Source organism: Hyla sarda, chromosome 6 (genome assembly GCF_029499605.1).
Source record: "Hyla sarda isolate aHylSar1 chromosome 6, aHylSar1.hap1, whole genome shotgun sequence".
NCBI lineage: Eukaryota > Metazoa > Chordata > Amphibia > Anura > Hylidae > Hyla > Hyla sarda.
Window position 1 is genome coordinate 113,124,746 of NC_079194.1, and position 144,179 is coordinate 113,268,924.

At 43.8% G+C, this 144,179-nt stretch overlaps 1 protein-coding gene and 1 long non-coding RNA gene across 4 annotated transcripts; one reads left to right on the plus strand and one right to left on the minus strand.

The window, feature by feature from the left end:
• Nucleotides 1–16,224: 16,224 nt before the first annotated feature.
• LOC130277599 (uncharacterized) lies at nt 16,225–23,177 on the minus strand. The gene is made up of 3 exons (XR_008845487.1): nt 23,031–23,177; nt 16,627–16,824; nt 16,225–16,536 (listed from the first exon to the last, which is right to left on the minus strand). It is a non-coding gene; the product is annotated as an uncharacterized LOC130277599 (long non-coding RNA).
• Nucleotides 23,178–44,499: 21,322 nt separating this feature from the next.
• Nucleotides 44,500–102,079, plus strand: IL17RC (interleukin 17 receptor C). Of its 3 annotated transcripts, none has more exons than XM_056524727.1 (20): nt 44,500–45,007; nt 74,992–75,013; nt 75,500–75,655; nt 75,834–75,974; nt 78,907–79,037; nt 81,074–81,185; nt 81,644–81,688; nt 81,862–81,992; nt 82,710–82,769; nt 84,201–84,258; nt 85,731–85,909; nt 89,776–89,826; nt 90,238–90,286; nt 91,428–91,546; nt 92,710–92,742; nt 92,818–92,886; nt 93,564–93,615; nt 97,189–97,284; nt 97,679–97,714; nt 99,100–102,079. In XM_056524727.1, the coding sequence occupies exons 1-20, from the start codon at nt 44,885–44,887 to the stop codon at nt 99,717–99,719; spliced, it is 2,283 nt and encodes a 760-aa protein (XP_056380702.1). In that variant the 5' UTR covers nt 44,500–44,884; the 3' UTR covers nt 99,720–102,079. The 3 variants fall into 3 exon arrangements, with proteins under 3 accessions (XP_056380702.1, XP_056380703.1, XP_056380705.1); XM_056524728.1 differs by lacking the exon at nt 44,500–45,007 and adding an exon at nt 59,672–59,767; XM_056524730.1 differs by lacking the exon at nt 44,500–45,007 and adding an exon at nt 64,988–65,199.
• Nucleotides 102,080–144,179: the final 42,100 nt, after the last annotated feature.

The window sequence follows — 144,179 nt, forward strand, 5'->3', positions numbered from 1 at the left end:
ATGCCCGGACAGCCAAAGGCAGTGTTTTCCCAACAGTGTGTCTCCAGCTGTTGTGAAACTACACTTCCCTGCATGTCCAGACAGCCAAAGACTGTCTTTTCCAAACAGTGTGACTCCAGTTGTTGCAAAATTACAACTCCTAGCATGCCCAGACATCCAAAAGCAGCGTTTTCCAAACATGGTTGTCACGATTCGGCTGGCTGGAGGTGGATCCTCTGTGCCAGAGAGGGATTGGCGTGGACCGTGCTGGTGGACCGGTTCTAAGTTGCTACTGGTATTCACCAGAGCCCGCCGCAAAGCGGGATGGTCTTGCAGCGGCGGTAGCAACCAGGTCGTATCCACCAGCAACGGCTCAACCTCTCTGACTGCTGAAGATAGGCACGGTACAAGGGAGTAGACAAGAGCAAGGTCGGACGTAGCAGAAGGTCAGGGCAGGCAGCAAGGATCGTAGTCAGGGGCAACGGCAGGAGGTCTGGAACACAGGCTAGGAACACACAAGGAAACGCTTTCACTGGCACAATGGCAACAAGATCCGGCGAGGGAGTGCAGGGGAAGTGAGGTATAAATAGGGAGTGCACAGGTGAACACACTAATTAAGCCTGCTGCGCCAATCAGTGGCGCAGTGGCCCTTTAAATAGCAGAGACCCGGCGCGCGCGCGCCCTAAGGAGCGGGGCCGCGCGCGCCGGGACAAGACTGACGGAGAGCGAGTCAAGTACGGGAGCCGGGATGCGCATCGCGAGCGGGCGCCTCCCGCATCGCGAATCGCATCCCGGCTGAGAGAGGTATTGCAGCGCACCTGGTCAGCAGGTCTGACCCGGGCGCTGCAAATGTGAGGATGTTGCGAGCGCTCCGGGGAGGAGCGGGGACCCAGAGCGCTCGGCGTAACAGTACCCCCCCCCCCCCCTTGGGTCTCCCCCTCTTCTTGGAGCCTGAGAACCTGAGGATAAGACTTTTGTCTAGGATGTTGTCCTCAGGTTCCCAGGATCTCTCTTCTGGGCCACAGCCTTCCCAATCCACCCAAAATTTTTTTTTTCCTCTGACCGTCTTGGAGGCCAGAATCTCCTTCACGGAGAAGACGTCAGAAGAACCGGAAACAGGAGTGGGAGAAACAAGTTTGGGAGAGAAGCGGTTAATGATGAGTGGTTTAAGGAGAGAGACATGGAAGGCATTGGGAATACGAAGAGAAGGAGGAAGAAGGAGTTTGTAAGAGACAGGGTTAATCTGGCACAAGACTTTGAAAGGACCAAGATAGCGTGGTCCCAGTTTGTAACTGGGGACACGAAAGCGGACATATTTAGCGGAGAGCCATACCTTGTCTCCGGGAGCAAAAATGGGGGGAGTTCTTCTTTTCTTATCGGCAAATCTTTTCATCCGGGATGAAGCCTGTAAAAGAGAATTTTGGGTCTCTTTCCATATGGTGGAAAGATCACGAGTCACTTCATCCACAGCGGGCAAACCAGAGGGCAAGGGAGTAGGGAGGGGAGGAAGAGGGTGACGGCCGTACACCACGAAAAATGGGGACTTAGCAGAAGATTCGGAGATTCTGAAGTTGTATGAGAATTCGGCCCATGGTAGAAGATCTGCCCAGTCATCATGGCGGGAGTAAACAAAATGCCGTAAATAGTCACCCAGGACCTGATTAATTCTTTCTACTTGCCCATTGGATTGGGGATGATAAGAAGAAGAGAAGTTTAATTTAATCTTGAGCTGTTTACAGAGGGCCCTCCAGAATTTAGACACGAATTGGACGCCTCTATCCGAGACGATCTGCGTGGGCAAACCGTGAAGACGAAAAATGTGTACAAAAAATTGTTTTGCCAACTGAGGCGCTGAAGGAAGACCAGGAAGAGGAATAAAATGTGCCATCTTGGAAAATCGATCAACGACCACCCAAACAACTGTGTTGCCACGGGATGGGGGTAAGTCTGTAATAAAGTCCATACCAATCAGTGACCAAGGCTGTTCGGGGACAGGCAGAGGATGAAGGAGGCCAGCAGGCTTCTGGCGAGGAGTCTTATACCGGGCACAGACAGTACAGGCCCGCACAAAATCAACAACATCCGTCTCCAGAGTCGGCCACCAATAAAAACGAGAGATGAGTTGCAAGGATTTTTTGATGCCCGCATGGCCTGCGAGGTGGGAGGAGTGTCCCCATTTGAGAATCCCGAGACGCTGGCGTGGAGAAACGAAGGTCTTCCCTGGAGGAGTTTGCCTGATGGAGGCTGGAGAAGTGGAGATCAGACAGTCAGGAGGAATGATGTGTTGCGGAGAGAGCTCTACTTCCGAGGCATCCGAGGAACGAGAGAGGGCATCGGCCCTAATGTTCTTGTTGGCAGGGCGAAAATGAATTTCAAAGTTAAAACGGGCAAAGAACAACGACCACCTGGCCTGGCGAGGGTTCAGTCGTTGGGCAGACTGGAGATAGGAGAGATTCTTGTGATCAGTGTATATGATAACTGGAAATTTTGATCCCTCCAGCAGATGCCTCCATTCCTCAAGCGCCAATTTAATGGCCAGTAGTTCTCGATCCCCGATGGAGTAGTTTCTCTCCGCCGGAGAGAAGGTCCTAGAAAAAAACCCACAAGTAACAGCATGCCCGGAAGAATTTTTTTGTAGAAGGACAGCTCCAGCTCCCACTGAGGAGGCATCTACCTCCAATAGGAAGGGTTTAGATGGGTCAGGTCTGGAGAGCACGGGAGCAGAAGAAAAGGCAGACTTGAGATGTTTAAATGCGTCTTCCGCTTGGGGAGACCAGGACTTGGGATTGGCATTTTTCTTGGTTAAAGCCACGATAGGAGCCACAATAGTGGAAAAGTGTGGAATAAATTGTCTGTAATAATTGGCGAACCCCAAAAAACGCTGAATAGCACGGAGTCCGGAGGGGCGTGGCCAATCTAATACAGCAGCTAGCTTATCTGGGTCCATTTGTAGTCCCTGGCCAGAAACCAAGTATCCTAGGAAAGGAAGAGATTGACATTCAAAGAGACATTTCTCCATTTTGGCATAAAGTTGATTGTCTCGAAGTCTCTGAAGAACCATGCGGACATGCTGGCGGTGTTCTTCTAAGTTGGCAGAAAAAATCAGAATATCGTCCAGATAAACCACAACACAGGAATATAAGAGATCACGAAAAATTTCATTAACAAAGTCTTGGAAGACGGCAGGGGCGTTGCACAGGCCAAAGGGCATGACCAGATACTCAAAGTGTCCATCTCTGGTGTTAAATGCAGTCTTCCATTCGTCCCCCTCCCTGATGCGGATGAGATTATAAGCACCTCTTAAGTCCAGTTTGGTAAAGATGTGGGCACCTTGTAGGCGATCAAAGAGTTCCGAGATAAGAGGTAAGGGGTAGCGGTTCTTTACCGTGATTTTATTAAGTCCGCGGTAATCAATGCAAGGACGTAGGGAGCCATCTTTTTTGGACACAAAAAAAAATCCAGCTCCGGCAGGAGAGGAGGATTTGCGGATAAACCCCTTTTTTAAATTTTCCTGGATGTACTCTGACATGCCAAGAGTCTCTGGAGCAGACAGAGGATAGATTCTGCCCCGGGGTGGAGTAGTACCCGGGAGGAGGTCAATAGGACAGTCATAAGGCCTGTGAGGAGGTAAAGTCTCAGCTTGCTTTTTGCAAAACACGTCAGCATAGTCCATATAAGCCTTAGGAAGACCGGTTACAGGGGGAACCACAGGGTCACGGCAGGGAGTACTGGGAACCGGTTTAAGACAGTCCTTGAGACAAGAAGTACCCCAGTTCTTGATTTCTCCTGTGGACCAATCAAGGGTTGGGGAATGGCGTTGAAGCCACGGTAATCCAAGAAGAATTTCGGAAGTGCAGTTGGAGAGGACCAAAAATTCAATTTTTTCGTGATGAGGTCCGATGCACATTAGGAGAGGTTCCGTGCGGTAACGCACGGTACAGTCCAATCTTTCATTGTTAACAGAATTGATGTAGAGGGGTCTGGCGAGACTGGTCACCGGGATGTTGAACCTGTTGATGAGAGAGGCCAAAATAAAATTTCCTGCAGATCCGGAATCCAAGAAGGCCATAGTAGAGAAGGAGAAGGTAGAGGAAGATATCCGCACAGGCACAGTAAGGCGTGGAGAACCAGAGTTGACATCAAGAACTGTCTCATCTTTCTCATCTTTGTGCGGAGTCAGCGTACGTCTTTCCAGGCGGGGAGGACGGATAGGACAATCCTTCAAGAAGTGTTCGGTACCGGCACAGTACAGGCACAGATTCTCCATGCGGCGTCGTGTCCTCTCTTGAGGTGTCAAGCGAGACCGGTCAACTTGCATAGCCTCCACGGCGGGAGGCACAGGAACGGATTGCAGAGGACCAGAGGAGAGAGGAGCCGGGGAGAAAAAACGCCTCGTGCGAACAAAGTCCATATCCTGGCGGAGCTCCTGACGCCTTTCGGAAAAACGCATATCAATGCGGGTGGCCAGATGAATAAGTTCATGCAGGTTAGCAGGAATTTCTCGTGCAGCCAGCACATCTTTAATGTTGCTGGATAGGCCTTTTTTAAAGGTCGCGCAGAGGGCCTCATTATTCCAGGATAATTCGGAGGCAAGAGTACGGAATTGGATGGCGTACTCGCCAACAGAAGAATTACCCTGGACCAGGTTCAGCAGGGCAGTCTCAGCAGAAGAGGCTCGGGCAGGTTCCTCAAAGACACTACGAATCTCCGTGAAGAAGGAGTGTACAGAGGCAGTGACAGGGTCATTGCGGTCCCAGAGCGGTGTGGCCCATGACAGAGCTTTCCCAGACAGAAGGCTGACTACGAAAGCCACCTTAGACCTTTCAGTAGGAAACTGGTCCGACATCATCTCCAAGTGCAGGGAACATTGCGAAAGAAAGCCACGGCAAAACTTAGAGTCCCCATCAAATTTATCCGGCAAGGATAATCGTAGGCCGGAAGCGGCCACTCGCTGCGGAGAAGGTGCAGGAGCTGGCGGAGGAGATTGTTGCAGTAGCTGCTGTAGCATCACGGTCAGTTGAGACAGCTGGTGGCCTTGTTGCGCTATCTGTTGCGACTGCTGGGCGACCACCGTGGTGAGGTCGGCGACAACTGGCAGTGGGACTTCAGCGGGATCCATGGCCGGATCTACTGTCACGATTCGGCTGGCTGGAGGTGGATCCTCTGTGCCAGAGAGGGATTGGCGTGGACCGTGCTGGTGGACCGGTTCTAAGTTGCTACTGGTATTCACCAGAGCCCGCCGCAAAGCGGGATGGTCTTGCAGCGGCGGTAGCAACCAGGTCGTATCCACCAGCAACGGCTCAACCTCTCTGACTGCTGAAGATAGGCGCGGTACAAGGGAGTAGACAAGAGCAAGGTCGGACGTAGCAGAAGGTCAGGGCAGGCAGCAAGGATCGTAGTCAGGGGCAACGGCAGGAGGTCTGGAACACAGGCTAGGAACACACAAGGAAACGCTTTCACTGGCACAATGGCAACAAGATCCGGCGAGGGAGTGCAGGGGAAGTGAGGTATAAATAGGGAGTGCACAGGTGAACACACTAATTAAGCCTGCTGCGCCAATCAGTGGCGCAGTGGCCCTTTAAATAGCAGAGACCCGGCGCGCGCGCGCCCTAAGGAGCGGGGCCGCGCGCGCCGGGACAAGACTGACTGAGAGCGAGTCAGGTACGGGAGCCGGGATGCGCATCGCGAGCGGGCGCCTGCCGCATCGCGAATCGCATCCCGGCTGAGAGAGGTATTGCAGCGCACCCGGTCAGCAGGTCTGACCGGGGCGCTGCAAATGCGAGGATGTTGCGAGCGCTCCGGGGAGGAGCGGGGACCCGGAGCGCTCGGCGTAACAATGGTGTCTCGAGCTGTTGCAAAACTACAGCTCCCAGCTTGCCCGGAAAGCCTTTGGCTGTCCGGGCATGGTGGAAGTTGTAGTTTTGAAACAGCTGGAGACACGCTGTTTGGAAAACACTGCAGTTAAGACTAATAGGCAATATACAGTTGCACTGAATGCCCTAAGATGGTCATAATCTAGTGCAGTGGTCTTCAACCTGCGGACCTCCAGATGTTGCAAGACTACAACGCCCAGCATGCCCGGACAGCCAACAGCTGTCCGGGCATGCTGGGAGTTGTAGTTTTGCAACATCTGGAGGTCCGCAGGTTGAAGACCACTGATCTAGTGCAACAGGGTAAAACAAAGCAGGGACATGGGGGATTGGTAAGTGTATATATCTCTCAAAAATTTTCAGAAATGCCTGTACATTGGAAATATTTTCATATAACGCATTAGTTAAGATCTATTTATCTTAATGGTAAAACCTCTTTAAATGCAAAAAAATTCTATATAAAGTGATATTGTGGTGAAGTTAGTTGGTCATATTTGTAATGTAGACAACTTCCTAACTGATGGTGAAAACAATCCTATGTACAGGCAGTCCTTAGTAGTCTTTATTTATATCAGACACATTTGTCCAATTGGAACTCTGCTTACGTTTTTTTTTTTACTTACTGTGATGGGTCTGCCAACTTTGATCAATGAGGCCAAAGTCTTCTCGTATCTCTAAATCTTCACCAAGATAAAGGCTGTGTACAGTGTTTATATGCCCAGACTGTTTGAACTGTGAAAAAGAACACTTTCTATAAAAAGAAAAGAAAAAAAGGTCTTCGGTTCTTTGAATAAAATATCCAGGGCTGTGAAGTCGGTAGATAAATGTTCCGACTCTTACTCCAACTCCGGAGTTTTCTGTACTTCCAACTCCGACTCCCCGACTCCGACTCCTCTGTATTAATATGCAAATGTATTTTATACATTCCTTGAAGGAAAGAAAGGCAACATACATGTCATTACCACAGGACTACTGGCTGGGAAGCCAACAGTCTACTGTATTGAACAGTTTGTGTGCTGATCTGCTGCTGAAGATAGGGCAGTGGGAGGATCCAGGAAGGGGCATTTATTATAAAACATGATTTCCTTAGTAGAATCCCATAGTCATGTTTAAAGTTTAAAGGGGTACTCCACCCCTAGACATCTTATCCCCTATCCAAAGGAAAGGGGATAAGATGTCAGATCGCCGGGGGCTGCTGGGGACCCCCGGGATCGCCGCTGCAGCACCGCGCTTTCATTACTACACAGAGCGAGTTCGCGCTGTGCGTAATGACGGGCGATACAGGGGACGGAGCAGCGTGACATCATGGCCCCGCCCCTTGTGACATCATGGCCCGCTTAATGCAAGTCTATGGTAGGGGGTGTGACAACCACCACGCCCCCTCCCATAGACTTGTATTGAGGGGGCTGGCCGTGACATTATGAGGGGCGGAGCCGTGACGTAACGATGCTCCGGCCCCTGTATCGCCCTTCATTACGCACAGAGCGAACTCGCTCTGTGCAGTAATGATAGCGTGGTGCAGCAGTGGCAATCCCGGGAGTCCCCAGCAGCGGGACCCAGGCAATCTGACATCTTATCCCTTATCCTTTGGATAGGGGATAAGATGTCTAGGGACGGAGTAACCCTTTAAGCTAACAATTGAGTTTACAAGTTTTTATAGCCTTAGCTGAATGGCAGCAGTTTTTCCAATGGTTTACAGCTTCAGTCTTGAACTATTGACCCTCCATTCCCTTCACTTATACAAGTGTCTCTAGTCCTGCAAAAAACATATTTACTTAATCCCCTATCAGTGAGAGGCTAGGTTACCCATGGGTTCCCTGTAACAGCAGAACACAACACTATGGAAAGTATAAGTATTGCCGCTCCTAATTGTGCGTTGTGTGCCATATAGTAAAGCATATGAAAAGCATGCTTCTTCACGGTCACTTAACGTGTTTGTTTTGTGGTTACGTGAGGCACTGCATGCATTGGTCTTTATTCTTAAAGTAGAGAAGTCATTAATTATAACTTTTTGTGAATTGGGACATTTAAATTCGCTTTTTTATTTTTTTAATTCCAATCTAAATTTAGTAGGAGTCGGTGCATTGTTTGCCGACTCCGACTTCAGGTACCCAAAATTTCATCCGACTCAGACTCCTCGACTCCGACTCCACAGCCCTGAAAATATCTAAAAATAAAATTTTCTACTGAAAAATGTTCTACTGTGAAAATTTTAGGAGTTGTCTAGGATAATAAAAAAAACAGCTATTTGCTTAAAGAGTACCTGTCATATCCCACAATTTTTTTTATGTAACTCAGTACAAATAACTTTTATTTTTTTATTTTTTATTTTTTTGCTCACTTGGTTTGTTATCCTGTGCTCTGGAGGGGGCATGTCCTCATTCTGCATGACTCATCTTTCTCCCTGAGTCTGCTGTGCTGGGTCTCTTTATCCATTCACTGCAGGCTGCTCTGTAACCCCCTCTTTTCAGTTTTTTCATGCTGCAGTCTGATAAGACAGGAGTGAGCACAGAGGAGTGCTGGTTTCACCCGGTCCCTCACTTACCGGACTTTGTCCCAACCTGTGCTTTAGCTGGGACAAAGATGATACTGAAGCTGGACAAGATTATGTTCAAGATTGTATGGGGACCCCTAGTGGTCTCTTTTACAAGCCACCTTGTTTTTTAAAGAGAAGATACATTTTTTCATGAAGTATATTAGAAAGGTTGATGTTTTGCCAAGATGTACAACATATACAGAGCATTTGAATCTGACAGTGCCCATTTAAGAAAGACTGCACCACACCTGGATGTGAAATTTTAACTTACATTTACTTTTTAAGATAAGATAAGAAGTTTCTGCTTTTTTCAGTGCATGTTGCTTAGTAAATGTGTCTTATTTCATGTCTGCCACAGTTCAGGCAGATTATTTACTTCTCTAGCCTTGTGCTGCTGATATAGGGAACGGACCTGAAATCTACACTAAGGGGACCTTGACTGGTTGGCTCTCAATTGTTGAAATATGTAGACATGTAGAAGTAAATTACTCACAATATTTGAGCTGCAGTAAGATGCAGGTTGTTCCTATGCAGGTAGTCACGATGTCCCTGCTTGAAGCATGTGTGGGTACCAGGAATGCAAAGAGGTCCTCACACACCTTACCCTACATGCTTTAGACATCTCGTTCATGGAGGGAATGCTCCCTTCAAAGTGTTTGATATCCCTTTAGAGAGGACATTGGAGGAATCACTGTGATGATTTAATTATTCTCTGGAGTTCTAGAGCTATCTAATTGGGGTGGCCCAGTACAGAAGTGGCCCTTCTGTACACTGTTGGTCCTATCAGGTGGACTCAGTCCCCTGGCCTCCACACTCCTCAGGACTCTCATCATTCCTTCTGTGATATAAAGAGTTAATGTATTATACTCATGTTACTGTGCCTTGAAATGTTGTTACTAAGGCTCCTTTCACACTATGAATTTTTCCGTTTACAAACTTCCGTCACATGTTCCGTCACTACAGCTGCAAAACCCGGCCGTTACAAAACCCCTGACGGCCATGACTAAATTGCATTGCAGCCGATGGGGTTTTGTAACTGCCCGTTTGTACCCGCATATGCCCGTAATTCATTACGGGCGTTATATAGTGACGGGACATCGTGGCGGAAAAATTACTGCATGCAGTAATTTTTCCGCCACGATGTCCCGCCACTATATAACGCCCGTAATGAATTACGGGCATATGCTGGTGCAAACGGGCAGTTACAAAACCCCATAGGCTGCAATGCAATTTAGTCATGGTCGTGAGGGGTTTTTTAACGGCCGGGTTTTGCCGATATAGTGACGGAACTTCTGGCGGAAGTTCCTAAATGGAACTATTTCACAGTGTGAAAGCAGCCTAAGTCTTATGTAACCGGGAAGGTGTCAGTGACCAGGTGACTTGTGGGTGAACTATAGGACCCCTCAAAATTGTTCCCTTATATAGCAGGGAAGAGCTAGTTCAGTTAGTTGAGTTCTCTGCTGAGGTACAGTTGAGTGAAGACCTGAGAGTGTCTGGTGTCCTGAGGGAGACCAAGGCCTAACCACACAGCCACACTTCCATCATCAGTGAACCCCCTTCAGGTGAAAGTCAAAGCCTGGTAAGCAAATACAGGGGAGAAGTCTAGTCAGCATAGTCAAGTCTGTCAAGTCAGTGTAGGACTGCATAATTGAGTCCAAGTCCACTACAAGTCCCAGCATCAAGTCAAGTCTCCTAAAGTCACTGGTCATCTCCTTGGGCCAAAACTGAGCTGTAAAGAATTCTAACATCTGTCTGCCTCAGTAAAGCTGCCGTTGTTCTGTAACCTTGCATTGAAATGATTATTTACCCCACGCCTGGCCCAGGAACCAGTGGCCTCAGGTGGTGTAGAGGATAACCACACCCTGGCGTTTGGAATACTAAGGGTTAATAACATCTTCCCTAAGGGTAATATCATCTGCCCTTCATCACACCCCTCACCACATAACTATCTCCGTGTGGTTCTTGGTAAGGAAGGAGGCTGTCTCTCTGGACTATTACTAAACTAGACTAATGCAGTTTCTTGCCCTCAAGCTAAGAGAGAGGCTGGGCTAAGGATGATCCACCACATACATTAGTAGGTTCTACCATGCCAAGTATATGTAGCTGTGTTAGTGAATGGACCTCTTTCATGTGCATTTATTGGTTTTGACACTAGATGTCAGAAAAGTAGATGGTTCAAAATATACTCATGTATCAACAGAATATATTTAAATGATATAGGAAATACCCAGAGGAGTAACTTGCAGCTTCTGGGCCCTGATGCAAAATCTGCAACAGGGCCCCATGTGTCAATATTAATACTGGTCTCTTATTGGGAAGATGTGCTTTGGGGCCCCCTTAGGCATCAGGGCCCCAGAGCAACTGCTACCTCTGCTGCCACTACAGCTACACCCCTGGAAATACCAGTATAAGGCAAAAGCAATGAAACACAGTTACAGCTCGGTGAGTATACAACATCCAAGATATTTTCTGAAAGCAGGGTCAGTACCTGGATTCTGCAGTTGTTTTTAGGGAGAAGGAGAAGGTTAGGGTTAATGATGTGTATGTCAATTTTGCTGTGACACAGGGGTGTTTTAAACCATAAACCACTATCTGAGATAAGTACAAGTGTTGAATGAATTGTCACATGAACATTAAAAAATGGAGCCAAACTAGAAGTACAAGAATTGACTGCATTCCATCATTGTGCAAACATAGCTGGAATATCAGGTTATGTCTCTATAAACAAATCATATTAAAGATCCTTAAACTGTCAGTTGAGTGTTGTGACCTACAAGGTGCAGTATGAGGTGCAATGAAGCACAGGGTGCTATGGGTTTTCCATCCAGTGGGGAAGAATGGGGAGTGACCATACCTTGTGATACTTTTCCATTTATTCTGTGTTTTATTTTGTAATTGTTCATGGACCCAATAAGTCAGGACATTACATGACCAGTCTATTCATTTCAAGGGGAACTGTCTAATAATTTCCCCTGTTGAGGTGCTGCAGGAGAGTTATATATATGTATGTTATATATATGACTCCCCCACAGATTACAGCTGATCACTAGAGGACACTGTGGTAAAAAATTTTAAAGCTGGGGGACCTTACTATCAAGAAGGGATTGTCCATAATTACACTATCTTTGACTTATAATTTTAGCTCACTACTAAAAATAGCTTGCAAATGCAATTCTTTCCGGCATGCTAAGCATGATTATAATATAACTACATCTTAAGAAACCCATTAATCTCAGTCTCATTGTTTATCCACAGTCTGCCAAACAGATACACCCATACTGTATGTAGGCATTATACAATTTACACCATTGCCCACAGTCTCTGAGGACATGTACTAGAATTACGAAGTATCACTCAACTGTAGAACAGATAGGATAGTAGTTACAGATGCCCAACAACTGGCAGACTAGCATACCCTACCCAACCACTCCACATACTAATGACCTTTACATTTTGAAGAAAATTTTACCAAAATTGAATGGTCTTTCCTTCTCTTAAATGGTGCAGAATGCTCGGCTAAGTTTTATGCTTCCACCTTTACCTATAGGGTCCCTGCTACAGACTCAAAGACTGCAAATACATGCATGAGTGTTCCCTTATTGTAGGAAGCTATTCCATGGTAAAATGCTTTAAAAAGGCCAATATACCAGCAAAGCCTTAGACTAGGTTCACATCTGCATTTTGCCTTATCAAACTACTTCAAGAATGAAGAACAGGGAACCTCCAATGCAGATGTAAACCTAGCTTTACACAAAAGAGTATATTAATAAAAGAATCAATACTGGTCTGATAATGCATGGTAGATAATTGATGGCTTGTGTGTCCCTCTTCGTCTGGCATTGGTTGCCCTTGGGTAAACTTCCTGAAATCTGTTTAGATGTATCTGTGGCTAAGAAGATTGGAAAGGAGTAGAAGGCTGGCAGGGTGGTTGTCCTATTTGTTTCATCTCTTGTTTCATCTCATTTTATTTTAATCACTAATCTTTACCTTTGGGACCATCACTTAACAAGAGCATTAAAAAAGATTTATGTGTGGTATGGTACTTTTGAACAAGTAGTGTCTGAAAGGATCTGCTACTCCTCACTATATACCCCTGGCATATAGTGCCTCAGTTCCACTTTGGTTTGTGTCACCTTCTCTGGCGCCAGGAGAGCGTCTCCCTCATAGGAAAAATGACAGTCAAAAAGATATGAGGGAAAAACTCTACTTTATTGCATTAAGCATGAGAATAAAAAGGCAAAGGGCGTATTTAACATTGACCAATTAAAATGTCGACACATCTAAAAAGTGATATACCGTATTTATCGGCGTATAACACGCACTTTTTAGGCTAAAATTTTTAGCCTAAAGTCTATGTGCGTGTTATACGCCGATACACCCCCAGGAAAGGCAGGGGGAGAGAGGCCGTCGCTGCCCGCTTCTCTCCCCCTGCCTTTCCTGGGGTCTAGAGCGCTGCTGCCGGCCCTTCTCTCCCCCTGGCTATCGGCGCCGCTGCCCGTTCTGTCCCCCTGACTATCGGTGCCGGGGGGAGAGAAGCGGCGCCGACAGCCAGGGGAAGAGAAAGGCAGTGGCACCCATTGCCGGCGCCGCTGCCCCATTGCCTCCCCCATCCCCGGTGGCATAATTAATTGGGGTCGGGTCCGCGCTGCTGCAGGCCTCCGGCGTGCATCCCCGGCGTCGTTGCTATGCGCTGCACGGCGCATGATGTCAGTGCGCCGCGCCGTGCATAGCAATGACGCAGGGGATGCGCACAGGAGGCCTGCATCAGCGCGGACCCGACCCAGGTAATTATGCCACCGGGGATGGGGGGAGGCAACGGGGCAGCGGCGCCGGCAATGGGTGCCGCTGCCCCTTCTCTCCCCCTGGCTATCGGCGCCGGCACCGATAGTCAGGGGGACAGAACGGGCAGCGGCGCCGATAGCCAGGGGGAGAGAAGGGCCGGCAGCAGGGCTCTAGACCCCAGGAAAGGCAGGGGGAGAGAAGCGGGCAGCGACGGCCTCTCTCCCCCTGCCTTTCCTGGGGGTGTATCGGGGTATACACGCGCACACACACACCCTCATTTTACCATGGATATTTGGGTAAAAAACTTTTTTTACCCAAATATCCTTGGTAAAATGAGGGTGCGTGTTATAGGCCTGTGCGTGGTATACCCCGATAAATACGGTAATTGTTTTGATTTTACATGCTTTTCCAAGGGTACATAACTAGCCAATTAGCAGATAGTGAATTTCTGTAGCCAGCAACTTTACTTACAGTAAATGTAACTTATTAGGAACGACCCTGAGAAGGCTGAGAACGAGAAGGAGATAAGAAAAAAAATAAAAATAAAACAATAATAAAGGAGAACTCTTATGCAGCCTTCCACTAACTACAACTCACAGCATGCCCTGATACAACCTTTCAATACCCTCTTAGAACCATATTTCTCAAATAACATGGTTCTATTTCCGAGTGTTCTTATAATGCTGCACGTACGATTTGTAGGCTTCCGGAGAGTGTCCTGTTGGAAGGGATTGATACATAGAAAGATTGCTTACACTCTTAGAAAGGATTTTTCGGATACAGGGGAGGACACACATGGCAACAAAAGCAACAATCAACAATGGCTTGTTTCCAATTGGTAAGCCATCCGAAATACTGGCTTCAAGGTTGTCGACACCTGAGTTCCTTTTTAATGCTATAGATAAGTTTTCTAGCTTTTTTTTTTTATAGCTAGGGTTACCTTCCCATTAGGGCCAGTGTTGTCTGGGATATAAGTGCAACATCCATCCACCTTATCTATGTATTTACACACCCCTTCCTTTTCAGCCAGGATCATATCTAGGCCCATCCTATTCCGGAAAGTCATTTGGGAGGTGGCCTCTAACTGTTCTGCAGTTCCCTTTAGGGTGTCCCTGGTATAATTTACAAATCGCTGTTGGTTGTAAAAGATATAATTGATCCATGCCACATTTTTATTCACTGTAGTGTTGCTCGCGAATATTCGCAATTCGAATATTATTCGCGAATATCGCATATTCGCGAATTCGCGAATTTCGCGAATATAGCGCTATATATTCGTAATTACGAATATTCGGTTTTTTTTTTTTCTTTTCTTCACAGTACACATCACAGTGATCATCCCTCTCTGCTTCCAGCTTGTGTGGTGTAAAGAAGGCTCTGATACTACTGTATGAGACTGCCGGACGAAACTTCGCATATACGAAAATTAGCATATGCTAATTTTCGCATATGCGCATTTTCGTGCGTGCTAATTTTGTATCTGCTAATTTTCGCATATGTTAATGTTCGCATATGCGAAAATAAAACGAGAATATTACGAATATGCGAATATTCGCGAATATGTGACGAATATTCGTCCATATATTCGCGAATATTCGCGAATTCGAATATGGCCTATGCCGCTCAACACTAATTCACTGTTACATATGGGATTATTGATTCAAAACCAGCAGCAACTTCATCCCTGGCTTTAAACTCATTGGGGACCCCTCTTGGGACCCCTATGGTGTCTATGTAGACGTGTGGATCAAAGGCTCCTCCGGGTTTGGAAGAGCATTTTCTTCTCCTAACAGTACCCTGTGATATGTCGGGGCTCCCTTCAGAATTTAATGGTATAAGAAGCATGGGCATGATGACTTTAGCCATGGCACATTCACCTTTCCAAGGGGAGTCTAATTTGGTTCGAATTTTAAGATCTCCGCAGATCCAGTAGATATCTCCCAATGACCGAGTTTGATTAACAATGGTAGTGTTCCTGTAAGTAGAACAGAAACCGGGGGGGAGTTTTTTAAAATTTCTGCCATTAGTCATGTCAGCGGTATAGCAAGTATAATTTCCTTTATAAACGGTGATGCCATCACATGGGTTGGCATTCTTCCCTAGGATGGGATATTCCTTTTTCCAACGTTCACATGAGGTGTCATTAGTATAGGTATTGGTAAACAAGCTAAGGAAACAGCTCTCTTGGTCAGGGGGTATATTAAGGGGGACAGTACTCAGGTGAGGCCTGGCTTTCCCGCAAATATAACAATCTGACATGTTCTCCTTCTTTGCTGTGAACCTCATATATTCCAACCACAGGTTGACATCTGAGAAACTGGCTTCTACAGCCATGACGTCTTCAAATGTGGGTTCAGACAAGGAGGAGATAACGTCTTTTCTCAACTGTTGGGAGTTATGGGGGTTTATTGGGGCATTTAGTACGTGTGGCGGAGGTGATTTTATACTAGCAACATCTTTGAGGAGAAATGGCCCCCGGTGTCCTTTATTAAGAGAATTAAAGTAAATATCCAAATGCAATGGTGTCCGCTCACCTCCGGAGGCAGATCTCCGACACACCTGTGCTGCCACGGACCCGCCGGTCCCGCCCCGGCTTCAACAGCGTATGGAAAGGAAGGATTGTCCGGCACCAGGTATGCTCTAAAAGATTACTTTTTATTCATGCCATAGCAGGGAAACAGACATCACAGGACTGTAGTAATCTGACGCGTTTCGCTCTCTCTTGAGCTTAAACGTAGACTCACGTTTAAGCTCAAGAGAGAGCGAAACGCGTCAGTTTACTACAGTCCTGTGATGTCTGTTTCCCTGCTATGGCATGAATAAAAAGTAATCTTTTAGAGCATACCTGGTGCCGGACAATCCTTCCTTTCCAATTAAAGTAAATACCTAGAATATATTTACCCGCATCTGATGGCGGGTAATGAGGGTGGGTAATGGATAGTACAATATTGGGACTGCTTTTAATAATAGACATTCTAGTTTTCAGGGGAAGACCCTGTGCATCCGTGCTGTTAGTTGCCTAGGTGTCATGTGGTGTATAGCCCCAGGATATGGATAAGCCAGGAAACAACTCTTGAGGATGTGAAGTTATACCATAGAACAGAGATCCCGCCCTCCCAAGTGTTGCCTACTTGCCCCTGAGTGCAGCTAATAGTCAATAAAGTCAATAAGGTTATTGACCATGATGGGAGCACCAGGCAATGTTGTTTCCACATGATTCCAGAACTCTTCAAACTTCGCTAGGAGATGGAGGTCAGGGCTGTCTGCCCCTGTTAGTACCTCTGGTTGGGTCTTCAGGTCAGGGCTGTCTGCCCCCGTTAGTACCTCTGGTTGGGTCTTCAGGTCAGGGCTGTCTGCCCCCGTTAGTACCTCTGGTTGAGTCTTCAGGTCAGGGCTGTCTGCCCCCGTTAGTACCTCTTGTTGGGTCTTCAGGTCAGAGCTGTCTGCTCCCGTTATTACCCCTTTCACTGCTTTCTTCTGGTACAGCTTGATCCTAGCGGCATGGATCCAGGTAGGGGAATCGTCAGTGAGTACAGCTGTGCGAGTTACTGCTACCACAGAGGTCGGGGGACCGTAGGAAAAGTCAGCCTGGGACTTCTTTCCTCACAGTGCTTTGACCAGCACTATGTCTCCCACTTCGAAGGGATGAGTTGGTTCCTGTGAAGAAAGAGGAGACTTCAAAGAGATTTTGTTCTCAATGTCTGACAGAGTTTGAATAAGTTGTGTGATGTATTGGTTCTTGATTTTGTCTAGGTCACCTTTTAGAGTCACCAAAGGTTTCTTTGCCCAAGGCGTGTGGAAGGGTCTACCCATGAGGATTTCAAAGGGGGACAGGCCAAGGGTCTTATGTGGGGTCATTCTAATTTCGGCTAATATGATGGGAAGTATTTCATTCCATTTTTCAAATGTTCCCCCTGTTGCTTTTCTTATTTTATCCTTGATTGTCAGATTCATCCTTTCTACTACCCCAGAACTCTGTGGTAGGGGATGTGGAATTTCCACTCTACCTGAAGGATTTTTACAAGTTCTTTAATGAGTTTGGAGGTGAAAGCTGGACCCTGATTACAAGTGGAAATCCCCATCGGGGGATGATGTGTTGTGTGAGTATGTGTGCAGTGGTTTTTGCATCTTCTCTCTTGGTAGGGAATACTTCAGGCCATCTGGAGAACATGTCTACGATGACCAGGGCATACTCTTTTTTCCCTTTTGGCATGTGGGTGTAGTCAATTTGTAGGTGAGTGAAAGGTGTTGTGGGGTACTGCAGGTGTTGGTGTTGTACACGGTGGTGTGGATTGGGGTTGTTCCTGAGACATACGAGGCAACATTTGATGTAGTTGTCTTCCAGTTGTTTTGAATTCATGATGTAAAAATGTTGAGAGAGGAGGGTGTGTGTGGTGGAGATGCTGTTGTGGCCTACTCCGTGGAAATGAGCAATAAAGACTGGGGCACTGTGTTGGGGTATGCACGGTTTCCCCTCTTTGTAGATCAATCCTGTTACAGGATTTTTCTGCAATACAGGATAACACCAATCATATTCCTCTTGTTAGGCAACAGAGGACTGGAGAGAGAGAAGAAGTTGCGTGTCTTCGAGTGAAGGAGGTGTAAGAACTGGTAACATCAGTGAGGCAGGTTGTCGTGTAGCAGACAGTTTGGCGGTGTGGTCTGCTAGAGCATTGCCCTTTGAAATGTGATCAGTCCCACATGTGTGTGCCCTACAGTGAATGGTGGCTAATTATGATGGTAGGGTAAGTGCATGTAAGAGATCATTGACAAGGGTGGAGTGGGAGATGGACTTTCCATCTGCTGCGACAAAGCCTCATCTTTGCCAGATAACTCCGTGGTCCCAAGCCACCCCATGGGCTTATTTGCTGTCAGTGTAAATGGTGACAGGTTTATTAGCAAAAAGTGTACAGGCTCTTGTGAGGGCGATGAGTTCTGCAGCTTGTGCGGACTGATAGGGGATGGACTGGGCCCGAGGACAATGTCAGGTAATTGGACAATAGCATAACCGGCATGGTAAACATTGTCATTGGGGCGGGTGCATGGCCCATCTACAAAGACTTCTGGAGCATCAGGTATGGGCAATGAGGAGAGGTCGGGTCTGGGTGAGGTGTCAGTGTGGATGACTTGCAAGCAGTCATGTGTGTCCGGCATTACATCATCATGATTTTTCAGGCCAATTAGTGCGTTGAGGATTGGAGCAGGGCCAGATGTAGGGGAGGCATACACAATTTTCAAGGATGGATTACTGAGTAGAATTACCTCATATCCAGAGAGCCGTTGTGCTGATATGTGTTGTGTATGTAGGCCTTTAAGGAGAGAGATAACATCATGAAAAGTGTACAAGGTAGTGTCATGTCCTAAAGTGAGGGTGGTAGCTAGTTCAACAATCATAGCACAGGCAACAAGAGCTCGCAGACATGCCGGCATCCCCTGTACGGAGACGGACATCACCTTTGAGAAAAAGGCACAAGAACGCAGTTTGCCTCTGTGAAACGGTGTCAGCACACCCACCATGGTTTTACAATTGTCTCGTGCATACATGTGAAAAGGCAAATTGCAATCTGGGAGGCCTAGCCCTGGACTTGTCATTAATGCACATTTCAAGTAATCAAAAGTTTGTACATGTCGGGGGACGATTTGATTAGATCTGGTTTGTCCGACAGGGTAACATCTCTAAAGCTTTTGTCATAATATGAGCAGTCAGGAATCCACTGCCTGCAGTAGTTTATCATACCCAGAAAAGATAGCATTTCCTTTCGGGTGCGCGGGGTGACCAGGCCCGCCACAGACTGGACCTAGACATACTCAGCTCCCTTTTTCCTTTTGTCAGGACAAAACCCAGATATTCAACCTTCTCAGAACTAGGGTTGAGCGGCATAGGCCATATTCGAATTCGCGAATATTCGCGAATATATGGTCGAATATTCGTCATATATTCGCGAATATTCGCATATTCGTTATATTCTCGTTTTATTTTCGCATATGCGAATATTTCGCGTATGCGAAAATTAACATATGTGAATATTAGCATATGCGAAAATTCGCTTATGCGAAAATTCGCATATGCGAAAATTCGTATATGCGAATTTTCGCACGCCAGTCTCACACAGTAGTATTACAGCCTTCTTTACACCACACAAGCTGCAAGCAGAGAGGGGCGATCACTGTGATGTGTACTGTGAAGAAAAAAAAAAAAAAAAACGAATATTCGTAATTACGAATATATAGCGCTATATTCGCGAAATTCGCGAATATGCGATATTCGCGAATAATATTCGAATTGCGAATATTCGCGAGCAACACTACTCAGAACACCACTGTAATTTTTTCTTTGACACCTTGCGTTCACACTTTCCTAGCCATTGCAACAAAGAAACACCATCCTCAAGGCAGGCCTCCTCAGAGAAACTACACAGTAACAAATCATCAACATATTGTAGGAGAACAGAACCCTGGGGGCGGGGTGCCATGATTTTAAAGTGATTTGAAGGACAATGCTGAATGCAACTGGTGAATCAGCATACCCCTGGGGCATTCTGCACCAGGTTAACTGTAGTCCCTCAAAGGAAAAGGCAAAAAGGAGTCTGGTCTCTTTGTCCACTGGGATCAAGAAGAAAGCTTTCTTCAGATCGAGGACAGAAAAATGAGTTGCCTGTGCTGGGATTGATGACAACAGTTGGGTGACATCAGGAACTATAGGGGCAATAGGCACAATTAGTCTGTGGATGGCTCTCAGATCTTGTACAAAACGGACAGTACCATTGGGTTTGGGGACTGGATTAATTGGAGTGCAGTAGGGAGAGACAGTATGTTCTAAAACTCCGATTTGTAGGAAATGTTTGATCATAGGGCGGATACCTTCGATTTTTTCAGGTGACAAGGGGTGCTGTTTTTGGTAGACAGGGCGAATGTCTGGTTTGAGTCTTGCCTTGTATGGTGTACAGTCAATGTGTCCCACATCATGGTCTCCATGTGACCAGACAATGGGGTCTACCTCAGATGGGATCTGAGCTGGGGACATAACAGTACAATGTCCAGTTGGATAATACCCTGCAGGTGTGACTACGGGTGTGAGGTCAGATGTGACATGTAACCCGGACGGGGATGCAGTGATATGTAATTTGAGTTTACATATGAGGTCTCTTCCCAGGAGGCTTACAGGACATTCAGGTATCATACGAAAGGAATGGAAGGTTAAATGGTCACCCTCGGGAGTACAGACTGGCAGAGGTTCGGTCAGGTAGGTTCTGGTTAAGATCCCATTGATTCCCATTGAGGGATCGGACTTCCTCAAGGGACCATGGTATAGATCCCTACACAGGACACTAGAAGTGGCGCCACTATCAATCATGAAGGGGGTCAGGCGGAGCCCTGCATACAACATGATGATAGGATTTTCATGCCATCTAGAAGTGACCTGTGTGAAAGTGGGGATACCGTCCTCCGGGCCCCGTCAATATGACTGGGGTTGAGTCTCTTGATTCTGCCAATCAATTGGGAAGCATGGAGTTGGGGCTTGCTTTTGTTGAGGGTTAGGGTTTTGGTTGTGACTGGATGGGTTATTTTGGGAATGATCTCTCCGGTTCGAGTAAGGACATGCCTTGGCCCAATGACCATCCTGACTGCAATTGAAACAGGGAGCGGATTTGTAAGGGGTCATGTCGTTGTCAGATTGTTGATGTGTGCCCCTTGTCTGTTGTTGTTTTTGCGTGGGTCTATTCTGTCTCTTATTGTGGTTATTTTGTGTGTGACGTCTATCATTGAAGGCATGTGTGGCTGTGGTTGAGACTTTCTTAATCTCAAAACATCCAGCTGACTCTTTCTCAAAGAGTTTATCCTCAAATTGTTTGAGGTCATCTGTGGTCCAGGAAGAAACATTCTGTTTGACTGACAGTATAACAGATGGCAGGAGATTATTGATAAACGTGGAGATCGCGAGCGGGTCATTTCCCAACAATGGAAGACCCGCCTCATGTGTCCAACAATCAAGAAAACGTTTCCAAAACTCGGTAACGCCCTCTCCTGGCTTCTGTTTGCAACTGACAGCAATGGGTAGAGATGATTTGGGTTTAAAGACCTCATACATATGTCGTGTAATTTCATCCCACATGCTTTGAACAGATTTTGGGTCAGTCATAATGTATTTCTGGACATCACCTGAATTATCAACATTGTTTATACTGGGAACAGTATATGTGTACCCAGAGTGTATGTGTACCTATTAAGGTGTCAGTTATTAATTTCATGTCTTCTTGAGTGTATTGGTGGCCGTTACAGGCCTTTTTTTAGATATTGTATTGTATCCAGGGGCGCAACGGTTGGTTTTGGACACTGTTTAATTATCCTATTAATATCTTCAATTTCAAAGGGTTTTTTCATTAGTTGGTTACCGACAGTAATAAAGGGCATGTCATGATTGAAAGGAACAACCTGTTTCCTATCTGTGCAACGTTTTACACTGTCGGCTAAGTTGGAGGGTGCCATCAGGGTATTAAAGGGTAAATTTATCTGTGATGAATTCCATGTGGTATTTAGTTCACTAGTTTCTTCTTGTGTATTCCCTTCATCATCAGTGTCTGACCTAGATGAATCTACAGTCTGAGATGATGGGGCGGTGGTCCGAGTGGCCACAGAGGCGGCCATGAGAGCCTCCTCATCCATTAGGACGGGATATAGACCTGTTTTGGTGTAGGACTTAGAGGGTGGTGCATAAGGGGGTGGTGATTTGTGCAAAATGCTTCTCATAAGGGTTCAGTTTAAGGCTTCTGCTTCTACCTGTTTGAACTCTGCTTTTAACATCTTGTGTTTTCTTATTTTATCACAGACTTTCCTTTCTTGTTGATGTAGGGATTCACAGTTTTTGGTGTCTTTTAGATGTTTTGGAGGAGAAGATTTTTTGGTTGGTCTATCATATCAGTGGGGCGCTATTGTTAACCACTGTATTCCTCCCTCTTTCATATATGCCATATCCCACCCAGGGTCGGGGCCAAAGTGTGGTCATGCATCAAAGTCCCCTAGACAGAGGCCTTTGATCATGTCCATGTGATATGGGTCATTACTCCCTTGTTGAGGAAATGGTATTCTAGCCTCCATGTATTCTGTCCATTCCGCTAAGTTATTAACCCAGGGTTTTACAAAGTAGTAATTGGTGCGACTCACACAGGCTACATACACTTTACATGTCTCTTTAATCTCAGGAGGAGGGAAACCAGTTTTTGAGAGAATGGTGCCCATTATCTGTGATATTTACTAATTATAACCCCTACCGGACCGGCTGTGCTGAACCGTGAAGGCTCCGACAATTCCTGTCAACGGTTAAGGAGAATGTCTTGGTCTCTTAGATAAATATCACAGAGGATGGAGGGTTGTTTATAGACTGTCCATCACTTGCTTTCACGGGTCACAGAGTTGCCTCTAGCCGGAGGGGTGGGGTGTCTTACGGATGTCTTAACAACTTACAATAAATATACAAACCAACTTATCAAATATCACTGAGTCTCTCTTGTACACTTACCACCCGAGAGAGATTCTCAGACATACAAATAATCTTAACACTTCTAAAAAGAGGTTGAAGGGTACAACAAACCAAGGTACTGAACAGAATTGGGTCTCCTAGACCGTGTTAAGTATACTAGGTTCAATTAACCCTTGCGTGTATCCCTGATACACAAAACAGTTAACCTTAGATGTACCCCGGGCACACTAAATAGTTAACATTAGCGTGTGTCCCTGACACACGACACGCTGTGGTCCCTGACACACAGGTAATTGTGTATCCCTGATGCACAATAAGTTTACAGAATCGAGATTTTGGACAGAGCCCTTGATCCAGGCAAAACAGACAATAGAGTCGATCTTACCGGAGCTTTAGGGGTTAACCTTCTCGATCCCGGAGCGAGCCCCCAGCTGAAAGGATCTGCTACTCCTCACTATATACCCCTGGCATATAGTGCCTTAGTTCCCCCTTGATTTGTGTCACCTTCTCTGGCGCCAGGAGAGCGTCTCCCTCATAGGAAAAATGACAAAAAGATATGAGAGAAAAACTCTACTTTATTGCATTAAGCATGAGTATAAAAAGGCAAAAGGCGTATTTAACATTGACCAATTAAAATGTAGACACATCTAAAAAGTGATATAATTGTTTTGATTTTACATGCTTTTTCCAAGGGTACATAACTAGCCAATTAGCAGATAGTGAATTTCTGTAGCCAGCAACTTTACTTACAGTAAATGTAACTTATTAGGAACGACCCTGAGAAGGCTGAGAACGAGAAGGAGATAAGAAAGAAAAAAAATAAAACAATAATAAAGGAGAACGCTTATGCAGCCTTCCACTAACTACAACTCACAGCATGCCCTGATACAACCTTTCAGTGTCTATTGTCAATAGTGTTGGCTAGAGCACATATTAAATCCACTTTATGTTTTCTTTCCCTATGGCTTTAAGCCTTTGGGTTTATAGTTTCTGGGTCATTTCTCTCTAGACAAGTTTCTCCATATGGGTTGTTCTTGATCCGGTTAATATTTCAATGTCTCTCCTTAATTTCTAGAATGGGTAGTGGGGGATAGTTTAGTGCAAGGTGGCATCACGCACTATTTTATAGGCCTGTTTCTTTATAGATTTAGGGGAGTATGTTCTGATTTTAGTTTTTCCTATTGCAGAAATTGTATAGTAATTGAATGGGTGAAGGGTGTATTAAGGTTTCATTTTAGTGAAAACTAAGCAAACATTCTATAATTTGTTTGGCTAATGGAGCTTCTGTTCAAGAAGTTCAAACAGGGCTGTTAGCATTTTCTTCCTGTATTATGCCCATAGGCAGAATGTTTTTTGCAGATTAGATGCTTTAATTTTTTGTGTCAAACAAAAGGGTTTATTGAAAACTTAGGTAGCAAAATACAAGTGCGCAAAATAGAGTGGTCTGAAGGGCGCAGCAAGAATACCATAATGTATGCAAAAGGCAAACAAAATATACATAAGACTCCAGGCAAAAGGAAGTGGGAGTGGGAGGGCAAACCAGGGGATATGGTCAGGAGGTCAGGGAAGAAAGGGTTGTCAAGTGCAGGTCATAAACTACTAATACAGATAAACAGAGGTGTATACATAAAATATAACACGCACAACATACATTCAAAGGTGTAAATAGAAGGAGGCATCATCAGAATGCGGAGACTTTAGCCAGGGTTGGCAAACTTTACGAAAGAGATCTAAGGGATCATCCCACACTGCTGACATTTTCTCTGACAACATGATTCACCACCGAGAATGAGAACAGAGGGGACTGCCATGAAAACCGACTGGAGAGAATAGCGAGAGAGGAGAGCAGCAGAAGGCAAGAAGTCAGTAATGGGAGTGGAGAGCCACATCAGGGAACAGCTACTGAAGAAAAGGCCAGAGGCCTTGAAACGCGTCTAGAAAATTATACTACCATTGAGAACAAGCCTCACACTGTATGCCAACAGGATATCTCCAACTATTGACTTGCAACAGCTGGATGCCCCCAGCTTTGAGACCACCATCATCCGCTCACGTCTAGTGCATCAGAGACACGAGGAACGCCGGTCACCGCTCCCACATCGATACTTTCTACTTCCTCCAATTGCGGCAACCACGTCCCCAGTGGGCGGTCAGCTCTCCGTGCCAGCCGCCATACCGACACAGCATCTACTTACCTGCAGACGGCACCCTCCTTTGAGCCGGACGCCTCCGTGCCAGCCCGACCGCACTTCCACAAGATCTCAACTGGTGAGCGGTGCCGTGCACCACAACTTTCCTCTAGTGTATATACATTTACAATAACGGAAACATTCGATATCAGTGACTGTTACAGTGTATCTATCCGGATACATTCTATCTACAACGCTACACACTCTAACAGAGAACTGAGAACTTATGTTTTAACGTATCATTTCCTCTATTCACAAATTGCTCATTCACCTAGTTGGCTTCAGTATATACATGTTCTCGCATTAACATACTTTTTTTTTATTTCACATTTTTTAATTTTTGTTACATTTATTTTTATCTTTCATTTACTTTTATTTTAATGTTGTAAGCTCCTGTGCCTGATGCTTGGGCCCCGCTAAGGTATCAGAAAGCCCCCACATTTTACATATACTTTATACACCTTCCACTAATTAAAATAAAGTTTATTTTTATTGGATCCTACCTCTCCTTTTTCTTTCTTTCTATATTCAATTCCCTTGAGGACTGGTTTTTAATTGATTAATATCAATTATTCGTACATTTATTTATTTGATTAGGCCTTTCTTGGGTGAAGGCATCACCTTTAACCTCGGGTAACCTATATCCAAGTGAGCTGCACAAATTTTCTTTTTTTTTAAGCTCTGTATCATACCTTTTCCTGGCAGGAGAAAGTGGACATTCCATAGCAGGGGCAACGTCACTGAAGCCCATTAGAGCTGTGCCTCTCCATGCCCCACACGTACTTCCTGAGTCTGGCCTCCTGCCAGGCCGGGAGGAGACCAAACTAACTGCTTGATTTGTGCAGGGAACAAAACAAAGCAACCTAGTGGATTTTTTCAATCACATTAAAAGCATAAGGCCGGGTCTCCACTGAGTAATTTTTCGCAAAAACGCTGTTAAAAACGCCCATTTTGCCGCATGGCGTTTTTTTGGGCGAAAAAACGCTGCGGCCAGATGCTAGCTGTAAGTCTATAGGAAACTGCAGAAACCCATATCCACTTGGCATTTTTGAGTTTGGCGTTTTTTTAATCCTTTTGGCGTTTTTTAGTGATTTTGGTCAAAAACGCTGGATTTCAAAAACATCTGCTTGCTGAGGGTCTGGCGTTTTTTTTCGCAAAAACGTTGCGTTTACCCTCCATAGAAGTCTATGGGAATGAAAAAACGCAAAGAAAAACGCTATGTGGGTTTTAACTTTGGCGTTTTTGCAGGCGGTTTTTAATCTTTTTTGGACTATAGCGATCCAAAAAAGTGAGGGAGATACCTTTTTTATTAAAATTTCATAGGGTAACATAAAAAAAAAAAATGATAAAAAATAAACATTAGTGTTAGAAAAAATTGTATCTAACGAAATGTATATTTTTTTATAAAGAAATTTTATTTAATTTTGAAACAGTAAGCAATTTATGTGGGCGGGCAGGGCACTAAAATGTATCCGACAATTATAAAAATATAGTGTATGTGAGTGTCTTTAACTTTTTCATTAATTTTTAGGTAGTACTACTACTCCCATTATGGACCACACTGTTCCATGATAGGAGTAGTAGTACTTTGACTCACTGTCAGATCGCCCGGCTGTCACATTTGTCAGCCACGGCGATCCTCCTGTATACTACATAGGCTGGCCGCTCTCCTCTGGTCCCCTGTACTGCCGTATATTTACAAATATTCATATTTCCCGCTGAGATGTGATTGGCCAGAGGGTTCTAGCCAATCACAAATGTCTGGGAAATATGAATATTAGGACATATACGGCAGGGACAGCAGCCGGCCGGATCTATACTTTAAACAGGATGATCGCAGCTGATGTCTAGAGTGACATCAGCTGTGATAATTTCTACTACTACCCCCAACATGGAGCACACACTGCTCCATGATGGGAGCTGTAGTACCTGCATTAATAGATCGCAACAAGCGTCACCTCTGACACCTGTTGCGATCTGTAAAAGTACTACAGCTCCCATCATTGAGCACAGTGTGCTCCATGTTGGGAGTAGTAGTAGAAATGATCACAGCTGATGTCACTCTAGACATCAGCTGCGATCATCCTGTTTAAAGTATAGATCCGTCCGGCCGCTCTTCTAAGGTCCCTGCCGTATATGTCCTAATATTCATATTTCCCAGACATTTGTGATTGGCTAGAACCCTCTGGCCAATCACATCTCAGCGTCAAATATGAATATTAGTAAATATACGGCAGTACAGGGTACCAGAGAAGAGCGGCCAGCCTATACAGTATACAGGAGGATCGCCGTGGCTGACAAATGTGACAGCCGGGCGATCTGACAGGGAGTCAAAGTACCACTACTCCTATCATGGAACAGTGTGTTCCATGATGGGAGTAGTAGTACTACCTAAAAAATGTAAAAAATAAAGGTTAAAAAGTCAAAAAAACACAAATACACTTTATTAAACACATTATTAAAAACATCCTTTTTTTTACATCCCTACAGCATCCTTTTTTTTATTTATTTTTTTTGGTACCCAACAAAGGGTACCAAAAAAATGCCAAAGTGCAAAAAAAAGCTATTTCCACATAAAGCCTCAAACGCAAGAAAAAACGTCAGAAAAAAAGCCAAGAATGCAGGGCAGTTTTTTGGGAGTTTTTTCTGGCGTTTTTTTGGACAAAAAAAAACCACTGCAAAAAACTCAGTGGAGACCCAGCCTAAAAAAGGTTAATAATTTTAACAGCAAGTAAATAGCAAAATGCCTTTACATAAGGAACATTATATTAAAAGTTTAGTTTGGTGACAGGTACTATTTAACCCCTTCCCGACCTATGACATACCTGTACGTCATGGGTGGCAAGGTGTTCCCGACCCATGACATACAGGTACGTCATGAACATTTTTGCCGCTACTCGCGGCACCCCGCAGCGCCCGGAAAGATGGTGGCTATCACTGATAGCCAGCCATCTTACCATGCGACCACGGGGGGGTTTCATCCCCCACCCCCCCCCAGCGATCGCTGCTATCAGCTGGTCAAATCTGACTAGCTGATAGCAGCGTTTCGCTATGAAAATACTTAGCAGCGCGGTGTGTGAGTCCCGATCACGGGGATCGGGACACACACCGCTCTGCTAAGTGTCCCTGACCCGTCCCCCGGCGTCACTTACCCGTCCGAGCGGTGTCCCGAGCGGTCCCGGCGGCGAGCGGCGTCCTCCAGGCGGTCCCGGCGGCGCTGCGTCCCAGCGGTGAGTTTCCGGCAGCAGTGCGGCATCTTCATTGGCAGCCTCTGGGAGTTTCAAAACTGCGACTCCCAGCATGCCCAGACAGCCTTTGGCTTTCTGGGCATGCTGGGAGTTGTAGTTTTGCAACATCTGGGGGTCCTCAGTTTGGAGACCACTGTATAATGGTCTCCAATCTGTGCTGTTCCAGATGTTGCAAAACTACAAATCTCAGCATGCTCAGTCTGTCCAGGCATGCTGGGAGTTGTAGTTCTCTAACATCTGGAAGAGCACAGATTGGAGACCATTATACAGTGGTCTCCAAACTGTGGACCTCCAGATGTTGCAAACTACAACTCCCAGCATGCCCAGACTGCCCAAGCATGCTGGAAGTTGTAGTTCGGCAACATCTGATCCTTCAGATATTGCCGAACTACAACTTCCAGCATGCCTGGGCAGTCTGGGCATGCTGGGAGTTGTAGTTTTGCAACAACTGGAGGCACACTAGTTGGAAAACATTGTCCGTTTCCTACCTCAGTGCCTCCAGCTGTTGCAATTGTTGCAAAACTATAACTCCCAGCATGCACTGACAGACCATGCATGCTGGGAGTTGTAGTTTTGCAACAGCTGGAGGCACACTGGTTTGGAAACACTAAGTTTGGTTGCAAAACACTTGAAAGTTTATTACTTAACTTAGTGTTTCCAAACCAGTGTTCCTCCAGCTGTTGCAAAACTACAACTCCCAGCATGCACGGACAGCCAAAGGGCATGCTCGGAGTTTGCAACAGCTGGATGTTTGCCCCCTCCCCCCAATGTGAATGTACAGGGTACACTCCCATGGGCGGAGGTTTACAGTGAGTGCTGCAAGTTTGAGATGGCGCAAATTTTGCGCTGCAGCTCAAACTCCCAGTGGCAAACTTGCTGTGAACCTCTGCCCATGTGACTGTACCCTAAAAACACTACACTACACTAACACTAACCTAAAATAAAAAGTAAAAAACACTACATATACACATACCCCTACACAGCCCCCCCCCCCAATAAAAAAATGAAGAAACATCTGGTACGCTACTGTTTCCAAAACGGAGCCTCCAGCTGTTGCAAAATAATAACTCCCAGTATTGCCGGACAGCCATTGACTGTCCAGGCATGCTGGGAGTTTTGCAACAGCTGGAGGCACCCTGTTTGGGAATCATTGGCATAGAATACCCCTATGTCCACCCCTATGCAAATCCCTAATTCAGGCCTCAAATGCGCATGGCGCTCTCTCACTTTGGAGCCCTGTCGTATTTCAGGGCAACAGTTTTGGGACACATATGGGGTATCGCCGTACTCGGGAGAAATTGACTTACAAATTTTGAGGGGCTTTTTCTTCTTTAACCCCTTATGAAAAGATGAAGTTGGGGTCTACACCAGCATGTTAGTGTAAAAAAATAAATTTTCTACACTGACATGCTGGTGTTGCCCTATACCTTTCATTTTCACAAGAGGTAAAAGGGAAAAAAGACCCTCTAAATTTGTAATGCAATTTCTCCCGACTACGGAGATACCCCATATGTGGGCGCAAAGTGCTCTGGGGGCGCACAACAAGGCCCAGAAGGGAGAGTGCACCATGTACATTTGAGGCGATTTGCACAGGGGTGGCTGATTGTTACAGCAGTTCTGACAAACGCAAAACAATAAATATCCATATGTGACCCCATTTTGGAAACTACACCCCTCACGGAATGTAATAAGGGGTGCAGTGAGCATTTACACCCCACTGGTGTATGACAGATTTTTGGAACAGTGGTCTGTGAAAATGAAAAATAAAATTTTTGATTTGCACAGTCCACTGTTTCAAATATCTGTCAAACGCCAGTGGGGTGTAAATGCTCACTGCACCCCTTATTAAATTCCATGAGGGGTATAGATTCCAAAATGGTGTCACATGTGGGGGGGTCCACTGTTCTGGCACCATAGGGGCTTCCTAAATGGGACATGCCCCCCAAAAACCCTTTCAGAAAAACTCACTCTCCAAAATCCCATTGTCGCTCCTTCCCTTCTGAGCCCTCTACTGCGCCCGCCGAACACTTTACATATGCATGAGGTATTTCCTTACTCAAGAGAAATTGGGTTACAAATTTTAGGGTGATTTCTCTCCTTTTACCCCTTGTAAAAATTCAAAAATTGGGTCTACAAGAAAATGCGAGTGTAAAAAATGAAGATTTAGAATTTTCTCCTTCACTTTGCTGCTATTCCTGTGAAACACCTAAAGGGTTAAAACACTTACTGAATGTCATTTTGAATACTTTGGGGGGTGCCGTTTTTATAATGGGGTCATTTATGGGGTATTTCTAATATGAAGACCCTTAAAATCCACTTCCAACCTGAACTGGGTGCTGAAAAATTCCGATTTTGAAAATCTTGAGAAAAATTGGAAAATTGCTGCGGAACTTTGAAGCCCTCTGGTGTCTTCCAAAAGTAAAAACTTTTTTATGCAAACATAAAGTAGACATATTGTATATGTGAAGCAATATGTAATTTATTTGGAATATCCATTTTCCTTTGAAGCAGAGACTTTCAAAGTTAGAAAAATGCAAAATTTTCTAAATTTTCATGATATTTTTAGATATTTTACCAAGAAAGGATGCAAATATCAGTGAAATTTTACCAATAACATAAAGAAGAATATGTCACGAAAAAAAATCTCGGAATCAGAATGATAAGTAAAAGCATTCCAGAGTTATTAATGTTTAACCCCTTAAGGACTCAGCCCATTTTGGCCTTAAGGACTCAGACAATTTAATTTTTACGTTTTCATTTTTTCCTCCTCGCCTTCTAAAAATCATAACTCTTTTATATTTTCATCCACAGACTAGTATGAGGGCTTGTTTTTTGCGCGACCAGTTGTCCTTTGTAATTACATCACTCATTATATCATAAAATGTATGGCGCAACCAAAAAACACTATTTTTGTGGGGAAATGAAAACGAAAAACGCAATTTTGCTAATTTTGGAAGGTTTTGTTTTCACGCCGTACAATTTATGGTAAAAATGACATGTGTTCTTTATTCCGAGGGTCAATACGATTAAAATGATACCCATTATTATATACTTTTATATTATTGTTGCGCTTAAAAAAAATCACAAACTTTTTAACCAAATTAGTACGTTTATAATCCCTTTATTTTGATGACCTCTAACTTTTTTATTTTTCCGTATAAGTGGCGGTATGGGGGCTCATTTTTTGCGCCATGATCTGTACTTTTTTTGATACCACATTTGCATATAAAAAACTTTTAATACATTTTTTATAATTTTTTTAAATAAAATGTATTAAAAAAGTAGGAATTTTGGACTTTTTTTTATTTTTTTTCGTTCACGCTGTTCACCGTACGGGATCATTAACATGTTATTTTAATAGTTCGGACATTTATGCACGCGGCGATACCAAATATGTCTATAAAAAATGTTTTTTACGCTTTTTGGGGGTAAAATAGGAAAAAACGGACGTTTTACTTTTTTATTGGGGGAGGGGACTTTTTTTTACTTTTACTTTTACATTTTTTTTTACACTTGAATAGTCCCCATAGGGGACTATTCATAGCAATACCATGATTGCTAATACTGATCTGTTCTATGTATAGGACATAGAACAGATCAGTATTATCGGTCATCTCCTGCTCTGGTCTGTTCGATCACAGACCAGAGCAGGAGACGCCGGGAGACGCACGGAGGAAGGAGAGGGGACCTCCGTGCGGCTTTATGAATGATCGGATCCCCGCAGCAGCGCTGCGGGCGATCCGATCGTTCATTTAAATGGCGAACTGCCGCAGATGCCGGGATCTGTATTGATCCCGGCACCTGAGGGGTTAATGGCGGACGCCCGCGAGATCGCGGGCGTCGGCCATTGCCGGCGGGTCCCTGGCTGCGATCAGCAGCCGGGATCAGCCGCGCATGACACGGGCATCGCTCCGATGCCCGCGGTTATGCTTAGGACGTAAATGTACGTCCTGGTGCGTTAAGTACCACCTCACCAGGACGTACATTTACGTCCTGCATCCTTAAGGGGTTAAAGTGACAGTGGTCAGATTTTCAAAAAATGCCCAGGTCATGAAGGTGAAAATGGGCTGTGTCATGAAGGGGTTAAAGAAAGGGTTAGTAAAAGAAGTTATAGAGGACATTTTGTCATAGTCTGTATTTGATATAGTCTGTATAGTTTATATATTTTTGGTATAGTTTGGTATAGAATGTATGTCTCTTTTTAATAGGAACTCTGGCAGCTAACAATTTCTAACTGTTTGGGAATGCTGCTGGAACTGAGGGTATTGGAAGATACTGGAGGGGAAGGCGTGCATCCAAACAACAAATTACGGTATACGTAAATGCAATTTGGTTTTGCCAGTGTGATGAATTCCATGCGTTCTGGATGATTTTGCGTTGGCTTCTCCCCTCAACTCTTCGGATATTACTGAACACACAGCCAAACTGAGGACGCACACACCTCCCTTTAGTGAAGAGAGAAGGGAGCAACAAGCAGCTCTGAGGGTGCGAATCATTCAGTGCTTAGCTCCGCCCCCAGTAGCAGAAACATACAAGGATTACGATTTTTTAATAGACGTAATTTACAAATCTGTTTAACTTTCTGGAGCCAGTTGATATGAAAGAAAAAATAATAATTCCACTGATGTACCCCTTAAAGGACATCTGCAGCGTTACAAACACTTATCCTCTATCCTCAAGATGGGGGATGTGTTTGATCGCAGGGGGTCCAAACGCTGGGGCCCCCGGTGATCTCCTGTACGGGGCCACGGCTCTCCCGTGCAGGGGGCGTGCCAGCCGCAGAATGACGTTGCGGTCGGCACGCCTCCTCCATACATCCCTATGGGAGAGGCGGGGAGGCAGCGTTTGTGCCTCCCCGCATCCCCCATAGAACTGTATGGGGACGGGGAGGAGACGGGGCATCACCGTCGACCTCTAGGTCAACGCAACATCACCATGAGCGCTTATGGCGGCGCCCCTTTAGGGAAATAGGGGGGGGGGGGTCCCAGTGGTCGGACCCCCGCGATCAAACACTTATCCCCTATACTGTGGATAGGGTATAAGTGTAATGCCGCTGCAGTTGTCCTTTAACAACGTTTGACAGCTTTTCCTGTTTTTTTTTTTTCTCCATATATCTAGGAATTTTCTTTTGTTTTGCATTTATTTTACCATATAATGTATTCAGAAATTGAAAACTTAAATGAATTGTGGGCAGAAATGGGGGGAAAAAATATTTTATTAATTTAGACTTTTGCAAATCTGGTGATATCAATTATGTTTATTTTTTATATTGTAAATTGGAAAAGGATTTTTGTTTGTTTTTTTACTTGTAATTATGATTTTTTTTATTTTTAAAACTTTTAGGGCCTATTTGCATGGTGGAATTTATGAGCAGCATCCAGTGGAAAAATTCTGCTTGTTAATTCCTGTGCAGCAGCTTCCTATTGTTTTCAATAGGATTCTGCTGTGCTGTGCACATGGCAGAATTTCCGTGGTGGAAAATTCTGCCGCAGAAATTCAAATTCCGCAGTGAATTCTTTTAAAGTAATCAGCTCAGAATGTCTCGCACAGAGGGCATCATTTACTAAGAGTGTAGGGTTTTTACTAGTGTGAAATGTTGTTTCAGACTTGTAGGATTCCACTGTATTTACTATGGGGATCACAGATTTACGGGAAGTCGGGAACATTTTCTGACTGTTTTTTTCTAGGTTGAAATTTCCAGCCATTTATTCACAGGATTTTCTGTGAATTCAATAGTAAATAAGTTGGGTTGCGAAACCACGCCCCTTGTGGGGTCGGGAGGTTACGCCCTATTTGTGACAGACCACGCTCCCTTTTCGGCTTTTCACAATGCAATGTCGGGTTAGTTGGATTTTCCCGGTGCACACTATCGCACACTGTCTGAGACATGTCTCAGACAGTCTTAACCCCTTAAGGACCAAGGACGTACCGGTACGTCCTTGGTCCTGCTCTTCTGATATAACGCGGGGTTACACAGTAACCCCGCGTCATATCATGGCGGGCCCGGCGTCATAGTGAAGCCGGGACCCGCCTCTAATAGCGCGCAGCGCCGATCGCGGCGCCGCGCGCTATTAACCCTTTAGCCGCGCGCTCAAAGCTGAGCCGCGCGGCTAAAAGTGAAAGTGAAAGTTCCCGGCTAGCTCAGTCGGGCTGTTCGGGATAGCCGCGGCTAATCGCGGCATCCCGAACAGCTGACAGGACAGCGGGAGGGCCCCTTCCTGCCTCCTCGCTGTCCGATCGCCGAATGACTGCTCAGTGCCTGAGATCCAGGCATGAGCAGTCATCCGGCAGAATCGTTGATCACTGGTTTCTTATGAGAAACCAGTGATCAACATAGAAGATCAGTGTGTGCAGTGTTATAGGTCCCTAAGGGACCTATAACACTGCAAAAAAAAAGTGAAAAAAAAAAGTGAATAAAGATCATTTAACTCCTCCCCTATTAAAAGTTTGAATCACCCCCCTTTTCCAATAAAAAAAAAAACACAGTGTAAATAAAAATAAAAATAAACATATGTGGTATCACCGCGTGCGGAAATGTCCGAATTATAAAAATATATCATTAATTAAACCGCTCGGTCAATGGCGTGCGCGCAAAAAAATTCCAAAGTCCAAAATAGTGCATTTTTGGTCACTTTTTATATCATTTAAAAATGAATAAAAAGTGATCAATAAGTCCTATCAATGCAAAAATGGTACCGTTAAAAACTTCAGATCACGGCGCAAAAAATGAGCCCTCATACCGTCCCATACACGGAAAAATAAAAAAGTTATAGGGGTCAGAAGATGACAATTTTAAACGTATTAATTTTCCTGCATGTAGTTATGATTTTTTCCAGAAGTCCGACAAAATCAAACCTATATAAGTAGGGTATCATTTTAATCGTATGGACCTACAGAATACATATCAGGTGTCATTTTTACCGAAAAATGTACTACGTAGAAACGGAAGCCCCCAAAAGTTACAAAACAGCGTTTTTTTTTCAATTTTGTCGCACAATGATTTTTTTTCCCGCTTCACCATAGATTTTTGGGCAAAATGACTGACGTCATTACAAAGTAGAATTGGTGGCGCAAAAAATAAGCCATCATATGGATTTTTAGGTGTAAATTTGAAAGAGTTATGATTTTTTAAAGGCAAGGAGCAAAAAACGAAAATGCAAAAACGGAAAAACCTCCGGTCCTTAAGGGGTTAAACATGTCTCAGACACTATACACCAAAATAACTTGGAAAAAACAGACAAAACTAGTGGGTTTTAGCTTAGTAAATGAGGGCCAGAATGTCTCTGGGAGGATATTCTGCCATGTAAATGGGCCTTTAGGTTACTTCACCAATGTAGAAATTTCCCAATAGTTAAAATCCACATACACAGACATGATGTCACCATTGATGTAGCAGGTGCGAATTATATCAAACACCAAGGACAACCCCCTGATCCTATGCCAATAATTGATCAATACATCAAAGAAAGAAAAAAGCGTATGTAGATCCAATAGCAAAAAGGATCACATTTTATTAGTACATAAATGCACAAAAAAACAGACAATTAAAAAATATACAATATAGTAGTAGAGATACAACTCCGTAATCACAGAAGCAGGAAGGGGGTCTGGTATTGGCTCACAATGCTTGTAGTGACATAAAGCTATAAATATAAATATATGGGGAGACCCACAGATAATTAAGTGCCCATGATAAGTATGAAAAATAGTAAACCTGGTAAAAGGGTTGAACCCAAGGTGCCTGCTCTTTAATAAGGTGCATACAAAAAGAAGGTAGTTCCCCAGTAACTAACAGTAACAAGCTAAGCTAAGAGCCCAACAGAGGTTGCCGGGCTAGAATGGTGAGTAATGATGCGCTGCAGCCGAGGGGCTGGCGCAGCCGTAGTGCGATCCCGGCCGGGTATCGCAAACACATGCACATATGCGTCGGGCTAAATATTGTGACGCATGTGCATATGCATCGTGATCTGACGTCGGGACAATAAACCCGATGTCAACAGTGTCAGATTTGGCCTTGGTGCCTTGGAGCAGCCCACAAGAGCAAAGAATGCCCACAGGGACAGGTTGAGCAATACCTAGAGAGTAACATATGGTACAGTATATTAGCAAACACCCAGGTAACGAGACAAAGACCGGCACTGATGTCTCAGGTATAGGCAATCTCTAACAGGCTCTGGCAGTCAGCCACAAAACACAGCGCTACAGGGGAGCAGGTTCCTGACTGTAACAAAACGGGGTGCTCAATCCTCTAGAGCAAAACATGCATAGTTCATAGTACAAAAAGAAAGGTGAGGAGGCCCTCACGGTTTTAAGGTGCAGCAGGTTTCTTTATTTTCGGTGCAAACTGAAGCAGAGTAGCATCAGAGGGACGCCATCACAGGTGGGCTCCTCAAGTGCACCTGTGTACTTGTGTTGGCGTCACGCTGATGCTGCTCTGCTTCAGTTTGCACCGAAAATAAAGAAACGTGCTGCACCTTAAAACCGTGAGGGCTTCCTCACCTTTCTTTTTGTACTATGTACAGTATATTAGTCAGAGACAGTCAGTCAATATGGGGCAGCACATAGGCACCAATGCAGTATATATATATAAACCAAAATAAAATGTCCATAGGGTCCAATAGGGCATTGTGAAGAGATGGTATATACAGAATACATTAACCTACTCAGCAGATAGTGAGGGGCCCCTAACCAGTGAAATATAGGGCCAACCAGTAATGACATACCAGTCCTCCTTCCTGCCTCTATGATTATGAAGTTGTATCTCTATTACCTCTCTACTATAGTTTATATGTTTTTAATTGTCTGTTTTTTTGTGCATTTATGTACTAATAAAATGGGATACTTTTTGCTATTGGATCTACATATACTTTTTTCTTTCTTTGAGGTGTGAATCATAGTAAACAGCCAGCACTCGGAATGTATGGGGTGGGCTCCTCTCCTGAACCCATGCCTTATAGAGTCCAATGTCTTCTACTATTTCTTGTCAATGGTGTGATACTGCTACTGTCTGTGGTTTTTGAGTATTTATTATTTTTATCTGCTTTTTCGTTTCTGTTTCTTGGAGCACTAGGGTTTAGGGAATTATTGCCATGAAGCAAGGCTTGTTGTGGTGGTTTATTATTGGAGCATGTCAGGGCAAGGTTGGGTTCCTTTTTTTTTTATTTGCTCATAGATCTAAAACTGATCAGATGGATAAAGGCAGCAGGACATGCCTAATGGAAACTGTCATGTGGAAGACATAATGCAATTCTGCAGGCAGCGTGTTATAGAACAGAAGAAGCTGAACAGATTGAAATATAATGGGGATAGTTCCAGGACAACTTGGCATGTATTCATGTAAATTTTTTGTTCATTCTGGGCTAAATAGTCATATGGGTGGTCCTACTTAGTGATTGACAACTAACTCTGCACAATTATACAGATATGTATGGACCTCCCACATGACAACTTAACCCAGAATAATTGACAAGTTATCCATGGCTAACAAAACGTTATACTTTTCTGCTTAGTTTGTTCTAAGAATGTCTGTAGTTTGGACTTCATTCTCTGTGACAGGTTCCCTTTAAAAGAGATTAACTGCTCCCACATTTGTTTCTGTTAGCATAGTGTACCAAAGCCTACTACATTTTAAAGGAACAGACCAAACATACTGACTAGTATACTATGTATTCTATTTTAGTCATTCACCATGTTGTAGGTATACAGTATGTTGATTGTAGATAGAGATGGGCTAGCCGAATCCTGCAGACCTGGATTCAACCCAAACTTTTGGATTTTTCCAGCTCACTGAACACTCGATTTTTGACCGGTTTGGCTCGCGTGAGCCAAAAAAACAGAAAGCATGTTTTTTTGGCGGGCAGAACAAGCAGGGGGGGCAGGGGGCGGTAAGATGATGTAGGGAAAGCAGCAGATCAAATGTTAACCCAGGTCTATCATGTGATTTGCTGCTTACTGTGTCAATCAAGCAGAAACGCCAATAGGAAACAGCCAGGGACACACATAAAAGGGCACTGACGTTACCCACAGTGTTCAGAGTGCTCGGAACTTCTGCCGAGAGGAGACAGAAGGGAGAGAGACATAGGGACAGTTAGTGGTTAGAAAGATGGAGATACAGATTAGAAAGAGAAAGATAGCTAGATAAAGATTAGAAAGATAGACCTTGTGTGTGTGTCGACAGGCGTCAATCCCCATACAAGAAACCTACAGAGGCTTCTATACAGCAGACAAGCCTCTAAAGTGCTCATCTTTTGCTACCACAAATCCAAAGCCTTTTTCAAGACTCATACCTGCAAATACCTGAATTGCATAGTGTTCCTCAACCAGCTACAGTAGCCAGTGCCGTGATCTAGCCTGTATTTCTGTTGCATTTTATATAGTTTCGCAAAAACCGTCAGTATGTATTGTGCAGTAATCTCAGCCAGTCAAAAAGTGTGTTTATAAGTAATATATTCTATCTAGCCTGTAGTGTTAATAGAGGTCTATTGCATTTCATATAGTCCTGCAAACACCGTTTGTATTCATTGTGCAGTAATCTCTGCCAGTCAAAAAATGTGTTGAAGTAATACGTATGTAGCTTGCAGTGTTAATAGAGGACTGTTGCTTATCATATAGTTCCACAAACACTGTCAGTACTCACTGTGCTGTCATCTCTGGCACGCAAAAGCGTATTCCTAGGACACATATCTAGCCTGTTAACACAGTTTTGTTGAATTTAATATTTTTCTGCAAACACACCTTAAATCTTTCTAGTTGTGTACACGCAAACATGCATTATAGTAAATGAGAAAAAAAACATTCTAGAACAGGGGCACAGTCGGGTGTTGATGTACCTAGCTATTAACGGTATCATACCATGTGGAACTTCTTTACTATGTTACCAGATGCAAGAAAGCAAGCACGTTGCCGTCTCTGCGGAGGGAAAGTGAGGCACAGGCAGGGTCTAAATTTAAGAATTAGGTCTCTATGTCAGCATCTCAAGTATCACAAAGCTTGGGTTGAAGTATACCTAGTCCACCAATGCCTGCTCTCTTGCTACGGATCACTCTACCTCACCACTGTCTGCTGTACGCTGGCTCCTACTAGTAACACTAATTCACCATCACCCTACTTCCAGCCAGGCCTACACGTACACAAACCATAATCCACAATAAAAGGGATAATTTTTGGGATACTTGTAAAAATCCATGTAATCTTCTTCTTTTGCTAGACTAAGAACCTGTTTTTACTCCCAAATAAGGGATAATTTTTCAAAATGCTTGGAAAAATCCATGCCGTCTTCTCCCAACAGTATAACAGCCAGGCCTCTTCCATAGGCAACACATATTTGGAATTTGCCTCATCTGTGTCGTGCCCTCCTCCTCCCCGATCCGGTCAGTTATCCATTGGGAAATCCATATCCTCCAGACAACAGTATTCTCCCAGTCACCCTGTTGTAGTACGCCTAAATTCCTACTTGGCCAAATTGTTGGTAGCACTTGTGGACTCCACAGCCTTCCAGCAAGTAATGGGGTGTGGCCAACCCAGGTGATGCATACCTAGTCCCCATTATTTTGCAAAGAAAGCCATCCCCACTTTGCAAAATCATGTGGTGGAGAGGGTGGGCCAGTCCATGAACTTGTCTGTGTGCAGAACAGTACATGTCATGGTTGCTACATAGTAATAGCTATGACCAGGGACAATACGTGTCCGAAAAAAAGTTTTGCTCCATTGCTGTGTCATTTCCCAGCCTGGCCAGGGCCACCTGGCTGGGACAAAATTCAAATTTATTGTGTTTGCTTTTGCCTGGGCTGCCTGGCTGGTTGGGGCAACATTCAAATTTATTTTAAAGGTTTCTCAACCTTCTGCTGTACACAGGCTTCTGCAACTTCCTCCAGTAAACCACTGTGACATGCTGAAGGTTGCTATTGCAACCTCCTTCCCGCCCTGTCTCCAGTCAGCCAGGCATGGATCACCTGGCTGGCCAAATTTTAATAAATTTTAAAGGTGTCTCAACCTGCTTTACCCAGACTCTACAACTTCTTCCAGTAAGCCACTATGATATTGTGGTGTCCCGGTACCGCATTCTATACGGTACCTATTTATGTATGGGTCCCCATAGCCAGAGTCCCTAGGGCGTAGGGATCCCTGTCCTCCAGTCTACCCCTAGTCGCCTCTATTTCAGTTTATAGATCGGTGTTTTATGCAAAGATTAATGTAAATAGGATAGCATATATGTAAATAAATGGTTAATTACTTGCTTCCATAGCGTTGCAGGACCTGCGGGTCATGTGACTCGGTGAACTCTATGGTATTAAACTTAAGGACCTTTGGAGGCCCTGTGACGTAAGCAATCCCATTACACCATGTACTGGTGAATGGCAGATGTTCGGACCAATCGGATTTGCCTCGCCCCCTGCCCATATAAGGGAGCGGCGGACATGTTTCTCTCTCTTGTTCCTGCGCAGCCAAGCAGTAAGGATCTCTCTTACCTCGTGGGCTATCATGAGAGAAGGATCTGCGCAGCAACTAACACAGTGAGTTAGGCCCGAGCCTTGCGGCAACGGCTGAACAATCTAATTATAGAGTGTATCAAATCCCAAACACTCTGCAGCATCACCGGACCTAACAATACCCCTAAATCCGGACGGATCTGCAAATCTCTCCCTATATTCAGAGACTGTATCATTAACTCAAGGTCCGCAACAACTTTCAGTCACCTAAGGACTGTTTATATGAGACTATTACTGTGCCGTGGATATTGCAAGCACTTCAGTAAAGTTATTCACGTTCAAGTTCAATCTCTTTGTGGACCTTCAGTCATTTCATGCACCTATCGTTACTGGGAAGGGCGGCGATAGGCCGGAACATTGATTCAGCATACCAGCCCTCAGACTCGTGTCACGAACTATAGGGTTAACATTAACCCCTCATATAACATACCACCACCACCATACACCCCCCAAGGGCTACCACAATATGTTCTACTGGTAGTTTCAGCCATGTCTACGCATACACAATCATAGCATGTCAGCATCACCAGTCCAGGAACCATATAATTGAATTTTGGTTTTAATTTCAAAATTAAAAAACTTAATTGAAACATTTCCAAATTTAATTTAAAAACCACCACCTTTCTGCTACCATTCCGCCATCTCCTGCTGTACTGACTGTAATGTCACCAAGAATGTGGGCACGGACGCAAGAAAACCCCTTCACTCCATCCAGAGTGACAGACCCAACCAGCTGGTCTCGCTAGACCATGTGAAATTGTCTCCTACCCGGTCCGGGTATGACTATGCTCTTACCATGGTGGATCATTACTCCAAATGGATTGTCGTTGTACCCGTCAAAGATCTCACAGCTAACACAGTGGCCCAGATGTTCTCCAAATGGGTGCAAACACTTGGATATCCGGAGTCTGTTCTAACCTTCTAGCCTTCGAGGCCCAACTCTTTCAAGAACTATGTTAATTCCACAACTGCAAGAAACTCTGGTCCACCGCCTATTACCCTCAGGGAAACGGGCTCTGTGAACCTATCAACCAAGTCTTCATTCATATGCTGCAAGCAGCTTCTGTGTCCAGGCATGAAGAATGTTACTGCCTGAGTTGTTGGAAATTTACAACAATACAGTGTACTGCTCCACCGGATACACCCCCTTCTTCTTGATGATTGGACGAAACGGGCAACTGCCGAAAAAAACGGATGTTTGGGTTGCAGGCCCTGATCAACAATTCTCAACAAGCATCTCTTGAGTGGGTTTCTGGGTTTCTGACCATCAGAGAAGAATTCAAGAGGCCAAAGAGATTGTCAGCAAGAAAATGGGTGAGGCCCAACAAAGACAACAAGAAGACTACAACCGCCATGCCTCTGCCAAACCACTCCAGGTGGGTGACAAAGTCTGGCTACGAAAGTTCCCGAGAACTAACAAATTAGATTCCATCTGGGAGACAGAACCCTACATGGTGACGGCCATATCCTATCCTGAGTCCGGTGTGTACGAAGTGCACCCATTAATGGATTTCTCCATGTTTTCTCCAAATCAGCTGGCATTCTTTATGTGTCTCCAACCCTGGGACTAAGCCAACCAACGTTAGTCAATCCACCAGTCCCTGCTCTATCACCATTGGCTTCAGCTTATACACCTGTCTCAAGAGCGCCAACAATGTCTCCAATATCTCTAGTACAAATGCCAGCAATCCTGAGTCCAGCTCCAGAAGCCTGATTCTCCAGAGGTGATGCTGCACAGATCCCAAAGGTCTACACAGAGACAGTTACCAGCTAGGTACAGAGAATAACAGTACCCTTGTACAAAATATATTTGTCCATAGTATACTCATAGTCAGTATAGAATAAATATTCTAACTAATTCTAATGTCATATGTACAGAGAATTTAGTAGTGTACATAATGTTTTGTCTGCATAAACTAGTCAAATGTCATGTCTAGTTAGGACTGTAGCTAACCAGTTTATATTCTCAGTCCACATCAGACCTCCAATGTCATGTCTAATGTCTAACTATTTTCCTGTCCATTGTGTACAGGGTGCTCCACTGGCCAGAGAGTTCCCCTGAAAGCCTAGGTAAACACGTACCGTGACAGAGCTACTATGTGTATAAGTAAAATTGCCATATTTTGTTAGAAAATGTGTATTTGCTATTTGTATAATGTTCTGGGGAGAAGTAGCTATAGCCGAAGGGCCCCAGCAGCAAAAGGCATTCGGGTAGAAAGCCTCTGGCAGCCCGATCCGAATCAAATATGTGCTAAAGTGTGTAGTTGCAAGTCCTAAAACTCCCATATGTTTATATCTTAATCCCAGTTATTCACACCCTCATCAATTGAGCATGTATGGATGTTAAGAGAAATACCACATGGACTCTTCCCCAGTTGTTTATTCACCAGCCTTGAGAAGGACATTGTCTTAAAATGCCCCAGGAACTATTATTGCTATCAACAGGCCTCAGTGGCCACATCATGTCGTCCGCCCTCCAGGACTGGGCGCCGAGGATGGCTGTTGTTAAGAGGGGGAGTTTGTGGTGGCTCAGTACAGGAGTTGCACCCCTGTACCTTTGCTGCCCTGTCCGTCAGACTCTATTCCATGGTCCCTGGGCCCCCCTGTACCCCTAAGTTCCTATGTTATATGGTGTAATGTACATATAATGTTATATACCTTTAAGGGTGGTTGTCCTGTGATTGTAACCAGGGAAGGTACCAGTGACTTTGTGACCTACAGGGTGATCTATGGGACCCCTCCTGAGTCTCCCCCATATAAGTCCTGGGTGGAGCTTCCTCAGTCTTTTTAGTGCTGAGTTGCAGTGAGGTTAAATCTGGAGAGAGTGTCTGGTGTCCTCAAGAGGCCTAAAGTCTACCACGCAGCCACAGATCCACAAGTCCACTACCCCCCAGGTCCAAGTCAAAGCCTTGTAAGCTACAAATGGGGGGAAGTCTGTAATAGTCAGTCTGAGTCAAGTCAGTCCAAGTCAAGTCTGTCTCAAGTCAGCGTGGCCCTGCATCAAATGGTCCAAGTCCACTATAAGTCCCAGCTAGCCCTGTGGTTTCTGAAGTCACTGGTCAGCTCCTTGGGCCTAGCCAAGCTGTATAGACTGTTACACCTGTCTGACTCGATAAAGCTGCCATTGTTCTGTAACTTCTGTTACTTGGCATCAGAGTCATTATTTGCCCCCCATGCCTAGCCCTGGATCCAGCGGAATACCTTTCGGTGGTGTAGAGGTAAAACCACGCCCTGGCGTCACGAACACAAGGGGTTAATGCCATCTGTCCTTAGGGTAATTCCATCTGCCCTCATCACACCCTCACCACACAAGTAAGTGGGTCTGGCGAGGACATGCTGTGGTATGAGCCGGCATAACACTCTCCAGGGTTGTTGATGTATACCACAGAAATATACATTGGATAGGTGTGAACCTACCCAGGATTTCCGCCCTGGGGTTAGGATTTTTCACAAAAGGTTCTTTTCACACTGTGTCTTGTAGTGTCTGTCCAAGGTATATCTGGGGTTTTGTGATGTATACATCTAATAGATACTTCGGATGTATGAGACTAAGTGATAACAGAAGGTTGTTACTAGAAGCCCCTGTATGGAATACCGCAGTCTGCTGCAATATTAAAGAATAACGCAACCCCTATGTATACCTATACAATATTTTAGTTTCTATGCAGTGAATGGTGGCCTATAGATCTGTTTGATAGACGTGGCAAGAGTTCTCCTGGCACACACACCAAATGGCTCCAAAAACACACTGTAAAATGAGCCATAATACTGAAATATCTCAGGCCAGGGATTGAGTCAGTGAGATATGACATATGTATGAGCCAGCACAGGGGTGGACTCTACTTCCAGCACATGGAGGTGTAACCATAACAGCAGGGTGTGTTGAAGAGGCAGTCGCAGAGCTTCTGCACTTGGAAACTGGAGTGACTCAGGAAAGGACGTAGGACTGACTCGCAGGGGTCCTATAGAACGCAGGGACTATACACGTTGGGACTGTATTTGGCATCTTGATACATTACTATGAGTTTTCGGGAGCTTCTGGAGGTCGGATGAAAAAAAAAGAGTTTGACAAGGAACCAGCTTCATCTAGGAGACAAGAAAGAACAGTCAGCTCCAGCATCAGGACCCCTGACTGTCCTCGGACTCTGTCCTCCCTCCTCGTTCCTATCACCCCATATTTCTTAATTCTACACCCCAACTTTTTTCTAACGTTTATTGGTGACCGGTCGAAAGAACTTTGCCATTTCCTTACTTATTAACTACACTTAGGAGGAATAGCTGTAGAAGAGCTTTGATACTTAAGGGAAACTGATAATGAAGGGCTTATCTTTCTGTCAGCTCCTGCTGGCATTGATCTTACACTATGGAATCTGTGGACAGCAGGAGATTACATTGGAGACCCTTCCAACTAATGCACAGGATATAACCTGTACAGGGGTAAGTGATGCTGCCTGATAAATATGGTGGGGTAGAGGGCGGTGAGTGACCGTGGGAATCTGTAAATCTCATCCACAAAACTATGTAAAGATTTCTACAGGTGCAACAATAATCTGCCCAAAAGGAACAATATTTAAAAAAATTTAAATAAAATATGAGATCGGTAGTAAATGTATATGTAAAATGTAAATGTACATGTATCTGTTTCTGGGAAAGATGGATAAACACCATTTCTCCTTAGTTATGCACTGATACATTCTGCATTCATGTAATGTTACATAACTTGGTATGCTTACTGGTCAGGAGTCTGGAAAAGCTAGGTGACACCTGTAATGTTGTTAGTTGATTATTTAGCATGCAATTTTTTTTTTTTTTTAACAAAGCAACAATTGACATGTAGTAAAATACCTGTGTGTGATAAGATTCGTGGAGGATTGCACAATTTATCAGTTAAATCTTGAGAATTTCACAAGAAAAAGGAACAATCACATGTTTTACCTGCATTCCCTAGGAATTAGTAATACATTCTGATGCGTTAATGATTTGCATATTTTTATGTAGAAACAGTCAATGCTGAATCCTTTGTCAGACGTGTATCCTAATAAGTAAAGCAGTGACAGTTTAAAGGGATACTCTGGAAGGGGTGGGGACGGGGGTCTGGGTTGCAGGGGTTTGGGGGGGGTCAGGGGGTTGGGGGGGGTGATTTTGACACTCCCAAATACATTATATTTCTGGCCAGTCCAACAAAACCTTAACCCCTTAAGGACTCAGCGTTTTTCAGTTGTTGCATTTTCATTTTTTTTCCTCCTTACCTTTTAAAAATCATACCCCTTTCAATTTTCCACCTTTTTGATCGCATTTTATAAATTTTTTAATGGTATAAAAAGTGACCAAAAATACTCTATTTTGGACTTTGGAATATTTTTTTTGCGTGTCCGCCATTGACCGTGCGGTTTGATTAACAATATATTTTTATAGTTCGGACATTTACGCTCGTGGCGAAACCACATATGTTTATATTTATGTTTATTTACTTTTTTTTTTATGGGAAAGGGGGGGGGGGTGATTCTGACTTTTATTAAGGAAGGGGTTAAGTCACATTTATTAACACTTTTTTTCACTTGTTTTTTGCAATGTTATAGCCCCCATAGCATGCACTGATTTCCTACACTGTTCACTGCCATGCATTAACATGGCAATGATCAGTGTTATCGCCGCTCGACTGCTCCTGCCTGGATCTCAGGCACGGAGCAGTCATTTGGCGATCGGACACGCAGGAGGCAGGTAGGGATCCTCCTGGTGTCCTGCAAGCTGTTCCGGTTGCCGCAATTTCACCGCGGCTGCCCCAAACAGCACGACTGAGCTGCTGGGATGCTTTTGGTTTCACTTCAGATCCGGCGGTCTTTGATTGCAGCGTCTGAAGGGTTAATACCAGGCATCACCGCGATCGGTGATGTCCGGTATTAGCTGCGGGTCCAGGCCGTTGATGGCCGCCGGGACCGACCCGATATGACACGGGGTCATCACGTGACCCCGCGTTATATCGCGGGAGCCGGTGCAGGACGTATATATGTCGATATATGTGCCGAAGCTGCAGAGAAATTAAATAGTTGCTGCCAAGTTTGTCCCATAGATTATAACTGATCACTGCAGTGATCAGTTCATGGTCAGGGACCCTTAAAACAAAACAAAAAATGTCCAATGACCCCCAAAAGCCACCATGCAGTTTCATTTTATTACCACTTCTACTACTACTAGATCACTAAAGAGTCACTTGGTCCCCCACTCTATACTAGTACATGACAATTTCCTACGCTAATAGGGCTGTCGAGTGGCTTCCTTTTACTGGCCCGTGGCAACTGGTAGCAATGTTATAAGGTAGGGAGAACTGTAATATAAAAAGGTGCATCAATCCCAAAGTAGCCGGTCCCGTATAGAATCACAAAAGTAGAAGTCCTTTATACGTGGGTGTGACGATCACACCCTATCGGTCCAGCTAAGACGCTAGAGAGAGTGTGATGGTGCAAGGGTTAAGGCCACCAGACCTCTGGGTATCCACTACGAGTCCCAGCAAGTCACCAAATTAACCCTTAGATAAACGTGTTTCCACCAGAGCTGCCTTCAGAAAGGTGAGCTCATATATTTAGAGATCAAAGACCAGAGCTGATTAATTAAACATTTAATCTGATAAAAGGTATCACAGGGCTGACTATATAAAAATACAGAAAAAAATGACATACAGTTACAAAAATATGAAAGAGTTTAGCAAGGCAAGTTCAGAAAACAAAAGATGAAGTAGATGATATAGCCGTCCTTGTCAGTGAGAGTCCAGCTCTTGTCAGCTTTTGGCACAGCCTTCAACACACTGAGTCTAGCATTGTTAAATATTATATATCTGCCTTTTTGGAGGGAGACTCCATTCCCCCCTCCCCTCTGATCCCACCAGGGGGGCATCTCTGTTCCTGGCCCTCTTATCTGGTTGATTATATGATGGGACCAGAGTACCCCTTACATCCTGCTGCTTCAAAGGGCCTTTGACTTCAAAGGAGATACAAACTAACAGCCAAACCCCCAATAAAATGCAATACACAAAAGGATACACCGTCTGAATGACCTCTCACCCATATCTTGGATAATACATCACACACAGTTATAATTTATAATATACATATAGGATTTTAATAATCAGGCCTTGGGCCTGATAGTGGGATTACTGTATATACTTGTATTTTTAGAGAATCTACAATTACAAACAGCATTTAAAGGGGTATTCCAGGAAAAAAGTTTTTTTTATATCAACTGGCTCTAGAAAGTTAAACAGATTTGTAAATTACTTCTATTAAAAAATCTTAATCCTTCCAATAATTATTAGCTGCTGAAGTTAAGTTGTTCTTTTCTGTCTGGCAACATTGATCTCTGCTGACACCTCTGCTTGTTTTGGGAACTGCACAGAGTAGAAGAGGTTTGCTATGGGAATTTGCTTCTACTCTGCACAGTTCCCTAGACAGGTGTCATCAGAGAGAACTTAGACAGAGAAGACCAACTCAACTTCAGCAGCTCATAAGTACTGAAAGGATTAAAATTTAATAGAAGTAGTTTACAAAAAACTTTCTGGAGCCAGTTGATATATAAAAAAAAGTTTTTTCCTGGATAACCCCTTTAATGGTAACAGGGTTGTGGGAAACAAGAGAGGCAGAAGTAGCAGGGACAGCAGTGACAGTAAAGATAGCAAGGACTATAAGGACAGCAAGGACCGCAGGGACAACAGGAACAGATGAGCAGCAGAACAAATAGGGAGAGCAGAGGCAGCAGAAACAATAGAGACTACAGAGACATGGCATGGGTGCACTATGACTATTGTTATGGGGGCACTGTAACTATTGTTATGGGGGAACTCTGTCTATTGTTATGAGAGCCACTGTGATCATTGCTCTGTGCTCATGCTAACAAGCACTCTGACTATTTTATGTTGGATAATGTGTCTGCTGTTATGGGGGCACCATGATCGTTGTTATGAGGTCAGACTTACTCATTTTAGAGGCACTGTAGCTATTATGGGGAATAGTTATTATGAAGTAACTGTGGCTGTATACAATTACTGAGACTATTTTATAGGGCAATTTGGCTATAGTTTAAAAACTCACTAAAAACACTATGATCATTGGTAAAATAGTGTTTTAACAATCATTGTAGTGGCCTTATGACAATTATCTGAGCAATAACAATTTTATCTTGATGGCATTGTTATTATACAGTAACTGTTGCTAAATAGCAGGTAAGGATTACCTAAAGCAGGGATTCCCAATCTCTCCTTGTTGCCAAACTATGATTCACATGCTAGAAGTCATACTTCCAGGAGTCCTAGTTATACATTGGAGTTCACAGGTTATAGACCACTTTGGGGGCCCCAAGCAAAATGGACATGGAGGCCCCCCCCCCCTTGATGTTCACGCATGTCACGCTCTAGGGCCGGCGTCAGGACGTAGTAACGACGGCCCTTGAATTCTGGGAGCGCGACCTGAGCGAACGTCGATACAAGGCCCCCAAATTAGGTGCAGCAGAGTTCCCCCCACCTAAAATTCAAGGTTTCTTTATTCGCCATGTCAAACGTGTTTCGAGATCTTGCACCTCTTTCTCAATGACTTCATCGGGGTCATCCTCAGGATAACCCCGATCAAGTCATTGAGAAAGAGGTGCAAGACCTTGAAATGCGTTTGACACGGCGAATAAAGAAACCTTCAATTTATCAAGACGTACTGAATCCTTATTCCATCCACGGTTGGTGCCGAATACCCGGGAATTTTTTTCCTAAATCCCGCAATGACTAGGGTATTGGAGAGTTAGCCTTTATCCTCCCCTTAAACCGACCTTCTCCCCATTTTATTGTCAAATACACAAACCTGCTTCGTGACAGTGAAAAATGGTGGCCACAGAAGCCTCTTTATTAACAAAAATACAATTATATAAATAACATTATTTACACAACTTTTTCAAATAATGATCTAAGGCTTCTTTGATACGGACACCACCCAATACACACCCTGATCAAGTTGGTCGAGCCTTGTGTGTTGTGAGTGAAGAGCCGCAGGAACGATTGCTGGGTTGTTAATGCGGGGTTCACTTCCATCGCTGTCAGCCGCACATTTCCTATTTACATACAGGGATATGTGGTCACTATTGAAGATTTTAGTGCCGCATGATCCCAGTGATCAGCCAACAAGTGCTTGCTTCTTCGTCATCTGATGTTGGGTCTTTTGGCATCGGGCAATAATAAGTCAATTTCACTGATAATATTTCAATTTAAGAGGCTCTACACTCCTTGGTAGAAAGCTGTTCATACAGCCCCGAAAGTAAAGTCTCCTCTTTCACCACGTCAACTTGGAGGCGACAAATTTGTCAAAAGGAACTGCATCTCCACTTTGGAATACACCTTTGTTCCCTGGGACCACATCAAGTGCCCCTCAACATTCCTTACATCCAGATGCAGTGACAAAAAAAAAAACAACCTGATTTGGAAACCCTTAGAAATCCTGACTTGGAAGCCAGAATATAGGCCAGAACATGGACAGGTTTAAGCACTGGTTTCTGCTCTTCTGCTGGCCCTATTCACTTAAAGGAGTAGTCTCGTGGAATAAAACTTATCCCCTATCTGCAGGATGAGCGATAAGTTTTAAATTGTGGGATGTCCGAGCGCTTAGGCCCCCACGATCTCCTGTATGGAGCCCCGGCTCTCTCTGCTGAAAGCGGAGGCCGCCGTGCCCCCAGCGGATAGGGGATAAGTTTTATTCCATGAGTCTACTCCTTTAATGGGAATGTGTCATCAGAAAATTATTTGCTGGCAATATTTTATTCAGAATTTTCCATTCTATATTATAAAATAATCCTGAAATCTTAATTCTCAGCACTAAGCCTAAAGCTAAGGTGAGAAGTCCTGTTCTGTTTGTGATGATAAGGAGGAAGCTGCTGAAAAGTTATATATGTACAGCATTACAGTAAAAGGTAAAACAAAAGATGAGCTCACAGCTCAGCCTCCACCTCCTTGCGGAATAATCTGGGTGCACCCAGTAACATTTTCCTTTCTTGTCAATAGGACAGCTCCCCCTCTTTATTGTTGACTATGTCCATGGAACTAGATGTAAAGCATTTCTAAATGCTGTTAAAAAAAAAACCTCATAATATAAAAACAGATTAGAAAAAAAAGAACATGTTTCAGTATCTGCCTCTAAGAAGGACAAAAAAAACTTCATTTTCAGGATTGGTGAAAGTCCCAGGTGTCAGATTCCCACAGATCATAAAGTGATATCATGTCCTAGCTATATGCTATCACGTTATGAAATGAAAATAACCTTTTGAATATTTAGTTGACTGGGGCCTATTGGATCCCCCCCCCTGACCCCTTGAATATGCTTGTTTCACTGTTCATTGGCGTTGTGGTGATGGTGAAGTGCAGTCTCTGAGACATAAGACATGAACGGTTCACCTGTCGATTTATAACGTTCTTCTTGAAAACAAGACGACCTTTGACACATAATAGTTTTTTATGTTGACTGTACAGCTGAAGCTAGTGAACAGGATTATCTGCTGTTACATAGCTGCTTGTTTGCACATCATTAATCAATATTGACAATTTCTTTGTACATTTTCATTGTCAGGTTTACTAAATGCTGTTTTTAATTTTTTTTACATTGTTTACTGTTTTTTATCTCATCAAATGTTAAAGGAAAATGGTCATACTGTTCACCCACACTAAACCCAATACACCAGGTTATATTGTGGGTGAACAGGAGACCGATGTGGGGTCTCTGACTAAGATACCTACCTTCAGTTCGGTGTCCCTCTGAAGGTCTACTTTTATCTTCACTGAATTGCGTGCTGGAGGCGGGCCCGCTGGGTGAATTCGAAAAATAATGGTCGCTGGTCACAGGAGCACTCAGTAGGCACAAGTGCTCACATGACCAGTGACCATGAACATTCAAATTCATCCAGTGGGCAGAAAGGAGCGGACTTTTAGGGGGACACCATGCAGGACTGAAGGTAGGTATCTTAGTCAGAGACCCTGCATCAGTCTCCTGTTCACCACACTATAACCCAGTGTAATGGGTTTAATGTGGGTAACAGGATGACTGTTTTCCTTTAAAGGGGTATTCCACCCTAAAAAGAAAATCAGGGTGCTATAAAAATAGAAAATAATGCATACTTACCTGCCCAGATCCCCCGCAGCTGCTGTTCTATTGGCTTCATATTCCCGCTACTGTCTCCTGGTTCCTGTGATGCTTTGTCCTCACTAGCTAAAGTGGGTCACCGCTGCAGTCAGTAATTGGTTAAGTAAAAGTTTCTAAGGGGGTAATGTGTCACAAAAACCTGGGGTGAATAGTGGAAACTGGGAGCTGTTAGAACAGCAGCTGCTGGGATTGGGAAAGGTGAGTTGTTTCTTTTTTTTTCTTCTTATGGCACCCTGACTTGCTTTTAAGATTTTTTTTTACATAAAAAACAAACAAAATACTCAGCAGTGGGTGAGGCAATAGCAGAATTGGAAAACCTATAGGAATGGCATACAAATATATCATTACAAGCATTAAGAATTGTGGGGTAGTTTTGGAAGGTCAAAGATTATAGTTGCACCTGGTGCCTGAAGGGGTCCAAAGACTTCTCTCTTACATAAGACAACATACACTACAGTAGTACCATAAATGGTTTGTGTTGTTCCTCATTTTGTATTCTTTTCTGCACAGTAACTGTGCGTCCTCATATAGTGTACTGTACATATAGGCCCTCATTTACTATTGCAAACCCGACATATTTTGTGGGGTTGTGCGCCAGAAATTCTGTCTGCGCCAGATTGTGCGCCAGAATAAAAAAAAAACTCTGACTAACTCTCCATTTTGCTGAGAAAACCTGAAAAGGGGCGTGGCCGACTGGGAAAGGGGCGTGGTCACCAAAAAGGGGCGTGTTCCCGACATTTTCACAAAAACCCAACATATTTACTAAGGTTTCAACAGAAAATGTGGTGCATTTGAGCTGAAGAAAACCCGACAGATCAGAGTGGGCCTCATTTACTAAGCTGAAATCGACCAGTTTTTGTCTGGTTATTTTGGTGCAGAGTGTCTGAGACATGTGCGCCCGGAAAATCCGACAAACCCGACATTGCACTGTGAAAAGCCTAGAAGGGGGCATGATGGCTCTAAAAGGGGCGTGGTTTCACAACCCAACCGATTTACTATTGAATTCACAGAAAATCCTGTGGATAAATGGCTGGAAATATCCACCTAGAAAAAGCTGGTCAGAAAATGTTCCCGACTTTTCCCAATAGTAAATAGGGTGGAATCCTGCAAGTCTGAAACAACTTTTCCCACTAGTAAAAACCCGACACTCTTAGTAAATGAGGCCCATAATGTACAAATAACCATACTATATAGTACCTAATGATGAGTGGAGCCCATACCCAAGTGGCTGCGCCAGGGCTTTATCTGCAAAAGGCCCAAGAGTTGACCTAATATCATTCATGTAGCCAATACAATATTTCCAATTGCATAGTAATTGCAGAGTACATCCTACTGTTACCCACACAATTATACCCTTTATTACGTGAGCCTGTGTATACTCAGAGCAATTTTAGACAAAGGTTAGTAATAAAAAGTGAGGCCCCAAATGTTAATATATTATATTACTAACACAGTATTAGTCAGAAGACCTCTCAGCACACCAACATGAAGAACTGACAGTTCACTTGCTCACCCAATGGGTGTATGTGTGTGTGTGAGGTTATCGCCCCTTTCTTAAAGGGTTTGGATTTACTGTATACTGTATATTGCCGGTTGCCCCTTTCAGATAGCCCACACTGTTGAATAATTTCTGTGTTGACCACAGTGGAGACTTCTATCGTAGCTGCCGTCAGGGGCCTGGGCTAAATACAGTAGGTTCTTTTTATGCTTTTGGAAGGGGGAGTAGGTCTTGTTTTGTTGTCCTCTATTGCCTATTTACTTCACGTTGTCACAATCTATGACCCTTTGTTTATTGTTTTCTTCACATGTCTACAAAACAGCATCTAAGCTGTCATCTAAAATCCAGAATACTGTCTGACTATGATTTACTCCCCTATTGGATGCAGTAGAACAAATAAAACTGTAATAGAGATATATGCGTTGGACATGTCAGCATGTTCTCATGTCAGTATCTGCTGATAGAATATATAGCGAGGAAGTATACATACCATACACATCGTACCATCCTGAGGAGATAACTCAAGGGCACGTCTATCTTTTTATTAGAACTGATAAGATATCGTCCAGCAGATAATTCTTGATATAAGGGCTGGTTGACAAGGGGCAGGTGTTAGTAACATTGTCATAAACAAAAATACATAAATTGTGCTATAAAATAAAGGGAAATATGGTACTTAAATCCATATTTCAATCTAAATCTCTCCATAGACAATAGTCATTAGATCTACCACTGATAATCTTATATCTATAAATTTAAGCCCTGCCCCCTTGCCCACCCTTACCTTGAGGCCAAGCCCCCTTTTGAACAAAAAAAATGAAAAAAAGACAGCATAAATGGGGCAAACAAGACAAAAACCTTTTGAAGATGTGTACTGGGACAACTATAGGTCACATTGAGTTTCTTTGCTGAGTGCTGACCATTGCACAACAGATTTCATGGATTTCCTGTGAGCTCAGCACAACCTGATGTGACCCTGGATACATTGAATTATAGATGTTTTTAATTAAGCCCTATGATACAAGTCTTTTCTCTGAATTGTTTATTCAGGATAAAATGTTAAATAATCAGCTTTTATTAATGTGCTAGGAAAGTAAAACACCCGGAGATGTCACAGGTTAGTTATCCAAACAAAAATGGCTACGATTACAAGTTAATAATGTTATAATCATACCTGCTAAATTATTTCTAAATATATTGTAAACACAACCTGGAGTGTAAACATTTACATGGGCGTCCTAAAGTGACTTTGCAATTTAGAGCTACATTAAAGAGGACAATCTCTTATTGACAATAGACTGATCTCATTACTGTTATCACCAGTGTTCAGCTATACTCGGTACAGGTACTTAAAGGGGTAGTCCAGTGGTGAAAAACTCATCCCCTATCCTAAGGATAGGGGATAAGTTTGAGATCGCGGGGGGTCCGACCGCTGGGGCCCCCTGCGATCTCTCTGTACGGGGGCCAGGCTCTCCGGCCAGATAGCGGGTGTCGACCTCCGCACGAACCGACACGCCCCCTCAATACATCTTTATGGCAGAGCCGGAGATTGCCGAAGGCAGCTCTTCGGCTCTGCCATAGAGTTGCATTGAGGGGGCGTGTCAGCTGCCACTTCGTGCGGAGGTCGACACGCCCCCTTACCGCGGGCTGTCAGGGCTCCGTACAGAGAGATCGCAGGGGGCCCCAGAGGTCGGACCCCCTGCGATCTCAAACTTATCCCCTATCCTTAGGATAGGGGATAAGTTGTTCACCACTGGGTCACCACTGGACTACTCCTTTAATGTCAAGTCGTCAATTTCACTGCTGTGCCACCATAGGGGAAATAAAGTATTACAAAATTCTCATCGGAATTAACAGGCTGTTTATTTAATGCATAGATACGCCAGGTATTTTTGTTAATATGTCCCAACACAAATGTGGGACACTGCTCATGTAATTCAGAGGCACAACTTCTGCTGAAGAAATAAAATTGGATTTTACATTCAATATTATTGCTGGAGTTCCTGTTACTTATGGTTGACACTTCTATATTTGTATTTTCATTGTATGCAGTTGAATACTATCTATTATTTTGCTGATCCACATTGCTTTTATAAGTGAAAGATCATTTTGGTATTTTCTTTCAATGCCAAAGCAATATAGTTTTTCTTCAAATTTAAAGAACAGGTACAAAAAGGATCCCTCACTCTCTACATGACCTGGTACAAAGACATCATTTTAAAGGGGTATTCCAGGATTTTTTTTTATTTGACTATGCTACAGGGGCTGTAAAGTTAGTGTAGTTCATAATATAGTGTCTGTACCTGTGTGTGAGGGTGGTCTTACAATTCTTCTGTGATTATCGCCCCAATCTTTATTTTTAACAGCATACAAAATTACTCATGTCTCTGGATTTCCCAGGTTGCAGTGCGTTGAGACCTGACATCACTAGCCAGGTGATCAGAGGGAGCCTATCCTGCTTAAATTTTGCAACAGCTGTAGGCCCCTGGTTAGAAAACACTTAGTTTTAATGGGTGGGGTGGCTGATGTGTTGGAGGAAGGAAAGTGATCTCAAACTTTCAAGCATTGGGATGTGTAGTTTAGAGAATGAAATCCAACAGGAAATACTCAGTTCTGGCAGGTAAGTTCTAAAATCACCTTATGGTTAGTGATGAGCGGCATTGGCCATATTAGAATTTGCGATATTCGTCCTATATTCACAAATTTTGCTTATTCGTTATATGTGCATATTCACATATGTGAATATTTGCATATTCGCATATTCGAGGAAGAAAAGAGTGAGGGGGTGGGCAACTTTACTATTGGTTGCTAGGGATGTTGTATTTGCATCATTCTAATTGGCCCACAAGTGAAAAGAAGTAATATGCGAATATTCACATATGCGAATATTCACATATGCGAATATGCGGAAAACGAATATTCACAATTTCGAATATATAGCGAATATATTCGCAATATCCGCAAATTCACGAATTTTCGATATTCGCGCTAAAAATTTGAAATGCGAATATTTGCGCCCAACACTACTTATGGTAGATAACCCCTTTAGTTTACACTATGAAATGTTTTCTTTCTGCTGTTTTGGTGCTTCAGGGAAGATAAACGTGTTCTCCTGTGATCTTCTTATTTATAACAAAATAGGTATGACCAAAAATAGATGACCCTCATATAAAACATTGCATGAAATATTTGAAAAGCTGTGCGGAAACCAATATGACTACAATTCCAGCTCCCTCAGGGATTGTTACAGAGTTCGCATAATCCTGAAAGAAAACAAATTGGTCGGTTTGGCAGTTAGAACTATAGGAAAGCTTAGTATATACAACCCAATAGGAGGGATATTGGCTGCATCTTTGCTTTCCCAGAAGGAAATACAAGAGAGAAACATTAACTTATTGTCTTATACTAGAAAAGATTATAATGACATACAGTAATATTCCATCCAAGCCAAGGTCACCGGGGGCGAAAGCATTTCATGTTGTAAAGTTCCCATCACTTCTGTTTTGGCTGGAGTTAGTTTTGCTTTTCCTGAAATGTTTGACTCAAGGACAATGTTACAGATTTCCGATACAGACAGCCATGTGCTAAAATGTTATTATAGTCATCCCCATCAATTTCTTACAATGACTACTCATTTGTTATAATAGGAAATCAAACGCAGAGACAATTTTTGGACAACCAATATGGCAATTATTACAGCTGACAGCTCTCTCTCTCTGGATCCAACTTATCTGACTAAGGCTGGGTTCACACTACGTTTTTGCCATACTGTTTTCAATCAGTTTTTCTAAAGAAAACCGTATGGCAAAAAAACGGATGGAACAGTATGGAAAAAAGTAAACCGTATGCGTTTTTAAACAGTATACTGTTTTTAAAAGTGCATACAGTTCTGTCAGTTTTTATTTTTAAAAAAACATACGTTTTTGAAAATTTTGTCCATTTTTAATGGGAGGGGTCTTGGGTGGGGACTTTAGGATTCAAATGCGCATGTGCAAAGTAAAACGTATGTTTTTCCTGTATGGAACCGTATACATGTGCGTTTTCCATTGACGTCCATGTTAAAAAAAAAACGTATGCGGTTGCAGTATGGTTTTTAAACCGGAGTCAAAACCGTGGTTGACCACAATTTTGTCTCCGGTTTAAAAACCGTACTGCAACAGCATACGTTTTTTTTAACATGGACGTCAATGGGAAACTCACATGTATACAATTCCATACGGGAAAAACGTATACGTTTTTACTTTGCACATGCGCATTTGAATCCTAAGGTCCCCACCCAAGACCCCTCCCATTAAAAATGGACAAAATTTTCAAAAACGTATGTTTTTTTTTTAATTAAAACTGACAGAACTGTATGCACTTTTAAAAACAGTATACTGTTTAAAAACGCATACGGTTTACTTTTTTCCATACTGTTCCATCCGTCTTTTTGCCATACGGTTTTCTTTACAAAAACGGATTGAAAACAGTATGGCAAAAACGTAGTGTGAACCCAGCCTAAGTTAATGTGATACATTATCTCATTGTGTCCAGACATTAGGATCTTCCCTCTTTTAATTGAAAAACCTTGAAAACTGATACTGGGGGGGGGGGGGGGGGGGGGGGACGTACACTAAAGTATTCATAAGTGTGTAATTTTAGTATACATCAACAAAAATGAATACAATAGGGACAAAAAATAAATCCTCTAAAATAGCTAATCCATATAGTATATTGCATTTAGCCTACGACTAGGGGATCGTATAGATCTGCTCGACCTATTGCCACAACCCACCACCCGAGACTCCCTCTCCCTATAAAACACAGACACTTGGTTGTGATACAAAGGCCACAGCGGGACTAACTTTTATTTTTATTTACAAAACAGTAGCCAACATAAATATAACGTAAATATGTATAAACATAAATATGGCAACATAAATAACCATTATTAATACGTAACCATTATTAAAAGTTACCCCCCATAACATTAAACAGTGCAAATACAAACTGTACTTAACCCTGAGATGCTTATTGGCAGAAGGGGGACTCTAAAGCAGCTCGTTTCAGCCATCACCTTCGGAGACCTCCAATGTCCCTCCTCCACACGTATCCACCAAACCAGCTGGGTACCACCCCAGCTCCACCATGGCCACTGTAACCGGGCCACTGCTCACTGTTCTCCTAGAGTGCCACCAAGACCCCCCTCCTGCCACTGTGACAAACTCCACCTTCACACCCGGGACACCCAACCCCAAACCGGAAACACAGGGCGAGCAGGAACTTCTTCTGTGTGCACTGGCCCAAACTGACTCCTCTCCCTCATGCCTTACTTCTTATCCCTGGCCCCAAGACCCCCCCCCCCCCCTTACTATCCTCTTCTACCAGTTAAAAGAAGACCTGTCACCAGAATCACCTGCACTAACCTGTTGGTACAGACAGATAGTGCAGGTGACACTGATGACAATGGTACTCACCATGTCCCAGTCTGTGGCGGGGATCTCTGTAAATTTTTTCTGGTATCTTCGGCACAGGCTTGGGGCATGGGCGGAGCTTAATGACGTAACTGCTGCCATGACCTGGGACCCTGCAGAAAGCAGCAGTGTCTTGGAAGCCGATGCCCGGAGCGAAGTATCGGAGAAGATTACAGGAGATTCCTGCCACGGACTGGGACAAGGTAAGTACCGTTGTCTTCAGTGTCACCTGCACTATCTGTGGGTTCTGACAAGTTAGTGAAGGTGACACTGGTGACAGATTTCCTTTAAGCCCTAAACCCCCTAACTGCCGCTCTCATGCCTCTCCCTGTAACAAGTGTGCACTCAGGGTACATGTACATAAGGCTATTACACAAAGCAAATCAGTTCAAAGTATATTATCTGAAGTAGACATCCCCTCCAAGACCTTGTGGGGACCCCTGCAAAACAACTGGACGTATGTTTCGTAGAACACCAATTTGTCAATCAAAACACTTCTTAGTATGTTCACACGGTAGGAAAAATGTGCGAAATGTCTGTCTAGAAAACACAGGCAAACATTCCACGTATTTGAAAGTTCAGGTGGGCACTAGGACTGCTCAGGAATGCTCAAGCTCATAAATGGCAACGTATTCTGCCATGTGAACATGCTTTCATAATGGGACATCAACTGCAGAGACAATTTTGGGACGACCAATATTACTGCCATCAGCTGTGACTGTGGGTCCAACTTCTTTGACCAAGTCAATGTTATAAATTGTCTCATTGGGGGGAGATTTATCAAAACCTGTGCAAAGGAAAAGATGACCAGTTGCCCATAGCAACCAATCAGATTGATTCTTTTTTCATTTTTCAGAAGCCTTGTTAAACATGAAAAAGGCTATCTGATTGGTTGCTATGGGTAACTGGTCAACTTCTTCTCTCCACGGGTTTTGATAATTTTACCCCATTTACCCCACAGATGGACTCCTATTTTAAGCCCCATTAGGACCTTCCCCCTTTTAAACTGAGGTGAAAGACATGCCTCCAGCTGGTGGACCCCGCTCCCCTTTCCTGTCCATTTCAGTAAAAGAACACCTATTGCTAGGTAATATTAGCATTTACTTTGAGGTTTCCTTGGAAATAGCATGTGATCAACCCAATAGTAGGCATCCATACACATTAGATGAATCTCAGCTGCTGGTTATGGTAAGATCAGCCAACAATCTACAGTGTATGGAGATGTCCCAATTCTCCACCATCAACAATGGTAAGAACAATCTGGTATTTCTCTTACAGTATTCCCAAACCTTTGTGCACCCAGGAGATAAAAAGGCTTGGCCATATTCACTGTAGTGTTCTTTCTATAATTATCTATTATTAATATGTATTACAGTTGTGTCACCAACCTACAAACAGATCTGTGTGTACAAAGGCACAAGGAGTTCTTATATGCTAGGGACCACTTTGTGTACCGCTGTTTGGTGCCTCCATAATCTGATGGAACATGGCAGGATTATTGTATATTACCATATAAAATCAGAGTCCTATAGCAATCCAATAGGACCCCCATGGCATTCTATAGGTGTTATATTGGCTGTATGTACTATGGAGCTGTAATATAATAGTGTCCTTAAGCCCCAATCATGTTTAGAAATCTCTAGTCTATAACTAAGTGTCCAACCTTCCTCTTTTTATGACATTGCTTTGTGTTTAAGTTCCCTAAATTCTTTGGCATGAGAACAATTGTTTAACGATCTGTTTAATGGGCAAACATACACACCTGAATGCAGGGCACAAACTGGTCTACAACAGAGTACACATCGAGTGCCGGGGTGGTTATGTAATTGTCACCGGGGAAACTCCTAACTGCCGTAAGATGGTGACAATGACCCTTTTCATGTAGGTCAGCTTTCTGTGCTTACTTTAGGATTTGAAGATTGTATGTGGTTTTTCAATCGTATAACCATCCACTTATTATGCAAAGCCTGGTAGTTAAACAGTCCATTGTAAACATAGATGTGCAACAACAATGCCAAGCACTGTGTCTTACAATACAATGCCACACAGCGCCCCCCACAGACTGTGCTCCTGACAACAGCCATACACGGTACTGATTAATGTTAGTCTCATCATTGTCGGTGCCACACGAATAAAAGGGGACATTTACCTGTGTAGAGGAAGAGCGGTGCAGGTGCCCATAGCAACCAATCAGATTGCTTCTTTCATTTTTCACAGGCCTCTTTAAAGGGAACCTATCACTAAGTTTTATCCTATATTGTGAGTGGCAACACATATCTACCATGGCTGGATGTCTGCTGGTGCATCTGTAAATCTGGAGAAAACAACTTTTATAAATGTCACATGCTGTATGTAAATAAGGCTCAAATAGTCAGATGGGCATGTGACTGATGAAGTAGTCATGACGCCCCGGGCTGTAATCACGCCCATTTAGGCTCAAATAATGCCTATCTAGGTATGATTGAGCAGCTCAGTCAGGGTCTAATGTCATTGCTCACAGCTAGGCTGTCAATCATGTCTGAATAGGCGTAAATAGAGCCTGTGCGTGATTTCAGCCCGAGGAGTCGGGACTACTTCAGCAAGCCGCATGTCTGGTGACTACTTAAGACTCATATACATACTGCATGTGACAGCTTTAAAAGTTGTTTTGTCCACATTTACAGATGTGCTAGCAAACATCCAGGCATGGTAGGACACATGATATTAAAGGAAAACTGTCAGCTTTCTCCCTCCGCACTAACCAGCGGTACTGGCTGGTAGTGAGGGGGACGCTGATCAGTTTGGTTCTTACCGTGCCCGGATCCACCGCGCCGTTCCGTCGTAATCTTCTATTTTCAGAATATGCAAATGAGGTGCTAACTTGCACCAGCCGGGCTAACTGGCACTGTCACGCTGCGCCGCCCAGCTCCTCAATATTCCTCCCCTCTCTCTTCATTACAGAGTGGGAAGAAGCGGGAGAGGCGGAGGGAGGGGAGGAATATTGAGGAGCTGGGAGGCGCTGCGGCCAGCGGCACTGACGTCAGAGTGCCAGTTAGCCTCAAGTTAGCACCTCATTTGCATATTCCGCAAATAGAAGATTACGGCGGAACGGCGTGGTGGATCCGGGCACGGTAAGGACCAAACTGGTCAGCGTCCTCCGCACTGCCAGCCAGTACTGGTTAGTGCGGGGGGGGGGGGGGGGGGGGTGGAAGAAAGCTGACAAATTTCCTTTAACCCCTATTACGTGTTGACACTGATTATATAGGGTAAAACTTAGTGATAAGTTCCCTTTAAAAATGAAAGAAGCAATCTGATTGGCTGTTATGGATAACTGCACCACTCTTCCTCTACACAGGCTTTCATAAATCTCCCCTAAAGTTTTTTTTCCTACCTACTTGTCTTGAAAAGAAAGAAAAACAAAGAAAGCTAAACCGTAATGATGTATTCTGGTCTCTATGGGGGAGATTCATCAAAACGTAGGCAGAGGAAAAGTCGAGCAGTTGCCCATAGCAACCAATCAGAACGCTTCTTTCATTAAAAAAAAAAAAAGGCCTTTGAACAATGAAAGAAGCAATCTGATTGGTTGCTATGGGCAACTGGTCAACTTTTCCTCAGCACAGGTCTTGATGAATCTCCCCCTATATTCTTATAGAGGCTTGGATACAGGGGTGTAGCTGCAGGGGGGTACAGACATAGCAGTTGCACCCCAGCCATGGTGCTTGAGGAGTCCCATCTGTTACATATTAAGGGTATGTTTACACGGCGGGTTTTACGCAATTCTGCAAAAATTTCGTCAAGCAAACAGAATTGTGGAATTCTGCCTAAATTCCAGCTCCATTGACTTCAATAGTATTCCGCTGCAGTATTCTACAAAATATCAGACTGGTCTTATATTTTTGCGGAATGCGAAAAGCAAGACTTCCACAGGGGAATACCCGCCGCAGGAATTCCACTGTCTGATCGGGACTGCGGAATCCCATTGAAATCAATAGGAAGTCAATTAGGGTGAAATTCTTTTGCAGAATTCTGCACAGAAATTTGGCCGTGTAAACATAGCCTTACCCAGGGCGATTATTGGTCAACAGACCCATATTACCCTATGTAATAGGTCCAGTGATTAGATCTGTGTTTTCTAACTAGGGTGCCTCCAGCTGTTGCAAAACTACAACTCCCAGCATGCCCGGACAGCCTTCGGCTGTCCGGGCATGCTAGGAGTTGTAGTTTTGCAACAGCTGGAGGCAACCCGGTTTGGAAACACTGAATTAGATGACAAGCAATCAGGTTGTTCTGACTAGTCAAAAAGTTGTCGCCTGCACATCTTCTTGCATAATAGGGTCGATGGCAGCAACGGACTACGTAAATGATCGTCCTTGTGGCCCTCCCATACCAGTGATTGAGCGGAATAGAAGCTCTGTTAACTAGATCTGCACTGATTTACCAGGTAATAGGGCCCTAAGACATCAGTAGTTATATATGGTCCCTGGTAGATTTGGGGGGCTTCTGTTACAGATTTTGCATTGGGGCCCAGATCAACTATGATCTTGTGTCTGCAATATTTAGAGCTTGGTGGTGTTAAAGGGCTACCCTGGTGGAAAACAAGGAGGAAAACAAATCAACTTGCTCCAGAAAGTTAAACAGATTTGTAAATTACTTCTATTTAAAAATCTTAATCCTTCCAGTACTTCTCAGCTGCTGTATGCTCCAGATGAAATTGTAAAGTTCTTTTCTGTCTGACCACAGAGTTCTCTGCTGACACCTCTGTCCATGTGAGGAACTGTCCAGAGCAGGAGAGGTTTGCTATTGAGATTTTCTCCCCCTCTGGACAGCTCCTGGCATGGACAGAGAGCACTGTGGACAGACAGAAAAGAACAACTCAACTTCCTCTGTAGTATACAGCAGCTGATAAATACTAGAAGGATTAAGATTTTTTTTTACTAGAAGTCATTTACAAATCTGTTTAACTTTCTGGAGCCAGTTGGAATTTTTTTCTCCCATCGGAGTACCCCTTTAACAACGACTGGCTTTGATAATTAAAAAGTTGTAAAGAAAGAAAAAACTATATTTTCCGTAAATTTTGACAGAATCAGTGATGCTCCTAATGGAGCAGTTGTGAACAGTGCCTAACACAAACATTTTATCACAGAGGTTCCCATTTCGTGGAGTTGGGATTCCATAGAATGTATGCACCACACCTAAATCCGTGTTCACACAATGTATTTTTGCCCATTTATTGGCATGTTAAGGGGGTTATCCACCATAAGGTGACTTTAGAACCTGCCAGGCAGTAATGGACATGCTTAGGAAGGATCCGTGCTTGTCTTGGGTTAAATGGCTATGTTGCTTTCTTTTTGTGAAATGGATATTTCCTGTTAGAGTTCCCTCCCTCTAACTACAAGTCCCAGGATCCCTTGTTTGTAAGTGTGAGGTCACTTTTTTTTCCTTCCATACATCATCCACCCCACCCATTGAAGCACACCTGGGACAATTCCTTGCAGTTCTGTGGAGAATGATCTCCCCTCCACCCAGCGGTCACCATTAAAGCAGACAGGCTATCTTTCAACAATTAACTAGTGATGTAATCTCTCAGGCCACATTGCAACCTGGGAAAACCGGAGACAACACTCATTTTGTATGCTGTTAAAAATAAACATCAGGGCAAAGATCACATAAGAATTACAAGAGCAGCCATCAAACACAGGTGCAGACACTATATTATAAACTATACTAATTTTACAGCCTCTGTAGCATAGTCATATAAAAACAAACCCTGGAATTTCCCATTAAATGTCTATAAAACAATGTTTTTACTGCTCAAAAAATCATCAGTTTTTAACTATTGCATTCTATTATGCTAAATAATAAAATGCCTGTTAGTGGGCATGCACATTCATTTTACGGCCGCAATGCTTATGGCTGTAAAATGAATTGACAATAAAAAAATAAAAAAATAAAAATATTGACTTTTTTTATTGCAATTATTTTCTCAAGCAAAAACATTTTTTTTTAAATAAACAAAAATCAGGCAATCTTTTTACAGCTGAAAATACCAGCCATAAACATTATATGAACATGATCTTAGGGTTTCATCAAACATTGCGGTCATGTCACAGCTATTCCCTTGACTTTATGTGATCATAACAAAAATATAACAGGTTTGCAGTGGGAAATCGTGGGAAAAATCCACCGTCACCGTCATGTGTGAATAAAACTTTTTGTGGCAGTTTTGCATTAAGTTTTTTGAGCCAAAGCCAGACATTGATTTAGATGGACTGAGGAATATAAAGGAAGGGCTTATACTAGGGTGTATCCTTCTCCTGCTGGATTCACTCTGGGCTCGAAAAACTGTAAAAAAAACTGCTGCAAAAAGCAATGCGTCAAACAAGACAGTCTTTTGATCTGCTTGATACATATTGGCCAAGTTATAATTAAATACAGTATATTATGCTTTATAGGCTGCACAGCTTCACATTTTCATATAGGCGCCTCTAATGTATACGTGTGCACCGGAGGAGTGAACTGTAATAAGATCCTGCAATACAGGTGAATGTTGCAATAAAGTCTTCTCGGCCAAGACATACAGGGACTTAATCCTTGCTTCAACCTTTCCTTGTTCTTCAATAGTTGGGATGACAGCTGTGACATCATGGGGTGTAGACCTGCTGTCAATATTAGGAGTTACTGTTAATGAATTATGGAGATTTACCATGACACATTATATAAGACATATGCAGATAACAGGTTTATAGCCCTGATACGCAGTACTCACATATCTGCACAGGGTCATTCAAAATGTCATTGTTAATGTTCTACAGACAGGTCTATGGTATGGAGAGTCCCAAGAAGTGCCAGGCTAATCATATTACGGGTCAGCTTAGAATATTTAAAGGGACACATTATCTGAAATTATTCTTATCCTCTTTGGTCATTGCTCATGAGGTTCTATATACTCTCACACTAATTGTACTATAATCACAGTCATAACATCTGTTAAAGGGGTACTCAGGTGGAAAAAAATGTTTTAATCAATTGGTGCCAGAAAGTTAAACAGATTTATAAATTACTTCTATTTAAAAATCTTAATCCTTCTAGTACTTATCAGCTGAGGAAGTTGTATAGTTATTTCCTGTCTGACCACAGTGCTCTCTGCTGACATCTCTGTCCGTATCAGGAACTGTCCAGAGCAGGATAGGTTTGCTATGAGGATTTTCTCCTACACTGGACAGTTCCTGACATGGACAGAGGTGTCAGCAGAGAGTACTGGTCAGACAGAAAATACATTACAAAGAAAAAAACTTCCTCTGTAGTATATAGCAGCTGATTAAGATTTTTAAATAGAAGTAATTTACATATCTACAATGGAAAAGGGTAGCATGCACTCACTGCGGGTAAACTGCTGCAAGCCCGAGGTCCGGGATCACCACGGCATAGACGAGGACGGTAAGGGGCCCTCAGAGGCTACGCCGGCAGTATCGGACGTAGGAACGTCCTTCTTCCGGCCTCCAAGGAGGCCGGAAGAAGGACGTTCCTACGTCTGATACTGCCGGCGTAGCCTCTGAGGGCCCCTTACCGTCCTCGTCTATGCCGTGGTGATCCCGGACCTCGTGCTTGCAGCAGTTTACACGCGGTGAGTGCACTCTCCTCCTCTAGCGGCTTATAATTTACATATCTGTTTATCTTTCTGGCACCAGCTGATTTAAAAAAATATATGTTTTTCACCGGAGTACCCCTTTAATTGTATAAAAAGGAGATAGTGTAACAGCTGCGCCTCTATTGCCAGCATCACTCTACAGAGAACTACCATGGGGAAGTACAGCTTAGGTTGATCAAAACCTCTCACTAATGGGGTGAACTTGCATAGTGCAAGCTTTCTCTATTTGGACCAATATAGAAAAAAAAAAAGGATCCATTGTATGATATCTGTGTCCTACAAGGAGAAAATGTTGGGCTTGTACTCTGGACAGTTCCTGACACAGACATAGATGTCAGCAGAGAGCACTGTGGTCAGACTGAAAAGAAATTCACAACTTCCTGTGGAGCATACAGCAGCTGATAAATACTGGAATGATTAACATTTTTTAATAGCAGTGATTTACAAATATGTTGATTTGAAAAAAATAGTTTTCCACCGAAGTACCCCTTTAACCTCTTGAGGACACAGGGCGTATGCATGCACCCTGCATCCCCGACCCTTAAGGACTCTGGGCATACTACTGGGATGTCTGCTGTCTCATACAACCCCTGGGGGGGGGGGGGGGGACACATCAATTCAGATCGGCGATTTGTGGCAATTCCGGGTCAATCGGGTCCTCGGTGCAGAAAAAAAGGATGATAGGTGCCGTCTCTCTATCACCCTTTAGCATCAGGAGTAAGATGGCATTGATACCACCTCACGATCGTCCTGATTCGTCGGCCGTTACTGTGAGCATTTATGCCCCACAGGTGTCTGGCAGATTTTTGGAACAGTGGTCCATGAAAATTAAAAATGTAATTTTATGTAATTAATTTTCCAAAGATTAATTTTCCAAAGATCTGTTACATGCCTCTTCCTAACATTGTAGTTCACCTGCAGATCACTTCACGTCCACACATGGGGTATTTTAATACTCGGAAGAAATGGGGTTACAAATTTTGGGGGCCATTTTCTCCAATTATCCCTTGTAAAAATGTAAAATTTGGGGAAAAAGCAGCATTTTAGTGACATTTTCTTTTTTCTTAATTTACACATCCGAATTTAACAAAAAGTCGTCAAAAACCTGTGGGGTGTTAAGGCTCACTATACCACTTGTTATGTTCCTTGAGGGGTGTAGTTTCCAAAATAGTATGCCATGTGTTTTTTGTATGTTCTGGCACCATAGGGGCTTGCTAAATGAGACATGCCCCCCAGCAAAATTTACTTTCCAAAATCCCCTTGTCGCTCCTTCCCTTCTGAGCCCTCTACTGCGCCCTCAGAACACTTTACATTCACATATGAGGTATTTCCTTACTCGAGATAAATAGGGTTAAAAATTTTGGGGGGATTTCTCTCCTTTTACCCCTTGTAAAAATAAAAAATAAAATGGCTCTACAAGAACATGCGAGTGCTTTGCTGCTATTCCTGTAAAACCCCTAAAGGATTAACAAACTTTCTGAATGTCATTTTGAATACTTTGAGGGGTGTAGTTTCTATAATGGGGTAATTTATGGGGTATTTCTCACAGAAAGGCCCCTCATCCACTTCAAACTTAACTGGTCCCTAAAAAATTCAAATTTTTATTTTTTTCGTGAAAATTTTTTAAATTGCTGCTATACTTTGAAGCCCTCTAATGTCTTCAAAAAGTAAAAACATGTCAACTTTATGATGCCAACATAAAGTACACATATTGGATTTGTGAATCAATATATAGTTTATTTGGAATATTCATTTTCCTTACAAGCAGAATGTTTCAAAGTTAGAAAAATGCTAAATTTTCAAAATTTTTATGAAATTTTGGCATTTTTCACCAAGAAAGGATGCAAGTAACAACAAAAATTTACCACTATGTTAAAGTAGAATATGTCACGAATATACATTCTCGGAATCAGAATAAAAGGTCAAAGCATCTCAGAGTTATTAATGCATAAAGTGTCAGTGGTAAGAATTGCGAAAAAGGGCCTTAAGGTGAAAATGGGATGAGTCCCAAAGGGTTTAAATGGGGGAGTTATCCAGTTGTCCAATTTCCTGCATTCACCAGTTATCTCCAAGTCCCTATTTAGCCTTCAGGAGAAGTGAAGTGATCAATGGACCGTGCGATGGACCATGCATAATAAGTTGTGTTTTCCAGACAAAATCTGCCGCGCTAACTTTATTTGTGATCACAGACAACCTCTGAAAAAAACAGATATTTAAATGTCAGCCCTATAGACATGATTACTGTCAGATCATGTGTGATCACAACTTTATTTAAACTAATCCTCATTGCAGTCTGCAGTCCTTAAAGGGGTACTCTGCTACCCCAGCGTTCGGTACATTTTGTTCCGAATGCTTGGAGCGGGTGACGAGGTTGTGACGTCATGCCATGCCCCTTGTGACACCACGCCTCTCAATTCAAGTCTATGGGAGGGGGCGTGGCGGTCATCACACCTCCTCCCATAGACTTTCATTGAGAGGGCATGGCATGATGTCACAAGGGGGCATGACAATTACGTCATGACCCCACTGCCCACACCCAGTGTTCTAAACAAACCCCAGGTGCTGCACAGAGATCACGGGGGATCCCAGTGGCAGGACCCCCGAGATCAGATATCTTATCTCCTATCCTTTGGATAGGGGATAAGATGTCTCGGGCGGAGTACCCCTTTAAGAGGACTTGTCAGCTCCCAAATGTGGTGCAGTAAAGATGATCTGCTGTATTCTCTTGACATGATTTAGTAAATTCTTGTATTCTCCATGAAATAATTCTGGAACATATTTTCTTATTCCTCCTTCATATGTATAAATCAGTCTGACTCCCTGCTAACAAGGAGCCTGTCATAGTCTTCATGGTATTAATACATTTCTAGGAGGAATAACAAAGAAACTTCTAAGGAAATATGCTCCACAACCGTTGTTTTATGAGAAATGACTGAAAGTATTGACTGAAACAGGTCAGGATAGACATCTGTCTTCAGTCAAGAGATCCTGTGTTACAAGACTCCGGAAACTGTCCACATTGGTCACCAGGGTTAGCAACTATTTACAGTCTTTCTATACAAATGCCGTAAAAAAGTTTAATTCGGGAATCACTCTCTGTGTAGCAATATGTGACCACAGTCTTTGCTTGTTGATTTGTTATTCTTGTTCTGTTTGACCACACAGTAGAGTTTTGGGAAGTCTTTCTGATTTCCCCATAGCCTGAGCCAATGCTTAGTGACATCACAAAGTTGTTTTCTGCCAGGTTAACACAACATTTATTGTTGTAGAACTACAGCAGTGCCTAAATAAAGTGCCAGTAGGTATCAGGGCTGTCTTTTTTGACTTGTAGTCCATAGTTTGATCAGGTTACTGGTTTTCTTGGTTCACATACCATGATGGCATTTCGTGACCCCCCGACCTACGATGGCCCCGACATATGATCAAATCGACATACGATGGCCTCTCAGAGGCCATCGCATGTCGATGTCAGCATGGACATACAATGTTTTTTTATGTCGGGGCCAGCGCATTAAGTGCTATCCGGCAGCGCAAAATGCTTAAGCTGCTGCAAGATAGCAGCTTAATGTTCCCCGTGTGGTGCGGTAAGTATTACTTACCCCTCCACGATGCTCCGGGGTGCCCTCCGGGTCCAGCGCTGGTCTTCCGGTGTCTTCTCGGCCCTCTCCGATGACGTCAATACGCTGCTGCGCACGTCATCCAATAGGAATGGCGTACGCAGCGGAGTAATGATGTCGCTACGCAGGCCCAGTAAGGCCTTGCGGAAGACAGCAGAGGACCGGAGAAGACAGCGGAGGACCGGAGAAGACAGCGGAGAGCCCAGCAGAGACCCAGGGTCACCATCGGGAGCGGCGGAGACACCATCGCGAGCGGCGGGGACAGGTGAGTACAGCTTCCTATACTTTACACTGCACGAATCCCTCAACATACGATGGATTCGACAAACGATGGCTCGTTTGGAACAAATTACCATCGTATGTTGAGGGACCACTGTATAATGCTGGCACTGCATAATACTGGCACTGCTGTTAGTGAATACATAAATTCCAAGAAACATAGACCTTGTATACATACTTTGCGACTCTTCTGGAATGTTTGGACCAGTGTTTCCCAACCAGGGTGCCTTCAGCTGTTGCATCCTTGACAAAGTATGGTCTGCCCAGTTTTGGTCCGGCAACAAAACCGCATATGGTCCAAAAATGAGCCGACCGGAGTTACTAGCTGACTCCGCCCAGCTCATTCAGATGAATGGGGTGCAACACGGGCCCAGCATGGATATGCAGTGGCTGGTTTTTAAATTCTCTTTTCGGATCGGCCTGCCGAATGCCCAAAAGGTGATGTGAATGCACCCTTATAGAATATTTAATTGTTCAATTCACCACAGCCATATTGGTATATTTCTGGTTTAGTTATGTGCGGAAGTGAAGGAAACTGCAGGTATGGAGAGGAAGATATATAGACATTGTCGAATCAACAAACCTTGCATAAATCAATCCCACATGTGAATAGAAGAAACTTTGTTATATGTTCCATCCTATTAGGCTACTTTCCTGCCCCCACCCCCAAACCTTAATTCACTTTAAAAAAAAATCACAATCCTATTTTTACAAGATAGACTAGCATCTCACTGAGGGATTAGTTTACATGCTGTCCACTCAGGTCTATGGAGGGAGTGGGAATAATTGGAGAAAACCACAAGCAAACAGAAACTGCAAAGAGAATACACAGATTTTACTCTGAGTATTAGATCTTACCCCAGGGCTTATTTCATAGCCTAGACTGCTCATTACTGATATTTAATGTCATCCATGCTGTAGCTGTTTTGGAGAATGTACCATAGAGATAAGGGGGAGGCAAGATTCCCTCTTTTCTGTGTGCGCAGTGTACAGCAGTCAACATAGATTTAAGGATACACCCACTAGCTCTGGGAGAGCTGGAAATTACTGATGAAGCCTGCAGAGCAGAAATATAATGCTCATTCTTACATCCAAATAGAGAAAGTAGACACATAAAAAGACATGTTAAGAAACTGAATGACCTAGTGAGCAACATATACAAGTACATTTTTTTCTGTGTTATAACAGTTTCTCTTCTGGGGTCTGGGTCTGGGGGCCATATATGCTTAGGAGTTCTGGTCTGGGGTCTGAATTTAGGTTGTCTAGTATGTGGTCTGTATTGGATTGTTGGAGTCAACATTTTAGGGAGTGTGATGAAGGGGTCATATGTATTCATTGTGATGAAGGGGGTTAGACCTGCTTCAGACACCACTTTTCAGCTGTCTCTGAGTTCCCTTCTCAAAAGCTGTCAAGTACTCTTGTATATGAAATTGAATTACCATAATTACCTTTAAGTGGTGTAGAGATAATGTTTTCTGCCCTAGCCCTGTATCTAAATACCTTGGTTAAGGCAGAATAATTTGTTGATGCCCCCTCACCAGAAGCACACTCCCCAGATTCTTATAACAAAGTCACTGCAATTGCCTGTAGCCTCCACTAGGCAGTGTTTCCTACATACAGGTTTTAATTTACATAGTAACATAGTTCATAAGGTTGAAAAAAGACCAGAGTCCATCAAGTTCAACCTATAACCCTAATGAGTTCCTACTGAGTTGATCCAGAGGAAGGCAAAAAACCCTCATACTCGTATAAATTCCTTCCCGACTCCAAATATGGCATCAGAATAAATCCCTGGATCAATGTTCTGTCCCTATAGATCTAGAATCCATAAACTGTAATGTTCTTATTCTCAAAAAATGCATCCAGACCCTTTTTGAACTCTTTTACCGAGTTAACCATGACCACCTCCTCAGGCAGAGAATTCCACAGTCTCATTGCTCTTACAGTAAAGAATCTCCATCTGTGCTGGTGTAGAAACCTTCTTTCCTCTAAACGAAGAGGATGCCCCCTTGTTATAGATACAGTCCTGGGTACAAATAGATCATGGGAGAGATCTCTGTACGGTCCCCTGATATATTTATAAATAGTTATTAGGTCTCCTCTAAGCCTTCTTTTTTCTAAAATAAATAACCCTAATTCTGATAATCTTTCTGGGTCCTTCTATTCCCCGTATTACTCTGGTTGCCCGTCTCTGAACCCTCTCCAGCACCACTATATCTTTTGTGTACACTGGTGCCCAGTACTGTACACAGTATTCTATGTGTGGTCAGACTAGTGATTTGTATAGCAGTAGAATTATTTCCTTGTCGTGGGCATCTATGCCCCTATTGATGCACCCCATGATTTTATTTGCCTTGGCAGCAGCTGCCCGACACTGGGCACTACAGCTAAATTTACTGTTCATTAAGACTCCCAAGTCCTTTTCCACGTCAGTTATCCCAAGTGTTCTCCCATTTAATACATAATCCCAGCCCGGATTTTGTTTCATCAGTGTTGAACCTCATCTGCCACTTCTCAGCCAAAACCTCCAACCTACCCAGATCCATTTGTAAAAGTGCCCTGTCCTCTATAGTGTTTACCGCTTTACAGAGTTTAGTATCATCTGCAAAGATTGCTACTTTACTATTCAACCCCTCTACAAGGTTATCAATAAATATATTAAATAGAACAGGACCCAAGACTTTCCCCTGTGGTACCCCACTAGTCACAGTCACCCAATCAGAATAAGTACCATTAATAACCACCCTCTGTTTCCTATCACTGAGCCAGTTACTTACCCACTTGCACACATTTTCCCCCCAGTTCCAAGCATTCTCATTTTATGCACCAACCTTTTATGTGGCATCGTATCAAATGCTTTGGAAAAATCCAAATATAGGACATCCAGCGATTGCCCCTGGTCAAGTCTGGAGCTCACCTCCTCAAAAAAGCTGATCAGGTTAGTTTGACAGTACCTATCCCTCATAAAGCCATGCTGATATGGAGTCATACATTTATTTTTATCAAGATACTCCAAAATAGCATCTCTTAGAAAACCCTCAAACAATTTACATACAACAGAGGATAAACTAATAGGTCTTTAATTCCCGGGGTCACCTTTTGGCCCCTTTTTAAATATTGGCACCACATTTGCATTGCGCCAGTCCCGTGGAACAGTCCCTGTTACTAAAGAGTCCCTGAATATTAAAAAGAGGTCTGTCTATTACATTACTTAATTCCTTTAGAACACGGGGGGGGGGGGGGGGAATGCCATCTTGACCTGGCAATTTGTCTATTTTGATTTTTTGTAGGTGGCACTGTACTTCTTCCTGGGTTAGACAGGTGACCTGTACTTCTTCCCGGTTTAGGCTGGGTTCACACTACGTTTTTCAACTAAGGTTCCCGCATACGTTTTCTATCAAAAACCGTATGGGGAAAAAAACGGATGGAACAGTATGGGAAAAAGTAAACCGTATGGGTTTTTAAACAGTATACTGTTTTTAAAAGTGCATACTGTTCCGTCCGTTTTTGTAGAAAAAAAACCCATACGTTTTTGAAAATTTTGTCCATTTTTAATGGGAGGGGTCTTGGGTGGGGACTTTAGGATTCAAATGCGCATGTGCAAAGTAAAAACGTATACGTTTTTCCCGTATGGAACCGTATACATGTGCGTTTCCCATTGACGTCCATGTTAAAAAAACGTATGCAGTTGCAGTACGGTTTTTAAACCGGAGTCAAAACCGTGGTTGACCACGATTTTGTCTCCGGTTTAAAAACCGTACTGCAACCGCATACGTTTTTTTAACATGGACGTCAATAGGAAACGCACATGTATACGGTTCCATACGGGAAACACGTATACGTTTTTACTTTGCACATGCGCATTTGAATCCTAAAGTCCCCACCCAAGACCCCTCCCATTAAAAATGGACAAAATTTTCAAAAACGTATGGGTTTTTTTTCTACAAAAACGGACGGAACAGTATGCACTTTTAAAAACAGTATACTGTTTAAAAACCCATACGGTTTACTTTTTCCCATACTGTTCCATCCGTTTTTTTTTCCCCATACGGTTTTTGATAGAAAACGTATGCGGGAACCTTAGTTGAAAAACGTAGTGTGAACCCAGCCTTAGACAGGTGACCTGTACTGGGGAGTTTACCTTATCTCGCTGTATTTCACCTGGCATTTAATTTTCATCGGTGAATACAGTGGAGAAGAATTTGTTTAATATATTTACTTTTTCCACCCCCTAGTCGTGAGTTCAGGTAGTCATATTTTTGCTAACATGTTGTCCGACATGTTTTCTTACCATCGTTACCGCTTCAACTAACCACTACACTCGGTATATGGCACAAGACCACTGAGGCCAGTAACTGCAGTAGGAAGTGTTCTTAAATATGTTGAACAACCCTTTAAATTATTTTTATTTTTAATCATACTCAATGTGGGATAAAAAAATGAATAAAAAATGTACTCAATTGCCACCAATCCCATGACAGTGCTGTTTTGATGGTGCCAGCCCTAGCTGCTCAGTGCTTCCTGCTCTCCTTTTGACAGATAGGAAATACCCCCCTGGGGAGAGAGTGGGTGGACAGTCATTTCCTATGTGTTGAGACAAGGACAGTTGAGCAGCTGGGATCAACATGGTTGGATGGGTGTCAGTGGGGGATCAAGGAATGTGAGTACATATTTAAACATTTTCCCCTGTGGCCCTAATTCCCATGACAATCCATTTATCATGGCTATCTGATGTGTTATCTTAAAGAAACAGTGGATTGTCATACTCATACTTTTTTTTTCTTTCAGGGTCTTCAGTGCAATTCCTCTGGTATGTATAATATTATCTTCTGCTTACACTTGTTGCCATCTTCTAAGCTGACATTGACTCTGTTTAACCAGCTTAGTGAACTTTTATATATTTATTGGCCAACCATGATATAATATAGGCTCTACCCAGGGAAAAGAAACTCTGCAATCTGACATGGTGGGGGTAGGGGCTCATTCACACTACAGAATCTCCGCCCAAAGATATTCTGGGCAGAGATTCTGTCTGGAGAGGCACAAGCAAAGCAAGTTGGCATTAGGACCGCTCTGAAATGCGTCTTCTAGACATGTTCACAGAGTCTGTAGTCCGGCATTTCTGGGGACTAGAAACTCTGTGGTGTGAATGGTGCAGCAGAATCCTATTGAGAACTATGGGAGGCTGCTGAGCTGTATTGTGATTGTGATAGGCCCTAACAGTAATTTTAAAAATGTAATAAATGCATCTAACCCTTTGTCCTTATAACACTTATAATTTTCTTTCGTCATGCAGACACTTTCTGTATCCTTGGAAACATAGAAACATCTGAATTTCCTGTTTTGATACCAACGAATATCAGAGCGAAAACAGTGAAAAGGTGCGACGATCAAAAGGGATGTCATCTCTGCGTTCAAGTCACCATGGACATATCTGTGGCTTTCTTATTAGGTATCAAAAACAACCTTTGTTTGTTGTATAAGAGATTTGAAAAGTGTGCAGCATACGTAGCTATGGATGTAGTAGACCTGAGTCTGTCACTTAGCATAACCCATAGCAATGCCATGTGTTAAAACTGAGGCTTGGTATATACTGGAAAATAGTATTGATGACTTCTATTACTTTCTAGACTATTCTGATGAACTGGGCTCAGGTGACTGTGATGATGAATATGATTACTATGAAGATTATGACTATATTGAAGACTACATGGAAAACAATGACTCGACCAATCTCAGCCTGTATATAACAGTTAATAAACCCAGCAATGGTAAGATATAGTTGATTCTCAATAAGATAATGGACCTCATTGATGAAAACTATCCAACACGAAAAACTAAGCTAGTTGCCCATAGCAACCAATCACTGCTGCCCAATGATTGGTTGCTATGAACAACAATGTTGTGACACTTGCAGAATTTACAACACAATGCTTTTCTGTAGGTTTCTCAGGAGAAATTCAGGTTGTCTTCCTCCGTTTCCTCCATTACAGCGCTAGTTTATGTGTAAGAAGATACAGGCTCTGTCTGTACTGAACATCATAAACCCTAAGCCCACCTTGCAAACAAAGCTCCACCCCTTAACTTAAAGTGGACCTGTCAGCAGAAAAATGAGCCCTTGTAGCTGTCACGCCCCCTCCCATAGACTGGCATAGTGGGGGCGGAAATGACTTCACACGGGGGCGGAGTCGTGACATCACGATACTGCGGCCCCGTGGTCGCCACCCGGCTGTTTGTGAACTGGCACCGCGGCGTGCAGCTCACACAGGTGGGTGGCGAATACAAGATTGTGGTGGTCCCCAGCTGCGGATAGGGGATAAGGGGATAGGGGATAAGATGTCCCCGGGCGGAGTACTCCTTTAAGGGTGACCAATGGGACCCCACCAGAGTCTCACCCATAAAAGCCCTGGGAGGAGTCTCTTCCCTCTCTTAGTTCCTGAGTCTTTGCTGAGGTGCAGTCGAGCCTAAGAGTGTGTCTGGAGTCATAGGAGCCTCAAGTCAAGTCTGCAGCCACAAGCTACAAGTAAGCTAAAGTCACAGCTTAGCCTGTCTCCAGTCAAGTTAGTCATCTATTGCCAAGTCAACATTGCCTACACTAAATTGTCCAAAACCACTGCAAGTCCCAGCAAGCCCTTAAGGTCTCTGAAGTCACTGGTCACCTCCGTGGGCCCGCCTACACTATATAGACTGTACCATCTGTCACTCAGTAAAGCTACTGTTGTCCGTAACTCTGTGTCATTATTGCCCCCAAGCCTAGCCCAGGATCCAGCGGTATACCTTCGGGTGGTATTGAGGATAAACCACACTCTGGCATCACGAATACAAGGGGTTAATGCCATCTCTATTTATTTTTTATTTTTTAGGTAGTACTACTACTCCCAGGATGGAACAGACTGTTCCATGATGGGAGCTGTAGTACCTGTACTAATAGACAGATCGCCCCAGGTGTCACTCCTGATACCCAAAGCGATTGTCCTTTCTACTGCAGAGATTGAGCGGCTTTCTCCTGTGCTCGCATCTCTGCATTATTCTCCGGCCGTTCAGTGATGTGAATAGAATTCACATAACTTATTCATATATCCCGCAGAGAGCTGTGATTAGCCAGATGGCTGGAACCAATCACAGCTCTCTGTGGGAAATATGAATAATAGGTATATATACGGCATATACTCATACTACAGTGGGACCAGAGAAGAGCAGCCGGCCGCACGCATCTATACATTATACAGGATGATAGCATCGGGTATCAGAAGTGACACCCACTGTGATCTGTCTATTAATGCAGGTACTACAGCTCCCAGCATGGAGCAGAGTGTGGTCCATGCTAGAAGCAGTAGTACCTGCAGTTAAGGACAGATCACAACAGGTGTCACTCCTGATCATCCTATCTATTGCAGAGATGCGAGCGCAGGAGAAAGCCGCTTGCATCTACACATTATACAGGACAATCGCAGGGGTGTCACTAATGAAGAAATTCGTTATTTCGAATCGAGTTGAAGTTCGGATTCGGTCGGATTCAAATTTTTCATGAAATTCGGAACGAATTTGACTTCTCTAGAATTGCTTTGCCGAACCGATTTGCTCATCTCTAGAATTTACCCTGAGACTCGGTTCAGATGCATTCACTCCACAGGTTTTCTCCCATGATCTGATACTGCAAGCTGGTGAGCTTCACAACCCCTCAGCATCATTTTCATGCCTCTCCTGAGCCTGATTCACCCCCTCAGCCTTATATTTAAACACCTCCTAAATCTGATTCACCCCCCCCCCCCCACAGCCTAGCATTCCTACCTCTTTTTCAAAAAAAAATTCCTGCCCATCTGAATATTGAGAGAAAAGTACAGATAGTCAAGTATATAGTATGGCAACAAAATAACAACAGCATTGTAATCAGGGCACCACAGGTCCTCTTTAATACAACTCTTTCCCCTATACACGTCTTTCAGCACTATGGCCCATTTCAAGTTTCTCTTCCAATCTTCCCAAGAGTTTTTACAATTCCATAAAGAAACACATATGTGCAAGACAAACCCCACAAAAAACATGGGTGGTGGAAAGCATTTGTATCCCCTATTAAGAACATAAGGGGAACCCCCGAAGTGGATACTATTTGGTCATCACTGCGAGCATCCATTGCGGGTCAGACATTAATCAAATAGAGCAAACCCTGTAGGACTATTTCAGGACCCTGGTTAGAGATTAAATCCCTACAAAGACCCCTTGAAATTGAGCTGATCACTAAGTGTTCCCCTGCTGGGACCCCACCTGTAATCTGTGGTAACACCTAACATTATTCGCTCCGTTTCCCTGCAGCGCCACCACTGATTCAATGAAGTATTACACAGGTGTTATCTATGTAACACAGGAGATAAAGAGATGCTCTTTGTTACAAAAGGTGAGGGTCCTGAACAGGGAACCCTCCTCTAATAACTCAAAATGATCTTAAAGGGTGTATAAGAATAGTTTTTGTTAAGTGGACAGCCCCTTGGGTATTGTCTAGTGGCAGATTCACCTGTCCATCCCACCATTGTATGCCAACCTATTTGTAGGTTTAGGTGACCTCAGGCTGCCCATTTTATTATGCAACATTTATTTCCTTTTGGGTATGGCCTGGTAAATAGTAATTTCATACTCCAGCTGTCTCTGTTCCTGCCCCTAACATGTCAACAATGTTCCCATTAAATCATTATCTTGTATTTGCAGATTCCTTGCTCTGTGCCAACCTTTATATAATGCGGGTAGTCCCGACCAGCTATTTATGTTCCTTTGTCAGAGTTTCATTGCCTCAGTCATCTGTTCCACAGATAAAAGACACCAAGACCAGCATAAAGGTGGTAAGGAACTATCTGTGACTCTGTCCTATCCCATATGCATTTATACTTTTCTGTGACAGTCAGTATGCCCCAAGCCCTTCTGTAATGAGTCCAGGGCTGCCTGGCATGCCTCTAAGTTCGCTATCACTTTCAGCACCCCCTTGTGTAATGTACACAGCCCTGTATGTAACCACCATCAGCTGTAGGAAAGGCAGTTTGCTTTTATACCCTAACAGCTATTCAATGACGTTTGCAGCTCTTAGAAGCAAGTAGAGCTTAAATGTTAATTTCCACCAAGTCCCAGGTACCACATGACTTTTGAGTTCTGTTCCCATTTCCCCTTCTCCATTGTATGTGACTATTTATATTTGGCTTTACACTGAAATCAATGAACTCAAAACCTGAATATCCCTTATAAGGGTAGGGTCACACACAGCGCATCCGCAGCGTATTTCACACTGCAGTTGCACCGATGGCACAGAGTGTAGCTGTATGTCCGCTTGTAGTGGCAGATTTCCCTTCGGCATTCCTGAGCGGACACACAAAGCTACCTGGCTGCAGCAGGGAGCTCACTTTGCCGTCTGCTGGCAGCGCTGTGGAGGCGCTATGCGTGACCCTACCCTAAAAGGTTTTTACAGGTCTATCAACAGAAGATCTTACTGCCAATGATTAAACACTGACAGCCTAAATGACAGACTAAATAGAGAAAAAGAGGAGTGCGGTCCTCTAAAGCTTTAAAGAGTCCCCGACTGGGGTCCTTGACACCATGTTAATTAAGGACCACAGTGTGGTTGGATCATCACATTGCCTTGTTTAAAGTTAGTTAGGGTTATGGTGGAAAAGAAAAGGTGTAGAACTAGATAAGGAAAAAAACAATACTAATTTAATAAGTCTTAAATAGGTAGGAACAACCAGTCCTTGCCACAGGGCCCTTGTGGTAGGCTGGGTAAAATAAAAACAATACTACAAATAAAAGTACATGAAAAAACATAAAATACAGTTTAAAATATAATAGTACCCTCAACTGTTAACTTTCTATTGCGCAATATATTTGTAGTAGCATATATGAATTGCGCAATGCGCTTATGGGTATGTAACTGTAGTCTATTAGTCCATATTCTATGGAGATAAAAGGTAAAGTGCTACGAGGCATAAAACAGTTCCTGTGAAAGAAAAAGGTGGAACTCTGTCTCCTGTAGGAAAAGAATACGCGGAGATAGCGTTGGGCGCTATATAACTGTGCTGTAAAAAGCAGCGGTATCTGCTTGCTCTGGTCTCCTGAGAAAGGAAAAGACCAGTGGTGCTCGGCAGTGCTGTAGGTGCAAGTATATTGTACCACTGCAGTCCTATGGCTCAGATGGCACTGAGCCCCTTGGATACTATATATCACAATTTGTGTCCAAATAGTATGGTACTATCTATGTACCTAAGGAGAGGACTGGTACTGTGTACCACTTACTTGACCTTATTTTCAGTCCGGTCTTTGTTTTACTCTGTAGCGATCAGCGCTCGCCCTAGCCCTGGATCCAGCCATATGGGTGAGCAAGCAGCTGGCATGGAGAATGCGGGGGATTGGCTTCCTTGTGGGAGCCTGAGCGCACACTCAGGTATCCCAGGTGTTGGCAGTGGTTGAACAGAATAGAATTTCATCAGTGCTGCATTTGGTCCAATTGTGTTAAGTTGGGGTATGTTGATGAAATGCTAAACGTGTTTCGGTGACGTTCTGACCCCCTTCTTCAGTAGCTTACTTCTAAAGACCGTACTCAACTTTTCTTTATTTAATCACAAATTTTCCTGGACATTTTGGTATTGTATTTCCTTTAGCGGATAACCTTGACACGTGTATTGTGAGCTGCATGTACTCCCTTTTGTAACTTCCCGACAATCCAATTAGTTTTGCTACAGCAAGTTTAGCAAGCTGAGAGATGAGGAGGTGTTTGTTGGGGACCCCATACTGCAGGGCTGCTTGTGCCAGTCTGTAGAGCCTAAAGCTAGTCATCATTCTATCATCCATTATGTCAGTGCATTTTCATGTTATGACTTATATTATTTTACAGGGATCTGTAGTGTATAATAGCATTAATGCAAGACCTGGCAATGACTTTAATGTCACTTCCTATACAAACCCAAGGTATTTTGAGGAACTTCATGTGCACCATAGCTTGCCAGGTAAGAGGCAAAAGTAGTAAATATATTCTCCTAAATAGAGAGAAGTATTATAGTAGTTATATTCTTGTACATAGAGGGAAGTATTATGATGTTTTACATAGGGGGAAGTATTAGTATTTAAATTCCAGTACACTGCAGGAAGTATTAAAATAGTTATTATATTCTTGTACATGAGAGAAGTATCATAAATAGTTATATTTTTGTTCATATGACACTGTATTATATTAGTTATATTCTTGTAATATTATAGTAGTTATATTATTGTCCATAAGGGGCCGTATTATAATAGTTATATTAGGAGACAGTATAATAGTAGTTAATCTTGTTCATAGGGGCAGTATTATTGTTGTTCAGAACTTCAGAATCCGAGAAATGTTACAGCAATAGATAATAGGAATTTCTCTTTAAATCCTAATCAATTTTCAAAGTATTTTACTCAATGTTTATTATTTTTGTAGGTTGCACAGAGCTGGATCCCAAGGAAAATATTGTGGAATGTGAAGGTAAATTTAAATAAATGTATTTAATATTGTTCTAAAATATTGAGTGGTGATGTTCAGCTTGTGGTTTTCCATCAGTTGCAAAACTATAGCTCCGAGAACGCCCCCATAGTTGCAGACTATTACGGTATATCTCTAAAAGTAAATTAGAATGAACATTCTTGTTTTCCGTGCAGCACCCAGCCTGAAATTTGATGTTGGAGATGATGTGTCTGTTGGCGTACTTAACGGGACCTCTGACAGGAACATAAAATTACGGGTCTTTCTTAAATCCAGAAATAAAAGAAATGACACGATACATATTTTAGTGAGTATTGTTGGCAAATACAACAGCAGTTAATAATATCTAGAAAGAAAATTGGAATGTAGGTGTATGCTTGAGTAAAAAAGATTAAATAGATAGATATGAGATAGATATGAGACAGATAGATAGATATGAGATAGATAGATACGAGATAGATAGATATAGATATGAGATAGATAGATAGATAGATAATAGATAGATATGAGAGTGATAGATAGTTGATATGAGATAGATAGATATGAGATAGATAGATATGAGATAGATAGATATAGATAGATATGAGATAGATAGATAGTTGATATGAGATAGATAGATATGAGATAGATATGAGATAGATAGATGATAGATAGATATGAGATTGATAGATATGAGATAGATAGATATGAGATAGATAGATATGAGATAGATAGATAGTTGATATGAGATAGATAGACAGATATGAGATAGATAGATATGAGATAGATAGATATGAGATAGATAGTTGATATGAGATAGATATGAGATAGATAGATATGAGATAGATAGATAGATATAGATAGATATGAGATAGATATGAGATAGATAGAAATGAGATAGATAGATAGATAATAGATAGATATGAGATAGATAGATAGTTGATATGAGATAGATATGAGATAGATAGAATTATATTAGATAGACAGATAATAAATAGGTAGAACACATAAATAAAAGTTTTAATTAAATATTTGTTTCTTTCAGCATGGAGAAGAACGTTTCCTTATTCCCAAAGCAGATATCGTTCCATGTTTGTGTTTTGAGGTAAGTTACCTTATTCTGCATTCGCATTGGTTCTAGATAGAGGTTTGAGCATTTTCTCTTTGTGAATAGCACTTTAACTAGTCTTGTGGTTGACTACCGTATATACTCGAGTATAGGCCAAGTTTTTCAGCACGATTTTTTGTGCTGAAAACGCCCCCCCCCCCCCCTCGACTTATTCTCGAGTGAACTCTGCGCCTTTCAATCCCTTTCAGTGGTTTTCAACCTGCGGACCTCCAGATGGCTGCCGGGCATGCTGGGAGTTGTAGTTTTGAAACATCTGGAGGTCCGCAGGTTGAAGACCACTGCTGCCTTCGTCATCATCCAGACCCCCCCTTTAGTTTTCTACTCACCTCCCCTCGGAGGGAAGGAAGGGTGAGCTGGTCCGGGACATCTATGCTGCAGGGACTGTCCCGTGGGGAGGGTTAGTCGTTCCGGGCTGTCCCTCTTCTTCGCTCCGGGCCTGGCCCTGGACTAGTGACGTTGCCTTGACGACGACGCACAGGGACGTCCCTGCGCATGAACATCCCTGTGCGTCGTCGTCAAGGCAACGTCACTAGACCGGGACCGGAGTGGAGAAGAGGGCCTCCCGGTGAAGATGGACAGCCCGGAACGACTAACCCTCCCCACCGGACGGTCCCTGCAGCATAGATGGCCCGGACCAGCTCACCCTTCCTTCCCACCGAGGGGAGGTGAGTAGAAAACTAAAGGGGGGGTCTGGATGATGACAAAGGCCGCAGTGGTCTTCAACCTGCGAACCTCCAGATGTTTCAAAACTACAACTCCCAGCATGCCCGGACAGCCGACGGCTGTCCGGGCATGCTGGGAGTTGTAGTTTTGCAACATCTGGAGGTCAGCAGGTTGAAGACCACTGATTGAAGGGATTAACAGGCGGTGATGATGAAGGGGGGGGTGATGACAGGGTGATGATGACGGGGGTCTGGATGATGACAGGGTGATGATGACGGGGGTCTGGATAGTGACAGGTGGTGATGATGACAGGGGTCTGGATGATGACAGCGTGATGATGACGGGGGTCTGGATAGTGACAGGCGGTGATGATGACGGGGGTGATGACAGGAGGGGATGATGTATTTCCCACCCTAGGCTTATAATCGAGTCAATAACTTTTCCTGGGTTTTTTGGGTGAAATTAGGGGCCTCGGCTTATATTCGGGTCGGCTTATGCTCAAGTATATACAGTGTTATTTCAATAGGGAATGATGATAAGCTGCTTGCGATATCTTTGGCTCCGCTTAGCCTCGACTCCCCCCCCCCCCATATTTGCTATTCAAACAGGAGATGTTAAGGCTGAACAGTTGTTGGTAAACCCTGAGATCACACGTAGCTCACATGTATCCCAGCTTCGGTTTTTAAATGTTTCAAATGAATATATAAACTGATAAATGTAACTTATCATGTTGTTCTTTGGCAGGCTAGTTACAGTCATCTGAATGATGGAGTCAGAAACGCATACTGCCCATTTACAAACTGTATGTATATAAACTTAATATACTTTGTTACTGAATAATGTAACTTATGGCTTTGGTTCCATAGCAAGTTTGTTTTATGATGTTGCAATCTCAAGGTTTCTCTATGGGAAAAAAACAAAATTTATATACGATCAAATTTTATCAAAGATTATAATTTAGCTCTAGCCAATGTGTGATGATTTTAATATAACCCATATGTGGTGGCCCAGGACAGGAGTTGTCATCCTGTATACCTGCCCGTCCTGTGTGGCGGATTCCATTTCAGTGTTCTCCTGGGTCCACATCCCTCCTATGGACTGTAAAGTGTTAAAAGTTCTCATGTTATATGCTTTTTTATCTTTTGATGCATTTATCACTTTAAATACTGTTGTTAAGGCCTCTGTTACCAAGGAAGGTGCAAGGTGACCAGGTGACTTGTTGGTGATCTATGGGATCCCTCCAAATTGCTCCCATATATATATATATACCAGGGAGGAGCTAGCATAGTCAGTTCAGAGCAGATCTAGCTGAGGTACAGTCAATTGAAGACCTGAGAAGTAGTCTGGTGTTCCTGAGGGAGACCAAGGCCTAGTCACGCAGCCACGCAGCTACTACCAGTTAACCCCCTGCAGGTGAAAATCAGAGCCTGGTGGTAAGCACAAATACAGGGGACCAGTCTAGTGCAGATAGTCAAGTCTGTCATTTACTAAAATCAGCGTGGGTTGCACAATTCAGTCCAAGTCCACTACAAGTCCCAGTGAGCCAACACACCTCCTAAAGTTCACTGAGCATCTCCTTGGGCATAAACTGAGCTGTAAAGACTTTAACATCTGTCTAACTCAGTAAAGTGCCGTTGTTCCGTAACCTTGCATCGGAGTAATTATTTGCCCCGCACCTAGCCCAGGAACCAGCGGCCATACCTCGGGTGGTGTAAAGGATAACCACGCCCTGGTGTCACGAACACATAGGGTTAATACCATCTACCCTAAGGGTTAACAACATCTGCCCTTCCAACACCCTGCACCACACATATGCTATAGAATAACCAGTAATTTACATCCATGATTTATTCTTCATCCGTTCCTGGAAAAGCCGGATAACTATCATGTGGGGTTGGCACTCAGCTTTCCTGGAGAGGATACAGTGGAGGATATTTTGTTGCATATTTTTGGAAATGTCTTCTTCGAGATTTCGGGAAAGCTGAATGGCGGCTCCTGTGAGATCTGTAATGGCAGCTAGTGACCTTGCGTTTCTTTGGGTACTTATGTAAGGAAAGAAGTACAATTTGACATAAGAGGATGTGGCTCAGGGACTAAGGGTCCTATAACATGGGGGGATTAACATCTCAACTCATGATGATTGAGTAGCTTTGACCAATCAGAAAATCATTGTCCCTATTAGATGGGAATATGTGTGGTCTACGGGTGATCATTAATGCTTGAGCCCCTAATGTGTAATAATCAGAATCAAAATAACATTTTTATTTATTTCAGATACAGAAGAGAAGATGCTGAATGAGTCGGCTCTTGTTGTGAAAATAGAGTCCAACATGCTGCTCTATAACCTGTCAGCAACCTGTAATCTGTCCGCCAAATTTTTACTTTGTTGGAAACCCAACGATAATTCAGAATGCCATGAAATTCCTTACACCAGGCAGGAGATTCAGAGCGAGGTGAGGTATTGAACACAATAGGCCTCATTTACCAAAACACAGAAAAAATTAGTCAGAGCCTACCTTTCATTTCTTACACTCTGAAAAAAATGACAACTAAGCTCTTAAAGGGGTATTCTGTCCAAATACATCTTATCCCCTATCCAAAGGATAGGGGATAAGATGTCTGATCGCAGGGGGCCCGTCGTGATCTCCATGCAGCACCCGCATTCTATGCGGGGCAGAATCTCCAGTCTCAGAAACCTCTTGGTTTCCGGGACTGGAGACGAGATGTCACACCACGCCCCCTCATGACGTCCCGCCACGCCCCCTCCATTCGTGCCTATGGAGTTACATCACATCTCCAGTAGTGTTGAGCGGCATAGGCCATATTCGAATTTGCGAATATTCGCGAATATATGGACGAATATTCGCCATATATTCGCGAATATTCGCATATTCGTAATATTCTCGTTTTATTTTCGTATATACAAAAATTAGCATAAGCGAAAATTCGCATATGCGAAAATTAGCATATGCAAATTTTCGCATGGGCGAATATTCGCACACCAGTCTCACACAGTAGTATTAGAGCCTTCTTACACCACACAAGCTGGAAGCAGAAAGGGATGATCACTGTGATGTGTACTGTGAAAAAAAAACAAAAAAAAAAAACGAATATTCGTAATTACGAATATATAGCGCTATATTCGCGAATATGCGATATTCGCGAATAAAATTCGAATTGCGAATATTCGCGAGCAACACTAATCTCCAGTCCCAGAAACAAAGAGGTTTCTGAGACTGGAGATGCAGCCCCGCATAGAATGTGGACACTGCATGGAGATCGCGGGGGGTCCCAGATCCCTGCATGACGTCCCGCCACGCCCCCTCCATTCATGCCTATGGAGTTACGTCACATCTCCAGTCCCGTAAACAAAGAGGTTTCTGAGACTGGAGATACAGCCCCGCATAGAATGTGGACACTGCATGGAGATCGCGGGGGGGTCCCCTTTAATGGTTGGGATGGGCACACAGTTTTTTATACTTCACAACAGCCCTGTTGTGACCATCCAGTAATACAGAAAAATCTCCCAACAATCATGATTTTGGTGAGAAAACCCCACTAAGTGGGCTGCAAAAGGGAAGGTGTTAATACAAAAATGGGTGTTCTATGGTCATTTTATGGGAAGGCACTCAAATGTCCCAATTCCACTATTTAAACATTGGCAACAAAAGAGCTTAAAGCAATTTACATAAACAAAAAGAGCTTCGGTGTCCCTTAATTTTGGAATTCACATTTTTCTGTGTTCAACCTTCATGTTTTAACTGTCTTTGCCTGTTTTTTTCCAAATTCCTTTTATTTGAGTTTGACTTCATTATGACTTTGTATTAACGTTGGCTTTTATGACCTGTGCAAAGTTCATGTCCACGCATTAACCTCTTCATCGTCCCTTGGAATGTGGTAAAGGTTGATAGAGCAGCCATAATTGTTACAAATAGAGTATAAAGTTTTAGGCTTGTGCCTATTAAAGTGATATTCCAGTTACACATAATATGCCAGTGATATTCCAGTTACAGCATATAAATCAGCATTATTGTATGACAAAAAGTTCTATTATACTTTGTGTATAATTCCCCACAGTTTTCAGTACTTCTGCATTCTGTTCTTTAAATTGGAAGCTTAAATTTTAAATGGAGGAACTAGAGGCACAACGTAAAGCTCTTGACCCATAAAATCTGTAACAGTGCCCCACAACCTACCATGTGCCATACTGGCGATATGACACCTGGAACCCAGAATCTTTTTAAGGCATACCATATTATAAAGGTGTGCTCCCATAGGTTCTTGACAGGGGCATACCTAATGCCTGCAGGTCTGAAATATGAATCTGTATCAAAAGCCATGTCAATAAATGATTTTAGGGGACCTGGCTAGTGTTGTTCTAGGGTATTTGCAAAAAGTGGAGTAGATGAACATCTTTTTTACTCCATTAACTTATGTGGTGAAAACTGTGAACCTGCTCCAAATGTATTATGCAGGGCATGTTATGAATATGGTTCTGATCACATTTCTTACATCATTAATCCACTTTGTATGGTGCCTCCACTGCCACTTTTTGTGTGAATTTTTAAACCGCGGACAAATGTGCCACTTTTCGATAATGCTGTCCACAGTCAGTCTGTAAGCCAAGGCAGGGCTGTAGATTTGCGCTTAAGTTAGCGACAGACTAAAAAGTTGCACATCATAAATCCCTGACCACTGCAAAAACTCAAAACATGTCTACCACAGAAAAAAACAAGAGCACGTGTAAATGAAAAATCAGACATAAATACTCCCCAATGTACCTTGTTATGGAGGAAAACTACAGCTGAACAATGGACTTGAGTGTGCATATGGGAGTTTGTACCAGGCGTGTATGTTTTAGTGTGTTTGTTTGTCTGTGAGCTCCTCCTTGACTAAATCTTCTTACTGTTTGCTTACTATAATTTTGGTCATGCACTGTATGTCTAATACAAAGGAATGGTAAAGCTGCACACCTGTCACCATTGTGCAATGTGTATACAGGATTATTACTATTTTTATAGTGAACTTGGCGCCAGGATGCTCTACATATTGTAACGGGTAAAACACATCTTCAAACACAAGTGAAAGTACTATGAACGTGAAACAGAGTAAATGGCTGACTGATAAAGAGGGGGAGGGGACCTTGCCTACGTGGGTTTACAATCTTACAAGGGGATGGGAGAGCAACAGTAGGTAAGATAGACAGTTGGTTGTGGTGACCCACGGGTTTATGGCGGGACCACGGGTTTAGTGGTGTGAGTGGTGGGATCAGATGGTATTAACCCGGGGGGCATGATGTTGTTAACCCCCTAGTGTTTGTGAAGCAAGTGTGGTTTTAGGGTTCGAGAACACCACACGCCCGGTTTCTCCGCTATCCCAGTTGCTAGTAGTGAAATGAGAGTCCACAATCAGTTATGGTCAAACGGAGGCTTTACTGAGTATAAGACAGATGGAATTATCTTCACAGCTAAGGCCAGATTTCCCAGAGAGGTGGCCAGGACCCAGAAGGACCTCGCAGCTTGCTGGACCAATATACTTGTAATTAACTTGACTTGAGATTGGACTTGACTTGACTATATGCAGGACTTGACTACTTGTAGTAACATCAGACATAGACTTGAGACTTACTGGAATGACTGTAGCATTTGGGGTCTTCCAGATGCTGAACACTAGCACTTAGATCTCTGGTGTTTGCTGTACTCAGTCAGGTAGCAGGTGGTAATCCATGATATATTGGATTTGGTGAGGGGGCTGGATGATTGTGAGCATTCGAGAAGGAAGGTGAGGAAAAAGGACAACATTAGGTGGGCTGGAGAAATAAATACTTGGTGTCAGGTTTGGTTTGGGGAAGGTCAGAGAGTTTGAAGCATAGTACAGTTACAAGGATTAACAAAATAAACATTAGTGAATTGCTATATGTAAGAGGGGAGTTTGGGCATGGATAGGATCAATTACCTTCTGTTGCATTTTCGTTCAATTCTGTTTTTAATTCTGCTGTCTCATGTTGACTGCCATCATTTAGACTAAGAGCACAGTCTGACCATGGTGACAGGATGACCTGTACTATTCACCTGGAAGGCAGTGTTGTGTGATTGTCTATTTCCTGGGAATTAGGTAAATGACACACCATCCGTTTGCATAGGAGGAATTTATAGTCACACAGTGATAATACATAACCCCTGTCAACTAAATACATGAGATGGATTACAAGGATTAATAGGATACATCACATGCATTTTGTGAATATATAGGAAGCATTACTTGGGATTGCTGTATGTCATAGAATGGCCTTCACTGATTTCACATTTGCTTTTAACAGGTCATTGGATCCCTGAAGCTGGATCATCTGCACCCTTCTCTATGTTTACAGGTACAAGATGATAAAATAAAGCGCCGTGAAGTGGCTGAGGTTACAACATCATGTTCTGAACATTAGATATACTGAGATATACTAATATTATCTGGAGAGTAGTGTGTTGATAATGACCAGGGAAAAGGAGACAAGGTGGAGGCCATAAACTGAGAGGTAGAAGGCTGAAGGCCCCCAGTAGTATTGCAGGGTAGAGTTGTTTTTGTTCTTTGAGGGAACATGTTCTTCCTACTCAAATAACTGTGTTAGTGATGAGAGCGTTGTAAGGGACATTTTCATGACTGTTAGAAGGGTCCTCTGACATTAGGCTGATGTGGAAAGGGGCAGTCAGTATTGGTTGGCATTATAGGATTGTACATATTAACCTGATTAAAACATAGGACTTTTAGTAACATGTAATATTGTTTATAGGTGTCGGTTAAAAAGAAAATCAATCACACCTTCTGTTTACCCGTGAATGGTAAGTACTGAAGTACTGTCACATGCACAGACACTGTAAAGATCTACTGTGTATATACCATCAGCTGTCAATAGACAACCAACTGCTATATGACGCCACTGGTGCAGACAGATTCCATCCTCCTGGATGTGGACATGAAATTGACAAAAGTCTTATTTGTATAGCATACATGCCCAGGGATTAGATAATTCACTCTAACACGGTTGACTCAGAGATTAAGGGGGTCCGCCCCAGAAATGCTGTTGCGTCGATGGGAGAGTTGGATACTGGCCGAGATTGCAGCTTGCCATGTCTGTCTATACTTTATTTCTACTAAATCTATACCTGAGAATGCTTGAAGAAAAGAATAATGGAACGATCTCTTCTGAAACGTGAGTGACTGCCCGTGCTGGGTATACAAATCTTTCTTAGTCAACCGTGTTAAAGTGAATTAAAGTGAAATATGATCAGCAGGACTGTGAAGCTTTTGTTGTATAATGAAAATTCTTAGTTGGTCAAGTTATTGTTTCCAACTGCTTCATTTACAAACAAACAAAATACCATTGCGCTCCCGGTGTAGTATATTCTAGAAACCTAGGAAACCTGCCACCACATCTGTAGTGCCGGACTAACCGATCTAGGTTCTGCTATAGGATAGGCACAACTCTATATGAAGCCTGAGGTTTGTAAAGGGAGATGTGCAGTATGCAGCTCAATACCCCTTATCAGTATACCTTTAGGTGTAGAAATGGAAATAGACGTAGACAGCAACAAAAAAGGGGGGGGGGTGTCTCAAATGAGCTCTGCTGATTCAAGGAGTTATGAAAGGGACACCTCCAATGTACAGGACTTTTTTATTAAGATAAAATGATGTTGGACCGGTTCAGTATAATTTTTTATCTGTGAAAAATAAGAAATAGTCTTGTGCATTGATGGTGTCCCTTTCATCACTCCTTGAAGCAGCAGCGCTAATTTTCGACCCCCCTTTTTGCTGCTGTCTACGTCTTATTCCAATAGGGGCTCCACTTATATCTGGCAGAAATAAAGGACCTGAGAGGTAAAAATCTAACCAATCAGAGCCCCTGAAGACCCAATAGGCATTAGAATAAAGCAGATCTACTCATGATGAGTGATTGATATCTACTCCTGTTCTCTATCACAGCGACAAAGCAGAAGAGTTATGAAACCACCGTCCTTGTCCTGAAGCAGAAACATGAAAACACTTCTTTCTGTTTTGTGGGAGAAAACAAGTGCATTACATTGGAAAATACAACCATCCAGGTACTAGATCCTTTTCCTACAATCCTTAGTGATCTGCTGACCAATAAACGTTTAGGCCAGGGATCAGTAATAAGTTCTCCCACTTGTTGTTACACAGGGAGAGACACAGGATAACAGTTTCACATAGAGTAGCATTAGAGTAGTAATGTGTACAAATTAAAAAACAATCAGTGGGCGCTGCAGTTCTATCATATTTCTAGTGGTTTCTATGAGTGGGAAAACAAGAAGAATGTCTCTAATAGCGTTGGATTATGTTATCCAAGTCAAGTAGAACTCTTTTTGGAGGCATCACATAATGTTCTCTTATAAAACCCTGCTCATACAGTTTAACTGTTTGACACATTGTTAGTGTTACTAACCTATAACCATGGGGTCCCGTGATGAGACCAATATTCCTCTCGTCCTTTACCAATGGTGGCAGCAAAGAGAACTAACATTAACCCTTACGCATAGTGTATGCTGAAATGACAGACAAAAGAGCTACAATACATGCTCTATCCAGTCACAGATTTAGACTTATTATACCTTTGTAGTTGGGACACAGGTGTCAGGACACTGCATATCTCCTTAGATCACTAGATCTCCATCATGCTGTAGAAGACAGGTTCCTTAGACTTACAATGGAGCCCATCAAAAGTTACAGGGATAACTATAAATCATGGAAGGATGCCATGCTTACTGATATATGGGCATCCTCTATGTTTAGAGGAAAGAAGGTTTCTATACCAGCACAGACGGGGGTTCTTTACAGTAAGAGCAGTGAGACTGTGGAATTCTCTGCCTGAGGAGGTGGTCATGGTTAACTCTGTAAAAGAATTTAAAAAAGAAGATCTGGATGCATTCTTGGAGAATAATAACATCGCTGGTTATGGATACTAGATCTATAGGGACAGAACGTTGATCCAGGGATTTATTCTGATCGCCATATTTGGAGTCGGGAAGGAATTTTTACCTCTAGTATGAGGGTTTTTTGCCTTCCTCTGGATCAACTCAGTAGGGACTCATTAGGGTTATAGGTTGAACTTGATGGACTCTGGTCTTTTTTCAACCTTATGAACTATGTTACTAAGCAATGAAGCCACAATGTGGTGTGGGGTAGGTTGCTAAGGTTAAGAGCTTTTGGCCAAAATATCAACTAATCCCTAATGTTTATCACTTTACAGTCTGGCCTTGCGATTTGGGTGGAGGGGAGTAAGGTGAGTACCTTGTGTAAGCAAAATACTACGCAGCCATTCCGCCCACAACTAGATTAACTCTTTTTCCCTTTCTAGATGACAAGAGAAGCACAATTCCTTGAGCGGAAGGTAGTAGAGGATATCATCACAGAACAATGTATAAGGGTAAGATTGGATCATACTGTACTATCACTTTACTGTGGACTTAAATTTTTTTTTTCCAGTTTCTTGTAATTAAAGTGGTTATCCAGGACAAAAAAATAAATAAATTAAAATAGCTCCACAACTGTCCTGGCAGTATTCAAGCTCAGTTCTATTGAAGTAAATGGAGCCAAGTTGTAATACCAATCACAACCTGTGGACAGATGTGGTGCTGCTTTTGGAAGAAATCAGCTTTTTTATTCTAACCCTGGATAATCCCTTTAAAGTTCATTCATTCTATAATGAAAACTTCTACAACTTTCTTAATATATTCGATTTCCATTATCTCTGCTTGCTGTCAACAAATGACAACCTTCTTTGTTACATCCAGATAATCCTTACATGTATAAGCTTAATATTTCTCACAATTTAGAGTCTACTACAAAAGCTCCCCTAGTGCAGGTGAAATATATATCGATCTATAGTTCAGATCACATGGAATACATGGCATTACCTAGTCTGCATCCAGTTGTAGAGGAGAATCCAGCTGTGCGAAGTTTTAGATGTGTGATGTCGCGCTTACTGATAATAAACAGAGACTTTGAAAATGGTGAAGAACTGAGACATAAATGAAAGTTATGTTAGAAAGCTGTGTTCCTATCTGCTCTACACATTGATGCTATCATTATCGTTCTTTATAGATCTTCAGATCTGGTAAAAATCACGAGTTCTATGCCTGCAATGTGACTAAGTGTAAGTACAGTAGTGTACGGTTGTGTATATATGTATTGTTATATGTTCATTCCACAGATTTTCAATGAAATGCTATTATATTAGATGACTATTGTGCAGTGTGGACAATTTCCACAGAATCAGGTGGTAGTCACATGTCTATGAAGGTCATAAGAAAACCTAGGTATTGGATCCTATTCCTTCAACACTCAGTGATCTACTCTCATAACTGCAGCCTTTCTGTTTCCTTCAATGAGCCAATTGATCAGGAGAAGCCAACCCAAAAATACATAAGATTCCCATGCAACTTAGACTTAAATCGTAATTGGTAACCCCCTGACCCTCCACCTGGGTTGGGTGGGTTGGATTTTTAATGGCTGACCATATTGTCCTGGGATAGATTAACCGCTGCTGGCTTACCCCTTATCGGCCAAAAGTAATTGAAAGTGTATGGCCACTATTAGTCTAAAGTGAAAAATGTCATCTTAATGGAGTAACTCCAGAAAATAGTTTAGTATTGCGTTCTACAGTGTAGGTGATTATTGTAAATATTGTGATGCCATTTTATTTCCATTGACTTCTATGAGGAAAAAAAAAGTTACTTTTAAGCCCCCTACCTCCTTCCACCACTTCCATATGCATCTGGGGTACTAGATAGGTCAGTAACCCCCATCTCACATGCAGGCGAGCTGGCGGGGGGGGGGGGGGTACTGAATTGTTGGCGGACTCCTTATCATTCATGGCTAACAAAGGACCCTACACATACCTCCCAACATTTGAATTGACACTCTGCCCTGTTCTAACAGAAACGTCTACCAAATATTTTTTTGTAAAATTTGCAAACATGAATTCGCTTTAAAGTTGAGTTTGCCAGATCCTATGGCTTGTGTACATTGACAGGTGAAGGTGTGGTCCATAGTAGTTGTATGAGTTGCCTCTATGAGTGCATTCAACAAATTGTATTTAAAGGAGTACTCCGCTGTAAACATCTTATCCCCTATCCTTTGGATAGGGGATAAGATGTTTACAACGGAGTAGCCTTTTAAGTGTGTATCCCAATAGTGCAGTATTACTATTTCTTTGGAGGTGCCATAAATTTCCTATCATTTATTGTATATTCTTCTATTTTTTTTTACCACTATAAATTTTCCTCATTGCAAAAATACACTGAGCTCTTTCTTTTGCTTGAGGGGAAAATGTGTGGTATTTGCAACCGACTGACATTCTAAGCTGTTACTGACCCATAACCTTAGGATTACGGGCAACACAAAAAAGGGAAGTAAAACAGATAGGTTCACACAAGGATGGATTGGAGGTTATTCAAAGAAAAATGTCAACTTAAAGGGGTACTCCGGGGGAAAACTTTTTTTTTTTTAGATCAACTGGTGCCAGAAAGTTAAAGGGGTACTCCGGTGCTTACACATCTTATCCCCTATCCAAAGGATAGGGGATAAGATGCCTGATCGCGGGAGTCCCGCAGCTGGGGACGCCCGTGATCATGCACGCGGCACCCCGTTTGTAATCAGCCCCCGGAGCGTGTTCGCTCCGGGTCTGATTACGATCGACCGCAGGGTCGGCAGCGTGTGACGTCACGCTTCCGCCCCCGTGTGACGTCACGCTCCGCCCCTCAATGCAAGCCTACGGGAGGGGGCATGATAGCTATCCGGGGACTGATTATAAACGGGGTGTTGCGTGCATGATCACGGGCGTCCCCAGCTGCGGGACTCCCGCGATCAGGCATCTTATCCCCTATCCTTTGGATAGGGGATAAGATGTTTAAGCACCGGAGTACCCCTTTAAACAGATTTGTAAATTACTTCTCTTAAAAAATCTTAATCCTTCCAGTACTTATTAGCTGCTGAATACTACAGAGGAAATTCTTTTCTTTTTGGAACACAGTGCTCTCTGCTGACATCATGAGCACAGTGCTCTCTGCTGACATCTCTGTCCATTTTAGGAACTGTCCAGAGCAGCATATGTTTGCTATGGGGATTTTCTCCTACTCTGGACAACTCTCAAAATGGACAGAGATGTCAGTAGAGAGCACTGTGCTTGTGATGTCAGCAGAGAGCTCTGTGTTCTAAAAAGAAAATAATTTCCTCAGTAGTATTCAGCAGCTAATAAGTACTGGAAGGATTAAGATTTTTTAATAGAAGTAATTTACAAATCTGTTTAACTTTCTGCCACCAGTTGATTTATAAAAAAAAAAAAAAAAAAAAGGTTTCCACCGGAGTACCCCTTTAAAGAGTACCTGTCATGATCTTGTTAAATTTTATAATCCTCCCAGTTCACTGCCCCCATCATGATAAACCATAGCCTGCCTTTATTTTTTTTTTGAGAGTGCCCATTTAAAGTTATTGGACTTGACCGCACACAAAAGAATAGTGATGTTTTTTGTCCAATATTTTGAATCCGCAACAGAGGCCACCAGTGGAGCCTCTGACACAGATGTGAACCAATCCTTATGTGTATGGGGGACTCAAGACACATCTTTTAAACAGGCCTATCACATTTCCAAATAATTTTTATTAATCCTTAATTTAGCTGTTCTCGCACACTCCTTGTGCCCTAATGCACTATATACACAGATACCAGCTGGTGACTGGTTCACGCAGCTTTATGTGTACTACTGAACCAAGCTACAAATCAAGCCTTTTCCCTTTTTTTCCCATTTTATTTCCTTATAGAATGTAATGTCACCATTTTGTGTATACATGTATGCTCTTCAGTACTGAAAAATATTTGATTCTTTATAGTTAAAGATGCGGAATTGGTGGGGAATCCCCATGCGGAAATTCAGAAGTGTGAATGGGAGTGCAGAATCCCATAGAAGTCTATTGGGCTTTAAAGGGGTACTCCACTGGCCAGCGTTCGGAACATTTAGTTCCAAACACTGTGCGCCCGCTGCAGGGGTCGGCCATGCCCCCTCAGGCCACGCCCCCTCAATGCAATGCAGATCGCCACACCCCCTCCCATAGACTTCAGGGGGCGTGTGGAGTACCCCTTTAATTAAAGGTGGAATCTGCATGCGGAATCTGTGCGGAATTCTAAGGCAGAATTGTAGGAACACGGCCGAGGTCAGGATTAAAGTCTGTAGATAAATGCAGAAGCAAGGAGAAACACATAATCTTGGGAAGGATGGGATCACAAGGAGCATGCTGCACCTGAGATGCTGCTGTGTAGAGTCAGAAGAGCCATAAACTGAAGCAGCAGGACCACGGCCAGTGTCACAGGAGCAGAGGATGCATATAGGTGCGGTTTAATCAGATGCCGCAATGCTCCTGTGACATTGGCTGCAGTCCTGCCGGTTTAGCCAACCCGGTGAAGCCATGGTATCCAGTGGGGGATTAATGAAAGAACAAGGTGAGTAACAAAACTGCCAATTTTAAGACCCCAGTTCTAGTGATTGATAGAGATTCCAGTGGCCAAACTCCCACGTATCTAACATTTAGCACATATCCACAAAATAGGTTGGAATATCCCTTTAAATAATACAGCACCTTACAAAAGATTAGATACATTGTTATGTGACTGATTGTTGTACATGATACATACCTGATATTTGGGGTTATTGTTTCTATGCTGTTTCTTCAGATATAAGGACCAAATGGAACTGGTCCAGGGTGTTGTGCCTTTTGGCTGTCGCCAGCGTGCTGCTGATTCTACTCCTAAAAAATGAGAACCTCAAAAGTAAGCTTTATTTCATGATATTGTGTTGTACATTCATATTGGCTCAATGCTTGGGTTTGTATGCACATTAAATTCTGGTCCTAAAGGGTTTTCTGTGACTTAAATGGGTTGTTATAAAAGGACAACACATGTCCATATGCCTAATTAGGCTACCTTTGCTCCCCCCCTCTCTATTAGCCTGAGCAATGATTTGCTAATATAGATCAGCCCTTTCTCTAGTACATTGACCATGCCTGGTATTACATTTCCCCCATTCACCATATAATATTACATATTCCCTGTAGTGGCCATTGTAGGGGACGCGTGATCAGCTATTACTTCCCCCGGTGATATCAGCTGATTTCCAGGCCAATGGTAATTATTTCTTTTAATGATTTTCTTACTTGTTTTGCAGAATGGATAAAGGCAGTGACTGCAGAAAAACCCCTCAGTAAGTACCAAAATAAAATGTGAGTTCCAGGAATATCAAAACAATAATTAAGAGAGAAATGCAGCGGAAAACTTTTACCTACCCCTGTCCCCGGGCTGCAAAAACAAAAAACAAGCTCACCTTCCTACGTTCCCCCGTTGCAGCGGTATAGGCTTCCTGTTCCTCCAGCGCTGCTCGGGTCCCTGCTTCTTTGGCTCAAAACGTCACACTGCAGTTAGCGTATCGTCGGCCGCAGCAATGTCCCACCTCAGCCTGTGATAGGCTAAGCGCACAAGCGTCATGTAAGGAGCTGGCCCAAGCCCTGACCGCAGTGTGACGTTTCAAGCCTACGAAAAAGGGACACAAGGAGATCTGGAGGAACGGGATGCCTATACTGCCACAACGGGGGAACGTAGGAAGGTGACCTAACATTTGTTTTTGCTGTTTGGGCACAGGGGACGGTAAAAGTTTTCCGCTGCATTTCTCCTTTATTAATTTCCTGGATACAGTTCCTAGCCTGCTAGCATACATGTCTTATCTTGTTAGTGAAAAAGCACCTCACAACATTATCACCAATTACTGTATGTTAATCTATGAAGAGAAAATCATAATGCTTTTCAGTAAGAGAGCCTTCAGTGCATGTTAGAAGCGTTCCCATCCCATTCACTGTTGTGCCAGGGAGGATAGTTACCTGCCACCACTCCCTCTATGCCCTAGTATCACCGCTTCCATCCTCTGGTGTGGTCCTCTTCCTAAATGCTGGTGGGTGACGTGTCTCATATTGCTGGGCGCAATGATATCCCAACTCGGCCAGCCATAGGCTGAGCAGCAGTGTGACGTATTGAGCACAGGCACTGGTCTCCTTCTTGGTGTCATGGCTCAATATATCACACCACAACTCAGCTTATCCCCGACCAAGGTGGGACATCGCTGTGGCGGCAAAAACACTGAGCAACAGTATGACGTGTCAACCACTGTCAACCAGGAACAAGAATGCAGTGAAACCAGGGCACAGAGGGAGTGGCAGTACATAAGCCCAGGTTTTTGTATTATATTCCAGAGGCCTAGGGATAATGTTTAAAAAAAGTTCTATGCCAGAGTACCCCTTTAATTCTGGCAGGGCCTTCTGGTCCAGTAAGTCAGGGAATATCAGGACCTTTCTTCTCTTTGAAGAGAGCTTGCAGTAGATCACATCCCAGTGTGCTTTTTTGTATGACCCATCTCACAGGTTTCCCTTATGGACAAGTGATGCCATCTTTTTCACATAAGTTGTTTTTTGAGGGTAATTGCTCATCCTGCATCTATTGTTCAAGGAATAGCCTAAGAAATACACTAGAAACAAGCCTTTGAATCTAAGTTCCATTTATATATAAAAGTAATGAATGCTCAACTTTTTCTCCCCTCAGGTGACATCTTCAATAACCGTAGAATCTTGATTCTATATTCTCCTGACAGTCTGGAATATGAAAACCTAGTCCTGAAGTTTGCCTCTTCTTTAAAGGATCTACAGATGGATGTGGTCTTGGACCAATGGCATCGTGTCAAGATAAGTGAAATTCATCTCCTGCCTTGGTACCATCAACAAAAATCTATTGTTTTCGAGAAGGGAGGTTTGATCATCCTTCTTTTCTCTGAAGGAGCCAGAGACAAGTACAGAACATGGCAGAAACAGGATGTAACACAACGCATTGACCTCGGTCCTAACCAGTCTTTTGGAGCGGTGCTAAACTGTGTTCAGTCGGATTTTTGTAACAATAAGGCCAAAGGGCATTATATTGTTGCCACTTTCAGCCCTTCCTGTTCTGTCCCTGCACCATTTGACTCAGTCCCTGTCTGTGAGATACCATTATGTCTTGAAACATTATTAAAGGAAATTGCAGGGGTCAATGCCAAAAAACTTGGCTCTAAGCAAGTCAGACAGCTCTCTACTAAAATCCGGGAAAGACTCAACAGCAAAATCAAGCCAGAATCTGTGAATTCTAGTGTCGCTGTGGAATTACAGCCCTTAATGCAGGGCACAAGATAACATTTCATAGAACTATGGATGAGGATACAGGTACAAACAATGCTGAAGAGCAAACTAGACTGTGAACTGGTTGGGAGACAGTGTTTTCAAAAGCTGTTGAAGGAATCGAGATATCACCCAGAAGTGAACATTCCTCCTCTTGAGTAAAGTGTAGAAAATGTGAAATGAGTGTACGGCTGGCACCAGTTTTTAAGAATAACTTAAACTAAAACTAACATGTATGCTCATGTACATACTGTACACTAGATGGCACAGATACCATATTGAAGTTTAAATCTATGTTGAAGATAGTGGAGTCTAGTTGCCTCCAAAAATAAAGAAACTCGATTATGGTAGAGGCTCTTAAAGGGGTTTTCCACCATTAGGTAATTTTAGCATTTACCTGCCAGACAGTAATGGACGTGCTTAAGAAGGATCTGCCATCAAGGACAGGTACAGACACTATATTGTGAACTACACAACTTTACAGCCCCTGTAAGATAGTAAAATAATTTTAAAAAATCCTGGAATACCCATTTAAAGGAATGTTTAAAGGGGTATTCCAGGCAAAACCTTTTTTTATATATATCAACTGGCTCCGGAAAGTTAAACAGATTGGTAAATTACTTCTATTAAAAAAATCTTAATCCTTCCAATAGTTATTAGCTTCTGAAGTTTTCTTTCTAACTGCTCAATGATGATGTCACGTCCCGGAAGCTGTGCATGATGGGAGAATATCCCCATAGGAGCTGCACAGCTCCCGGGACGTGAGTCATCAGAGAGCAGTTAGACAGAAAACAACAACTCAACTTCAGAAGCTAATAACTATTGGAAGGATTAAGATTTTTTAATACAAATAATTTACAAATCTGTTTAACAAACCAGTTAATATATAAAAAAAAAAGTTTTGGCCTGGAATACCCCGTTAATGAGAAAGTAACCTATGGTATAAAAGTTTTTACGTTAAACAGATTTAAGATTTTTTTAAATTTTTTTTAACATTTTTTTATCTGCTAGCTGTATTGAAAAACAATCCTGAAATCTTGAAGTTTTCATTCTGGACACTAAGCCTAATAATAAGTTGATGCTTACTGTTTTGTGAAAAACACTGGTTAACAGTACTTTACTTATCATTACATGTGAGATTACACAGAGAAGTGAGACCAGTATAAAGATATATAGGTGATGGTTAGAGCTCAGTCTCCATCTGTCCCTGCACAGTGATCTCTAAAGAAGTCACAGAGCATGCCTAGAAATCTCCTATAAAATTGAATGGCCCCATTCAGTCTATATTCTGTGTATATGGGGCTTGATGTAAAGCATAGCTCTTACTGTTGTTGACAGCAGCTAAGACAGGATGGCTGACACCATGATAATTAAAACAAACACATTAAAATAGAAACAAATTAGAAAAAGAGCATGCTTCATTATTTGGTTCTAAAAAGTGAAAGTGTAGCAGGATCATTACAAGTCTGTGTATTTATGTGATTTTGGTTCTAATAAGTATGAAAAAAAATAAATAAACCAAAAAAAACTCAGAGATATATTAAGTTTAATGCCTTTGAAAAACAATCAGCTCCAAGTTTTATCATTTTAGCCTGCAGCCTCCATTGGAGGGAGCTCAAGAGCTTGTTGCATACTGCTATATTATTGGGCTTAATGTATAAACAGTATGCAGTAAGCCGCCAAGCTCTCACTAGATCCGACTTTCATCATTCAGTTCAGAAAAATAAAGCTGCGACCACTGTAAAGATATTAATATCCACAGAATAGGGGATAGGTAGCTGATCACGGGGTGTCCGACCACTGGGACCCCCCTTAATCTCTGGATCTAGACCCTGGCTCTCAGTAAGGAGTGTGTGTACAGCACTCTGGCATCTCCGGCGCTCCCATAGGAATGAATGGAGCAGGGAGGAGGGTCCCAGTGGTCGAACCCTAGCGCGATCAGCTACTTATCCATTATACTGTGGATAGGGGTTAAGATAGTTTTCATTAGACAACTCCTTTAAATAATATTTGACTTCCTGTTTCTCATTCAAGGGTGGGTTCACATGTAATTAATTTGCTGCGGGAAACCCACGGAGGATTAGTTACAGTACATGTAACCCTACCCTTATTCAGATAATAGACTGCTTTTTTTTTGTCAATCTCTGATATTCAGAGCATTTCCTATTTCTTATGCAACCCTGACAATTAGTTTCTATGAAACATGTCTGGAGTATTCATTGCTGTCTCTACTTGAATGTATGTTTGTAATTATTTCTTAATTTATGTTCTCATCTATGAAACTGGTTTAAGAAAATTGTAATTACAAAAGTAAAAAAAAAAAAAAAAAAAAAAAGGAAAATCTTTAATATAACAAAATGAAGGAAATAAAATTATTATTTTTGATAAGTAATTTTTCTCTGTTTTGTTGGATCTAGTACCTTTTGTTAACACATTGCCCATCTGCCAATTGACTGACTATCTACCATAATGGGCCGGGAAGAAGAGTAGATGAAGTAAGCCCAAGGTACAACTTGTTCAATTCCAGACACCATTTAAGTGCTATAAAATAGGGGGTGATCTTGTCCATATAGCCTTAAAGGGTTACAACAATTAAACAATGGGGGAGATTTATCAAAACCTGTCCAGAGGAAAAGTTGCCCATAGCAACCAATCAGATAGCTTCTTTCATTTTTAACAAGGTCTCTGCAAAAGGAAAGAAGCAATCCGATTGGTTGCTATGGGCAACTAGGCAACTTTTCCTTTGCACAGGTTTTGATAAATCTCTCATTTTGGTCCTACAGTAGGACAACATTTGGAAAGGGACCCTCACAAATGTATCATTGTTCTGTCTTATTCCACCTTCTTTTGCACTCTGCATTTGCTGTCTCTATGACACCTTCTGAAAAGGTGATAGCTGGGTAAAGCTGTGGCTGGCCGGGCATTTTTGTTGCAGCAGCTAATACAGGGCAAATGCACACGGCACATTACATTTCAGCTTATCTAATAAATGGTTGACCATGCAATACATACAGCACAATGGGCATGGTCGACCAGAACAACAGACACTTTAAACTTTAAAGAGTACATTTCATGATCTTGTTGAATGTTATAATCCTCCAGGTTCACTATCCCCATCATAATAACCCCCTCCCCCCTCTGCCTTTATTTTTATTATTATTTCGTTTTCTACCTTGATATTGCTCTGTATTTTCTGCTCAGTCAGATTCACAGATTGAGAAGGGGCGTTCCCCAGCAGGCGTGACATCATCTGAAGCATACAGGGGAGAACTTCCTCCCTCACTCTGCTTCACACAGCCCAGAGCAGTTCAGTGTGAGATGAGCTATGATTGACTAAGGCTGCACTCAGTACTCCAGACTGCATTTCCTGATTTTGGACTTCTGTGTCTGTGCAAGAGATAGGGGGAAATGTGCTCTGAACAAGTAAGGAGACACCTAGTGGCAGCTTTTTTAAACACAAATAAAACATAGAAAACCTCCTTTTTTTTTTTTTTTTTAAACAAAGTACATTAGAAAGATTTTTTTATTTACCATAAGGAGTGCAATAGCAAAAAAATTTTTTATGACAGTGCCCATTTAAACTTTTAGAGGAACTTAATAGTGGGGCACTCCTCTATATGACGGTTGATGCTGCCTTGATATTTATACCCATAAGGAAAGATATTGTTGTTGGTTCTTGGGTTTAAACTCTAGGTATTAAGTACTGTATACAGTCTGTTACATAGTTACATAGTTAGTACGGTCGAAAAAAGACATATGTCCATCAAGTTCAACCAGGGAATTAAGGGGTAGGGGTGTGGCGCGATATTGGGAAGGGATGAGATTTTATATTTCTTCATAAGCATTAATGTTATTTTGTTCCAGGAATGTATCTAATCCTGTTTTAAAGCTGTAAATTGTTCCAGCTGTGACCAGTTCCTGAGGTAGACCGTTCCATAAATTCACAGTCCTCACGGTAAAGAAGGCGTGTCGCCCCTTGAGACTAAACTTTTTCTTCTCCAGACGGAGGGAGTGCCCCCTCGTCCTTTGGGGGGGTTTAACCTGGAACAGTTTTTCTCCATATTTTTTGTATGGGCCATTAATATACTTATATACGTTTATCATATCCCCCCTTAAACGTCTCTTCTCAAGACTAAAAGTTGCAAAAGCTGGCTTCAGGTGTGAATTACGACTCCTACTGTAGATGTGTCATAGTGTCCAATACAATGGGTACAATGAAGTCCATGGAAATGCTCCAACCCCACAAGTGACATATTTTTTATTTTTTTTTGCAATGTAAACATTTAATGAAAGCATTGCCAATGTAAGATGACACACCCAGCCCTGTTTGTTCTAACAAGATTACTAGTGAATGGTGCCTTATAACAACGTCACAATCTGACGCATGGATTGTTTTTATCCACTGTTCCAGATTACCATGAGTACGTGTGTTTGATGAAAAAAATACACCTTTATGAAACCTACCAGGCAGCTGTAGGGAACATGCAACTGTGGTGTCCCAATACAGGAACACGTTCCTGTACTACCTGTAGGCCCTGTCAGGCTGAGTCCCTCAGTGACCTGGGGGCTCCCCTGCAGGGACTCCCCTTGTTCTCCTGTTAATTCAGTAAAAGTACATACACCAACTTTAAGAGCATAGACAGGATCCTTATGTCTAGATAGCATACAGGACCTTTGGAGGACTCAAGGACCTCTGAGTAATCCTTTCACATGTTATGTTATGCAGTTATATGATTTGTGGTAACATGTACTCCCAGAGAGCACCAGCTTTAACCTATGACCCACAGCTTGACCAATGGGCTATAGTCCAGCCCCCACTATATAAAGGGGTGGCCATCTTTAATTAAATCTCTTGGAGTCTACCATCTGATCTGATAACAAGTCTTTGCTGAGGCAGCAATCACCAGAGGCCTTCGAGTCAAGTGTTCAGCATCTGGAGGTCACAAGGCTACAAGTCTCTCCAGTAAGTCTACAAGTCTATGTCTGCTGTCACTGAAGTTAGTCAAGTCCTGCACATAGTCAAGTCAAGTCTAATTACAAGTCAAAGTCAAGGTTATTACAAGTATATTGGTCCAGCAAGCTGCGAGGTCCTCTGGGTACTGGCCACCTCTCTGGGAATTCTGGCCTTAGCTGTGAAAATAATTACACCTGTCTTCTACTCAGTAAAGCCTCCATTTACCCTCAACTGGTTGTGGACTCTTTATTCACTTCTAGCCTGTGGGATAGCGGAGAATCTGGGCGTGTGGTGTTCCGGAACCTGAAAACCACACTGGCGTCACGAACACATAGGGGTTAATACCATCTGACCCCCGGGGTTAATAACATCTGATCCCAACACTCATCACCACAACACCCGTGGCCCTGCCACTCACCGCAGTGGCACACCACACAACAATTGGCCCTAACCTGCCCAGAAATTCTAATGAGGTCATTTATTTCCACCTGGGTTACGTAAAACACGCAGTGGGTTTCCTGCTGCGAGTCTGAAAGGGACAGGCTGTCCACAGCAGATTTGCGGCAGCAGAATCTTGGCTGTTGAAAAAACCCTATTGACTTCCGTTGCTGAAAATCTGCTGTGGAATGCCCGCGGAGAGCCCATCCTTTTCAAACTTGCAGCGGCCCGGGTTTGAAACAAAATCCACTGAACGACCCTTACCTTACAAAGGATCTCACCCTGTACACATAATGTAGTGAAATCAATCAAAAATCCACAACATAATGATCATGCTGCGGCTGCAAATCTGCAGGTAAAATTCTCAACTGTTCTGGATTTACTCGAAGGGGAAAAATAAAAAAAATTTCTCCAGGCCACAACATGGCCGCACCAACTACATTTATTTATTATTTATTTATTTATTATTTTTTATTAACTTACTGAAGTGCTGCCCCCCCTCAGCACTGCTGTCCTAGGCACAGGCCCATGGGTGCCTCATGGCCAATACAGCCCTGACCACAATATGGTACACCACATTTGGCTGGTTTCACACAAGAGTATTGCAATTTTTACGCCTGTATTATGGATACAAGTCCCAACCAACCTGTGTGTCTGATGATCCGACCTGATAGCCGTCAGTTTGGGTCATCAGACCCAAAGTCAGGCTGGGACTTGCGACTGTAAGGCTCAGTTTCCACACTGGTGTTTTTTGGGGATAATGCCACTACAGTTTTTAAGGTCAATTTCCAGAAGTGTATTCAAAAGGGATGGGAAATATAAGGAAGCACTTCTACTTCTCCCTCCTACTAAGCCAACCTCTGACTTTGGCTCAAAAACTGCAGCGGCAGTTTTCCAAAACATGCAAGAAAAAACCCTGTGCCTGTGTGGAAACCTAGCCTAATAGGAACATAACAACGCACTAGTAATACGCTAGCGTGAAACTGGCCTTAGTGTTATTCCATGTGCCAGAATTTTTTCATGCAGATCAAATATGCAGCAAAAACCACATGCCTTACATTCAGAATTTGTAGCAGATACATAGAAAGTGGTGAAATCACCAATCCACAACAAAATGAGCGTCTGCGACAGCCAATCTACAGGTACATTTTGCAGTGGATTTAGTTATGTGAATTAATTTTTTTTCTCCAAGCCACAGCATGGCAGCAGCAGCTACATCAAAAGTATCTTAACATTTTTTTTTTTGCTTACTTAAAGGGGTACTCTGCCCCTAGACATCCTATCCCCCAGCCAAAGGACAACTGGTGATGCGGGGTGGAGGCTCGTGACGTCACGACCACGCCACCTCAATGCAAGTCTATGGGAGGGGGCGTGACGGCCGTCACGCCCCCTCCAATAGACTTGCATTGAGGGGGCGTGGCCGTGACGTCACGAGCCTCTGCCCTGCCTCATCAGACGTCCCGGCATGGAGCGAAGTTTGCTCGGTGCACCGGATGTCTGGGGTGCTGCAGCCAAGATCGTGGGGGTCCCCCGCAATCAGACATCTTATCCCTTATCTTAAGATGTCTAGGGGCGGAGTACCCCTTTAAGTGCTGTCCCCCATTAACACTGCTGCCAATGGCACAGGCCCATGGGTGCCTAAAAGCAAATACAATTCTGGCTATATGTTATGTTTTACTGAATGACAAAATTTCAGTTCAGGTCTTGATCATATAGTCCTGTTACTAACTTCATTCCCCCATTAATCTCTTGCATCTGCCAACAGCGTAGGGGCCCTTTTAGGCTGAGCAGGCTCCTATAATAAATACTGATCTCATTGATCACCACTTGTTTAATGAGCCTTAATTCAATTATAGGAATAATCGCTGGAATGTCTTTATGGCACCAATGTCATAATTGTCAGCCGCACATTTATGCAATTTCCTAACATATAAGAGTAGGTGTACTAAAAGTCATAAAAGCCAGGTAATAATCACATGAGGAGCCAAACAGCTATTCTTAGAAACTTTGACCCCGGTTGTATCTGTAAGTCACCGATAACAGGTATGAGGACGTGACAGGTAGATCTAATATTCCCAACGCCAGATAATACCCAAGGGAAGATAAGAGTTCTGTTTAGTGCATTTATATCCGAGGTACGTGTCTCAATTGCAATTTATTTCTATACCTACTAACCCAGAAATAGGAGTTATGTATAAACTTAATGGGGTATTCCAGGAAAAAACTTTTTTTTATATATATCAACTGGCTCCAGAAAGTTAAACAGATTTGTACATTACTTCTATTTGAAAAAATCTTAATCCTTTCAATAATTATCAGCTGCTGAAGTTGAGTTGTTGTTTTCTTTCTGGCAACAGTGCTCTCTGCTGACATCTCTGCTTGTCTCGGGAACTGCACAGAGTAGAAGAGGTTTGCTATGGGGATTTGCTTCTAAACTGGGCGGTTCCTGAGACACGTGTCATCAGAGAGCACTTAGACAGAAAAGAACAGCTCAACTTCAGCAGCTCATAAGTACTGAAAGGATTAAGATTTTTTAATAGAAGTAATTTACAAATCTGTTTAACTTTCTGGAGCCAGTTGATATATATATATATATATATATATATATATATATATATATATATATATATATATATATATTATATATATATATATATATAAAGTTTTTTCCTGGATAACCCCTTTAACCCCTACAGGACCCATTACGTAACGTTACGTCCCGACACCCTGGGTCTTAAGGACCAAGGACGTACAGTTACGTCATGGGCAGTTCTGGTCCCCGCCGTGCACCGGGCGGGGATCGGACCCGGATGCCTCCTGAAATCATTCAGCAAGCATCCCGTGTAAATGCCCAGGGGGGGTCATCAGACTTGCGATTTGCGCGATTCCGGGTCATTCCGGGTCTATAGTGACCCGGAATGTAAGGGGGATCGCGGGTGTCTAAGACACCCAGGATCCCCCTGAAGCGATAGGAGTGAGGTGGCACGGGTGCCACCCCTCCTATCCCTGCTATTGGTGGTCTAAACGCGACCACCAATAGCAGATCGGGGGCGGGGGGTTTAACTTTTGTTTTCCCCGTCCTGCCCTCCCAAAATAGGCGGGGAAGGACGGGGAAACGACGGAGACCGGTGCCGAAGATCCACTTACTTATCCGGGCGGGCGAAGGAGGCTGCGGGCGACGGAGATCGGTGGGCGGCGATGACGTGCGGCTGGATCCGACGGAATCCTAGCAACATCTGGAGGGTACAGTTTGAGACCATTATACAGTGGTCTCTAACTGTAGCCTTCCAGATGTTGCAAAACTACAACTCCCAGCATGCCCAGACAGCTGTTTGGGCATGCTGGAATATGTAGTTTTGCAACAGCTGGAGGGCTACAGTTTGAGACCACTATATAGTGGTCCCTAAACTGTAGCCCTCCAGATCTTGCAAAACTACAACTCCTAGCATGCCCAAAACAACTGTTTGCTGTCAGGGCATGCTGGGAATTGTAGTTTTGCAACAGCTGGAGGACCACAGTTTGGAGATCACTTTGCAGTGTTCTCTAAAACTGTAGCCCTCCAGATGTTGCAAAACTGCAAATCCCAGCATGTTCAAACAGCAATCAGCTGTCTTGGCATGCTGGGAGTTGTAGTTGCGTACCTCCAGCTATTGCATAACTACATCTCCCAGCATGCCCTTTGGCAATCAGTACATGCTGGGAGTTGTAGTTTTGCAACAGCTGGAGGCACACTGGTTGGAAAATACTGAGTTAGGTAACAGAAACTAACTGAAGGTTTTCCAACCAGTGTGTCTCCAGCTGTTGCAAAAGTACAACTCCCAGCATGCACGGTCTGTCAGTACATGCTAAGAGTTGTAGTTTTGAAACAGCTGGAGGTTTGCCCCCCATGTGAACGTACAGGGTACATTCACACAGGCAGGTTTACAGTAAGTTTCCTGCTTCAAGTTTGGGCTGAGGCAAATTTTTCGCCGCAGCTCAAACTCCTAGCGGGAAACTCACTGTAACACGCCAGTGTGAGTGTACCCTAAAAACACTACACTAACACATAATAAAGAGTAAAACACTACATATACACCCCTTACACTGTCCCCCCCCCCCCACCCCCCAATTAAAAAAAACGTATTGTATGGCAGTGTTTCCAAAACGGAGCCTCCAGCTGTTGCAAAACAACAACTCCTAGCATTTCCGGACAGCCACTGACTGTCCATGCATGCTGGGAATTTAGCAACAGCTGGAGGCACCCTGTTTGGGAATCACTGGCGTAGAATACCCCTATGTCCACCCTATGCGATCCCTAATTTAGTCCTCAAATGCGCATAGAGCTCTCACTTCGGAGCCCTGTCGTATTTCAAGGAAACAGTTTAGGGCCACATATGGGGTATCTCCGTACTCGGGAGAAATTGCACTACAAATTTTGGGGGGCTTTTTCTCCTTTTACCCCTTATGAAAAGGAAAAGTTGGGGCTACACCAGCTTGTTAGTGTAAAAAAAAAAAAAAAATTGACACTAACATGCTGGTGTTGCCCTATACTTTTTATTTTCACAAGCGTTAAAAGGAAAAAAAAGACCCCCAAAATTTGTAACGCAATTTCTCCTGAGTACAGAAATACCCCATATGTAGGCGTAAAATGCTCTGCGGGCGCACAACAAGGCTCAGGAGTGAGAGCGCACCATGTACATTTGAGGCCTAAATTGGTGATTTGCACAGGGGTGGCTGATTTTACAGCGGTTCTGACATAAACGCAAAAAAATAAATACCCACATGTGATCCCATTTTGGAAACTACACCCCTCATGTAATGTAATAAGGGGTACAGTGAGCATTTATGCTTCACAGGTGTCTGACAGATTTTTGGAACAGTGGTTTGTGAAAATGAAAAATGTAATTTTTCATTTGCACAGCCCACTGTTCCAAAGATCTGTCAAACGCCAGTGGGGTGTAAATACTCACTGCACCCCTTATTAAATTCTGTGAGGGGTGTAGTTTCCAAGATAGGGTCACATGTGGGGGGTCCACTGTTCTGGCACCACGGGGGGCTTTGTAAACGCACATGGCCCCTGACTTCCATTCCAAACAATTTTTTTCCCAAAAGCTCAATGGCGCTCCTTCTCTCCTGAGCATTGTAGTGCGCCAGCAGAGCACTTGACATCCACACATGGGGTATTTCCATACTCAGAAGAGATGGGGTTACAAATTTTGGGGGGTCTTTTCTGCTATTAACCCTTGCAAAAATGTGAAATTTTGAGGGAAGCACACATTTTAGTGAACATTTTTTTTTTTTTACATATGCAAAAGTCGTGAAACCCCTGTGGGGTATTAAGGCTCACTTTATTCCTTGTTACGTTCCTCAAGGGGTCTAGTTTCCAAAATGGTATGCCATGTCGTTTTTTTTTTTTTGCTGTCCTGGCACCATAGGGCCTTCCTAAATGCGACATGCCCCCCCCCAGCAAAATTTGCTCTCAAAAAGCCAAATATGACTCCTTCTCTTCTGAGCATTGTAGTTCGCCCGTAGTGCACTTCAGGTTAACTTATGGGGTACCTCCATACTCAAAAGAGATGGGGTTACAAATTTTCGGGGGTATTTTCTGCTATTAACCCTTGCAAAAATGTGAAATTTGGGGGGAAACACACATTTTAGTGAAAACAAAATTTTTTTTTTTACATATGCAAAAGTCGTGAAACCCCTGTGGGGTATTAAGGCTCACTTAATTCCTTGTTACGTTCCTCAAGGGGTCTAGTTTCCAAAATGGTATGCCATGTGGTTTTTCTTTGCTGCTCTGGCACCATAGGGGCTTCCTAAATGCAACATGCCCCGCAAAAACCATTTCAGAAAAACGTACTCTCCAAAATCCCCTTTTCGCTCCTTCCCTTCTGAGCCCTCTACTGCGCCTGCCGAACACTATACATAGACATATGAGGTACGTGCTTACTCAAGAGAAATTGGGCTACAAATACAAGTATAACTTTTCTCCTTTTACCCCTTGCAAAAATTAAAAAATTGGGTCTACAAGAACATGCGAGTGTAAAAAATGAAGATTGTGAATTTTCTCCTTCACTTTGCTGCTATTCCTGTGAAACACCTAAAGGGTTAAAACGCTGACCGAATGGCATTTTGAATACTTTGGGGGGGGGGGGGGGGTGCAGTTTTTATAATGGGGTCATTTGTGGGGAATTTCTAAGATGAAGACCCTTCAAATCCATTTCAAACCTGAACTGGTCCCTGAAAAATAGTGAGTTTGAAAATTTTGTGAAAAATTGGAAAATTGCTGCTGAACTATGAAGCCCTCTGGTGTCTTCTAAAAGTAAAAACACGTCAATTTTATGATGCAAACATAAAGTAGACATATTGTATATGTGAATCAAAATTTTTTTTTATTTGGAATATCCATTTCCTTACAAGCAGAGAGCTTCAAAGTTAGAAAAATGCTAAATTTTCACATTTTTCATCAAATTTGGGGATTTTTCACCAAGAAAGGATGCAAGTTACCACAAAATGTTACCACTATGTTAAAGTAGAATATGTCACGAAAAAACTATCTCGGAATGATAACTAAAAGCATTCCAGAGTTATTAATGTTTAAAGTGACAGTGGTCAGATGTGCAAAAAATGCTCTGGTCCTAAGGTGTAAAATGGCCTGGTCCTTAAGGGGTTAATGCTGCATTCATACAGGACTATAGCAGAGCCAAAGAGATCCTCTGATTAAAAAAACAGAAGCAAATGGCATTGCTAACCAACATAGGCTCTCTCACTCAAATACATATATACTGCCCCAGCCTTAGCAACAGCGTGGAGTACACTCAGTCATTCCTCAGGACCTGTTAGTATTAAAGGGGTACTCCGGTGAAAAACTTTCTTTTTTTAAAATCAACTGGTGGCAGAAAGTTAAACAGATTTGTAAATGACTTCTATTAAAAAATCTTAATCCTTCCAATACTTATTAGCTGCTGAATACTACAGAAGAAATTATTTTCTTTTTGGAGCACAGAGCTCTCTGCTGACCTCACAAGCACAGTTTTCTTTGCTGACATCTCTGTCCATTTTAAAGGGGTTCTCCGGTGCTTACACATCTTATCCCCTATCCAAAGGATAGGGGATAAGATGCCTGATTGCGGGAGTCCCGCAGCTGGGGACCCCCGGGATCATGCACGCGGCACCCCGTTTGTAATCAGTCCCCGGAGCGTGTTCGATCCGGGTCTGATTACGGGCGACTACAGGGCCGGTGGCGTGTGACGTCACGCCTCCGCCCCCCGTGTGACGTCACGCTCCGCCCCTCAATGCAAGCCGACGGGAGAAGGAGTAGGAGAAAATCCCCATAGCAAACATATGCTGCTCTGGTCAGTTCCTAAAATGGACAACAGAGAGCACTGTGCTCACGATGTCAGATGTGCTCCAAAAAGAAAATAATTTCCTCTGTAGTATTCAGCAGCTAATAAGTACTGGAAGGATTAAGATTTTGTAATAGAAGTAATTTACAAATCTGTTTAACTTTCTGGCACCAGTTGATTTAAAAAAAAAAAAAAAGTTTTCCACCGGAGTACCCCTTTAATATGAGTCCCAAAGGACATGACTATTTGGGCACAGAGGTAGCAATTGCATCTATCCTGGTAGCTTAGGGGTCCAAATGCACTTTTGTGATAAAAGACGACACCAATGACACATTCTAGGGCAGGGGCCTGTTACAGATTCTTGTATAGGATAAGGCTTCAAAGGAACCCGGCTAAATCGGCGCTGAATGACCACAACAGGTGAACGGTTAAAAGGAATTTATTTGACCAGAAAGCAATGCGTTTCGCTGCGCATGCGCAGCGTAACGAGTTGCATTCTGGTCAAATAAATTCCTTTTAACCGTTCACCTGTTGTGGTCGTTCAGTGCCGATTCAGCCAGGTTCCTTTGAAGCCTTATCCTACACAAGAATATCTACCGGAGGGCAGCAGTCGACCTACCATTATCCTATGCTTACATCATCGTTGTGTATGAATTTGCACAACCACCCTGGGTGAGCAAGTAATTTGTATAACAATTATTTCCCCACGGGTTCTGAGGTTACTACTCTATGGAGCGCCTGTTTCTCTCATTCCTATTACAGATTCTTGGCATGGTCAAACCCAGATACAAAGGCATAAACACCATAAAGGCTACCATGAGGCCCTTCATGAAACGGGGCACAAATCAGGCTGATCCATTCTTCTTTTCTAGAGATACTGTTTCAACAGAGACTTATTAGCAAATAAGAACGTGGGGTATCAGTCTGAGGCAAGAAAGCCCTTTTTGTTCTGCAAAAAAAGGATAAGAGTCTCTACAAGGCCCAAACTGTTCTGTTCCCAGGACGGGGCTTATAAGGGGCCTCATTTTGCTACAGTTATGAGGTTGTTCTCTTTTTTGTCTACCCTTTCCCAGGTGGCTAGGTATTGCTAGCTCTTTCTTTAACCCCTTAAGGACCTAGGGTGTATGGATACACCCTGGCTTTCTGGTACTTAAGGACCCAGGACGTATCCATACGCCCGTGGGAATTTCTGTCCCCGCCGCGTGCCGGGTGGAGACCGGACCGGGGTGCCTGCTGATTTCAATCAGCAGGCACCCCGCGCAAATGCCCAGGGGGGTCATCAGACCCCCCCATGTCGGCGATCGGTGCAAATCGCAAGTGAATTCACACTTGCGATTTGCGCCGATTCGGGTCTATGGTGACCCGATGACCCGGAATAGTAGGGGGATCGCGGGTGTCCACGACACCCACGATCCCCCTGAAGCGATAGGAGTGAGGTGGCAGGGGTGCCACCACTCCTATCCCTGCTATTGGTCATCAAGACGCGATGACCAATAGCAGATCGGGGGGCGGGGGGCTTTATTTTCGGTTTCCGCGTCCTGCCCACCCACAATAGGCGGGGCAGAACGGGGAAACGACACAGGACCGGCGCCGAAGATCCACTCACCCATCGGTGACGGCAGCGGGCGACGATCGACGGCGGCAGCAGGCGACGATCAACGGAAGAAGAGGAAGGCGACGCAGCTCCGTGGATCCTACGAGGAGCCGGTGAGTTGCTTAGCAACATCTGGAGGGCTATAGTCTGAGACCACTATAGAGTGGTCTCTAAACTGTAGCCCTCCAGATGTTGAAAAACTACAACTCCCAGCATGCCCAGAGAGCTGGTTAGGCATTCTGGGATTTGTAGTTTTGCAACAGCTGGAGAGCTACAGTTTGAGACCACTGCACAATGATCTCTATACTGTCGCTCTCCAGATCTTGCAAAACTACAACTCCCAGCATGCCCACATCACAGTTTGCTGTCTGAGCATGCTGGGATTTGTAGTTTTGCAACATCTGGAGGTCCACAGTTTGGAGATCACTGTGCAGTGGTCTCTAAACTATAGCTCTCCATCTGTTGCATAACTACATCTCCCAGCATGCCCTTCGGTGATCAGTACATGCTGGGAGTTGTAGTTTTGCAAAAGCTGGAGGCACACTGGTTGGAAAATACTGAGTTAGGTAACTGAAGGTTTTCCAACCAGTGTGCCTCCAGCTGTTGCAAAAATACAACTCCCAGCATGCACGGTCTGTCAGTACATGCTGGGAGTTGTAGTTTTGAAACAGCTGGAGGTTTGTCCCCCCATGTGAATGTACAGGTTACATTCAAACAGGCAGGTTTACAGTTAGTTTTCTGCTTCAAGTTTGGGCTGCGGCAAATTTTTCGCCGCAGCACAAACTCCTAGCGGTAAACTCACTGTAAACGCCCGCCAGTGTGAACGTACCCTAAAAACACTACACTATACTAACACATAATAAAGGGTAAAACACTACATATACACCCCCTTACACTGTCCCCCCAATAAAAATGAAAAACGTATTGTACGGCAGTGTTTCCAAAACGGAGCCTCCAGCTGTTGCAAATCACCAACTCCCAGCATTTCCGGACAGCCACTGACTGTCCAGGCATGCTGGGAGTTTAGCAACAGCTGGAGGCACCCTGTTTGGGAATCACTGGCGTAGAATACCCCTATGTCCACCCCTATGCAATCCCTAATTTAGTCCTCAAATGCGCATGGTGCTCTCTCACTTCAGAGCCCTGTCGTATTTCAAGGAAACAGTTTAGGGTCACATATGGGGTATTTCCGTACTCGGGAGAAATTGCACTACAGATTTGGGGGGCTTTTTTTTCCTTTTCCCCCTTATGAAAAGGAAAAGTTGGGGTCTACACCAGCCTGTTAGTGTAACATTTTTTTTATTTTCCTTTTCCCCCTTATGAAAATGAAAAGTTGGGGTCTACACCAGCCTGTTAGTGTAACATTTTTTTTATTTTTTAAACTAACATGCTGGTGTTGCCCCATACTTTTTATTTTCACAAGCGGTAAAGGCAAAAAAAGACCCCCAAAATTTGTAACGCAATTTCTCCTGAGTACGGAAATACCCCAGATGTGGGCGTAAAATGTTCTGCGGACGCACAACATGGCTCAGGAGTGAGAGCGCACTATGTACATTTGAGGCCTAAATTGGTGTGGCTGATTTTACAGCGGTTCTGACATAAACACAAAAAAAGAAATACCCACATGTGACCCCATTTTGGAAACTACACCCCTCACTGAACGTAACAAGGGGTATAGTGAGCCTTAACACTCCACAGGTGTTTGACAAAATAGTTGGATGGGAAAATAAGAAAAACATTTTTTTTCGCAAAAATGCTGGTGTTACCCTAAATTTTTCATTTTCACAAGGGAAAATAGGAAAAAAGCCCCCCAAAATTTGTAACCCCATTTCCTCTGAGTAAGAACATACCCCATATGTGCATGTAAAGTGCTCTGTGGGTGAACTACAATGCTCAGAAGAGAGGGAGCGCCATTAGGATTTTGAAGAGAAAATTTGTCCGGAATTGAAGACTAGTTTGATAAATCTGGGCCATAGAGTTTTCAGGGGAGCAGCAGCAGCATGCATTTAGGAGGAAAGGGGTCTGTGAGCTGACAGAAGGCATCTAATAGGTGATGATTTTATCCTCTTGTGGTAGCCACAGGGGTGCTAGAAAATACCTTATCACTTTGTGATGCCAGGGCACCGTTAGCCTATACACGGTCAAACTATCACCTAGTTTTTGATATTAGGTCAAATCATGGCAATCATGGCCAGTCTCCTCATGGCAATAATTTAACAAAACAAAAAAAAAACACTTTAACCTCTTAAGGACGCAGGGCATACCTTTCTATAACGGGGGGCCACGGCGTCATTGTGGGTTGGGCCCGGCCTCTAACAATGGCTGGGACCCGTGGCTAATAGCGCACGGCACTGATTGCGGCGTTCAAAGTTCATTGCCTCGTCTAAAGTGAAAGTAACCAACTTTCGGCTAGCTCAGTGGGCTGTTCGGGACCGCTACAGCGAAAACGCCATAGATTTTTGGGTAAAATGACTGATGTCATTACAAAGTAGAATTGGTGGCACAAAAATAAGCCATCATATGGATTTTTCAAAATTGAAAGAATTATGATTTTTTAAAAGGTAAGGAAAAAACAAAAATGCAAAAACAGAAAAACCCCAGGTCCTTAAAGGAGTACTCTAGTGCAGAGTATTCCTGCTCCATCCTGCCCAGGCTGCAAAATAAATGAAAATGAACCATCACTCACCTCCCTGGGTTCCCGCGGAGCGTCACTACAGCTGATCGGTCCTCCGGTGCATCTCCTTCATACTTCCGGGTGTAATGAAGCGTCACATGGTGCTCAGCCTATCACCGGCCGAGACTGAACATCGCGGCGGCCGGCGATAGGCTGAGCGCCATGTGACGCTTCGTTACACCCGGAAGTATGAAGAGGATGGACCGGAGGACCGATCAGCAGTAGTGGCGCTCCGCGGGAACCCAGGGAGGTGAGTGATGGTTCATTTTTATTTATTTTGCAGCCCGGGCAGGACGGAGCAGGAGTACTCTGCAGTAGAGTACTCCTTTAAGGGGTTAAATAAGAAAATGCATCAAAACAGCACATAATGTGAACTGATACCAACCCACTTATGAGTCTAATTGGTTCACCTGGCTGGACTCCAGCATTCAGGTGCATTTAGTTGGTTTGATTAGACTTATACGTCTGTTCGTGTCAGTCCACATTGAATGCAATTTTGATGCATTTTCTTATTCAAAGAGAAGATTTTAGAAAACTATTGCCAAGGATAAAATGTTTTGTTTTAATGACATGAAGTGTTATGAGGTACTTTAGGAATACTATACGGTTCAGGTAAACTGCACTGAGGATTAAAAGGAGGTGCAATGATAATACTTCACCCTCTCTCCCTGCAAAGCCTGAGGCATCGCAAAAAAAATGTAGGCAGCAATAGGAAGTCATTTTAGTGGCGAAATAAAAATCAAGATGACAGACAACCCATGCCTGCCTCCAGACAATTAAACACAAGGCATACACAAGAACCTCTACATTGTTCTCTAATAACAGCATATGCTGCACTATATAAGCAAAATAAATGTATTTACGTCCTTGTTTGTAGGTGTTCAATGACTCCACTTTTTTTTTTTTTTTTGCAATTGTCTATATGTCGCCAGTTCTTCTTGATGGCTGGACTCGTTCCAGGGCAGTGGTCTCAAACTGTGGCCCTCCAGAGGTTGCAAAACTTCAACTCCCAGCATGCCCGGACAGCCGTTGGCTGTCCGGGCATGCTAGGGGTTGAAGTTTTGCAACCTCTGGAGGGCCACAGTTTGAAACTACTTTTCTAGCGACGTGCGTGAAAAGCAGACTTACTGTAAAATGCAAGGTATCTCTTTAAGTTAATGAATAGTTACTGTTTCCCACCACGTGTCATTCCAACAACATTTTATTGGTTGTAGGACATTGCTCTCTGCATTCCTGAGACTGTAAAGTATTACTCTAGGGTCCCACCTGCGTCAGAGGCAGTTTTAAGACCTCTGTTATCGGATCAATCTAAACGACCAGACCAAAATAACCTAGCTAAGGCTGGGTCCACACTACGTTTTGTCCCATACGGGAGCGCATACGGCAGGGGGGAGCTAAAAGCTCGCGCTCCCGTATGTGACCGTATGCGCTCCCGTATGTCATTCATTTCAATGAGCCGACCGGAGTGAAACGTTCGGTCCGGTCGGCTCATTTTTGCGCCGTATGCGCTTTTACAACCGGACCTAAAACCGTGGTCGACCACAGTTTTAGGTCCGGTTGTAAAAGCGCATACGGCGCAAAAATGAGCCGACCGGACCGAACGTTTCACTCCGGTCGGCTCATTGAAATGAATGACATACGGGAGCGCATACGGTCACATACGGGAGCGCGAGCTTTTAGCTCCCCCCTGCCGTATGCGCCCCCGTATGGGACAAAACGTAGTGTGGACCCAGCCTAACAGTGTGATGCTGTTATTTATATTTTTTTTGTTTCCATTTGATTTCCAGCCCACAGCACCTTAATGGGCACCATACCAGAAACACAATGGACCCCATTAACCCCTTAAGGACCCGAGGTTTTTCTGTTTTTGCATTTTCGTTTTTTCCTCCTTATCATAACTTTCAATTTTGCACCTAAAAATCCATATGATGGCTTATTTTTTTGCGCCACAAATTCTACTTTGTAATGAAGTCAGTCATTTTACCCAAAAATCTACGTCGAAACGGAAAAAAAAAAAATCATTGTGAGACAAAATTGAAGAAAAAAAAAACGCCATTTTGTAACTTTTGGGGGCTTCCGTTTAAACGCAGTACATTTTTCGGTAAAAATGACACCTTCTCTTTATTCTGTAGGTCCATACGGTTACAATGATCCCCTACTTATATAGGTTTGATTTTGTCGTACTTCTGAAAAAAATCATAACTACATGCAGGAAAATTTATACGTTTAAAATTGTCATCTTCTGACCCCTATAACTTTTTTATTTTTCCACGTATGGGGCGGCATGAGGGCTCATTTTTTGCGCCGTGATCTGAAGTTTTTAGCGGTACCATTTTTGCATTGATAGGACTTATTGATTTTTGATTGATATAAAAAGTGACCAAAAATGCACTATTTTGGACTTTTTTTGCACGTACGCCATTGAACGTGCGGTTTAATTAACTATATATTTTTATAATTCGGAGATTTCCGCACGCAAAGATACCACATATGTTTATTTTTATTCACACAGTTTTTTTTTTATGGGAAAAGGGGGGTGATTCAAACTTTTATTATGGAAGGGGTTAAATGATCTTTATTCACTTTTTTTTTTTTTTGCAATGTTATAGCTCCCATAAGGGACTATAACACTGCACACACTGATCTTTTACATTGATCAGTGGTTTCTCATAGGAAACCACTGATCGATGATTCTGCCGCTTGACTGCTCATGTCTGGATCTCAGGCACTGAGCAGTCATTCGGCGATCGGACAGCATGGAGGCAGGTAAGGACCCTCCGGCTGTCATGTAAGCAGTTCGGGATGCCGCGATTTTGTCGCGACGATCCCGAACAGCTCCCTGAGCTAACCGCCATGGTTTACTTTCACTTTAGACGCGGCGTTCATCTTTGAATGCCGCGTCTAAAGGGTTAATAGCGCGCGGCACCGCGATCAGTGCTGTGCGCTATTAGCCACGGGTCCCGGCCGTTGTTAGAGACTGAGCCCGACCCGCCGTGGCCCCGCATTATAGAACGAGAGCGGACTCATGACGTACCGGTACGTCGTGGGTCCTTAAGAGGTTAAAGGGGTACACCAGTGGAAAAAAAAAAAATTTTAATCAACTTGTGCCAGTAAGTTAAACAGATTTGCAAATTACTTATATTTTAAAATCTTAATCCTTCCAGTACTTATCAGCTGCTGTATTCTCCAGAGGAAATTCTTTTCTTTTTGAATTTCTTTTCAGTCTGATCACGGTGCTCTCTGCTGACACCTCTGTCCATGTCAGGAACTGTCCAGAGCAGGATAGGTTTGCTATGGGGTTTTGCTCATGCTCTGAACAGTTCCTGACATGGACAGATGTGTCAGCAGAGAGCACTATGGTCAGACAGAAAGGAAATTCAAAAAGAAAAGAACTTTCTGTGGCGCATATTGCAGCTGATAAGTACTGGAAGGATTAAGATTTTTAAATAGAAGTAATTTACAAATCTGTTTTACTTTCTGGCACCAAGCTGATTTAAAAAAAAATTGTTTTCCTCCAGAGCACCCCTTTAAAGTCAAGAAAGTCTGTCAGGCTCTGTTGGTGTCCTCTGGCGAAGATGTAAACCTAGCCTTATTGCATGTTGCACATGTTTTCTATGCCTATACATAGTATTTTTCTGCCACCTACTGGTGAAGGTGATCAAAGGGGCCCACTGCACTATACTGTCCCATTCATTTAAATATGAAAGGTTTTGGAAGGAAAGAGAAGACTGCTTGGCTTAGTCTTACTTCTCTTTGTGACAGTAGGTATAGTGTGAGGGGAGTCTGGTCTAGAGTGAGGATGAGAGAGGATCGCTCCCCCTCCATAAAGCGGCACTGCAGTCTTCCTGGGGACCAGTGATATTGCGGCCTTTACACCGAGAGGTCCAGTCTCAGTATTGCCCCAATTATTAACCTGTTCAGGACACAGGGGGTATCCATACGCCCTGCATCCCGAGGGACTGAGGGCATATGGATACGCCCGTGGGAATTACGGTCCCCGCCGCTAGCCGGCTGGGGACCGAATCGGGATGCCTGCTGAAATCATTCAGCAGGCATCCCGACACATCGCCCAGGGGGGTCCTCCTCCATGTCGGCGATCGGAGAAAATCGCATGTCAATTCAGACATGCGATTTTCTCCGATTCCGGGCTGATCGGGTCTCTGGTAACCCGATCACCCGGAAAATAGGGCTGATGTTGTTGGAGTTGTCAGCAACAGCCCCGATCAGCCTAAAGGATAGGAGTGAGGTCGCAGAGCTGCAATCTCCTCCTATCCCCTGCCATTAGTCAGAACATAGTTCTGACCAATAGCAGCGCAGGACAGTCTTCGCTGGAGACTGCTGGATCCTGGCTCAGGTAGGGAATCGTCGTGGGGGGGGGGGGAATTGAAAGTTAAAGTAAAATGATCTTTACTGTGGCAACCACTATGAAGGCCAAACTGCTAACTCCCAGCATGCCCAGACAGCCAAAGGCGGCTGGGCATGCTGGGAGTTGTAGTTTTGCAACATCTGGAGAGTCACAGTTTGGAGACCACTGTTACAGTGGTGCCCAAACAGTAGCCCTCCAGATGTTGCCAAACTACAACTCTCAGCATGCCTGGACTGCCCAGGCATGCTGGGAGTTGTAGTTCTGTAACATCTGTCCCTTCAGATTCATCAATTTTCATAAATTTTTAGAAAATTGCTGCTCTACTTTGAAGCCCTCTAATTTTTTCAAAAAGCAAAAATATGTCCATTTTATGATGCCAACATAAAGTGGACACATTGTATTTGTGAAGAAAAATAAAATTTATTGTGAATATCCATTTTCCTTACAAGTAGAGAGCTTCAAAGTTAGAAAAATGCTAAATTTTCAAAATTTTCATGAAATTTTGGGATTTTTCACCAAAAAAGGATGCAAGTAGCGCCGAAAATTTACCACCAAAATAAAGTAGAATATATCACGAAAAAACAATCTCAGAATCAGAATATTTGGTGAAAACGTTTTCGCGTTATTAATTCATAAAGCGACGATGGTCAGAATTGCGAAAAAGGGCTCAGTCCTTAAGGTGAAAAAGGGCTGCGTCCTTAAGGGGTTAAAGGAGGACCAGAATCTTACACTTTTCCTGGGACCTTTTGGGGGAGAAAGCTTCTGTGAAGTAGAAATAGAATCCCACAGTGGCATTTTCAAGTTATCCACAGGACCTTAAGGGGAAGAGATTGACCGCTCACCCAGTATTCCCGCAGCTGTGCGCGGATCCACCAGCCCCGCCTCCAGCTCCACTCACGGAATATAGAGATACTTCCAGCACCAGGATGCTGTGTAAAAACGGGTATATTTATTGATTCAAAGACAGGCTACAATACACGGATAACTGACGCATTTCACACTTTCGCGCTTAGTCATAGAGTGACTAAGCGCGAAAGCGTGAAACACGTCAGAGTTATCCATGTATTGTAGCCTGTCTTTGAATCAATAAATATACCCGTTTTTACACAGCATCCTGGTGCTGGAAGTATCTCTATATTCCACAGGACCTTCACCCCTCCATTAGCATTGCAGCTAACCAGCGAGTAACCTCGTCATGGAGAAATAGACTTTTGGTCTAGAAACATGAAAAAAGAGGCTAGTGTAGGGAATATGGGTACCCCTATTCTACAGCAGTGGCGTCACTAGGGGGGGGCAGAGGGGGCCAGCTGGGTAAAGAGCCCGCTGCAGCTGCAGGGATGAAGGTACCTGATGGATGGCTCCGCCCCCAGCACAGAAGAGGACGCTGCACAGTGTGTGTGTATTTATTTATGATATATATATAAAAAATATATATGTATATATATATATATATATACACACAAACACATACACGTTTTAAAATTGTCCCCCCACTTTTGTCACTGCCCCCCCCCCATGTGCCCCCCCTAAATATAAATGCTGGAGACGCCACTGTTCTACAGATCTGCATTTATCCAAAGGTGCCTTTATACTCCAGCTATTCAAAACCATCAAGCCTTGCCTTACTGTGGTCAAGAGAAGGGTTGTTCAGTAAGGAGACTGTTTGATATACTGATGCCCAAGTGCGCCTGGTGTGATTACTGCGCCTAACCATCAGGGTGCCCCATTATCAAGGTACTGTTTGGCCCCCTCACCACTGACCTGGCCTGCAGAGTGCTGGAGTGACCTGCAGAAGCCCTTTGGCCACCCAAACTGTGAATCTCGGCCACAAGGCCTGTCCAACCCACAGGCTCTGCCCCATACACTCTGGGGAAGACTTGGACTATTTGATAAATCTTCATCTGGGATGTGCACTACAAATAAATCAAATGTCTGTTCTTGAAACTTTACCTACATCTTTTTTTTTCTATTTTTCAAGTTACTAAATCCACTAGATGGAGCTGTTCTACTTTCCGTTACTGTGTTTCTTGATGGGACACAAATATGTCATTTTGTGTTGATGCATAAATTACAAATTGAGGGAAAAGTGCAAAGCGGGTAACAAACACTGCAATAAATTCTGACTGTGCAACTTCTTTTGATAAGAGCTACTGTGCCAACAAAATTCAAACCGAAATTATAATTGCCAAGGGCAATGTCAGGACTAAGCACCCTTTAGAGCACTGTTTTCCAAGCAGCATGCCTCCAGCTGTTGCAAAACTACAACTCCCAGCATGCCCTGTCAGCCAAAGGCTGATTTAAACAAAACCTATGTAGAGAAAGAGGAGTGTAGTTGCCCACAGCAACCAATCAGATTGCTTCTTCAATTTTAAAAAGGGCCATGCACCATACGTGGTTGCACATTGGGTTTCACAAATTTCTTTGCCTTTATTACAATGGTTCCTGTGCCATGTAAGGGAATCAAGGAGAGCCCAGACTGCGCCTTCGGTCAGGGGACCTGGCATAGGATGTGTGAAGAAAAAGAGTTTGACCAGCTGCCATAGCAAAAACCATTGATGGAAGGACCTTCCTACCTGAAGCACCGGCCTACATCGGGGGACAAGTTGTGTTGTTAAGAAAGTCAATTGCAGCTCTGCCTCCCTAGTGAAGAAGGCTTGTGCCACTTAAAGGGGTACTCCGGTGGAAAACTTTTTTTTTTTAATCAACTGATGCCAGAAAGTTAAACAGATTTGTAAATTACTTCTATTAACCCCTTAACGTCCACAGACTTATATTTATGTCCATGGCCGGCTCCCGAACTGTGAAGCGTGCTTAGAAGCTGAGCGCGCTTCGTATCTGCAGGGTTCCGGTTGATATCAGAAACCAGGACCCACGGCTAATAACGGACATCACGGATCGGGCTGATGTCCAGTAATAACCCTTTTGACGCTGCGATCAAAGTTGATTGCGGCGTCTAAAACGGGAGAATATGCTGCTGATTAGCTCAGGGGAGCTGTTCGGGACCGCCGTGGTGAAATCACGGCATCCCGAACAGCTGAGAGGACAGCGGGAGGTGCCTTACCTTCTTCCCGGCTGTCCGATCAGCGTTTGATTGCTCCTAGCCTGAAATCCAGGCTTGCGCAATCAAGCGCAGAAAACACTGATCAATGCATTTCTATGGCAATGCATTGAACAGTGGCTTCACAGTGGCTTCAATCAGTGTATGCAATGTTATAGCCCCTAGAGGGAACTATAACACTGCATTAAAAAAAGTAAAAAAAAAAAAAAAAGTTAATAAATGTGATTTAAGTGGTATTGCCGTGTGCGTAAATGTCCAAACTATAAAAATATATTATTAACCCCTTAAGGACCAGGCCATTTTACACCTTAGGACTGGAGCGTTTTTTGAACATCTGACCACTGTCACTTTAAACATTAATAACTCTGGGATGCTTTTACCTATCATTCTGATTCCGAGACTGTTTTTTTGTGACATATTCTACTTTATGTTATTGGTAAAATTTTGTCGATACTTGCATCGTTTCTTAGTAAAAAATTCCAAAATTTGATGAAAAAATTGAAAATTTAGCATTTTTCTAACTTTGAAGCTCTCTGCTTGTAAGGAAAATGGATATTCCAAATAAAAAAAAATTTATTCACAAATACAATATGTCTACTTTATGTTTGCATCATAAAATTGACGTGATTTTACTTTTGGAAGACACCAGAGGGCTTCAAAGTTCAGCAGCAATTTTCCAATTTTTCACTAAATTTTCAAACTCACTATTTTTCAGTGACCAGTTCAGGTTTGAAGTGGATTTGAAGGGTCTTCATATTAGAAATACCCCACAAATGACCCCATTATAAAAACTGCACCCCCCAAAGTATTCAAAATGACATTCAGTCAGCGTTTTAACCCTTTAGGTGTTTCACAGGAATAGCAGCAAAGTGAAGGAGAAAATTCACCATCTTCATTTTTTACACTCGCATGTTCTTGTAGACCCAATTTTTTTAATTTTTACAAGGGGTAGAAGGAGAAAATGTATACTTATATTTGTAGCCCAATTTCTCTCGAGTAAGCACATACCTCATATGTCCATGAAAAGTGTTCGGCGGGCGCAGTAGAGGGCTCAGAAGCGAAAGAGCGACAAGGGGATTTTGGAGAGTACGTTTTTCTGAAATGGTTTTTGGGGGGCATGTTGCATTTAGGAATCCCCTATGGTACCAGAACAGCAAAAAATCCCCACATGGCATACCATTTTAGAAACTAGACCCCTTGGGGAACGCAACAAGGGGTAAAGTGAACCTTAATATCCCACAGGTGTTTCACGACTTTTGCATATGTAAAAAAAAAGTATTTTTTTTTCACTAAAATGTGTGTTTCCCCCCAAATTTCACATTTTTGCAAGGGTTAATAGCAGAAAATACCCCCCAAAATTTGTAACCCCATCTCTTCTGAGTATGAAGGTACCCCATAAGTGGACCTGAAGTGCACTACGGGCAAACTACAATGCTCAGAAGAGAAGGAGTCATATTTGGCTTTTGGAGAGCAAATTTTGGTCGGGGGGCATGTTGCATTTAGGAAGCCCCTATGGTGCCACAACAGCAAAAAACCCTCACATGGCATACCATTTTGGAAACTAGAACCCTTGAGGAACGTAACAAGGAATAAAGTGAGCCTTAATACCCCACAGGGGTTTCACGACTTTTGCATATGTAAAAAAAAATAAATATATTTTCACTAAAATGTGTGTTTCCCCCCAAATTTCACATTTTTGCAAGGGTTAATAGCAGAAAATACCCCCCAAAATTTTTAACCCCATCTCTTCTGAGTATGAAGGTACGCCATAAGTGGACCTGAAGTGCACTACGGGCGAACTACAATGCTCAGAAGAGAAGGAGTCATATTTGGCTTTTGGAGAGCAAATTTTGCTCGGGGGGTATGTTGCATTTAGGAAGCCCCTATGGTGCCAGGACAGCAAAATAACCCCAACATGGCATACCATTTTGGAAACTAGACCCCTTGAGGAACGTAACAAGGGGTACAGTGAGCATTTACCCCCCACTGGTGTCTGTCAGAACTTTGGAACAGTGGGCTGTACAAAATGTTTAATTTACACAGCCCACTGTTCCAAAGATCTGTCAGACACCAGTGGGGTGTAAATTCTCACTGCATCCCTCATTACATTCCGTGAGGGGTGTAGTTTCCAAAATGGGGTCACATGTGGGGTTTTTTTTTTTTGGCGTTTGTTAAAACCGCTGTAACAATCAGCCACCCCTGTGCAAATCACCTCAAATGTACATGGTGCACTCTCCCTTCTGGGCCTTGTTGTGCGCCCCCAGAGCACTTTGCGACCACTTATGGGGTATCTCCGTAGTCGGGAGAAGTTGCATTACAAATTTTGGGGGGCTTTTTTCCCTTTTACCTTGTGTCAAAATGAACAGTACAGGGCAACACCAGCGTGTTAGTGTAAAAAATTTATTTTTTTACACTAACATGTTGTTGTAGACCCCAACTTCACCTTTTCATAAGGGGTTAAAGGAGAAAAAGCCCCCCAAAATTTGTTAGGCAATTTCTCCTAAGTACAGCGATACCCCATATGTGACCCTAAACTGTTGCCTTGAAATACGACAGGGCTCCAAAGTGAGAGCACCATGCGCATTTGAGGCCTGAATTAGGGATTTGCATAGGGGTGGACATAGGGGTATTCTACGGCAGTGATTCCCAAACAGGGTGCCTCCAGCTGTTGCAAAACTCCCAGCATGCTTGGACAGTCAACGGCTGTCCAGCAATACTGGGAGTTGTTGTTTTGCAACAGCTGGAGGCTCTATTTTGGAAACAGTGGCATACCAGACGTTTTTCATTTTTATTGGCAGGGGAGGGGGGCTGTGTAGGGGTATGTGTATATGTAGTGTTTTTTACTTTTTATTTTATTTTGTGTTAGTGTAGTGTAGTGTTTTTAGGGTACAGTCACACGGACGGGGGATTACAGCGAGTTTCCCGCTGCGAGTTTGAGCTGCCGCGCAAAATTTGCTGCCTCGCAAACTTGCAGCCTGATACTCACTGTAAGCCCCCTGCCCATGTGAATGTACCCTGTACATTCACAGGGGGGGGGGGACCTCCAGCTGTTGCAAAACTACAACTCCCAGCATGCACAGTTAATCAGTGCATGCTGGAAGTTATAGTTTTGCAACAGCTGAAGGCACACGGGTTGGGAAACACTAAGTTAGGAAACAGACAATGTTTCCCAACCAGTGTGCCTCCAGTTGTTGCAAAACCACGACTCCCAGCATTCTCAGGCATGCTGGGAGTAGTAGTTCGGCAACATCTTTAGAGCCAGATGTTGCCGAACTACAACTCCCAGCATGCTGGGAGTTGTAGTTTTGCAACATCTGGAGGACTACAGTTTGCAGACCACTAATACAGTGGTTCCCAATCTGTGCCCTTCCAGATGTTGCAAAACTACAACTCCCAGTATGCCAAAACTGTCCAGGCATGCTGGGAGTCGTAGTTCTGCAACATCTGAAGGGCCAGATGTTACAGAACTACAACTCCCAGCATGCCTGGACAGTAAGGGCATGCTGAGGATGTGTAGTTTTGCAACATCTGGAAGGGCACAGTGGTCTCCAAACTGTGGACCTCCAGATGTTGCAAAACTGCAACTCCCAGCAAGCCCAGACGCCAAGGGCTGTCTGGGCATGCTGGGAGTTGTAGTTTACAGGGTCCCATTACAGCAATGCATGTCGCTTTACGGTGACGTGCATTGCTGTAAAGGGCCCGACTGCGGCTGAAGATCTACTCACCTGTCGCCGCTGCCGCCGTCTCCGTCGTCGGGATCCGGGTCTTCAGGGACGAGGTAAGTACCGGGGCCGGGCCCCAGCACTCCCCCGTCCCCCGCCGCGTCCTCCGGTCTTCCTCCCGTCCTCTCCGGACTTCAAGGGGCCGGGCAGGACGGGAGGAAGTAACCGCCCCCCTCCCCTTGCGATTGGTCGGTCAGTTAACCGACGGATCGCAGGGGATCCCTGCGACCCGATCAGCCCGGTATCGCCGCAGATCGCAAGGGTGATTTCCCTACATGGCCCCCCTCGGCGTTTGCCCTGGATGCCTGCTGAAGGATTTCAGCAGGCATCCGCTTCCGATCTCTGCCCGGCGCGCGGCAGAGATCGTAAATACAACAGGACGTTCTCTAACGTCCTTGGGCATTAAAGCCCAGGTAGCGGGGATGTTAGAGAACGTCCTATGTCCTTAAAGGGGTAGTCCAGTGGTGAAAAACTTATCCCCTATCCTAAGGATAGGGGATAAGTTTGAGATCGCGGGGGGTCCGACCGCTGGGGCCCCTTGCGATCTCTCTGTACGGGGCCCTGGCTCTCCGCCGAGATAGCGGGTGTCGACCCCCGCACGAAGCGGCGGCCGACACGCCCCCTCAATACATCTCTATGGCAGAGCCGGAGATTGCCGAAGGCAGCGCTTCGGCTCTGCCATAGAGTTGTATTGAGGGGGCGTGTCGGCCGCCGCCTCGTGCGGAGGTCGACACGCCCCCTTCCCGCCGGCTGTCGGGGCTCCATACAGGAGATCTCGGGGGGCCCCAACGGTCGGACCCCCCGCGATCTGCAACTTATCCCCTATCCTTAGGATAGGGGATAAGTTGCTCACCACTGAATCACCACTGGACTACTCCTTTAAGAGGTTAATTAAACTGCACGGTCAATGACGTACGCGCAAAAAAATTCCAAAGTACTGTATTTTTGGTCACTTTTATACCTTAAAAATTTTTTATAAAAAGCAATCAAAAAGTCTGATCAAAATTAAAATGGTACTGATAAAAACTTCAGATCACAATGCAAAAAATGAGCCCTCATATAGAAAAATAAAAAAGTTATAGGGGTCAGAAGATGACAATTTTAAACGTATAAATTTTCATGCATGTAGTTTTTTCCAGAAGTACGACAAAATCAAACCTATATAAGTAGGGTATCATTTTAATCATATGGACCTACAGAATGAAGATAAGGCATCATTTTTACGGAAAAATTTACTGTGTAGAAACAGAATCCCCCAAAATTTACAAAATGGCGTTTTTTTCTTCAATTTTTCTTCAATGATTACTTTTCTGTTTTGCCATAGATTTTTGGGTAAAATGACTAATGTCATTACAAAGTGGAATTGGTGGCACAAAAAAAAAAGCCATCATATGGATTTTTAGATGCAAACTTTAAAGGGTTATGATTTTTAGAATGTAAAGAGGAAAAAATGAAAGTGCAAAAACTGAAAAATGCTTGGTCCTTCAGGGGTTAAAAAAAATCTTAATCCTTCCAGTACTTATTAGCCTGTATAAAAATAGAAAAAAGAAGACCAGAGGACGGCTCCTCGTGCGTTACCCTAAATAAAGAGGGGGGGGTCCCTTATGGGAGGGGTGCAGGCTCTATAGATTGGCTGCTCACCTTGAACATATAGAACATACGCTTATCACTCCGTATAGGGGTATGAAGAAAGTATGGATCTGTGCAGCCCAAAGGTCCCAGGAACAACCAGTCGGTGTCCTGTGAAGTGCTGGATATAGGAAGGAAAGTTGACTTTGGCAGCAGGCGCTCAGGATCCCAGTAGAGATAGTCACACTCAGATCACAAAGTGATAAGGTACGGCAACTTTATTGGATGTACAGCAATACAACAATGACGCGTTTCGGGGTGAAGCTACCCCTTCTTCAGATTGACAGTAGTACATGAATAACACAACACAAAGGGGGTTTATATACACATGGTGATTGACATACAAAATGGAGGATGGTGCAAAAGTCAAAGGTCATGGGATTGCATAACAGATTAGATTTAATTAAATATGCATAGAAAACAGCTAGAGTACTAAAGGAGGAATGCAATATAATTGTTATATGTATAATGTAAAACTAGGGAGATCATGAAGAAGAGGCTTGAATTACGCTGTCACAGCGTTCATGCGTGTCACGGTGATAAACACAGTGCACATAACAGTGAACATAACTATCTCCCCAGCTTTACATTATACCTGGCGATCTGTTTCTGAATTATATTGCGTTCCTCCTTTAGTCCTCTGGTTGTTTTCTATGCATATTTAATTAAATCTAAATGTTATGCAATCCCATGACCATCCTCAATTTTGTATGTCAATCACCATGTGTATATAAACCCCCTTTGTGTTATGTTATGCATGTACTACTGTCAATCTGAAGAAGGGGTAGCTTCACCCCGAAACGCGTCATTGTTGTTTTGCTGTACATCCAATAAAGTTGCCGTATCTTACCACTTCGTGACCTGAGTGTGACTATCTCTACTGGGATCCTGAGCGCCTGCTGCAAAGGTCAACTTTTCCTTCTTATGTCCAGTACTTATTAGTGGCTGTATAGTACAGAGGAAATTCTTTTCTTTTTGGATTTCCTATCTGTTTGACCACAGTGCTCTCTGCTGACACCTCTATCTATGTCAGGAACTGTCCAGAGCAGGAGAAAATCCCCATAGCAAACATATGCTTCTCTAGACAGTTCCTATAATGGACAGAGGTGTCAACAGAGAGCACTGTGCTCGTGAAAGAAAAGAAATCCAAAAAGAAAAGAATTTCTTACTATTCAGCCGTTAATAAGTACTGGAAGGATTAAGAATTTTTAATAGAAGTGATTTACAAATCTGATTAACTTTCTGGCACCAGTGGATTTAAAAGAAATAATAATAAAAAAATAAAAAAAAACGTTTTCCACCGGAGTACCCCTTTAACCTGTCAGCCTGTTTTGTGAAGTTGTCATGTATAATGTTGGATTGTTTGTTTAAACAGTGCACATGTCAGCCCTTTCTAAAGACCCTCCTAGGTTCCAGGGGGATAGAGGCCTTTGCTGGGTGTCCTTACCAGGCCTCTACACCTCCCTCACCAACTTGTAGGCCTCGTCTGCTTACAGCAGTGTTTCCCAACCAGGATGCCTCCAGCTGTGGCAAAACTACAACTCCCAGCATGCCCGGACAGCCTTCGGCTGTCCGGGCATGCTGGGAGTTGTAGTTTTGCCACAGCTGGAGGCCCCCTGGGTGGAGAACACGGGCTTACAGACATACATGAGGACTGAAAGGTTGTGATGACAACATGGCATCAGCTGAGCTGCCGTGCTGTCATGGCGACCTGATTTGGATCCTAATCACCATATATATTAATGTTCCTACATATACAAATGTAACTACTATTCAAGCCGAGTAGGATGTAGATTTTGTTGTTATATCTGGTGATTGACATCTCACACACTCTTCATTTAAACACTTTTCCTGTAAGAAATCAGAAAGGAACATGGTGTCGCCTTTACCTCTGCAGTGACGTCTATTGTTAGGTACTCACCTGAACACATTTACCTCCGATTTGCAAAAATGACTTATTCAGACGTGTGAAGGACTCCTGAACAAACCCTTACAATAGAAAACTACATTGTCTACAGATTAGCTCTTGCCAGCTGGAGTTACTGAGCATATGCTTATCTAGCCTCTTATCTTATATATCTTTACTTCTAAGAAGTTCCGGCATCACTCCCCCCTACTTTATACTACTTTTTCTTTTTTACTAGATTACTATACTGCTTGCTAGATTCTTATTGTTTGGTTTTAGGTTTTAATGACTCTTCTCATGACTTCATTTTCTGTAGGATATTTAATTCATAAACAGTTGCCATAAATGTTTGGTAATATGTGGAGGGGAAACAATCAAATGCAGTTTTGTAGAAGTAATTTCTGTTTTACTGGCGGCCCCTAGTGGCCTATATGCCAATAGCAGTTGAACTGGTGAGCTATAGGTTGGTACTTGAGTAGTCTTTGGTTCCAGGAAAAATACACTTAAGCCCTTAACCTGTTAAGGACCAAGGGTGTACCTGTACGCCCTGAATCCTTAAATAAGCACTATAATTAAAACACATTTTTGCTATTGCACTCCTTAAGGTAAATAAAAAATCTTTCTTATGTACTTTGTTTAAAATAAAAAAAAATTCTATGTTTTATTTTTTTTAAAGCTGCCACAAGGTGTCTCCCTACTTGTCCTGAGCACATTTCCCATTATCTCTTGCACCGACTTTGGACTCCTGCTGGCCTGGCAGAAGTCTAAAATCAGGAAATGCTGAGGTGGATGTGTGCAGCCTTAGCCAATCATATCTCCTCTCACACTGAACTTCTCTGGGCTGTGTGTAGCAAAGTGAGGGAGGAAGTTCTCCCCTGTATGGCTTCAGATGATGTCACAGTCTGCTGGGTAACACCCCTTCCCAGTCTGTGAATCTGACTGAGACTGAGCAGAAAATACAATTGTTAATTTCTAACAATAATTTGTTTTCCCTTAGTCCTAAAAGTAGCACAGATGGGGTATTCCACCCCCTGCGAACTGGCTAGGACAGATGGAAGTTTTATTGACATAAAAGTAATTAATTAATTAAGCACACCCATTGTACCCTGTATAAGAAGGAGGGTCACCCTCTGTCCCCTTGTGTAATAAACAAGAAGAACAAGAAAAAAAATAACAATAAATAATTAATTATTATTATTAATAATAATAATAATAATTATAGAATTTTAACTAGGGAGGGAAAGTTGTGCTACTGTTAGAACTAAGGGAAAACAAATTATCGTTAGAAATTAACAATTCCCTTACGTTCTAAAGTAGCACAGATGGGGAAATGGCAAGCAGAAGACCCTATGAGGGAGGGCTCGCTTGCCTGGTGGCAGATAATACTGTCCATCCAAATGAGGAGAAATCGGCCAATCTACTGTCAAGTCTGTAGTGGGTGATTAACTCCAAGATGCCGATTTGCATATATGTTCCAAAGGAACAAAACTCCTTTCTGCAAAGGAGGTTGATACAGACCTGGTGGGATGAGCTTTTACAAACTCAGGAGGCTCCATACCTTGAGATACCATGGACATACGAATGGCATCCTTTACCCATCTACTAATGGAAGGTTTTGAAGCTTTGAGACCTCTCTTGGATCCTGCAAAAATAATTAAAACATTTTCATCCTTCCTAAACTCCTTCGATCTCTTCAAGTAGATCTGGAGGCATCTCGAGATATAAAGGTAATGAAGAGTCCTTTCTTCTTCGGAGGATGGATGTGGAGCAAAGACTGGAAGAGATATGACCTGGTTTATATTCTGAAAGGATGGAACTTTAGGGATAAAAGATGGCATAAAACTTAATAACACCCGATCAGGCAAAAATTTAGTGTAAGGTTCATGCGCGGAAAGCACTTGGAGTTTCCCAATCCTTTTGGCTGAAGTAATTGCCAGTAAAAAGGTTATTTTAATGGTGATAAATTTAATGTCCACATCCTCCAAATAATCTCCTCTTTCTTGACGCGAATCTGCAGCCGCAATTGGAACCTCGAATCATGACTTAACCCAAAGAACTCCGAATCACCGGACCAAACAGTATGTCCCAACGGGGACACAACATCGAAGAGGAAAACCCCGGAACGTCTCAGCCTCCGTCTTGCAGAATGCGCTCTTCAGTAGCCTAGAAAAGAAAAGGATACCATGACAGGGTTGGGTCGGGTGGGAAGATACTCGCCTCCTGTCTTCATATAACTAATATTTTCCGTCACAAGCTAGGAAAATCTCGATTTATATATCAGACAGGAGGCTCATATCTTATGCAAGTTCAAAGCTAGACATAAGTATGATACAGAATACATAATGGAAACAACAATGCAAAATTACAGAACCAACATAGATATGTGTTCCTCCGGTCTAAAATAGAATTGACGGAAGGTGGTCTCGGAAGACCAAACCGCCGCCATCAATAGATCTGCAAGGGAACCCCCAGAGGTGACCACTTTAGTAGCCATCGCACCTCCGGAAGAATGGGCACCGAACAGGGCAATGTCAATCCCTGCCATTTCCATAGAGGAACGTTGTCACGATTCGGCTGGCTGGAGGTGAATCCTCTGTGCCAGAGAGGGATTGGCGTGGACCGTGTTGGTGGACCGGTTCTAAGTTGCTACTGGTATTCACCAGAGCCCGCCGCAAAGCGGGATGGTCTTGCAGCGGCGGTAGCAACCAGGTCGTATCCACCAGCAACGGCTCAACCTCTCTGACTGCTGAAGATAGGAGCGGTACAAGGGAGTAGACAAGAGCAAGGTCGGACGTAGCAGAAGGTCAGGGCAGGCAGCAAGGATCGTAGTCAGGGGCAACGGCAGGAGGTCTGGAACACAGGCTAGGAACACACAAGGAAACGCTTTCACTGGCACAATGGCAACAAGATCCGGCGAGGGAGTGCAGGGGAAGTGAGGTATAAGTAGGGAGTGCACAGGTGAACACACTAATTAAGCCTGTTGCGCCAATCAGTGGCGCAGTGGCCCTTTAAATTGCAGAGACCCGGCGCGCACGCGCCCTAAGGAGCGGGGCCGCGCGCGCCGGGACAAGACCGACGGGGAACGGGACAGGTACGGGAGCCGGGATGCGCATCGCGAGCGGGCGCCTCCCGCATCGCGAATCGCATCCCGGCTGAGAGAGATATTGCAGCGCACCCGGTCAGCAGGTCTGACCGGGGCGCTGCAAATGCGAGGATGTTGCGATAAGAGCGGAAGCCATACGAAACAAACATGGGTTATATTTGGATGTACATTGGACTATTTTTCTCTTGTGTTTTTAAAGAAAATTTTTCCTTTTTTTTTTTTTCCCTCTTCTTTTCTCCTTTTTAAAGTCCACGTTGCTTATACCTGTTTATAGTACAAAGGACTCGGCGTAACAGTACCCCCCCCCCTTGGGTCTCCCCCTCTTCTTGGAGCCTGAGAACCTGAGGATAAGACTTTTGTCTAGGATGTTGTCCTCAGGTTCCCAGGATCTCTCTTCTGGGCCACAGCCTTCCCAATCCACCCAAAAAATTTTTTTTCCTCTGACCGTCTTGGAGGCCAGAATCTCCTTCACGGAGAAGACGTCAGAAGAACCGGAAACAGGAGTGGGAGAAACAAGTTTGGGAGAGAAGCGGTTAATGATGAGTGGTTTAAGGAGAGAGACATGGAAGGCATTGGGAATACGAAGAGAAGGAGGAAGAAGGAGTTTGTAAGAGACAGGGTTAATCTGGCACAAGACTTGAAAGGACCAAGATAGCGTGGTCCCAGTTTGTAACTGGGACACGAAAGCGGACATATTTAGCGGAGAGCCATACCTTGTCTCCGGGAGCAAAAATGGGGGGAGTTCTCCTTTTCTTATCGGCAAATCTTTTCATCCTTGATGAAGCCTGTAAAAGAGAATTTTGGGTCTCTTTCCATATGGTGGAAAGATCTCGAGTCACTTCATCCACAGCGGGCAAACCAGAGGGCAAGGGAGTAGGGAGGGGGGAAGAGGGTGACGGCCGTACACCACGAAAAATGGGGACTTAGCAGAAGATTCGGAGACTCTGAAGTTGTATGAGAATTCGGCCCATGGTAGAAGATCTGCCCAGTCATCCTGGCGGGAGGAAACAAAATGCCGTAAATAGTCACCCAGGACCTGATTAATTCTTTCTACTTGCCCATTGGATTGGGGATGATAAGAAGAAGAGAAGTTTAATTTAATCTTGAGCTGTTTACAGAGGGCCCTCCAGAATTTAGACACGAATTGGACGCCTCTATCCGAGACGATATGCGTGGGCAAACCGTGAAGGCGAAAAATGTGTACAAAAAAATTGCTTTGCCAACTGAGGAGCTGAAGAAAGACCAGGAAGAGGAATAAAATGTGCCATCTTGGAAAATCGATCAACGACCACCCAAACAACTGTGTTGCCACGGGATGAGGGCAAGTCTGTAATAAAGTCCATACCAATCTGTGACCAAGGCTGTTCGGGGACAGGCAGAGGATGAAGGAGGCCAGCAGGCTTCTGGCGAGGAGTCTTATCCCGGGCACAGACAGTACAGGCCCGCACAAAATCAACAACATCTGTCTCCAGGGTCGGCCACCAATAAAAACGAGAGATGAGTTGCAAGGATTTTTTGATGCCCGCATGGCCTGCGAGGTGGGAGGAGTGTCCCCATTTGAGAATCCCGAGACGCTGGCGTGGAGAAACGAAGGTCTTCCCTGGAGGAGTTTGCCTGATGGAGGCTGGAGAAGTGGAGATCAGACAGTCAGGAGGAATGATGTGTTGCGGAGAGACCTCTACTTCAGAGGCACCCGAAGAACGAGAGAGGGCATCGGCCCTAATGTTCTTGTCAGCAGGGCGAAAATGGATTTCAAAGTTAAAACGGGCAAAGAACAGCGACCACCTGGCCTGGCGAGGGTTCAGTCGTTGGGCAGACTGGAGATAGGAGAGATTCTTGTGATCAGTATATATGATAACTGGAAATTTTGATCCCTCCAGCAGATGCCTCCATTCCTCAAGCGCCAATTTAATGGCCAGTAGTTCTCGATCCCCGATGGAGTAGTTTCTCTCCGCCGGAGAGAAGGTCCTAGAAAAAAACCCACAAGTAACAGCATGCCCGGAAGAATTTTTTTGTAGAAGGACAGCTCCAGCTCCCACTGAGGAGGCATCTACCTCCAATAGGAAGGGTTTAGATGGGTCAGGTCTGGAGAGCACGGGAGCAGAAGAAAAGGCAGACTTGAGATGTTTAAATGCGTTTTCCGCTTGGGGAGACCAGGACTTGGGATTGGCATTTTTCTTGGTTAAAGCCACGATAGGAGCCACAATAGTGGAAAAGTGTGGAATAAATTGTCTGTAATAATTGGCGAACCCCAAAAAACGTTGGATAGCACGGAGTCCGGAGGGGCGTGGCCAATCTAATACAGCAGATAGTTTATCTGGGTCCATTTGTAGTCCCTGGCCAGAGACCAAGTATCCTAGGAAAGGAAGAGATTGACATTCAAAGAGACATTTCTCCATTTTGGCATAAAGTTGATTGCCTCGAAGTCTCTGAAGAACCATGCAGACATGCTGGCGGTGTTCTTCTAAGTTGGCAGAAAAAATCAGAATATCGTCCAGATAAACCACAACACAGGAATATAAGAGATCACGAAAAATTTCATTAACAAAGTCTTGGAAGACGGCAGGGGCGTTGCACAGGCCAAAGGGCATGACCAGATACTCAAAGTGTCCATCTCTGGTGTTAAATGCAGTCTTCCATTCGTCCCCCTCCCTGATGCGGATGAGATTATAAGCACCTCTTAAGTCCAGTTTGGTAAAGATGTGGGCACCTTGTAGGCGATCAAAGAGTTCCGAGATAAGAGGTAAGGGGTAGCGGTTTTTTACCGTGATTTTATTAAGTCCGCGGTAATCAATGCAAGGACGTAGGGAGCCATCTTTTTTGGACACAAAAAAAAATCCAGCTCCGGCAGGAGAGGAGGATTTGCGGATAAACCCCTTTTTTAAATTTTCCTGGATGTACTCTGACATGGCCAGAGTCTCTGGAGCAGACAGAGGATAGATTCTGCCCCGGGGTGGAGTAGTACCCGGGAGGAGGTCAATAGGACAGTCATAAGGCCTGTGAGGAGGTAAAGTCTCAGCTTGCTTTTTGCAAAAAACGTCAGCATAATCCATATAAGCCTTAGGAAGACCGGATACAGGGGGAACCACAGGGTCATGGCAAGGAGTACTGGGAACCGGTTTAAGACAGTCCTTGAGACAAGAAGTACCCCAGTTCTTGATTTCTCCTGTGGACCAATCAAGGGTTGGGGAATGGCGTTGAAGCCACGGTAATCCAAGAAGAATTTCAGAAGTGCAGTTGGAGAGGACCAAAAATTAAATTTTTTCGTGATGAGGTCCGATGCACATTAGGAGAGGTTCCGTGCGGTAACGCACGGTACAGTCCAATCTTTCATTGTTAACAGAATTGATGTAGAGGGGTCTGGCGAGACTGGTCACCGGGATGTTGAACCTGTTGATGAGAGAGGCCAAAATAAAATTTCCTGCAGATCCGGAATCCAAGAAGGCCATAGCAGAGAAGGAGAAGGTAGAGGAAGATATCCGCACAGGCACAGTAAGGCATGGAGAAGCAGAGTTGACATCAAGAACTGTCTCACCTTTTTGCGGAGTCAGCGTACGTCTTTCCAGGCGGGGAGGACGGATAGGACAATCCTTCAAGAAGTGTTCGGTACCGGCACAGTACAGGCACAGATTCTCCATGCGGCGTCGTGTCCTCTCTTGAGGTGTCAAGCGAGACCGGTCAACTTGCATAGCCTCCACGGCGGGAGGCACAGGAACGGATTGCAGAGGACCAGAGGAGAGAGGAGCCGGGGAGAGAAAACGCCTCGTGCGAACAAAGTCCATATCCTGGCGGAGCTCCTGACGCCTTTCGGAAAAACGCATGTCAATGCGGGTGGCCAGATGAATAAGTTCATGCAGGTTAGCAGGAATTTCTCGTGCGGCCAGCACATCTTTAATGTTGCTGGATAGGCCTTTTTTAAAGGTCGCGCAGAGGGCCTCATTATTCCAGGATAATTCGGAGGCAAGAGTACGGAATTGGATGGCGTACTCGCCAACAAAAGAATTACCCTGGACCAAGTTCAGCAGGGCAGTCTCAGCAGAAGAGGCTCGGGCAGGTTCCTCAAAGACACTTCGAATCTCCGTGAAGAAGGAGTGTACAGAGGCAGTGACAGGGTCATTGCGGTCCCAGAGCGGTGTGGCCCATGACAGAGCTTTCCCAGACAGAAGGCTGACTACGAAAGCCACCTTAGACCTTTCAGTAGGAAACTGGTCCGACATCATCTCCAAGTGCAGGGAACATTGCGAAAGAAAGCCATGGCAAAACTTAGAGTCCCCATCAAATTTATCCGGCAAGGATAATCGTAGGCCGGAAGCGGCCACTCGCTGCGGAGGAGGTGCAGGAGCTGGCGGAGGAGATTGTTGCTGGAGTTGTGGTAGTAGCTGCTGTAGCATCACAGTCAGTTGAGACAGCTGGTGGCCTTGTTGCGCTATCTGTTGCGACTGCTGGGCGACCACCGTGGTGAGGTCGGCGACAACTGGCAGTGGGACTTCAGCGGGATCCATGGCCGGATCTACTGTCACGATTCGGCTGGCTGGAGGTGGATCCTCTGTGCCAGAGAGGGATTGGCGTGGACCGTGTTGGTGGACCGGTTCTAAGTTGCTACTGGTATTCACCAGAGCCCGCCGCAAAGCGGGATGGTCTTGCAGCGGCGGTAGCAACCAGGTCGTATCCACCAGCAAAAGCTCAACCTCTCTGACTGCTGAAGATAGGCGCGGTACAAGGGAGTAGACAAGAGCAAGGTCGGACGTAGCAGAAGGTCAGGGCAGGCAGCAAGGATCGTAGTCAGGGGCAACGGCAGGAGGTCTGGAACACAGGCTAGGAACACACAAGGAAACGCTTTCACTGGCACAATGGCAACAAGATCCGGCGAGGGAGTGCAGGGGAAGTGAGGTATAAGTAGGGAGTGCACAGGTGAACACACTAATTAAGCCTGCTGCGCCAATCAGTGGCGCAGTGGCCCTTTAAATTGCAGAGACCCGGCGCGCGCGCGCCCTAAGGAGCGGGGCCGCGCGCCGGGACAAGACCGACGGGGAACGGGTCAGGTACGGGAGCCGGGATGCGCATCGCGAGCGGGCGCCTCCCGCATCGCGAATCGCATCCCGGCTGAGAGAGACATTGCAGCGCACCCGGTCAGCAGGTCTGACCGGGGCGCTGCAAATGCGAGGATGTTGCGAGCGCTCCGGGGAGGAGCAGGGGACCCGGAGCGCTCGGCGTAACAAACGTACCCACCTTGCTAGGGTAGCCGAAGACACCGGTTGGTGAGGGCAGACGTAGGAGATAAGGAGTTGGGAGAACTCTGAAGAACGTAACGAAGCCGTTTGAGACTCATATGTCTGAAGACAGCGGACAACACACAGCCGCGGATGGGCAGGAAAATAAGGATAAAAAAACGATTGGAATCCGTTTTTTTTTGTCCTACGTACGACAGAGAATTTAACTCCTAATGGCGAGAATTGTCGCCTGGAGATGTCTAATGCCCTAACATCCGATACATGCTTAATGGAAATCAGACATAATAGGACCGTAAGCTTGAAAGACAGCAATTTTAGAGAAAGTGCGTCATTGTCCTCCCACGCTGAGAACATGGTCAGGACCCTGGCCACGTCCCAAGTGGCCTGATATTTGGGACGAGGAGGACGTTTAAATTTAACGCCTCTCAGAAGGCGGCACACCAAAGGATGTTTGCCCACTGGCAAAGAATCCACAGGTGTGTGATAAGCAGAGATTGCAGATCTATACACATTAATAGAACTATAAGACTTTCTGGATTCAAAAGAATCTGCCAAATAGTTAGCTACTACAGACACAGGCGCCTGAACGGGATCAACCTGCCGTTGATCACACCAACTTACCCAGAGTCTCCAGGCTGATCGATATGCCGATCTAGTCCCGGGGGCCCAGGCCAAGGCAAGGAGATCTCTAGCTGGCACCCCGAAACCAGCCATGCGAGGAGATGCAGGTTGTGGGTGATTAGAGGGTGTAGACCTCCGCTCGGATTGGAGAGGAGATGAGGGAACTGAGGGAGCAATCTGGGAAAATCCACGGTCATCCCCAGCAGGAGGGGAAACCACAGTTGAGTCGGCCACCAGGGAGTGATCATCACAACCGACGCCCTCAGGTTCGCTATGTGCAGGAGAACCCTGAGGATCATCGAGAACGGGGGAAACGCATAATGCGTCCCCCGAGGCCAAATGTGGCGAAATGCGTCTACCGCATAGGCTTACGGGTCCGGCCTCCAACTGTAAAAGCGGTGTAGCTGAGGATTGAGGCGGGAAGCAAAAAGATCTATAGAGAATGGACCCCACAGATGGCAAAGGGCCAGGAAAACGGACCGGTCCAGCTGCCAATCGCTGGAGTCGGTCAGATAGCGAGAGTTCCAGTCCGCTACCATGTTGGAAGTCCCTGGGATGTATTCCGCTATCGGGACAATGTTGCTGGCAAGGCAAAAATGCCAAAATTCCTTTGCGAGATCCGCAAGAACTCTGGATCTGGAGCCCCCCAAGCGATTGACATATTGGACCGCGGTCACATTGTCCATGCGCAATAAAACTCAGCAATTGGATGCATGTGGTAGAAGGCTCCTGATGGCAAAGAATGCCGCCAGGAGTTCCAGCGCGTTGATGTGTAGCAGAGACTCCTCTACGGACCACGTCCCTCCTGTGGCGATTCACGTTCGACTCCAAAATGATGTCCGGTTTGGAACTGAAGATGGTCTTGCCGTTCCATTCAACGGCATGATGTAACCACCACCACGGCTTCCGGGCATAACGATACTTCGTCCGCGTATCGAAGCCCTTGTCGCAAATGTAAGGTTTTGAGCCTTTGAAGGGCTCGATAATGGAGGGGGGCGGGGAATATGGCCTGGATAAAGGCTGATAAGAGTGCGACCAGCCGTGCTAGCACACGCAACGACACTCTTGTTTGCTCAACACGGCCCTGATTTATTTGCGGATGATAGTCAGCTTGGCCTTGGGTAATCTGAGGACAGCTCACTCGGTGTCCACCAAGAATCCCAAAAATTCCATCTCTTGAGCTGGAACGAGAACAGACTTCTTGTGGTTGATGATGAACCCCAGGTCTTGCAATAATCGGACCGTCCAGCTGGCGTGTTCGCCTGCCTGAAGTCTGGAACGATCCATGATAAGCAGGTCGTCCAGATAAATGATCAATCTCACGCCCCTCCTCCGTAGGGCTGCCACCATCGGCTTCAACAGTTTGGTGAAAAACCAAGGGGTGGACGAGAGACCGAAGGGAAGGCAAGTAAATTGCCACATCCGGTCTCTCCAAAGGAAGCGAAGGAAGTGTTGGGAGGTTGGATGGATGGGAACCGTGAGGTAGGCGTCCTTTAGGTCCACCTTTACCAGCCAATCCCCCGGTTTTAAAAGATCCCTCAGAAAGTGGATCCCTTCCATTTTGAAATGTCGGTAAACGACATGTTGGTTCAGATTTCATAAATTTATGATGGGACGGTATCCGCCCCCCTTCTTTTTGACTAGAAAGAGATTGCTGAGGAACCCCGAGGAGAGGGGGTCCACCTCTACCACTGCCTGTTTGGACAGGAGGTCCTGTAATTTGTTGTCTATAAGAGCAACGTTCAGGTCGGAGAACCGGATGGGAGGTGGAATTGAAGTCATGTCTGGCGGGGAACAAAATTCTATCTGGTACCCCACCACTGTATTGAGTATCCATGCGTCTGCCGTAATCGCAGACCAGACGTGGAAAAAATATCTCAGTCTTCCCCCTACGGGTATGTGAAAAGAACTCAGGTGTGTTGTACTCACCGGTAGTTGGTCGGGAGCGGGGATAACCTCTCCCTCCACGTCCCCTCCAGGGGCATCCGCGAGGCGGGAAAAAGGGTGCTGGATAGGACTGTGGAGCCTGGCTGTACTGAGGAGCAGGAGCTCTGTTGTATGGCCTATTAGCATAATTGCGGCCGGCAGATCGGCCCGTTTCTGCCGGCCTTGGGAAAAACCTTAGCAGAGCCCGATTTCTTTAAGGATGTTTGGGCTTTAGAGTCTGGAGGAGAAGTGGGTTGGCAGTCCGGGTGGGGTACTGCCTGGTGCATAGAATTTACTTCCCCTGCCGGGGAGTCGGATACCGTGATGGTATGTTTGCGTTTTTGAGACGCTTTGCCCTTCTTAATGGGTGGTCCGCCACTGCCTGAGGGTTCCTGTAGGAGAGGTGCGGGACGTTGTGCACCCGTGGGTGGTATGACAGAGGACAATGCAACCTGTACGGATCTGTTTATGAGATGTTGTATCTGGGCAGCCGTCATAAACTGGGGTGCGTCTAGCACTGGATCTTCCCCCGTAGGTGTCCTGGGGGAGATAGTGGCTCTCTCATCGGCCATAATGTTAATGTGTACAATAATATATATAAGAAACACAAGAGTTGTCTAAAGGGTCTCTGCGACCTACAGGACAGGTAAAGGCCTATAGGAGGTATGGGCTTATAAGATGTAGGGTTATAGAATGTCACCTACAGAGGGTACCTATACTACCTACTATATTGGTGACAGATATTTGGGGCAAAAAGGGGAATAAATTCCCAGCAACTAACAAAAGATATAGAAAAAACCTTCAGTAAGCAGTCCAGGCTCCTTCCCTCACGCCGTTCGCACTGAACTGACGATGCGGTGTAGGGAGGAGCGGACCCACAGTGCAGTGCGGACCCACAGTGCACAGTGCACTCGCGAGATTACTGCTTTCTGCGCTGTGATAGGGCGAGCTAAAGGAACACCCACAAGCCACGCCCTCCTCCCGCCTGCTCTGCACGAAGAGAACTACGGTGCGGGAAGAGGAGAGCACGAAAGGAGCCAGAAGAAGAAGAAGAAGAGGAAAGTTCACAAGATGGTGCCAAGATGGCGCCGTAGGTTAGAGAGAAGTGCGATAGAAAGGCAGAGACAGGCACCGCGCGTGTGGCGGCGTGCGCCGCTGACAGGGTGAACAGAGCAAGATCTGCTGGGTCAGAACAGCGCAGTAGAAGCAAACAAAAAATATATATAATTATCTAGAAATAAAGAATATATGTATATATAAACAGAGGGCAAAACAGGAAGGACTTACAGACCTAAACCTGAAACGCCCAGACAAGCAATACAGATACTAAAAGAAGCACTATATAACAGAAGTGAGAGAATACTTATCTGCAGTTCTGCTATGAGCAGAAAGAAAGAGGAGGAGATTATGGAGGCAGTCCCTTATATACCAAGCATCCTGACCGGGGATTGGTCGATACATCCAGGGGACTGCTGGGAGTTGAAGTTTAAAGTTTTAAAGTTTTTCTAGTACAATTCACTAAAAGTAAAGTTTGAATTTCTGCTATGGGCATTAATAAAGGAAGATTAATGCATAAGATATGAGCCTCCTGTCTGATATATAACTCAGGATCAGTACAGGATAAGTAATGTAATGTATGTACACAGTGACCTCACCAGCAGAATAGTGAGTACAGCTCTGGATCAGTACAGGATAAGTAATGTAATGTACACAGTGACCCTCACCAGCAGAATAGTGAGTACAGCTCTGGATCAGTACAGGATAAGTAATGTAATGTACACAGTGACCCTCACCAGCAGAATAGTGAGTACAGCTCTGGAGTATAATACAGGATATAACTCAGGATCAGTACAGGATAAGTAATGTAATGTATGTACACAGTGACCTCACCAGCAGAATAGTGAGTACAGCTCTGGAGTATAATACAG

What these genes read in the sequence shown, in the direction of transcription:
- IL17RC (XM_056524727.1), top strand. Translation starts at nt 44,885, where the DNA reads ATGAAGGGCTTATCTTTCTGTCAGCTCCTGCTGGCATTGATCTTACAC. An exon ending in ATACTGCCCATTTACAAACT is followed by an intron (nt 84,259 to 85,730) that starts GTATGTATATAA and finishes TATTTATTTCAG; the next exon opens with ATACAGAAGAGAAGATGCTG. An exon ending in TGCCTGCAATGTGACTAAGT is followed by an intron (nt 93,616 to 97,188) that starts GTAAGTACAGTA and finishes CTGTTTCTTCAG; the next exon opens with ATATAAGGACCAAATGGAAC.